The sequence below is a fragment of the Pollicipes pollicipes genome, unplaced genomic scaffold (genome assembly GCF_011947565.3).
Source record: "Pollicipes pollicipes isolate AB1234 unplaced genomic scaffold, Ppol_2.1 Scaffold_5724;HRSCAF=6776_pilon_pilon_pilon, whole genome shotgun sequence".
Lineage (NCBI taxonomy): Eukaryota > Metazoa > Arthropoda > Thecostraca > Pollicipedomorpha > Pollicipedidae > Pollicipes > Pollicipes pollicipes.
In genome coordinates this window covers 49,309,940-49,451,087 of record NW_023596746.1, presented here as the reverse complement: position 1 = coordinate 49,451,087, position 141,148 = coordinate 49,309,940, and the positions used below count along the sequence as shown (strand labels likewise).

The 141,148-nt window shown below is 54.4% G+C and overlaps 8 protein-coding genes across 8 annotated transcripts in view; 5 read left to right on the top strand and 3 right to left on the bottom strand.

Moving 5' to 3' along the window:
- LOC119103455 (uncharacterized) overlaps window positions 1–26,582 on the top strand; it is a 27,735-nt gene extending 1,153 nt beyond the window's left edge. The window contains exons 1-10 of the mRNA XM_037226998.1: window positions 1–679; window positions 1,966–2,159; window positions 9,810–9,965; window positions 11,830–11,946; window positions 12,773–12,885; window positions 13,690–13,845; window positions 15,317–15,505; window positions 25,319–25,505; window positions 25,838–25,973; window positions 26,390–26,582. The exon at window positions 1–679 is cut by the window's left edge and continues 1,153 nt beyond it. Coding sequence (XP_037082893.1) covers window positions 1–679; window positions 1,966–2,159; window positions 9,810–9,965; window positions 11,830–11,946; window positions 12,773–12,885; window positions 13,690–13,845; window positions 15,317–15,505; window positions 25,319–25,505; window positions 25,838–25,973; window positions 26,390–26,444 — 1,982 coding nt within the window. The 3' untranslated portion in view covers window positions 26,445–26,582. The remainder of the gene's footprint in view (window positions 680–1,965; window positions 2,160–9,809; window positions 9,966–11,829; window positions 11,947–12,772; window positions 12,886–13,689; window positions 13,846–15,316; window positions 15,506–25,318; window positions 25,506–25,837; window positions 25,974–26,389) is intronic.
- Window positions 26,583–27,108: 526 nt separating this feature from the next.
- Window positions 27,109–51,258, bottom strand: LOC119103143 (cholinesterase 1). The gene is made up of 13 exons (XM_037226594.1): window positions 51,238–51,258; window positions 45,549–45,607; window positions 44,252–44,351; window positions 43,852–43,944; window positions 43,166–43,306; window positions 36,272–36,419; window positions 35,502–35,887; window positions 34,634–34,799; window positions 33,180–33,373; window positions 32,427–32,562; window positions 29,937–30,075; window positions 28,955–29,154; window positions 27,109–28,497 (listed from the first exon to the last, which is right to left on the bottom strand). The coding sequence occupies exons 1-13, from the start codon at window positions 51,256–51,258 to the stop codon at window positions 28,361–28,363; spliced, it is 1,920 nt and encodes a 639-aa protein (XP_037082489.1). The 3' UTR covers window positions 27,109–28,360.
- A 6,945-nt stretch (window positions 51,259–58,203) lies between these two features.
- On the bottom strand, window positions 58,204–60,639 carry LOC119103142 (phenoloxidase-activating factor 2-like). The gene is made up of 2 exons (XM_037226593.1): window positions 60,604–60,639; window positions 58,204–59,085 (listed from the first exon to the last, which is right to left on the bottom strand). The coding sequence occupies exons 1-2, from the start codon at window positions 60,637–60,639 to the stop codon at window positions 58,204–58,206; spliced, it is 918 nt and encodes a 305-aa protein (XP_037082488.1).
- A 20,355-nt stretch (window positions 60,640–80,994) lies between these two features.
- CaBP1 (Protein disulfide-isomerase A6 homolog CaBP1) lies at window positions 80,995–86,563 on the top strand. The gene is made up of 6 exons (XM_037226996.1): window positions 80,995–81,226; window positions 82,039–82,238; window positions 82,762–82,968; window positions 83,219–83,416; window positions 84,737–84,946; window positions 85,549–86,563. The coding sequence occupies exons 1-6, from the start codon at window positions 81,202–81,204 to the stop codon at window positions 86,032–86,034; spliced, it is 1,326 nt and encodes a 441-aa protein (XP_037082891.1). The 5' UTR covers window positions 80,995–81,201; the 3' UTR covers window positions 86,035–86,563.
- Window positions 86,564–87,391: 828 nt separating this feature from the next.
- Window positions 87,392–92,164, top strand: LOC119103780 (pyroglutamyl-peptidase 1). Its single transcript, XM_037227432.1, has 3 exons — window positions 87,392–87,495; window positions 89,183–89,569; window positions 90,182–92,164. Exons 2-3 carry the CDS (start codon window positions 89,189–89,191, stop codon window positions 90,695–90,697), a joined length of 897 nt encoding a protein of 298 aa, XP_037083327.1. The 5' UTR covers window positions 87,392–87,495; window positions 89,183–89,188; the 3' UTR covers window positions 90,698–92,164.
- A 5,033-nt stretch (window positions 92,165–97,197) lies between these two features.
- Window positions 97,198–100,193, top strand: LOC119102196 (uncharacterized). The gene is made up of 3 exons (XM_037225548.1): window positions 97,198–97,267; window positions 98,296–98,499; window positions 99,700–100,193. Exons 1-3 carry the CDS (start codon window positions 97,250–97,252, stop codon window positions 99,853–99,855), a joined length of 378 nt encoding a protein of 125 aa, XP_037081443.1. The 5' UTR covers window positions 97,198–97,249; the 3' UTR covers window positions 99,856–100,193.
- Window positions 100,194–105,154: 4,961 nt separating this feature from the next.
- Window positions 105,155–130,521, bottom strand: LOC119103384 (zinc finger MYND domain-containing protein 19). Its single transcript, XM_037226904.1, has 5 exons — window positions 130,229–130,521; window positions 114,145–114,311; window positions 111,621–111,843; window positions 108,602–108,748; window positions 105,155–107,703 (listed from the first exon to the last, which is right to left on the bottom strand). The coding sequence occupies exons 1-5, from the start codon at window positions 130,319–130,321 to the stop codon at window positions 107,593–107,595; spliced, it is 741 nt and encodes a 246-aa protein (XP_037082799.1). The 5' UTR covers window positions 130,322–130,521; the 3' UTR covers window positions 105,155–107,592.
- Window positions 130,522–141,142: 10,621 nt separating this feature from the next.
- Window positions 141,143–141,148, top strand: part of LOC119103141 (sulfoquinovosidase) — a 19,024-nt gene continuing 19,018 nt past the window's right edge. Inside the window, exon 1 of the mRNA XM_037226592.1 lies at window positions 141,143–141,148. This exon is cut by the window's right edge and continues 129 nt beyond it. Coding sequence (XP_037082487.1) covers window positions 141,143–141,148 — 6 coding nt within the window.

Below are 141,148 nucleotides of genomic sequence, written 5' to 3'. Positions count from 1 at the left end.
GCGACAACGTGTTCGCGTCGAGTTGGCAGGAGGGCGGCGCGGCGCCGGGTGCGGCCGGGCTGCGCTTGGCGCGGCTGGACGCCCTCTCCTCCGACCCGCCCGACACGGTGCAATGCTCCAGCTGCGGGGAGCGCATGCGCACGCCAGACGCGGCGCGCACGCGCAGCACATCCCGCGAGAGGACGCCGCCGCGAGAGGGCGGCGGGGAGGGCGAGGCCGAGGTCGGCCGGGGGGAGGGGTCACCGGCGGAGGGCAGGCAAAAGGGACCGCGGCCGGGGGAGGTCGACGCGCCGACCTTGTCGGAGCCGGCCAAGAGCGAACGACACAAGAAGAACTTGCCAGAGCAGCCGAGAGACTCAACTGTCGGGCGACCGCAGCCAGACCTGGTGCCGAAGGAGCAGCCGCTGGAGGCGGGGAAGCGGACGAAGCAGCCGCACACGACGGAACATCGGCGGCCGGAGGCGGCAGCGGGCGGCGGGCCGTCGAAAGGGGCGAGAGAGCTGCAGCCGGGGACGGCGGCGAGGGAGAGGCAGACGTCCCGCGGCTCAAGCCGCAGGCGGGGCGCGGACCGCGCCGACCGCGTTATGTCGGAGGAGCGCGTGCTGGATCCGCGCCCAGCCACCCAGGCTCGCGCCAAGTCCGAGGAGCGGTACACCAGGGACCCGCTGCAAACGGTCAGGTAATGGACCGAGCGCTTTGTGCTCGACACGCTACATTTACTACCAACCTCCGCCACTTTAGGGTGATTGCAAGAGCTTTGTTGGGCTGCTAAACATTTGGTAATGCACTTCCGCAATTACAAGGATGTGGTGACGGCGTAGGATCAGCGAAGCATTTTTCACTTGCCAACTACGCTGTGACACGAGGGATCCGACCGTTAATGTATGCATTTAATTATGGTGAATCCAAGGGGCATCGCTGCTTGTCACGCCCTAGCAGCGAAGACAACAACAGGGGCGTCGTTTAAGCAGGTGTCGCGCTCTGAATTGTGGGGATAGGTCTTTCGTTTGTCTATGCTAGCGTCGAGTACTGCGCAATGGAGCGCTTCAGGTGCCTTATACCACACACGGTATCTGAGCGAGTCAGACTGGATGTCAAGGCATATCTTATGCGGATTTGGTCCGCCCTGAACTAGATGGCTGCGCAACAGTTTACCCCTAAACGATGTGGCCTATTTATTGTGCCGTCTCCCGGCTAACTCTCCCTCGCTGCCGTTTACTCGTTTCAACCCCGCCGCGTGGTCAATTCTAAAATTTCACGTACGCGGACATAGTTTTGCAGCGGTACGGCCTTTTAACGTGGCGAGAACTTCAGAAAACTGGCGCTTTGGTGGCCCTAGTACCCGACAGCATCGCAGTAACGGTGATCGTCCGATTCCAGTTAAATGACACGAGAGGGGATCCCATCACGTGAGCGGGAGCGATACCGATCGGGTTCCGTTTATAGCCCAGCCATCCACGGCAAATAGTACTGGCCTGTTCTCCGATCGCCAGCAACTAATGGGTAGACCAAATTCCCACGTATGTGGCCCGGCTCTCGCGTGGGTTTTCATCACTTCCCGGGTATTTTCAGCTAAGCGTTCATTGCTGCTGTCTACGCCATGACGCAGCGGACGCACCGGCTTGGTTAAGAGTAGATCACAGCCGGTCAGCCGCCTTATGTCACGTTTGCTGCTCACGAGCGCTGCCACGTGCTGCCAGGGCCGGGCCACCTCCCATCGATGGTGCTTGGGTGGAGCCGGGCACATTTAGAAAGGCTCGGTCCGTGCTGTTTCTTAATGGTTTCCTGGGTTTGTGAGAATTGTGTGGAAAGTATTCACCGTAGATTCCAGTGTGTTCCGCCCCACTTATTTTCGAAAAGATCCCGCTGTAATAGCGTTCTGGACGCAGCGCTGACCTGACCGGGCCTGATCTGATCTGGCCTGTCCTGACTTGATCGTACCTGACCTGAACTGACCTGCCGCAGTCCACGCACCAGCCAGGACTCGTTGTCTCGACCGACGGACGCCTCGACGCAGAGCACCATCTCGATGCGTGAGCTGCACGAGGACGAGGGCGGCGTGTACGCCGGTCACTTCCCGGCCGCGCGCTGGCTGTACATCGGCGCCGACGAGGAGATGAAGGTGTGGCGCAAGAAGCCCCGATGCGAGTCCCAGCCAGGTGAGCGGCCATCAGGACGCGAGGCAGAGTCCGCAGAGACGGGAGCAGCAGACCAGTCATGGGCGCCATGTGGCCATTGTGGTCGGCGCGCCCTAAAGCCCAAACCATCATCATCAGGAGGCGATTCGGAGTCCGGGAAGCGGGAATCAGGAGGTGGTTTGGGGTCAGGCGAGCAGGAATTGGTCCGCGCTCATGAACTGGGTTTTGCAGCAGGGAGAAATATTTGTATATCTTTGGTAGAGTCATCCATCGTCGAATGGTTCGTACACGCGCAGTCGTGACCTGGTGATTGAGCCCAGAACTTCATCGCCGTCGGAAAACTTTTGCGGGTGGGAATTTACCCCCACAAACATGGACAGACACATGTGGCTACTGAATGGCGTGGTTTGATGTCCCCAAGATATTGATATCTCATGTTCAGATGTAATACAGTACAAACTAATGTTCTACTTTGGAGTGACTTGTCCATGGTCTCATTCCTCGCTCTACTTAGGTGCGGATGCGTCTGAACATTGCGGGAGCATTTGCAGGCATTCCCTATGCCTAGACATGAACGCAAATGCCGGAACGATTTGCTACTAACGCCCAACACGATGGACCACACTGCGCATGCGCCACCCAGAAGGCGACTGACGCGCTGCTCGAGCAGCCGCCGAACCACGTGTGGTACTTGCTCTCCTGGGCAGTTTCGCTCGACTTCTTCAGCAGTCATTCGATGATCCAAAGGTCATGCAACTTCCAAGTGGCCGAAAAGCAATCGGGGTTGGCACGTGGCTAAGTTCGTTTGGGGAGACCGCTGAAGAGCTCCACCGTGGCAAACCAAGGAAGTTTTATACGCTGTCTTATTTCTCCAGGCTCCCACTTCATTATCCATGTTTTGTGAATATATAGTCTTCTTCTAGTCTTCTATGCTACGGAAACCAGTCCATGGCACGTGAATAGGCATCGTGGTCATGGACACTGGCCCATCAGGAGCCGGGGTGTCCACGGTGTTCCCAGACCTCCCCTCCCCTCCCCCCCCCCTCGAAGCATTTGAAGGTGTGCTCACCGACACCTGAAAAACACCCCAGCATATAAAACCGATACCAAAATGTTGGTACCGGTTTTATGGGTTTCTTGTCGTGCGTGTAGAAAAGTAAAAAATGCGGGTGTTTTCCATGCACAACAGTGCCATAGATACCTCAACACTAGGACGGTGATTAACAAAGTGAAGATGTACTTCAGTCGCATATTATAGGGCCGGGATTAACGGGGACCCGAATGCGCTATATGTTGGGCTATTCCTTGCGCACAGTTAAGTCCCCTCGTGGACGAGGCCAAATTTGCCCAAGTCAGCTTCAGTTGCAGGAAAGAGGGCGCTATTTTTCATACGGATCTCTTTTACGCCTGATAATTGTATTGGGATGTCTAAGCAACTCGTTCTGTTACCTACCTTTTGCTTTGGGACAGTAAAGGCGCCCTCAGAGGCTTACCCATAGGAAGTCATTGTGGCCAACGCATCCTGGAGGCTGTGTGACCCCGAATGGTGCAGGCCCCTGCTGTAGGCCGCAGAGCTCCTCGATGGCTGCAGGGTCCCATGAAACAGAAGACCCGTCACCTTTTGGTAGCGCAAGGAGCTCGTCGGGCACCTGAACTCGGCAAAGCAGCTATCTGGGTGCCAAATCTGACCATTCATTTTTCACCATATCTGACTCCTGGGGGAAAGTTTGAAGAACAGCGCAATGCCTTCTCACTGTCCCCCCCCCCCCCCCCTCTCTATAAGATCTTTGCTGCGCCTCTGAAAGGCTTCATCGACGGAAACAACCCGACGACAGTCATGAAGAACAGCGCAATGCATGAGATGGATTCTTTGAGAATCGTAGTGTCCTATTACCTTGCGCAGTGTCAAGGTGTCTCAAATAGTTTGAATTCATTCAAAACGCTGTATGGTTGGCTGGCACTGATCTGATACTCAGTACTCACAGCGCTCCGTTCGCAACGTCACCCATAGCGTATCGTGACGTCATCCGCCAGCAACATGTCAGGATGCCTCCAGACGATCAGGATTGTGATCACAAAAACACCGGCTCAGCGATGACTGTCATAGATTCATCACACCTCCAAAGTATTCAGAGACTTTTATTGGTCCCGAAATGGTCAAGGACTGGAGACGCTACGATGCCCCGAGAAAGTTTGAGATACCAATTACCAAGACACCCAGGTGGCCCAAAATCTTCAGCGAGCTCGGAGAGCGTAATAGGCCGGCGACATGTTCAGATGGTTCTGATTGGAGGGGCTGTAGGCAGCATGACATTTGAGTGCTTTGTCATGGCAAAACTCGGTGAACGGTCAAAGGAAGTCAAGTGACCGCGAATATCACAGCCATGAGACGGCCACTTGCGGCAAGGACGGTCAGGGGCTGGACCTTTTGGTATCTGGGTTCAGGCTTTTAGTAGCTGGGTTCAGGCTTTCGCGGAAAAGGCATGGCGTAGGTTAAGTTTTTATAAACTTTGGAAGCAAATCAGCGGAACATTATTGGGATTACATACACTTAAACCCACCAAAGACCGTTCAAGTCAGAACGACGTGACGAGAGAAGCTGCAAGCGGTAGTTGCTATGGCCAATTTAATCGCCTGAAATTTAAGCCGAATATGATGTTGCGCCTTGCAATATTGTGTAGCCCATCGCTACATTGCAATCGACGTGGAAATGCAAAACTCTTACGCGAGGACTGCTGCAAAGATGGGCGACCAGGACATGAGACAGCCTTCGTACGGGTAGTGATCAAATTGTTGGGGACATGCGCGTATAACCAAGGGGTCCGACGCTTATGATTTGCTGGGGCATGTGATGATGTGCTGATTGCATGTTAACATGCGTAGCAATTAAAATGCAATCCGCGCGAAAAGCGAAAACGTGCACGCGCTGACCGTTGGAAGTGGGATACCTGAACACCGGGCTTCCTTTCTACCTGTAAAGGTAGAGTTAGATGGCGAGCACGAGCATGTGCTTTGCGATCTTATAGTAACACGCGCTCGGGTATGGGTCAAATTGAATCCCCCCCAAGGTTTTTCCGAAATGGTTTCAAAACGAACTGCCCGATTTTGCGCAGCTGTAGATAATTGAATAGCGTATCGTTTGGTATCAGAAATTTATATGTACCCTGTAAGGTCGCTGACCTACGACAGATCAAAGTCAGGCCGTGGATTCTGTGATGTCAGTTTCCAGGAAATAGTTCAATCTGATGCAGCAATGGAGTGTTAGACGAAGCTGTATATCTCTGAGATACTTTCTTAGGTAACATAACAATTGAATGCACAAATTGCGTTGATCTACGGTGAGTTTTGGCGGTCAGACCAAGGTCAAAACCAATCTGCTTTATTACTCTAGGGCTGACTGTATAGGGTAGTCTCTGGTACTCATTTCGAATTTATTAAAAGCAGGAACCGTATTATACATTTTCTATGGGCTTTTTAAATGTCAGAATAAGTCACTGATCTAAAATGACCCAGGTCAACATTTAGTTTTTAAGGACATACTGCCTAGCGTAACCTTTGTCGCTTATTCAAATGCAAGGCTCAAAGCAGTATTGTATTATATCGGTCACTATGACTTTCGAAAGGCCAAACAGGAACAATGACCTGAAATGAACATGTGACGTTTTCCCAACCACAGGTGTCTTGGTTCTGGGGACACTTGGGAGACCAGCGCGGAGATTGACCTTGTTTAACCTTATTTGACCCGAAGGTCATGACCTAAGCATATCAAAATTTTACCTGAGTGAGTTCAGGTACGGGCCAATACACCCTGTGAATTTGGTGTTTCTAGTTTGCTTAGTTCTGGAGATCTCAGGGGGTCAAATTGACCCCCATCCGAGCGAAGGGTATCCAACCCCACCCAGGCGTGTGTTAAGCAGAGCCGCTATAATACGATCGGTATGAGAAAGGAATGCGCCTACGCAGCAGCGCGGATACTAGGGAGGAGGATAAGCCCCGAACTTCCTACAAAATAAAATGAGTTGACCTCAGCAGCGTGGACTGAAAAGCAGTAACCAAAATGGCTATCGTCCCTACCCTTAACTCGAGAGAACTTGGGTTGCCCCTCACCCTGTGCAGGAGCCGACTAGCATCCTACGTTGATCGATGATCTTAATGTTTTGCGAGGTACGTAGCACAGTGTTTCGCTGGAAGCTGTATCAAACAATGGAAGGTCATCTTTCGTTGGAGGCACACATACTGCCACGGAAGACTGAACAAAACCGACCGATGCCAGACACAGACCGACATTAGCCAGGCTCACATAGGCGCACGTGCTGTCCATGAGCCTTTGCACACGTGACAGTCTTGTACACATCATCGTGGCTTTTGAGTGTTAGTGGCCACGTAAACTATGCTCGAGGATGGAACAAATGTAATGATTGAAGCGCATTGGCACTCACGAGTGTCATCGCGCTGCAATGTGTCTTTCATGCGTGTATGAAACGCATAGATGTTCATCATTTGTGCAGTCCACGCAGTTCCGGCCAAAAAGAATGGCATCACATATGCGAATCGTGCTCCACAACCCGGTTTGGTCACACACAGCATTGCCTGCATGCCACTTTGGCGTCAAACGTAACGGCGCACTTAAGCGTCTTAGGGATGCGACACCGTGGCTCGACACTCACTGTGACTATGCAGATGGGCAGAAACGGGGTGCTATCGGGCCCGCGCACAGGTGCGGACCGAGCACGGCCGGCCCCGCAGACAGGTACAAACCGAGCACGTCGGAATGGAGGCAGGTATGGACCGAGCACGGCCATCCTTGTAGACAGGTACAAACCGAGCAGGGTGGAATGTAGATAGGCCCGGACCGAGTACGTGCATCTGGCGCATCAAGCACAGACAAATTAACTGCAGCAGACAACCGACTCGCCGCACTCACCACTCACGCCCGTCACCGGGGTGCAAGGCCGTGTAAGACCGAGGTGCATCGCAATGGCTTGCAGATTGAGGTTTCCATGTAATTCATCATACTCGTCGATGAATTCTGCATGATCGGCCCGCTTGTCATATACAGCTTCCACTAGCAGTTTTTTCGGCAAGGGTACGAAGGCAGCCTGCTGCTCCTGCCTCCTTATGGCGAATAAGTCTCGTGCGTACGTCTTCACTTTTTATGTCGTCGTATTTTGTTTGCCGCGTAGGCTTGCAAAACACATCATTATTTTCGTCATAAATTTATATGTAATGGGTTGGCTGGTCATATGCACCGTCTGTCAACGGCTCTTTCAATATGTGTACAAATATGTTGACGTTTTGGTCGCCCCCGAGTATTACGTCCGCCATCTAGCTGCCCGGCGCGCATTGAAGTTTTTGGCACCAGTGACGTCATGCTAACGTTAAGTAAAGATGAGCTGATATTCACCGGACGGTTTAACTTATCCTATACTTTGGCTAGAGCCTGAATGCGGTGCAAAAAGTTGAGATTTGTTATGGCGCTGGTTGATTTTAAATGCTAAACACTTACACCATATGCAGTTAACTGGCGAGCCTTAATGGTGAGTTTGGCTGCAGTATTATGAAGCCAAGGCCAATTATGAAATGAATTATCTGCCTAGCCGCGTACTCGGTATCCCAGACGTAGGCCTCGCACTTCGCATCGATGCGTGCGGCTCAAATGGTGTACATTTTGAATGCGCCGCATGTTTTCCAGCGTCTGCTATGCCTACGGCTAATAGTAGAACACGAAGGACGCAGTTCGCCAATAATTTTTTTTAAAATCCCGCTGAATGGTCAGGACCTAAACTACGCGCGAAATTTGCAAGTTGCACAGGACTTCAGAATCAAACTGTTAAGCAAAGATGATTGCTTTGAAACGCTCAATACCGACGATAGTTCAAAGCGTGCAAACTACGTTGAAAATGGTATAATATTTCTTTTGAAAAAAGGCATCACCCACCACGCCTCGCCCCCCCCCCCCCTCAACTGCGAGAAGAAAGTTGGCCAAATTCGGTTAAAATGCCGTTTATTGACGTACTTTAGGGTGGGCTGAGTCATTTTTTACCGTGTATCTCACCCCAAATCAGTTTGCAAATTATACAGCTGGTGAAATGCCTGCTCTTGCTTTTAGTTTGCCCATATGGACCCTTGTCAACTCGACCTGGTGTTTTCTCATCCATCTCTTTTCCACAAGCCAGGCACTGAATGAGCAACCTTGAGCCAGTCAGCGAACTGTGACTCCTCTGAGCGAAATGCAATTTGCGCTGTCAGACTCGGAATGCCGAGTTGGGAACCGCGCTCTGTGATCCGAGGCCAGACGGAGAGAGCAAAGGAAGCGGTGCTGTCGCCGTTGGGGGTGCACAGCCACAAGGCTTAAAGATGGTGGGGCACAGGTGTTACGGAGTCAGGGGCTTGATATGACCTTTCCCCCGAGGCAGGGATTTTTGTTTTTTATAGAGGGCTCCCCACAAAAAGTTAAGACTGGAGTGATGCATACTCCCCAGCCTTCGCCCCCCCCCCCCTCCCCCCGCTAAACAAATCCTGGCTTCGCCCGTGGCCTCGGCGGCGCCCAGGACTGCGGTCTGGCCCGACCGTGGTTCATCCGCCCGGGTGAACACTGGGTGTTCGGCTGTGCCGCGGATGTGCAGACTTGTGGGCTCGCATTCCGGAAATGGCATCTGACAAACCAGATATGACAACACGTGACTCATCAAAGATGGCTTACTGACTGACTAAAGGGGTTCGACTGGCACGAGACGGGCTTCTCAAGTTGTTGCGATCGCACGTTGAAAATTGTCAGCACACGCTTTGGCTGGAAGACTGAAGCAAAAACTATCCATTTATATTCAACCCTTCTCCTGCGACATTGGGATGAGGGTGTTCGTGATATCTGGCCAATGGCAGTGATCTCAACCCATCTCACGGAACGCGTGAATGTTTTTTTATGCCGTCATCGCATGAACCCGTTGTGCCCGCGGCGTGGATTTTGCTTGTCGGACTGTCAACTAACTACCAATTCGTTGGACTGGACCGTAGGATCCGTGTCCTACAGTTGGTGCGTTGACATCCGTTGACCAGGTGGAAAGTAAGGATTGTCTGTTCTTTGTCCCGCTATAGGGCAGGTACGTGGCCAACATATTATTTACAGGGTGGGGAATGACAAATTTCCTCCCAAATCCTGCGGATTTTTACCAAACTCCTGCGTAGTCGCCAATTATCTAGCTTAGCACGCTTTGTTCAGAGTGGGGGGGGGGGGGGCGGGGCTGAGATGGCGCGTTTCCGTGGGCCTTACCATGACTTCGTCTCTGAGGAAGTAACGTAGGAGTAGAATTTGCGTGGAGAACATATCAACCGGTATCCCACGGAACACCTTCCTCGCAATTTTCTAAGGCTTTCCGAAACTCATCACGGTTCATCGTTCATCACAGTTTCTCCCCCTCCTACCACGCCGCTAAGGGATGAGGTGGGACACTTACATTCGTCCGTGCTGATGGGGACTCAGAGAGGTTTATATGTACCCCCCCCCCCCCCCCCCCCTTCTACCGTCCCTTCTACCTGTTCACCCTCGACTGTGCCTCAGCCCGTGCCATTGATTCCATCTCGCGGAAACGCCGGATGTGGTGACAAGGACCCCTTTTGGCCAAGCGGCTGGATTTCCCACGTTACTACACCCGTGGCCCCTCTCACCGACAGAGGCGTGCCCGGAGTCGACCTTGAGCCGCTCGCCGTCGGTCGAGTCGACGGAGAGCGAGCGCGAGTTCCGGCGTAGCTACCAGGCCATCTCGCACAGGATGGTGCACCGCAAGGCGTCTGGCCACATGTTCAAGCAAATGGAGGACAAGAGCTTCGGTAGGTTGACTCGGAGGAGCTGTCCCGCCACGAGCGGTGGTAAGCTGGAGCAGCTGTGCGGCGCGTGACCGTGACACGTGCGGGCGTCGGCATGAGCTATTCGTGGCTTCAGTTTGTTCGTTGCGTTTGTTATGACAAGGCACGCCCCATGGCACGCCCCATGCTACAAAGTACTAGCCCGTACGTCCCGTCCTGTCGGCGTCACTGGTGCCTGTGTTCGCACCGGCGCTGCCCTCCTCCCCCGTCCCGCCGGCACCAGTGTCGTGGCGCCTGTGTTTGCACCGGCGCTGCCCTCCTCTCCCGTCCCGCCGGCACCAGTGTCGTGGCGCCTGTGTTCGCACCGGCGCTGCCCTCCTCCCCCGTCCCGCCGGCACCAGCGTCGTGGCGCCTGTGTTTGCACCGGCGCTGCCCTCCTCCCCCGTCCCGCCGGCACCAGCGTCGTGGCGCCTGTGTTCGCACCGGCGCTGCCCTCCTCCCCCGTCCCGCCGGCACCAGTGTCGTGGCGCCTGTGTTTGCACCGGCGCTGCCCTCCTCTTCCGTCCCGCCGGCACCAGCGTCGTGGCGCCTGTGTTCGCACCGGCGCTGCCCTCCTCTTCCGTCCCGCCGGCACCAGTGTTGTGGCGCCTGTGTTCGCACCGGCGCTGCCCTCCTCCTCCGTCCCGCCGGCACCAGTGTCGTGGCGCCTGTGTTCGCACCGGCGCTGCCCTCCTCTCCCGTCCCACCGGCACCAGTGTCGTGGCGCCTGTGTTCGCACCGACGCTGCCCTCCTCTCCCGTCCCACCGGCACCAGTGTTTTGGCGCCGGTGGCGTTCGCACCGGCGCTGCCCTCCTCCCCCGTCCCGCCAGCACCAGTGTGGTGGCGCCTGTGTTCGCACCGGCGCTGCCCTCCTCTCCCGTCCCGCCGGCACCAGTGTCGTGGCGCCGCTGTCCCGCCGAGATGCCGCCGAGGCCGGCGTCCACGCCGTCCTCCCCTTTCCCTCCCGTTTCCCGTTTCCCGTCTCCCGTCTCCTGTCTCCTGTCTCCCGCCTCACTGCCGTCCTCTCCCTCGGCCCGCTCCTGAAGACCGGAGCGTGCAGCCGGCCTCGCTGGAGGGCCGGTTGGCGGCGACGCTGCGCCAGACGACGGTGCTCTGCGCGCGCCTGGACACCTCTCTCCGGACGCTGCTGCGGCCGCTGCGCGCGCTCGGTAACACGGCCCGAGCGCCGGCTCGCTGACGACGCTCTGTTTGCATGCCGAGTGTTCGGGCAGCGGCCGCGAGCTGCCGATAATCGATGATGAGTCCGTGCGCCGAAATCCGGGCCTACGGCTAGCCCCGCCGCGCCTGGTCTCGCCGCCGGCCGGCGCTGCGGCGGGCGCGCGCGGGGTCGTGTGATGGGGGTGCGCAGCGCCGGGAGTCGCCTGTTGGGCCGCCCCCGGGGGCGGCCTGTCGCTGGCCGCCGGAGATAACGGGCCGGTGGCACGGCCGCTGATCGGGTGAGACGGAAAACATTTAAAGGCGTGGCGACGCCCGCCAACGTCATTTCACGCTGAGGAGCACGCGTTTCTGCGGCTCTTGAACGCACACAAACCCCATATGATCTTGAAAGACATGTTCTGTGGCGCTCTGGAAACGGCCGCGTACAGACTGAACCTTGGAAACGCCCAGTGACCCGGAATGGCATTGAAAGCGTGTGCCAACCAAGTTAGTACAACCTTTGGGGTGATTGCTGCCTTTATGTGATCTTGGCGAGACTCCCATGCTGCGACACTTTAGGCTCCCGCCGATCTTATGCAACACGTGCTTGTCTGTGTCACACAGTAGGCGGCTGACCTGTTCGCCTGTTGTGACCTCGTCCCTGCTCTGACCCGGGCGTGTCGTCCGCAGCTGGCGACAAGAGCGTGGTGATGCAGAAATGCAGCGGCGAGTTCGGCTTCCGCATCCACGGCTCGCGGCCGGTGGTGGTGTCGGCCATTGAGCCGGGCACGCCGGCCCGGCTGTCTGGTGAGCTGCCGGCGGTACCGGCCGCCGACCGTGGCCGCGCGCCTCGGGAAACCATGCTCTGTCAGCGACGCTGCGGCGTTCTGATCGGTGGCAGGAGAGCTCATGTGTGCAACTGCATGCCGTTGGCGGGAACCAGTGCGAACTCGAATCGCGTCAGTTTAGTTGCCGTGCGGGGCACGACGGCTAACTAAGGCCGCTGACGCACATGGCCCTGACATGACGCGGTGACCTTTGGCTCGGGGTCGTGGTCGTCCTGCTGATCACAGACCACTTCGACTTCAGCGAATTGGCAGCACGGGCCGTGCGTCACCCCAAGCACCGGCGACGTGCGCTCGTGTCGGGCCTGGTGTGTCGGTCGCGGCCCGCAGTGGCGGTCGCTGCGGCGCGCTGGTGTCGGTCGCGCTGGTGGCGGCCCGCAGTGGCTGTCGCTGCGGCCAGAACGCCGCTTCGCATGGCCGGCGCGGCACCACTCTGATATTGTCTGCGCGTTTGGCCGGATGCAAACCGAGCCGTCGGGCCTGTGCACTTTGAGCGGGGGGGGGGGGGGGGGGGGGGAGGGGACTTCAGCCTCGTCCCCACAGACCTGGCGGTGGCTGGTGTGCGCGCATGGGCTACAGTTTAGGCTCGATTTAACATTAGGCCATTATGTTGTATGATAATGTACGCGAGGCAATACGTTCCCAAACAGCGCACATTCTGGAGGTCGTGCTCGAGGCCTCTCGAGCACACTGAATCTCAGCTGGTCCATGGTACGGCGCCGGGCGTGTTAGAACACGGATGGGCGTGGCGCCTTGGCTTAACCGCGGGGCCCCGGCTTCGTCTGCAGGCCTGGAGGTGGGCGACATCATCATCTCCATCAACGGCAACAGGGTGCTGGAGTCCAGCCACGGCGACGTGGTCAAGATCGCTCACGCTGGCTCGGATCAGCTCAAACTGGAGGTGAGCGAACTGCAGGCGCTGGCAGGGGGTGTGAGGGGGTGGGCGCGGTCGATCTCGCATCTGGGTGGTTGGTTGTGGGATGTTTTTGGCCGAGCAGGATGCTGCCGGTGTGCGCTTGTAAGCAGCCTGATGTTAACGCAGCGAAGGTGTCGGCTCTGCCAAACTGTTTTTAAGCTCGTTACGGCAGTGATCTACCTCGCCGGAAGACGCAGTGATAATGATGCGAGTGCAGTTTTTCGTTTGCGGTTGCTCGTGTTCGTCTCCGATCGTCAGTTTATCCGGCATACGCGGCTGACGCCCGGCGACGTTACAGCAGCGTTGCCTGGCTACGTTAGCCGAGCCGTGATTACCTCAGACCACGACCGCCGGCGCGCCTGGCGGCGCAGCATGCTCAACCTGCGGGCGGCTCTCGACAGCGATGGCCTTGTGCACGTGTTTTTGTGGTCGCTACTGCTGGCTGAAACCTGATTGGCTGCGGCTATGTTACGGGAGCTGTCGTTTTCCGACGGCTGCGCTTCTCGGCTGCAGCCATTAGTGCGGCCTGCACCGCAGCTGGGCGTGAATCCCGTCCAGGCCGGCACAGGGACGGCTCTGTTCAGCCCTGGCTGTTGGGTCTGGCGGACGTCCAACGTCTGTGGCCGCCGCGCTCTGCCACAGCCCCTGTGTAGACTTGGGCTCGTCAGCAGACGGAGCCGAACACGCTGCCGGGGGCTCGGCGCTCTCGCGCGGCCGACGTTCGGCTGCGGGCGGAGGCCCGGCTCACCTGACTGGGCCGCCCTCACCTGCTGTCCGACTCGCCGCCAGGTGGCCAGCACGTCCAGCGTGCTGGCCACGCCGGAGAGCTGGAGCTGTGTGCGCCAGGGTCCGCTGTGGCGGCGCAGCGGCTCAGCCGGCGCCTGGTGCCGGCGCTGGGGCGTGCTCAAGGCGGACGCGTCGCTCTACCTCTTCAAACGGGCCGAGGTGAATGCGCCGGCCTTTCCCAGAGGCGTGACGTCACGCTGACGGACGTCCGGCTGACGTCACGCCGGTGCGGCCCCACGCTCGCAGACCGACTGACCCAGCCATTCTCGAAGAGGCTCGCGTTGCACGCTGCTGCGTTCCCGGCGTCTATTGATAAGGTCACCAGCTCTTGGCGTCTATGAAGTTCGTATATATATATATATATATATATATATATATATATATATATATATATATATACATTACAGCATGTACAGCTCTGTCCAGTCAGTAAAGTACTTTTGAACCTGCATCAGTCAGGACAAGTAGTTATTTTCACTTGCTGTCGTAAATTATGCTAATCGACACATGTACATAAATTGTGGTACAACGTTCCCTAGGTCACTTCTGTTTTCTAGGCGACATTGTGACACATCGTGTGCACTATATTTTGAAGATGTTATGTTCCCAGGCACATCAGTTCACTTTCCCTCTTTGAGCCACTATATAATACACTTACTCCGCACTCTCCAAGCCAACAAATTTAACATCGCTTATCGAGTGGCTCAGCAAGTTAAAGTGTCTGGATCTGGGATAGTCCACCTGTTCTGTTCTGATGGCTGAGGAATGGCATACCAAACGGGTATATAAAGCTCCCTGTCTCCTTGATATGCTCGCATACATTACCATGGATACCACATATCCTTCAGGGCTGCTCCCCTTCCCCCCTCCCCCTCACCCTTTGGTAAAATAGCAGGGGTTGGCTGGTAAGTACTTCCCTGAACTGTTCGGAGTCATCCAAACGTGTTGTTTATTTTTAAGTGTCTATGGTGTGTTGGACAGATGGCTAGGATAGGTTATAACGAATGCGTCTATGGTTAATAATTTGACGCTCTTGCTTCGCGTATTGCTGCCAAAAAGTTCACGCTCAGTTTGGCCACCTTTCTGAAGTTGTCATCATCATTCTGTCAGGATAACCCGTTTTTTAGGCCTACCTTTCAAATCTCATGCCTCATGTAATCATTTTGGTCAGTACATATTCTTTTCAACCGGATAGCTAAACCCTAACCGGCGACATTTTTGGTGTGGTAAGGATGGTCCGATAAAAAAGGGTAGCTGGCTTTTGGTGTCGGATAGTTATACATGATATGATGCTACAGACACCCAGATTACAAAATATGCTGCGACCTTTAGTTTTCGAACCTAACACCGAGGCTTCAGACGAGATTTGAAGGCTCGACCAGACGAGATCGGAAGAAAGCCTTCATAAACGGGGCACTGTGATTAAGTGATCGGCAATAACTTTAGAGGGGTCGACAAAATCGGACAGAAACAACTTGTTGGCAACACAAAATGCATACACTATAATACAAAAAGCAGCTGACCGACAGGCCTTAGTCTTTCGCGTTGGCTTGGCATCCCGTGCCAGTTTCATATTGTTTGTTTTCCTGATGTTTCTCTTGGAGCACTCACCGGGGCACCTTTTCCTCAGGATGTTCATCCGTTGGCCGGACTGAGCCTGACGGACTGCACCTTAAACACTAGTATTGATTGCGACCGGGAGATGGCGTTCATGGTGGAATGCGAGGGAGCCGAGCCGGTCGCTTTGGCTGCAGAGTCAGCAGAAGAATATGAGAACTGGCTGGAGTCGCTGCGGACCGTCATTCAGGAGTCCTCCTCGGTAACACGACTCACTATTCAGAATATTCGCATGTCGCAGACTAAGATGCGGTCCATGTGCTTTTATTTTCAGATTACGTGCCTGAACTTGCTATTAAAAGTGCATGCGATCGTGTCAGACAAGACTCTCATGCACTCGAAATGGTAAATTACATAGCGGAGTGGTGTGTGCGATCCCTCAGCTTGCCGTTCGAGCATTGTCCTTGCACTGGCTTGCATGCACCGTCCGCTGTCGATGCGTGGATGCCGCCCTATGCTGACGGGGGGCTGCTTCGTGCCCGTAGACGGCGTTCCGCGTGGTCGGGACGCCGTGGACGACGGAACGCGGCACGAGCGCCACCGCCCGCCGCCAGGCCATCACGCAGCACTCTGCGACGCAGACGGAACCGCGCGCCTCCCGCCGCGAGCGCGGCACGACCGTCGACGCCGGGTGGCCGTCGCCGCTGCGGGCACCGACCGGAGGCCCGTCCGGGCAGAGCACCGGGCCGGTGGTGAAGGCTGGAGAAGGGGAGGTCCGGGCGTGGCTGAGGGCTGAAGCGGAGATGATGCCTCGCGTAGATGTTCAGCCGAGCGTTGAACCAGTTACAACACTCGAAGAATACCAACCGGACATTCCACAACCAGTCAATAAAGTCAGCCGGAGCCCGCAGCCGGCTGGAAATCCCGGAGCAGCGGACCAGATGACCGTTGACACGGACGGCAGCTTCGTCACGGCCCTGTGCGACCTCTCGGCCGTGGCGGGCGCCGACCTGACCTGCACCAGCTCCCCGAGCGGCGGCGGTGCCGGCGGCGCGCTGCTGACCAGCTCGCCCCTCGTACCGGGCCAGCCGCAGGCTGAACCCTGCCCTTCGGCGGGCGAGCGCGCCGCCGAGCGCGAGCTGGAGGGGACTGCCGGCGATCCGGACCACGGCGAGAGTCTGGCCGAGTCAGACCCGGGCTATCTGGCCGACGAGTCGGCCGTCGGCAGTGAGGGGGTGGAGGACTGCAGCGCGCGGTGCGTGGCATCGCTGGTGGGCGCCGCCCCGCCGCCGGGCGGGTGCCGCGCCGCCAGGGGTGCCGGTGACCCGCGCCGGTCGTCCGCTCGGCCGCCGGAGCCGTCGGGAAGCGAAAACGAGGCCGAGTGCGACTTTGTGCGCGCCATGCTGCCCCCGCAGCTGCTGCGGAAGCGGCGCCGACCGCGGCTGCCGCGGGCCACGGCCAGCCCCGACGCGTCCGACGCTGAGAGGAGCTCGGGGGACGACAGCGCGCTGGCGGGGCAGGCACGGTCGGAAGACGACGCTGGTGGCGTGGTGTCGCGCGCACGCGGCGCCGGCGGCGGCGCAGGCCGCGTGACCGGGGACGCGGCGGCGCCTCCGGACCCCGTCGACTCGCAGGTCGAGCGCCGAGATTGGACGGACATGCTGGACTCGGACGCGCGGCTGGAGGCCGTGGAAATGCTGGAGAAGTCGATCCGGGGTGACCTGGTGAATCGGCCGATTGGCACGGTGATTGGTGGACTGGGCTCGGCTTCGGAAGGTGGCCTGAAAAGAGATGCATGTGCACACGTGCTGTGTGAACCAGACGACGGCACTGAGAGCTTGTGGAAAGGCAGCGAAACGCCTGAAGCTCACATAGAGTGTGAGTCTGCGTTCGATATGTGTGAAAACCAGAGCAGCAGTGGTGTGGGATTTGAAGATCCAGGATATTTGCATGTTAGTGTCACGGATGGGTCGCATGCAGAACGCTCCGGAAGCACCGAATGGTGTTCCTTTGGCGACGGACCGCGTTCAGCCAGCGCCTCCAGCCGAGAGGCGCACGCCGCCGGTGCGCACATGTCGTGTTTGTACATGGACGCGATCGGCTCGGATTGCGAGAGTGACGGACAGTCGGCGGGTGCGGACGCTGAGTCGCCCGGTGTGCCAGCGGTCCTCGGTGTCCACGGGCGCGCGCCGGCGACGGAGGTGCCCCCAGCTCCCGCACTCCCAGAGGCCGGCCGATCTGGCGCGCGCGCAGCCGACTCTGGTGTTTATGGACACGAACACGCTGTCGGAACTGGAGCGGAGACAAAGGAGCGGGTGCTCGATGAGAATTGCGAGGACTGCCAAGATTGGCGCGCTGACGGCGAGGCCAAGCGCACAGGCCGTGATGACTGGTGCTCCGATGTTGGAGGAGAGCACACGGATGTTGGGGCAGAGAATGTCGACGATAATGACAAAAACGCAATAGATCAGGGCAAGCGCACGGATGATGAGAACAGATACACGTATGGTGAAGGTCGCAGTACGAGTGATGGTGACGAAAACAACGATGGGGAAGGCTGTGCCATTGATAGTGGGAGGAGGTACGCAGATGGTGAGGGAAAGGAAATTGGTGATAAGGGCGATGAGGTTGAAGGAGAGGACAGAGAAACTGAGGAGGAAGAGGGTATGGTTCTCGAGGACAAAGTCGTCGATGATGAGCGTAAGTACATCCATAGTATCGATGTGGAGGATAAGGGCACCGCCGGTAGCCACTACAAATCTGGCGGAGAGATATACACAAATAAAAGCGAAAGGGCCGGTGGCGAGGACAAGAACACCGATGCTGACAAGAGTGTCGGTGACGAGGATAGGGACGGTGATGGCGAGGACAAGAACACCGATGCTGACGAGAATGTCGGTGACGAGGACAGAGACGGTGATGGCGGTGCCAAGAACACCGATGCTGACGGGAGGGTCGGTGACGAGGACAGAGAAGGTGATGGCGATGACAAGAACACCGATGCTGACGATAGTTTTGGTGACCAGGACAGAGACGGTGATGGCGGTGACAAGGACACCGATGCTGACGAGAGGGTCTGTGACGAGGGCAGAGACGGTGATGGCGGTGACAAGGACGCCGATGCTGATGAGAGGGTCTGTGACGAGGACGGAAATGGTGATGGCGGTGACAAGGGCACCGATCATGAACAGCACGTCAGTGTTGAGTGTAAGTGCTCATGTGGGGAAAGGAGCCCCTGTAGTGAATGCAACAACACCTATGGTGAGAACGATGAGAGTGGTGGTTATAACCAGATAACCGGAGCTGATGTCGATTTTGTCTACGGTGCCGACAAAAGCACCGAACAGAAAGTGGACCTCTTGAGTGGGGAGCGGTCCGTTGGTGCTGACAACAACACTGGTGATCAGGAAAAGAATACCACTTCCGATGACAATGATATCGGTGGTGAGAACAACGACATCGACGTTGAAGCTGCGTACGCTGGTATTGACAACGAATGCACCTTGGGCGAATGCCATGCCGCTGATGGTGCGGACATTAGCACTGATGCTGAGTATATGTACAGTGAGGGCGGGAGTGGACACAGCCGTGGTGAGGGTGAGTGTGTGGGTGGCGACAGGAACGCCGGTGCTGACCAGACCACGCATGGTGGCGTGTGCACTGATGGCAAGAACGCCTGCTCCGATGGTGACAGTGGTGTGGGTGGCGACAAGAACGCCGGTGCTGACCAGACCACGCATGGTGGTGAGTGCACCGATGGCAAAGACGCCAGCTCCGATGGCGACGGTGTGCATGCTGAAGCTGAGGTTAGCAACATCGCTGATGAGGACAAGAATGCCGATGATGAGGACAAGTGGGTCGATAATGGGGACCAGTGCGTCGATGGTGAGCACAGTAACGCGGACTGGGCTGATATAAGCACAGATGGCGGGGATCGTGACCCCGACGTTGACAATTACGTGAATGACGAAAACAGCAATGCCGATGATAAGGACACGAGGACCGATGCTGGAGACAAACCCACTGGTAGTGGAGGCGAACCCACCGCTGGTGTCAAGAGCGTCGATGCTGAGAACCAGTTCACCGATAGTGAGGAGCGGCATGCGGGTAGAGAGGCTAGCGGCGCCGGTTACGGTAATACCTGCGACTGTGGTGAGGCCAGAAACACAGGCGATGGCGTTAACAACAGTCCCGATGAGGACAGGCACGCTGAGGATAACAAACACGCTCGTGACGAAGACGTTGGCACCGCCGAGGACCAAAACGCGGATAGTGATACCGGGCTCAAGAATAGTGAAGACAATACCGATCGTGATGACGGAACCAACTATGGCGCTGGCAGCTACACTGATTATGAGGACCGAAATGGCGAATGTGAGGACGTCAGCTACGGTAATGGCGAGAATGCTGATGAGGACAAAAGAATCTATGATGAGGAGCAGAACGCAGATCATGGAGACCAGCATACCATTGACGAAGACAAGAAGATTGGTGACAATAGTACGCGTGCAAGGGATGAGACGAGTATTGATGGCGAGAACAAAAATAACGATGAAAAGGACCACGCTCTTAATAAAGACAAATGTATCGATGTTGAGTACGAGAATACCGGCGAAGAAGACACGGATACTGATGTTGAGAACGATAGCCAGGATAATAATACTGATGACGGAGAGAACCAGGATGATGTTGATGATGGGAGCACAGATGGTAATGACAAGGGTACGGATGACGAGAACAGTGACACAGATGCGGCGCGTAAGAACACGGATCGCGATAGCAGATACAAGTATCATGAGGACGCGGACTTACATAAGGATAACCTGCCAGGCAACAGTGAGGACAATTACCCTGGTGATGAGGATGGGAAAACCGGTGGTGACGACAATGACATCGATGTTGTAGCTGGGTACGTCGATGTCCAGCACAAGTACATCAACAGCTCGGCAAAGGATATGAACGATGTGGACATGCGCAACAGTAGTACTGACCACGCAACTTTTACAAGGGAAGAGCGCGATATCGTGCCAAACGCTTCCAGAGCAGTCTTGTTAGAATGCGGTCTAGACGAGGCAATGGCTCGGATGACCGTAGTTGACCCTGACGGTCGGCAGTGGGCCGACGCGGTCGCTTATCCTGGCGCCCAGGGGTCAAGTGAAGCCGGCGAGGTAGGCTTGAGATGTCAGGAGTTAGGAGATGACGGAATAGAATGTGCTCGGATGCCTTTTGCTTCTGATGAAAAATACGACGTAGAACCTAAGGAAGAAATCCGGAAATCGTGTGGTTGTTCTAGAACAGAAGATCCAGAAGGGAAAGATACCGGGATGCCTTTGTCGTCCCTTGATCACTGCCAGTTAAAAAGCGGAGAAGAGGTTCAAATGTCTTCTGGAGGATGCGATGATGATCCTGTTGCGCTGGAGGGTAAAGACAATTCAGATACATCCTCTCCTGGATCTTGGGAGGTAGCAAAACATTGTCCCGATGTCAGCGGCTCCGTATGAGGCGGAGGGTGCGGGGACGTCCGTGCATTCCGATGATCCATGCATGATACAGCTGGCTGAGGAGCGTCACGTCTCTCCTCCCGGACTGGATGACGTCATTGTAACGGAGTATGCCAGTTCGGCACAGCTGGGGCCGTCTCCGGGTCCGTGTGAGCATGCATCTGCATCTAACCCGGCCTCTCCCAGCTCGATATGCCCATCACGCAGTCCAACCGCCACCTCCCTCAGCCCGACCGCCGTTTCCCTCAGCCCGACCGCCGTCTCCCTCAGCCCGACCGCCGTCTCCCTCAGCCCGACCGCCGTCTTCCTCAGCCCGACCGCCCTCTCCCTCAGCCCGACCGCCGTCTCCCTCAGCCCGACCGCCGTCTCCCTCAGCCCGACTGCCGTCTCCCTCAGCCCAGCCGCTGGCTGCGCCGGCGGCGGTGGGGACCGTCGGCCATGCACTCAGGCCGCGCCCCCGCTCGCCGCCGGCGACCGCCTGGGCCTGCAGCCCCAGCCGGACCTGGACGAGGTGGAGCTGGACTTCGGCTCGGACCTGCTGGGGTTTGAGGAGGACGTGCTGTCCTGCGTGGGCCGTCTGTTCACCGAGCTGTTCCCGAGCGCCGCCGGTGGCCTGGACGGCGCCTCGCGCGTCTGGCTGTCGGATGCCAGTGCGTCTGGCCCGCCGCGCGTGGCCGGCGCAAAGGTGGCGGGGGCGGCGGCCGGTGCGCTGTCGGCGGAGGCGGACTCCTCGTCGGAGGAGCTGCTGTCGGCGCGGGGTGGCGCCGGCGGCCGGTCAGAGACGGCGCCAGGCACGCCGCTGAGCTTCGTCACGTGCCGCTCGTCCCAGTCCACCGGCCGTCTGACGGACGAATGGGCGGGCGCCCAGGCTTCTCGCGAGGCTGAAGAGCTGGGCGGCGCGTGGCGGCCGAACGGCTCCTCGGAGGACGAGTTGGCAGGCAGCTGGGACTCGGAGGACTCTGGCAGGGAGGCGCCCCGGCTAGCCAGAGGCCGCGCACGCGGAGGCCGCGCGGCGGACGCAGGCGCCGAGGGCAGTGGCAGCGCTCCGATAGCTTTGATGGGTGTGGCGGAAGGTGTGGAGGCGTGGAATGAGGAGGGCGAGATATCCTCACTGAGTGCCCCTTCTGAGGATGCAGATACAAACTGCAACGGGGCGCTGGACCAGAGCGAGCCACTGCACTGTGAGGTGTTGTATCACGACGAGGCGCTGGACCACGAAGTGCTAGGCCGTGGTGAGACGCTGGATCACGAGGTGCAGGACCACGAAGAAGTGCTGGACCACGAAGAAGTGCCGGATCGTGTTGAGACGCCCGATCAAATCGAGGCGCTGGATCACGAGGTGCGGAATCACGATGAAGTGCTGGACCTCGAAGAAGTGCTGGACCGTGGTGAGACGCTGGATCACGACGAGGTGCAGGACCACGAAGAAGTGCTGGATCACGATGAAGTGCTGGACCACGAAGAAGTGCCGGACCGTGTTGAGACGCCCGATCAAAGCAAGGCGCTGCATCACGACGAGGTGCTGGACCACAAAGAAGTGCTGGACCGTGGTGAGATGCCGGATCACGATGGCGTTTTGGGCTATGTTGAGGCGGATGACCACGAAAAGGCGCTGGGCCGCGGAGGGATGCTGGATTATGCTGAGGCGTTGGATCATGATCTGGCGGTGGACCTAGAGGAAATGCTCATGCTGAGGCGCGCTCTGGGGCACGCAGACGTCCAGGAGGGAGCAGAGTGTTCCACATCGGACAACAGGGCCCAGCTGAAGCCGGATGATCGCTCGGACAAGGTGGTTACCACGGTGTACGCGAGCACTCCTGGTTCTATTTCGCAGAGAAGGAGCCTAGTTAGCGAACTTGAGGCTATGGCCGACGAGTGCGGTGTTTCTGAACAGACGCTGGGGCTGCGGGACCAAGCTCTGGACGATACGTCTGCAGCGGCTCCCGCGGCAGACTGTGAAGGTGAAGAAGCTCAGTTGTGTGAAGAGGTGACGACCGGTGTGAGCACAGTTGACGTGACTGGTGACGGCAGTTTTGAGGAGAAACATTGCCAAGAGGTCTCGGAAAAGATCTGCTGCGAGAAGAGCGGCGATTTCTCTGATACGGAAGCAGACAGCTGCGGTGGTCAGCCCGGCGCAAATACCAACGACAGCGGTCCCAGCGTCGATGACGAGGCAGGCGGCCGACCGGGCCGTGCGGAGAGCCCCAGAGCTGCCGATCTCCGTCAGGAGAACAGCCTCCGCCCGGGCCGTGCGGAGAGCCCCAGTGCTGCCGATCTCAGTCAGGAGAACAGCCTCCGCCCGGGCCGTGCGGAGAGCCCCAGAGCTGCCGATCTCCGTCAGGAGAACAGCCTCCGCCCGGGCCGTGCGGAGAGCCCCAGTGCTGCCGATCTCCGTCAGGAGAGCAGCCGCCGCCCGGGCCGCGCGGAGAGCCCCAGAGGCTGCCGATCTCCGTCAGGAGAGCAGCCGCCGCCCGGGCCGCGCGGAGAGCCCCAGTGCTGCCGATCTCCGTCAGGAGAGCAGCCGCCGCCCGGGCCGCGCGGAGAAGCCCCAGTGCTGCCGATCTCCGTCAGGAGAGCAGCCGCCGCCCGGGCCGCGCGGAGGAGCCCCAGTGCTGCCGATCTCCGTCAGGAGAGCAGCCGCCGCCCGGGCCGCGCGGAGAGCCCCAGTGCTGCCGATCTCCGTCAGGAGAACAGCCTCCGCCCGGGCCGCGCGGAGAGCCCCAGTGCTGCCGATCTCCGTCAGGAGAACAGCCTCCGCCCGGGCCGCGCGGAGAGCCCCAGTGCTGCCGATCTCCGTCAGGAGAGCAGCCGCCGCCTCGGCGCGTGTCAGACCGGCCGAGTGCGTTCGGGCTCAGAGGATGGTGTTGACGCAAACTCAGCGGGAGAGTTTGAAGCAGATGGTTTTAAGACTCCACGAATGGTCACTAGGACTCCGATTGCCAAAGGCAAAAGCAGTGGGACTACTGGCTGTCATCGAATCGTGGGTGCGTCAGCCGCTGGAGGTGCAGAGGATCACTGCACACTTCAGGATACCCCAGAAGCAGATAAGCTGAGTGAGGCCCACAGCGGGGCTGATCACCTGAGCCAGACCTACAGCGGGGCTGACAACCTGAGCCAGGCCCACAGCGGGGCTGATCACCTGAGCCAGGCCTACAGCGGGGCCGACAACCTGAGCCAGGCCCACAGCGGGGCCGACAACCTGAGCCAGGCCCACAGCGGGGCCGACAACCTGAGCCAGGCCCACAGCGGGGCCGACGTTCTGTGCGCGGTGCCCACGGAGCGCACCCTGCCGGACACTCCCCCAGGCGCCGGACCGGGGGAGCGTGACCCCGCCATTGGAGCTGCCGGACCGGGGGAACGTGACCCCGCCACCGGAGCGGCCGGACCGGGGGAGTGTGACCCCGCCACCGGAGCAGCTGGACCGGGGGAGCGTGACCCCGCCACTGGAGCAGCTGGACCGGGGGAGCGTGACCCCGCCACCGGAGCGGCTGGACCGGGGGAGCGTGACCCCGCCACCGGAGCGGCTGGACCGGGGGGGCGTGACCCCGCCACCGGAGCGGCCGGGTCGGGGGAGCGTGACCCCGCCACTGGAGCGGCCGGGTCGGGGGAGCCCTGGAGCTGCTCTGCAGCGGGCGCCGAGCAGGACCCGGGCCGTCCCGGGCCGTCGACGCGGCCTGCAGTCGCCAGGAGCAGGGACCAGCTGCCCGTTCAGTGTGCCCAGTCGTGAGCTGACTCCGCGCTAGCCATCTGGGGACGTCGGCTGTGCTTCGTCTACGCCCAGGCCCACCAGTTTTCGGTGTGGCATCGCGCCCGCCTAGTTACGTTTGCTGTTCTCGGCGCGGTTGGGCCGTTGCCAGATGTGTTCAGTTTTGTTTTCACGTGCACGTGAGTGTCGTCTGTTCGCTGAGAGCGCGCCACGCGAGCGCCGCCGACAGCAGGCGGTCGTTTCGCCGGAGCTGCGCCGCTCGCCGTCCGTTCGAGGAGTTTGCTGTTTGTTGGGCTGCCCGCCAGCCGAGCCACCGGCCGCCGCCCTGTGGTCCCGTTCCGCTTTGTGCCTGCATGCCATTTCAACCGCCGCCCGACTGGTTACAGCAACCGAACAGGCAAGCCGACCCCCTCCCCCCTCGGTCGCCCCAGTTGGAGGTGTCCTCTACTCTGAGTTTCAGCACGGGCGCTAGCCGTGCTCTGTGGCGTTCAAGATTATGAATGTTATAAACCGCAATGCTTTTCCTAGGCAATTAGTGCTCGGAATGACACTTGAGCAAGCGCTTAGTGCGACTAGATACGCAGGATAGAAATCGTATTAATGTCGTTTTCATGAACATGATATAAAGACATAACGGTGTTCTCAAACAGTGGTACTAACAGTATCCCATCAACAGTGGTCTCAATTCGAAAAATTACTAGCTCTTCTGATGGATGCGTTGGGGATTGGCCCCTGACCTTGTGCGAGCTGTAGTAGCAGCATCCCGTGCCGTTTTGCCGGCGGCCTCAGGCGCGCGCCAGCGGGTGGAGTAGCCGACAGCGGGCGTCTGCGCCGCCTGCGGCTGACAGGGGCCGCCTGTCGCCGACAGGAGAGCGCCTGGCAGGCGGCCGTGCGCCTGAACGCGGCCGGGCCGCCCGGCCTCATCCACAATCCGGACTGCGGCGGCTTCCTCAGCAAGCTGGGGCACCGCTGGCGCTGCTGGAAACGACTCTACTGCGTGCTCAAGGATGGGGTCATGTACTTCTACCGCGGCGACAGCGAGCCGGCCGCCTTCGGTGGGTGCTGCTGCCGGCGCCGGTGGCGGGCGCCGGCGGCGCGTGGGCCCTGGCGCGCGCGGATGGCGCGCTGCTGCCTACAGGCTGCCGATCTCATCCGCAACGGGCGTGGGAAACTTGCTGCTCTGCTCGGGCGTGCGATGCGGCTGTGTTAGGTCTACCGGTCAGTTTGTAATGTGTGTTGCCACGTGCCATCATGCCCCGCTAATTCCCGCGTGGCTTTCATTAGTTCAGTCGCAGACGTTGGCCATGCGGTTGCTACGGAGGCAGCTATTAAGCGTTAGGTCATGAGCTGGAGTGGGGCGTCCTGACCGTGGAGTGGCGGTCGGCAGGCGCCGCCTACCTCCATGGCTACCGTGTGCAGAGCAGCGGCGTGGGCGGCCGCCGACCCAGCTTCGAGGTCAGCCCGCCGCAGCCGCGGCTCCGCCACTTCTACTTCATCGCCGACTCCGAGACCGAGCGCAAGCGGTGAGGCCCGCCGGCCGAGCCCGCGCGCCAGACGGCACGCGCTCCCGGCCAACGACCGGTGCAGGGGGGGGGGGGGAGGAGGGGGGCACCGGCTACCTGGCGCGGCTGTCTCGGCGCAGTCTGAAGCGTTGTCGAGCTCCGCTGTGTTTTTAGGCAAGGGCGGTACATTGTGCGGCAGAGCTGACAGTATTTGCCGCGGACGCTGTTTCTTGAGACGTTCGTGCTGCGCAAAGATATGGGGTGGAAGTCTGTCGAAGTTACGTGTCCGCACGTTTGTATGTGTGTACAGCGTGTCCTGGTTTTGTAATTTGCACCAACCTCAGGTGAACCCTGGGGGACTACCGATCTGTCGTAAGTTGTCAGATGTCTCCCTGGCCATGGCCGTGCAGTGAGTCAGTGTGCCGTCTGCCCGGCAGGTGGCTGGCAGCGCTGGAGTACTCGATCGACCGGTGGATTAAGGTGGCCCACTAGAAGCCGGAGTGTCCGGCGCGCTCATCACTGCCGCCCGTCACCACGCGTCCGCTGTGTCCAGTTCAAACGGCCGCCGGGCGCGGCCTCGGCCCGCCGGGAGCTGCCGCCAGTCCCGACCCGTCCTGCCGGTGCGCGGCACCGAGGCGCGGCCAGCCGGCGGCCGGGGCGCGGGCCGAGCGGCCGGCGCGCTCCGGAGCCGGCGACGGCCGCGGGGTCGGCTGGGACGCAGTGCGCCGCCGCCGACGGGGTAGCCGCTCTGGTCCGGGGCGGTCGCTCGGTCATCCGCCGCCGGGTAGAGCTGACGCCGGTCCGTCACCGCCCGGCTGACGGCTCGCGGACGGCCGGTCGGCTGAGCTGCCTAGTTGCTGATTTTGTATCTCAATAAAGTCAGGGGTGACCGCAGTGTGTCTGGTGAGGGGTCCCGGGCTGGTATGGCCTGGGGCGTCGTTGGGTGGTCGGTCGTTGGGACGATCAGCAGCTGACTCTCGGAATGATGCCATTTTTCGGCTGCTTCGCGTGTGTTTTGCAAGGCTGCAGCAGCCCGCGGTGCGCTTCGCAGGACTGTAGAAGACCGCAGTGCGCTTCGCAGGACTGTAGAAGACCGCAGTGCGCTTCGCTGACCTGACTCTGAGCTGCGATTGTCGTTCCTTACACTGCGGGCATGTACTCGCGAGATAGTGATGTATAACCTGAAGTAAGTCACCTAGGAGATAAGTTGCGCACTCCAGGGCCGCATCAGTTCTAAAGTACGTCCCATCTCAGTCTACTCGACACACGGATTTTTGCGAAGGTGCCGAGCGAAACACCGACTCGGCTAAAACCCCTCATGGGATTTTGCCGCCGAAACCAACTATGACTTGCATGACGGCGCTTCGTATGGCATTCCGAAACGCGTTACTGATGGTTCTCCACAAACGCACCTACATGCAGACACCTGGCAACTATTCCTGCTCCTGTTCTCAGCGAATACCACTAAGGAAGAACAATAATGCCCGACAGATGGGAGCGTGAGGAATGGCACGGACCACACGACTACGTTGGCGTACGAGCATGTGCTTCCACTCCGCCGCCCGCAAGGTTGGCGAACTTACGTGCTCCACAATGACTCCGGCTGCCATCTACGCAAGCTCTAGAAGCAGCATCGCTCCCACTCCCGCAGTCAGTCCGGCTGTCATCTACGCAAGCTCTTCAAGCAGCCTCGCTTTCGCTCCCGCAGTCAGTCCGGCTGTCATCTACGCAAGCTCTAGGAGCAGCCTCGCTCTCACTCCCGCAGTCAGTCCGGGTGGGCTCCGTCCGCCGTCGTCGCGGCCTCCCTGTCCGCTCCGGCGGCGGTCGTCGTCCGGTGCGCTCTCCACAAGGCCGCGCGCTATGTACCGTCCATTGTTCATCGTCAGCGTCCCGCCGCTGCCGTGACGTCACAGTTGCCGTTTCGTGACGCTGCCGTCGCCGATCGTGGGGCCGGAGCTATGTAAGCGCACGCGGAGACACTTAAAACAGCGTCTCCATGTCGCGAATGCCACGGCTGGCGGCCGGCCGCGTCGCCGCGTGGTCTACGATCACGCAGTACTCGTGGTCGACGTCGCCCTCGTGGCGCGCCGGCCGGCCGCTGTCGGGCAGGTCGCTCGGCCCCGCCAGGTGGATTGTGCGCGTCACCAGGGTGCGCGCCGGCGTCGGCCGGTCCGCGGACCGCGTGGGGCGCGCGTAGATCGGCATGGGCGACGCCAGCTCACGCGGTGGAGACTCGCCTGCCGACGTGGACGCGATGTTGCGCGGCGTCGCCACCTGGCGGCGCGATGGCAGCGACATCTCACTGGGTGCCGCCAGCGCCGTCTGATGGACGCCACGCGAAGACGTTAACGATGAATCTACTTGAGGGAGGCTTGCCGGTACACAGCGCTCGGTCTTGTGGCGTGTTGCTAGCGAAACGACAGGTCTGAGCGCGAGCGCTTCCATTTTCGGGTGAGGAAGAATGCGACGATCAGACCGATGATGAGGATGAGAATGAGTGCGACCAGCACCCACATGACCACCTGGTAGGGACTTGACTGGTCCACTGAAACAGTGCCGGCCGTGTGTCAGTTAATCACTCCTCTGCCTGCCACCTGGTGAAAAACACACAAATGCTTAACTTGATCGACATTTACCATAAAGTGAATGGCGATCAACTGGTTCGCTGATTCTCAGCGTCTAGCAAACTTAATTTGCCTGCACTTGCGGTGAATATCTAACTCTGGTGGTATTGTGCACAGCGCAAGAGCAATACTGCTGCGGGCTGCTTCTAAGAAGCCACCGGAGGGAACTTAAAGGGAACTTAGTGCTCTCGATGCTGCACGCCCAGCACCCAGTGATATGCCTAAGGGTGCGCGGAGGCCGCCGATTAACGGACCAATGGCAAACAAAGGTTGAAACAACAAACAGACCGCAATTATACCCACCCGCATCCATGCTTAACGTTTCTGGCAGCCAAGACTCGACAGTTTACCAGGGACAGACGGCACGCCGTCACCCACCGAGCGGCTGCGTAGTGGTGGGATCGATGGGGTCAACGGTCGAGCCGCCGCCCTCGATGAACGGCAGGAAGGTGTTCCAGTATCCGGCGTCCTCGCGCCGGTAGCCCACCTCCACCACCGAGCCGGCCAGGTTGTAGAAGCTAGGCTCGTCCAGGCTGAAACGCCGCCAGCGTTCGCCGAAGCTGCCCCGGATCGGGTCTCTGGGGGCGGCAGCCGAGGTCAGCCGAGGTCAGCTGGGGGCAGCAGCCGAGGTCAGCCGGGGATGGCAGCCGAGGTCAGCCGGGAAGGTAGCCGAGGTTAGCTGGCGGCGGTAGCCGAGGTCAACCGAGGTCAGCCGGAGTCAGCCGGGGGCGGCAGCCGAGGTCAGCCGGAGAGGTAGCCGAGGTTAGCTGGCGGCGGTAGCCGAGGTCAGCCGAGGTCAGCCGGGGTCAGCCGGGGGAGCAGCCGAGGTCAGCCGGGGAGGTAGCCGAGGTTAGCTGGCGGCGGTAGCCGAGGTCAGCCGAGGTCAGCCGGGGTCAGCCGGGGCGGTAGCCGAGGTCAGCCGGGGGCGGTAGCCGAGGTTTGCTGGCGGCGGTAGCCGAGGTCAGCCGAGCTCAGCCGGGGTCAGCCGGGGACGGCAGCCGGGGCCATCTGGGGGCGGCAGCCGAGGTGAGCCGAGGACGGCAGCCGAGGTCAACCGCCCCCGTGTCTACTGCTTTGTGTCTGCCGCGTCTGGCGCTCTTTGTGTGCCATGTTTGCCGTTCTGTGTCTGCAGTGTCCGCCGTGTTTGCCGCTCTGTTCCTGCCGTGTCTGCCGCTCTGTGTCTGCCGTTTCTGCTGCTCTGTTTCTGCCGTGTCTGCAGCATGTGTCTGCCGCGTCTGCCGTTCTGTGTCTGCCTCGTCTGCCGTTCTGTGTCTGTCGTGTCTGTTGCTTTGTGTCTGCGGTGTCTGCCGCGCGTGTCTGCCGTGTCTGCCGCTCTGCCGTGTCTGCCGCTCCAACTGACCCGTCCGTGATGAATGCCGTCCAGTAATCCCTCAGTTTGATGCCCAGCCGCTGCTGGGGCCGACCGTAGGCGTTGCCCACCAGAAGACGGAACATGGTCGGTCCGAGCAGATAAAGCAGCTCCGAGCCGTGTCCCGCGCCTGGTGGCAGGAGCACGGCGCCAGGGCGTTAGCGTCAGCCGCGGGCCAGGGCCTGGACACGCGCCTGGTGGTAGGAGCACGGCGCCAGGGCGTTAGCGTCAGCCGCGGGCCAGGGCCTGGACACGCGCCTGGTGGTAGGAGCACGGCGCCAGGGCGTTAGCGTCAGCCGCGGGCCAGGGCCTGGACAATCACCCGCATTAGGAGCACAGCAGCCGCGGCGGACCAAGGCCCGGACAATCCCCCGCATCAGGATATCAGCAACGGCGGCGGACCGAGACCCAGACAATCCCCCACCCCCATCAGGAGCACAGCAACGGCGGCGGACCAAGGCCCGGACGATCCCCCGCATCAGGAGCACAGCAGCGGCGGCGGGCCAGGGTCCGGACAATCCCCCGCATCAGGAGCACAGCAACGGCGGCGGACCAGGGCCCGGACAGTCCCCCGCATCAGGAGCACAGCAGCGGCGGTGAACCGGGGCCCGGACGACCTCCTGCACACCAGTGCGGCCTCTACTCGGCTTTGACGAGCGCTGCCTCAGATAAACAGAGGAGTTTGGATCATTTCACGGCTAAGGGAAAGCACGAAATAAGGTTGTTTGGGAAACTCCTCTGCCTCCTGGTCGCTGATCGTAATTACGGAAACCGCTTTCTGCACGCAAGGCGCCGAATGTACGGCTTCCTTGAGCAGCGCCAACATTTCAGAACGGCGAAGTTGGAGGTGCTTTCCATCAAATCATTGATATAGCCGATTGAAATTATTTCTCAAAGAAAGCTCTTCCTCACGGAATGCAATGTTGCAGTATCATCTGGTGACCAATTATATTGATGAACACATAACACGCTTTCTGCGGTCATCGGAACCAGAACCTGACCATGATGCAGCCTTCGTGGTCTCCGAGGTATGTGGTACCGCCGTCAGTACGTTACTTGTTTGCCAGTCATTCGCGCACTCCTGTCCTTATCACGTATAAACGTGACTCCGAGTGAGGCCGCAGGTCAGCATGCCTCAACATCAGCTAACCGAAAGTGTTACCGTTTTAGCTGGCTAGCACGGCCCAGCCAGTCGCGCTTTTGACTCAACCATCTATTTTCAACCATGTATCGCACCACCATGCAGTTTTTTGAACAGGTGCTACAATCTATATGCGTCGTATTGTGATGTTTCAAGGGCATCTGCATGCAAACTGTTTGATTATTTGGATAATTCCTGATTAATGCACCGCCGGAATGTCACTTTCCCTTTCGATCACCGACGGAAATACACACTTAGAAAATTACGAAAATCTGAGAAAACGGGTCAAGAGCAGGTACTGATCATAGAAATTTACAAAGATGACCCTCAACATGAAACTAGGCGGAGAAAGCAACGAAAATTATATCGATAACTCACATCGATATCGTATAGTTAATGTGTGAAGTCGATCATGTGTATTCGACCGCCATCCAAAAACCCATCGGTAAAAAAGGAAGATAAAAGTGTTGTTTATGTGTGAAGTCGATAACGTGCACTCGACTACCAACCATGGATCCGTCGATTTTGAGGCATTTTTTAAAGAAAAGATGGCAGGTCTTTGAACCTGAGCACACAGGTGTGAAATGAACTAAACGATATGGATGAGTCGACCGTCACAGGACCCCACGTCCCCGCGTCGACCGTCACAGGAGCCCACGTCCCCGCGTCGACCGTCACAGGACCCCACGTCCCCGCGGGCTCATCACTGCCACCACATAGCAATGGCAGTAATCAACCAAACAGCGAGTTTTTTAGATCCGGTGTCAACTACCACATGCTAGGGCTTGCACCGGGGGATTTGGTTATGAGAACTACGCATGTGTCCAGTCCAGTTCACTGCGATCAAGATCCGCCCAAAACAATCATTTTTGGCAACACATTGTTCCCAATAAAATGTTTGCTTTGCATGCTAGTTGAAATGATACAAGTGGTACTAACTACAACCTGCTTTGACCTACGATATAGCTTTCAGGCACTCTGTGTTTAGCCTTGTCACTCTTTGACACACTGATAGTGAACGCAGTGAACACAAGAACGCAAAATAGGTTTGCGGTTGGCACAGCTGCCGGAACATACCCACTTCTATAGCGGCATGTGAAAAGTTCACCACATCCAATGAAAGTTGGTGGGGGGCAGCTGCCCCTCTGGCCACACTGCGGTTCGCACCCCTGTCTGTAACGTCCCTGATACCGCTCGTCATCTGAAGTGAGCCGCACGCCGTCTGGTATACTGCCCTCAAAATCAGCGCGCTAACGATCAGTGGCTGCGAAAGGGCAGTTTGGTGCTCACGTCATGGATACTGCGGGCGTATATTTGCGAACATTCATGATGAGGCCTACCTTGAAAGGTGACGACGTTGCCGAAGATGTCGGGTCCTCGCTCGGTGAAGCCGTAGCCGTAAATGACGGCGCCTGCTCGAGCGTACATCTCCATGAACTGGTACATCGGCGCGGCAAAGTATGCGTCTCCAAATATCTGCAAAGAGGAGCGGGCAGGTGTGGACAAGTACGATGTGGCTGGCCGAAGCGGACTTGGCTGCTAAACAAAAACTGGCAGTATGCTGCATGGGTGCTGGATGTCCGAGTTCAAATTTTAGCACCATGTTATCTCACCCGTAATCGGTTTCCTCTCAATCAACGCCTGAGGAAGGCACGCCAGGCGTCATGACAAGCTCGCTTGCGGGCGGGCTCACCTTGGCAAAGGGGGCCTATATGAGCTAACCTTAATATCTGTACATTGATTGTCAACACGAGCTCAACAGCAAACCTTAACAACGTTCTTTCTGGAATGAGCGCACCTAGACGGAGCTGACGAATAGGAGTTCATTTCCACAGAACCTGGCGCTGTAAGCTCATCCGGACGATGCGTTCCAACATCAGCTTACCTGGACAAGACTACCCGGCATCAGCCCATCTTGACGAATCAGCTGGTTAGGATGAGGTTAGCTTGACGACGCTGGTCAGCATCAGCTCACCTTGACGAAACAGCTCGTCAAGATGAGGTTAGCTTGACAACGCTGGTCAGCATCGGCTCACCTAGACAAGACTTCCAGGTATGTGTTAACTTGACGAGGCTGGTCAGGATGAGGTTACCTTGACGAAGCTGGCCAGCATGAGCTCCTGGCTGCCGGGCGGCACCGAGTCGATGTAGCGGTAGGACAGCACCCGCTCCAGCAGCTGGCGCTGCTGTGTCAGCCGGTACTGGTCCAGCAGGCGCGGGATGACCACGCGGCGCATGATCAGTGTCAGGTTGGAGAAGGTCAGGCGGTCTGTGCCCGGGTACTGGTCTGCCGAACGCGCAGGTCAGGTCAGTGTAAGCCAGCTCCCCGGCCAGCCCAGCTCGACACTGCGGCGGCGGCGAGCGCGCTGGTGCGAGAGCCAGACCAGCTTTGGGAGGCAGGCAGTTTGCGCATGCTCTTAAATTATTTGTTTCCCTCCGCATCTCGTCGTGGTCCTAATGTTAAGGTTTTGAGTCATTTTGACTTAGCACGCACCCGAATGGCCGGTTGAATACTCTTCACTCTGATCGGGGGTCAATACCCCCCCCTCCGAAATTTCAAAAACTGAAAGAGCTACAGGCACTAAATTCACAGGATGTGTCGGCCTGTGTATGAACTCGCTTTTGTCAAAATTTGAGATTTCCAGGTCATAACCTTCCGGCCAAATAATGTCAAACAAGGTCAAACACCAGATCGGTGTGCAGTGACCAAACCTTCTCATACAGCAGCCGCAAACCCAGAACCCTGTTCTAAGCAAAAACTAACTGGTACTCGCTGAAGGTAAGGTCATGATGACCAAAATCATACAAGATTGCGTTGATTTATTCATTCGCATAACGGGAAAAGGTTACATAATGCGATCGGAGCGTGACAACAAAATGTTGACATGGGTCATTTGAGGCCAGTGACCATTTTGACCTTGAGGAAGTCAGTGAAAGATTCTGACGCGGTCCCTGTTATCAATAAATTGAAAAGGACCACTAGAAATTACCCCAAACAGCTTTCAAGCAGCTCTCAAGCTCTCAAGTAAGAGGGGTTTGGTTTTACCTTGCCCTTCATACCTAACCCTAGGTTAAAAAGGTTTGTTAATTCGATTGTTGTGTTGCCTAAGAAACTATGTTAGAGGTGTACGGCCTCATCTAACACTCCGTTGTTGCATCAAATTGAACGGTTCCCTAAAAAAAATGTCTTCACTAAATCCATGGCCTGATTTGGACTTATCATTGGTCACTGATTTTGCAAAGGAAATCTAATTTTTTACACCAAAAGATCAAGCTTTCGGGAATGGAGCAGATTGCCCCCCCCCCTCCCCCCAAATCCGAGCTAGCGTTAATGAAACAGTCACTTCCCAAGCCTTGTGATCGTAAATACTTTAAACACGGGTCTCGCCGCCAAACCCATGTTTGCACGACCAAACAACCGGTCTATGTATGAGGCGCCCGCCGCTGTACAGCTCTCGTATAGGAGGTCCAACATCACCCACGCGGTTCTGGTGGGTGGCCGTGCCGACTCACAGAGCATGACGAGTGGGTGGCCGTGCCGACTCACAGAGCATGACGATGCCGTCGTCGTGGTCCATCCCGGCCATGAGCGGCACCTTGGCGTAGTTTCCGAAGCGGAGCAGCCGGACCGGATCATCCGGGATGACCCGGTCGCCCGAGGGCAGAAACGAGTCGGTGACCGGCGCGAACACCGGGAAAAACCGACTTCGAGACTGAGGGCAGGGACGAGGCGAGTCATGTCGTCGGCCTAGATACAACGGACAAGCGGCTCCCACACCCTGGGACGGAGATGGTAACTTCAAGTGGTCGTATGGCGCTGTGCATGCGCATGAACCACCTCCAAATGCGTGAAAACTACAGTGGAAATTATGGTTTAAGTAGATAAGAAAAACCGGGCTCGGGCAGAGACTGGGAACAGAACAGGAGGCTGGTTGCGAGGTCGAATGAGATTTACGGCGAAACCTGACTGCGCGACAGGAATAGCGACTGGTTCTTCTGCCGACCAACCCAATCAAAAAATGATGGAAAGACATATCTGAGACTGTTGGTCATGGCAGCGGATGGGTAAGGGGCTTTCAGCGATACACTGAGAGAAAAGGCTTAGAGGCTGCGTGACATCAGGCAGTCTCTCAGTCATGAGACATACGATAAATGCACACAAATGCGAGCAAACAAATCAGCAGCAACTAATGAACTACCTTAAAAGCAAGACCTCCCAGATCAGAAGGACGATGCTCAAGCCGTCACCCGGTCATTGTATCGTCGAGTCTTATTCGCACCGCATGAGGTGGTACTTCTTCACTTTGGCCATGATCTCCTCCACCCACTGATAACGAGTTCGTCCGGCTGAGGATCGAGGACCAGCCACCATCAACTTCTGGCGGGGCGCCATTTTACATGGGCGCGGCAATCACCTCCAGTATGCGTTGGGTGGCGGTCAGCAGCCGCAGAAAGTCGTGTCTCTGCAGACAGCGCAGCGACGCCACGTCACTGATGTCCCGGCAGCCCATGATGGCGGCCAGCTCCTCTCCCACGCGGCGAGCCTCCACGCTGCTCATGTGCGCCCAGGACGCCAGCGGCGACCCTGACATCATGACCGCCCGCTGAAACAAGCCCTGCGACCGCGGCGACACCATGTGGAGACCGACGGAAGCTGCGCCTGCCGAGAAGCCCAGCAGGGTGACCCGGCGCGAGTCGCCGCCGAACGCGCCGATGTTGTCGCGCACCCAGCGCAGCGCCAGGTGCTGGTCACGCAGCCCCAGATTACCCGGCGCGCTGCGTGAGCGCAGCGTCAGGAACCCTGCCGGCCAGCGAGCGGGCGCAGGTCACGACAGCGGCCGTACGGACCCGCGTTAATCGCTGGAGTTCTTGGCCACCCTGCGAAACCGTTCTGTGCTTGATGGCATAGACTTGAGATGGGTTTCGCTCAGCCACCATCGAAAAATGGCAAACTTTTACGTTCATTCTAAAATATGTCGGCGCGTCACCATGCACTCCATTTACATCTGTTTCTGTGAACACGGAGAAAATAAGAACGTTAACTAGCCCACTACGCATTGCACTACCATAGGCACCCATTCGTTATTTGCCACGTTTAACATGACCACACTTATTATTACACCTTCTCACGTACACATGCTGGTGAACTCCAGAGCGGAAATAAGCAACGCTTCAAAATATTTACCAAATATGTTGGTGCGATAGCTGACAGAGACTATGACCAGCTCCTCAGCTGCCAGGTCCTTCATCGGGAACTTGGATGAGCGTTGTCTCCAGAACAGCTCACCGTCAAGGAAGACGACCACAGGAAATCGCCGGAAGCCGACAGGGGCCTGCCAAGGACGACACTCCGTTTTACGGCTTGCATGCGACCCGAACGTTTGTTGAATGCTCTAATTGACTATTAAGTAATTGTGGGATGAGCTTGTGACGCTACAAGCGTTTAAGGCATTGTGTGTTTTGTGCGGTCGAATGCAGTCGAAGGTCGAATGCCGCAAGACATAGCTGTTGTTATGAACAGAGCTATCAGGGTCAACATGAAGAAAAATATAAATCTCAATGTGAAGAAAATGTCTCGCAAATCTGAGTCTTCCCGAAACGCTGGATTCCGTGAAGCCAAACAATGAATTTTATAGCAGCCATTCCGTTGTTCTGAAAGCAGGGAAGAAATAATTTCCTCTACCATGGCACTACCTGTGTGTCAAAAGCACTCCATGTGATGCATTATGCACTGTGAATGACAGGCATCCATCAGGGTTCATGGTATCTCGCTCAAAAATACCGCATGTGATGTATTATGTGTCATGAATGACAGATATCCATCAGAGTTGATATCTCGCTCCATCAATCCATCATCGGGCACATGGCGGCTTTTTTCGCTGTCGGCAGCACTTTCACCTCGCACGCGCGCCGCTGTACGCCGGCCGGCGGCGGCCAGGTCTATTCAGAGCGTGAGGGGCGTCCGCGCGCCGCTGCGCTCAGCCGCCGACAGGGAGTGGCTCGGCGGTCCCCGCCACTCCATACACGGCACAGTGAGCGGGGAGGGGGGGGGGGGGGGGGGGGGGAGGCGCGGCCTGCTGTCGGAGGACGGCCCGGTCACAGCGACTCATGCAAAATTATCCGCACACGCATTACTTACATCAGCAGAATATTTTCACGAAGTTAACGCACCATGCAAATGTGTATGCTTAAGTGAGAGCTGTATTGTGGCTCACTTGTTTTTTATCACTGCCTTTTGGCTCGCGGATTTGTACAATAGCTTTCAAGCCACCGGTAGTGACCCATATTTGGCTGGGTTGGATTCTCTAGTTGAGTCATGAGACGGGCTGAATCAATAATTGTCTATATTGATAAGGCAGAAAGAAATGTAATGATTCGCATGCTTATAATGCGTCGCAAGTCGATTCCGACAGCAAATGTCCATATGGTGTAATGTCAATGGCCGGTAGCTTCAATGTCTTAAGCAGCTCAAATACTTTTCACACAGGTGCCGCAGGGTCGTTTCGTACGAATAATTAAGCATGCATCGAGGTGTGTCTGTATACAGATCATACACGTTTCCCCAGTTAGATGACGGCCACCCCTGTACACGCATGTAGAGAATGAAGGAGAATTTCTGACGTACGCTCTCACATATCATGTTTACGGGAGGCGTCGACGGCACTAGGCCCAACTATAGGAAGTCCAAAGATAGGTCCAGCGATGGGTAGACGAGACCCCCAGGCGGAAGCAGAACCGTGCATCCATGTCTAAGAGGATACATGCCAACAAACATAGGTGGAAAGATACCCCTGACCCATGCAGAGCTCCGCCCGAAGGCCACGTTGAAGGGCGCCCAAAGACCAAGTAGACGGGCGCACCGAGTCGGGCTAGTCCACCTGGTCCCTAATTGATGGGAACACCAAGACCAAGTACGTAGCCTCACCAAATCCGAATGCAGAGACCCTTCGAAAAGAGAGGTGAGGTCGTGTTCAAGGTCACGTACGCCCCACACAAACAACTACAGAAAAGCACCCAAAGCTAAGTCAGAAGCGCATCCCAAGCTCAGGCGGGCCGCAATGCCGTTGAAGTAACTCAAATATCAGATAATTTGCCGATATTTATGGACAAGTTTCTGAGCTTATCGCAGCGAATGTATCGCTATTTCCCCTGATAACTTAACACCGGGAGGGTGATGTTAGCACGGGACTGAGAAGGGGCGTATCGAATCAGAAGAAAGTACAAACGGAGAAAGTGGAACAGATGCAGAGGTGAGGAGAGGAGTAGTACAGCGGTTGGCAAGTGAGGTGTAAATACTCGTCGAATGTGGAGGAGACTTCCGACTCTTAGTAGACGGGGATCTCAGGCGCAGGCGGAGGGCGCCTTTACGCCTTCGAGCTATGTAATCTATGGGAATTAAATGCTGCAAACATCTGTGCGGAGGCTGTCAAACAAAGGGGGATAGAGTCTCGAAATAAGAAGTTGAGCAGCTGAGGTGAAGGATGTAAGTAGCTAAATTAAGAGCGTCGACCTCTCCATCTGTGGCAATACGGTATGTCTGTCTACGTCAGGAGGGGTGAAAAAGCTGCTGGTGTACCGGATACGATCGGTGACAAAAACTGACACTTTTGTAAGCCAATTGGTGAAAGCATTGCAAAAATGCGAACATATTTCAACACACCAAACCGTTTGCAACAGACCATCCCAGCTAGACGAAACTCAAAGCTCAGTATTGTTCTGTACTCGCTAACTCTTACAGCGTGAGCATGTGCTGAGCACATGTCGAAACGTTGATGTTTCGCTGTATGGGCCAGCTAAGCCATAAGATACTGCCAAACATAGTGGATTTAATCAGGATAGTTTTTAGCAGGTGACCGAAACATACTGCAAACTATACTATATCAGTACTGAGGTCACAGATCGGCGGTGACACGGCGCTTTTCCAATGTCCCTCAGATCAATGCCTTCCACAGATTTTTCAGCCAAGATTCACTTCACATACTATACAGTGTAGAATACTGAATATTTAGGCTCATTACTAGTCGTAAGAATCGTTGCTGGCCACATCATCTTGCGGCCAACATGCTCAGTTTGCTACGCAGCGTCTTAAAGCGTCATGCCGTTTCAGACCGATGACCTCAAATGCCCGTCGCGCGGTGATGCGTTGGGTTAAGTGCGAAGCTGTGGACTGTTGATGGTTGTGTTCATGTCGTGAAAAGATGACTGGTTAGAAGAACGTGCCTAATAGCCAATTAATGCGATACTTTAAAAAGCTCTGCCGATCTAGGAGGATCATTGTTTACGCATACCGGAGCTATAGCTTCAGAGGCCAACGGAGGACTTTGAAGCGACACATGTCAACGATTCATCCAGCGCTTCCCGCTGTTGTGAGGAACGGTGGCTTGGAGGTAAGAGGCCGAGCACCTCTGGTGTAGGGCTCCCGCATTGCCCGTGGCACCACAGACTTGGCGTACTGATCGGTGGACAGGCGCCAGACAAAACGCTTTTATTGTCATCATATTGCGTATAAAGTCAAATGAAGGTGCTGGAGGTGTTCAAAAATGTCGTTGACGTCTGTTGATAACGATATTGCATGGGTTTTGCTCTACATAATTCAGATGATGTTAGAAATTGCGAGTTCTGCACCGGTAACAGTTTGCGAAGATAGTAAAGGTCGTCAACGCTTCCAGCTGATTGTATGCTAACGCCACAAACCCTAAAATGATATTGTCATATGGTTGTAGAACTATGCTATCGGTAAATGTAGGGCTTCAGGGATGCAGTTTTGAAAAATACGTAGAGATGAAGAATGAAGATTTGGGCGGGGTGAGCGGAAAGCAAATATAGCTGAGCCTGTCCCCGAAATGCACTTTAAACAGTTTCGTCTCCAAATTTGACGCAATTTTCTTTTCATGGTTCGGAGGAAGAGTGCAGTTTCTCAAAATTAGTTTCGGAGGGCTGAACTCTAAAAGTCATGATTAGTCGAAGATAATGGTTAAAAGGGATTTCTAACAAAAGAAAACTACATACCTGGTTATGAGACACAATGCCCCCCCCCCCCCCCCCCTCCTAACTGAATAGGAAACGACGCGCCTGTAGGCTGGTTATGTTAAGCATACCTTCATCTGATAATTTAGTCTCAACCATCATTCGTGTTTGATGGCAAGCAACTGAGTCCCCGAAACGAAATTGCTTGATGGCTATGCCGCTTTGCATTAACTTTAGGTGTGTCTTGTGGTTCATCGCATGCATAATTTTATTCCAACGGCTTCTGAAAGATTTGGCTCCAGGTAACAATTTCGACGGTTCCAGCTTTCGTCGGTGACAGACAAGACACTTTTTCACCTCGGTATGTAAGCACACTTTTTATCTGGACGCACTACGCAGACCAGCGACACGGATTTCGGCGAAGATTGCACATGCGACGAGTTCAGCCTACGTGACAATCAATGACACGACACCCTCAGCTCAATAACAGCGCCGGTCACAGCGTGTGCGAGAGGCTGCATGGTTTGACATTTAGCAGGCAGACGCTTTCGTATGTGCGGCAGACACAAGTTGTGCAGAGACCAAGCCGTCGCTGACCCGCCGCAAAGCTAAAACAGCGACGAGTATAGGGCCCCTAAAACCCAGGGACTGTCATTTAACGCCCGCACTGACAACTTCGCAGAACCAATCAAGACACGCTGTGCATCACTGAGATCCTGATCAGTTATGCGTCTATACCAGCGCCAGTGGCGTCGCAGCCTTGCGCAGCGAAGCGGCCGGGGGCCACAGCCACAATATATTGAGTCGATGTCATGAGTGCGTACAGCTAAGTTGCCCGAGCAATGTGTCCGAGTAGCCCACGACTGTTAAGCAGGGTAGAAATATTACCTGACGTACACATCACGTTGCTCATGCAGAAATCAACGTTACGTCGCTGGATGCGGCGGTACAGGCGCCAACGTCGTCACCTCTTGGCGCAGCGCGGCAAGCGGGGACCGTTTGTAAGATATCTAAGGCAGAGAACTGAGCTTCTTGATGTTTAGGTGTAGATGCTGTGAACTGCCCTGGGCCAGCGACCATACGTGTCGTCAAATCTAAGCTCGTCGATAATCAGACCATGATTGATTCGAATGATGCAGTATAGCGGCGCATGGCACTGTCGCTATCATTCTAAACGTTAAAGCTTTAAAGCAGCGCATGCGCAATGGCTATGAACTTCAGACCCACGTGCAGGTGAACCGATGCATTATCAAGAACCCCGCAGTTGACATATCAGGGCTCCAGAATATGAAGCATTAAGAAGCTAGTCATCCCAAAAGGTTTAAGACGAGCTTAAAGCGAACTAAGAATATGAAGTAAGAACGCATAATGCTCGGCCACATATAAATATCCACACAGTCGCACAAATAATCCACATAAGAAATAGGGACGGACAAAGCTTACTGCCCTATTGTCTCACAACGCCCCTCCCCCAGGTTAACCTCTGGCTAAGGAAAAGATCTCAGGCCGTTAAACTGACCCCCATCCCATCTCCCACCCCCACCTACAACCGCCAGCGCGTCGCGTTCAACCGACCGCCCGGGCCTGTGTTAAACCTAAGACAGCCCAGAGATCAGCTCAACAGTCCACCGTCTCGGAGCGGTAGGTTGGAGAGAGGGTCGACGGGCATCGCGCCGGAGGACAGCTTGTCACGAGCGAGGCCGCTGGCCCAGCGAGCCTTGGCTGAGCTAGGGGACTGCCAACCTGAGCAGCCCAGCGAGCCTTGGATGAGCTAGAGAACTGCCAACCTGATGAGTGACGGAGCCCGGCCTCCATGCCCTCTGGGGGTCAACATCTTTGCAACCTCTGGTCGCAGGTCTACACACGTCTGAGCAACAAGAAGCGTAACTCTTTCGACGGTATGGTTTATCGACTGTCAGGTGCTGGTATACAACCTGCTTGATCAGACGTTTTTTTCTGCAACATCGCAATGCCACCACTTTTTCAACCCCTCCCCCTTTGGATTAACAGTGAAGAAATAACATTTTAAAATTGCCAAGAAAACAGTGATGAACACGGGTTGAAACCTGGTCCAGATGTCGATGAGCCAGCACCACAGCTTCTCGGCACTGCCTAACACTGCCGGGAGGGGGGGGAAGGGGGGGGGGCAGCCGCACAGCCGCGCCGGCCAACGCCGGGCGATCTGTGCAGGCCAGCACACGCTGGCGTGCGCAAACCAGGGTCCGCTCGTTTTGAGTCGTGAATGATTTATGTCATTCATTCTGTCAGAGCAGAAAAAGCTTGAAGTGAACTGGGTGATGTAAGCGAATGCACCAGCTCCACGTCACTTCTTATCTCCATACCGCCCCTAAAGTTTTGCTGCGACTTGCTGAACGAATATCCAGAACACTGGCAAAGTGCGTTACATATTAATTTGGGGCATGCAACTAGCTTGTGAATGGAAATGGTTGAAGACACGGATCGATAGAATGCGTAGAACTGAGACATCAGTATCAGCCAGCATTCAATGAACGGCAGCTCATTCGAACCATTCCGTTGTAAGCTGATTGCTTTTAGTTCTTTTTGGAGGGGGGGGGGGGCATTTTATGCACTTGAGAAGAAATGAATGCGTCACTGCACTTGAACCAAAACGAATTGCTTCCATGCATAGTTCTGGCGCAACTGTGACATGAAAAGGTCGTTGAAGGCCCATAGTCATTATTCCACATAATCTGGGCGTGTCAGACACGAACTAATCCACCAAAAGTCGCCACGTGCGCACACGCTCCGCTGTTTGCATGAGAGGAACGGACGCCGTAAACGTTCGGAGGCCATCTGGCTGTCTGTCATGATGTTTGCAAACAGCCGCGACCGCCAATCTGCCAACATGAGCAAGCTAGTTCCCGGGTACGAACAACCTTGGCCTACCGCCAGCAGAATCTACAAATGACCTTGACCCACTGCGCCAGCTTTAATTGCAACGAGAGGTTGTCAGCTGTCATCATCTACCAAAAGTGACCGCCTACCCCAGTATCCTGATGTGACCGCCTCACCTCCGGTATCCAGGCGTAACCGCCTCACCCAGTATCCTGATATAACCTCCTCCCCCTCGTTCCTGATGTGACCGCCTCACCTCCGGTATCCAGATGTTGAGCGTCAGGCAGTCCTCGGAGACGCCCGTCTCTGGCACGCCCTGCGTGTCCAGCTGCGGGCAGGCCGGGCCATACCGGTCGAACAGCTGGGTGCGGTTCCAGCCGGTGTGCCGCTCAGGAGCCTGCCGCAGGAGCCGGGACGCGCCCTCAGGCGTGGCGCACGCTCTGGCCACCGTTCGCCACGCCGGGGTCAGACATCGCAGCTTTGTCAGCGGTCATGTCCACATGGCATACATCGTCATGTGGTGAGCATTCAAACTAATTATCTTTGAGGTGTGCTACTTGTGTGTTTGGTGATTGTCTTCGCTGTGTACGCACTAAGTGGTTCTTGCTTATGGCAGCACTATCACATTGCTTGTGCTCTTTCAACGCGAATAACGCGCGTAAGTCTCCTGACGCGGCTGCTCACGTTACACCTTAGCTGTGCCATCCGCTAACGGCCGGAGCAGGTGACGTAAGTCTCCTGACGCGGCTGCTCACGTTACACCTTAGCTGTGGCATCCGCTAACGGCCGGAGCAGGTGACGTAAGTCTCCTGACGCGGCTGCTCACGTTACACCTTAGCTGTGCCATCCGCTAACGGCCGGAGCAGGTGACGCCTTTTGGCAGCACCTGCCGGGACCACCTGTCGGGACCACCCGTCGGGACCAGCTGCCCAGTGTACTCACCTGGAAGCGGAGCCGGCCGATCGGCGGCGCTGCGTACGGCACGCCCCGGTACGCGTACACGGACCTTTGCGTCGACTCGACGTATTCCCGTACCTGGTCAACAGACGCGGCGTCAGTGGTGCGCCACGCAGCACATCGCCGCAGTCGCAGCGCTGGACGCAGATGGGTGCTTTGAAATCATGGCGGGCAACGAATAAAAGCGCAAGGAAAGGATGGAATAAAATATGACATATTTCACGGAGCACTGAACTAGCCGCGCGGGACTTCGATTGCAAACGGCCACCCAGATGGTGAAAAGCGCCACGCAACTAGAATTAGCAAAAATCATCACGCGAGTGCAAGTGACGCATCACTTGTGCTGTCTACTGCGCGTCACGGCGCCGCCCATGCTGCAGCTTACCCCGCGCAGTGAGCCCTGGCCGATGGTGATGACGGGTGTATCGAAGCCCTGGCCGGCGGCGAGCGTGGCGGCCAGCGTCAGCAGGCAGGCCTGCAGGGCGCGGGCGGCCGGCCAGCGACGCCGGCGCCGCCCGCTGCCGCTCATGGTCGGCTGGAGGCGGTCCGGCCGGCCGAGGCCCGCCCGCTCCCCATGCGTCGCCGGCACACCCGCGCCGTCACCAGCCGTCGCGTCGCTCTCGCCGCGCCGATCACCTGCCAGCCTCGTGGCCGGTCGCGTCCGCCCGACAGCGCAACACCAGCGGCAGCACTGCGCCCGCGCCGCCCGCCGCCCGCATCCCCCACCCGGCCACCGGGCAATCGGTAAATGTGTCAGCGCCGGGCCCGACCCGGCCGGAAGTGTGGGGCGGGGCGCACCGCCAAACGGCCCGTCCAAAGGCCGCAGCCTCCCGGCCGGTGCCCTGTCCGGCCGGGGCCCGCGCCACGCCGCTGAATGGCCCCCGCCCCGGCACGCCGGCGCCGCGCCACGCACGCCCCGTGTCCGGCACGTGTGCACGTGCTGCCGGCCTTGGCTGGGCTCACGTGCTGGCGCTGGTCGTGCCCGGGTCGCCCGTGGAGCTTGGAGGGCCTCGCGTGTCACTCAGCTATGGCGGACGGTCGCGACCCAGACAGCTGCCTTTTCTGCCGCCCTGCAAACAGGCAATCATCGCAGGGGTAAAAATGCCAGCGGGCAAACACGGGTCGGCCAGCACTGGCTGGCTTTGTTCCGTGGCGGACGAATGAATGCACGCTGCAGTGAAAAGGGGACACGCGCCGAACAGCACGGCGGACTGTATATGCATGCGTGCAGCATAAAAGTGCTGGCGGGCTGAGCGGCTTGCAAGCGAATCACCGCTCTCTTTTTTTAATTTTGAATGCGTAGTGAATGCTTTATGCGCCATACATGCCATGCACGTACAGCGTTTTGACGTCGATGCGGTGAAAGCCGATCACGTGGGGTAATCGCAATGCAAGCAAAAGTGTCTCCCCCGATCGGGACGGTAGTCGAAATGACGTGGTGTGTGCACCTGGGAAAAATCGCACTATCGTAGTCTCAGCACAGGCTGCTTTCGGCGACCACACGTGATGACGCATGAACTGCTATGTCTGTGTGTATGTCTGTGTGCCCTCTCTTTTCAAGCAGATATGTAGCACAGACGGCTGCGTGGATTGCGGCGAAGTTTGCACATGCAACGGGTCAAAATTTTAGACTGCCCACGGCATAACTTCACTCCTTTCCGATCACGGCTGCGACCACATACCGGAGCCGAATCGGGTTGCCCCCAGATACAGCGAACACATGCAGCAGCTGATCCGGAACCTGCGTGGATTCACACGCGAGCGCATCGAGGCGGCAGAGGCCCGTCCAGGTGTCGCACACCCGCGACCTTAGCGATTTGTTCAGGTATTGATTTAACGACGAGGTCTGATTTCGTTGATAACGCGTCGGATGCCTATGCGTGGCATGAAAACACTAGCTGTGACGTCTGTTTTTCAATGTCGCGAAACCTTTGAGGTCAAGTTCAAGGGCGAATGACGGGAGACTCTATAAGACCCAAAAGTTACCCACCGATTAAGGATTTTAAGCGTAAGAATATTCAACAGCGCATGAGCTAGCATCCGCCAAAAAGTTCAACCTTCAATGCCACTCTTCAAGGTCAAGCTCATTCTCAACTGACAGGAATTCAGCATCAACCATGTGAACATTATAGCGCTTAAAAGTCCGAAATCAACGGCTAACCTTTGGATGATATGAATTTCCCTGTCATTTGAGCCTGAATTTGACTTTCAAAAATATCCTTGAGATGTCAGGGCTCTGAAACTACTCTATTTTATGCGCTGGCGAACAAACTGATGCTTACAAATCTGAAATCGGCCGGTGAATTGTTGGTGATATGAAACACCCGTTATATGGACTTTTATTTCACCTTAAAGGTTACATAATATTGAAAAGAATGCGTCAGAATCGGTGGTCTAATGCCATAACTGACTATCTGACGCATTTTTATCAAAATCGGAACTCGTCGCTAAATGCCGTCACAGTGAGATCGGTGAAAAACGGCTGATAGCGCGGCAGGCAAGCATTCAGTCGTTTAGGCCCATGCTGCCCAATATCCACCGCGGCAAATCTCAAGTGCATGGGTTTGACATGTTGGCTCTGCGAGAGCTGGTTCACGCCCAGTGTGCCGGACAGGTTGCAGGCCGTCCGCGGCTGTAAACTGTTCCAGCGCTACCGTCCGGCCGATTTGGAACTACCCGGAGGCAGAGGTGGTGAGGCGGTGTTAGTTCGCGGGCACCTGTATTGCGAGTTGCTGCCAACGCCAACTATCGGCATCGCCAGCTCACACTTGGAGAATGTTTGAATGTAAGTACGTGTCAGCAAGCATCAGTCAGTAATTGTGGCGAGTACGTATCGTGTGCTTAACAACGCCGTCCGCCAGTTGACTGCTGACTTTGACGATCAGAATGCCAGTTGCTATTCATGCTGTTCAGTTATCCACGCCCTGCTCTGGTGGTTACTGGGGATCTCAATAACTGTTGAAATCTCGACAAACGTTAAGGATAAGCAAAGCTTCTGGAGTAAAAGGCTAAGCAGACATGACGTCACCACTAGAGTAAAATTAAGTAGCCCATAGTATGGTTTTTAATTGATACTACGGAAAGGTTGGTAAACACTAGTAACATGATTAAAACCGAGCTTTCGTCAATGAACTGACTGGATGACAATCCTGCTATATATCTTCATATAACTGGTATCTACATAGATACTGTACATTTTGGATTTCAAATAGTCTTAAGACAAATCAATACTAGTGCATGCTTCCAAAAATAAATCCTATAAACCACGTTTTTGACCTCCAGCACCCCCACCGTAGTTATTGTATTCAATGCGACTGGATAAATAGACATTACAGGTAACGCTAGCATTACATATAAAAATGGGTAATGATTGTTCATTTACACCTTCGTACTGCAGACCCCTAAGGAGTGAAATGTAAAGATTAGGTAAGGTGAGGAGGGCAGGTGCCAAGACTTTCGCTTTTGCTGTGCTATGAGGCATTGGCTAATTGCAGATCTATAATGCCGGATAGGTCAGGTGAAAAAGAGTGCGCAGGGAATGTACGCGCACTGCCTTACTATATTGCTAAGACTATTTTCCGAGCTGAGATATTGGCTACGACTCTTTGATTGACAGAAATTGCAAAACTTGCCAGAAATCGTCCGATTTTACAGGAAAATATGCTATCTTTAATTCAAATGGCGCGCGTTGCATTTACGCCTAGCGGGGTTCACCACTAACTACCTCCATTATGGCATGCCAACCCTGCATCCATCCTAGCAGCGCCCTTCCTAAGGCTACATGATGTCTATTCCAACTTCCCAATGCAAATCCCAGGGTGCTGCGAGCCCGTCTGGCCCACTGTTTCCCATCCCACCTTATGTTATTGTTGCTGTATGTTGTACTCTTTTACACAGGCTGTTTCTAAGCGCTCCGGCTAGAGCTCTTCGGAATAAATCACTGGCGAGTGGGTTACCCCATCTCTGTCGGCGGCAGGTTGGAAGCGCGTTTCAGCACTATTTTTGTCGGTCTGGTGCAAACCAATACCATCTCCCAGCTGAAAGTGTTTCATGGGATGTGCTTGGTCGAAAAAGTCCGGTTCCTAGTCCGGAGGTATTTGTGTATAAACCGGTCCGCAAAGAGCAGCGCTGGTACCACACGATTTCGTCTCGTGATGACGTCACATCGCCTTCCCAGAATGCAGTAGTGTGGGAGCTTTGGGATAATATGCTGCTCCGACTATTCGTCATGTGCGATATGCATGCGATTAACAACGTTCATTCCACCTTTCACCCAACGAAGTCTGCTCTGTGTAATCCTTACAAACCGTCCCGCTCTGGTGCGCAGGGTCGGAGTGACGAGGTGTCCTTACGGCGACCCGCACGATCTCACGCGCGTCACTATGCACCTCGGTGGGCACGGAGCATCCGCATGTTCTCATACCCTGCGTCGCTACAGTGACAATTTTGGGGCTGATGCGTTTAACCGCCAACTGTTCCAGACTGGGCGCCGGTCTTAAAGGTTCATCCTTCTGACATGAAGTGGCGCACATTCCAGTGAATGCTCCTGCAACAGTAAGAAATAGTAGCCCCGGCACACGCACGTGACCCGGCTGTGTCGCGCCGCCGTCCGCAACGGCTGGCGGGCGCTCCACAAGCGGGAGATAGCCCCAGGCGACCGCAGCAGCTTGTGGCGAGTGCTCCAGCCCGCGGCAGGCCATAAACAGCGGCGGTGTGAAGCGCCCACCATCATGCCAAATGCCCCATTATGTCGCAATAAGCCCTACTGCAGCTGGCTGCGTGCCGGCTGCGGCAGCGTGAGCGCCGACGCGCCTGCCCCGTGCAACGTCAAGCTCCTGTAAAGAGGGCATACCACATCTGCTGGGGTTTTGAACTGCAATGGCCATCTTGAAGATCATTCGGCGCAGTTCAAGGGCAATCGCAATCACTCAGGGTCCGTGACGCCATAATAACGTCACACAAATTCTGTCATTCAATAAGCCATCTGGCGATCAAAGCCAATAGAAATATATTTGATGAGTCGTCCACATCTGGCGTTCGTGAACACGATTTCCAGACAAAGCGGTCGTCAGTTGGCTTTCAATCGATGTTGTGCAAGGTGCGATAGTGTATCAAACAATGGCATGCTGAGGAGCACATTTACTAAACAGACAAACTTATTGTATAGAGCAGTCGCTTTCGCTCAAAAGCATATCAGCTGTTATAAGCCAGCTTATGCCATCAGATCTGATGCTTCCTTCAATATCTTCAAATGTGGAACATCCTCCTTAAGGTGCAACCGATTGATATGGTCAAGTTGCGTGCAATCCTTCCATCAAGTGAACGACCACCTTTACTAGCTTCGAGGGCAGACACACAGTCAGAGCCTTGGCGAGGGGAGGGGGGCGCAGGTTTGAGAACGGCCCCCCGGTAGTGAAATGGCTCCAAAAAGATCGCCGTGTATGGCCCATTTGTTAACAAGGGCACGTTTTTCCTTGACATTTTTTTTTTCGTTTTTTATTGGAACAGAAGGCAGAAGATACCGCTAGACGAACTCTGCCTGAATTTTGTAGTCAGTTAACCCAAGAAAGCATGCGTTAAAATATCTTTGAAATCAATCACCGGTGCCCTCCATTTTGAAATAGTCTAGTGGACTTTTTCTAAACCGAAATAACTCAGAACCTTCGTCAGCATTTTTAAAATGGGTCTGCAGAGATATTAGGGAACCCCGCGGATGTAGATTATAAATCAAAATGCGTCAGCAGTTTGCATTAACGTAACCAGGCCATGTTTGTCTGGAAATGTTCAATCTTTAGTCAAGATCAGCTGGTGATGCAAACCATGTAATGCTGCTTTCAACATGCGCGCTAACAAATCCAACCAACAAAAACCTCGACACCAGGCGTTGCAGTCTCCGTGGGCCGCACGGCGTCGGTCCTGTGGTCTAGTCGTGGTCAACAGAAGAGTGGAAATGATAACGTATCTAAACCAAATATCTCGGAACCTTTGAGGACACCAAATCGAGCAATTAAAAAGCAGTCCTGGGATATGTTTCACTGGTGTCATTTTAGATTGATGATGAAAATATTTGGTTCTACAGCACAGCGAAGCTGTGCTGGAACCTATTGGGGGAGCTCGAGGAGTAATGGTCGAATCTTTATTTTTCGTGTTGCTATAGTTGTTCATAGGTTCAGAGGACAACCTCAAAGTTGTAAAAGACACGTCAAGGCTAATCTTTGAACGGTATTATTAATTTTGAAAGACATTCAAAACTATTATTTCACGGCGGTCGTGCTCACGTACACAGCGCCCACCGCCTGGTGTTACTTGCAGCCGCCAACACCGCTCGGTTCTACGGACACTTAACACCACACCATCGCTGTCCTTGCTCCCAATCTTTCGGGCTCAAACCTTTTGATGTAATTTGTTTTACTGAGCGATTTTGCAAAAGAATGAACGTTCTCAGGCCAACATGGCATGGTCTTGTTCGTTTTCGAGGTCATTTCGATCCTCTCCTATCTACACCAATGGGGCTCTTGTTTCCGGCAAAGGCCCCTTGAGAAGAGCACTAGACCCTGTCAGGCACTGCGGCTCCCGACCGACGCAGGAGCCCCTCATTGCGTCAGGAACCAAGAACATTGCAAATCGCGGGCCCTGGCCTCGTTTCTGCTTGGGGAATGGGTCGCAGGGGCTCGGACGGACATGGAGCCGACTGTCTGACCCTGTGTAGAGGCCCTTTATAGTACAGATAGAGAATCTTAATAAGAGGGTCATTATAGCAGCCCTCTGGCTGACATTTCAGGTCACAGCATTACTAATGAAAACCGGGCCACGAGTCCAATAGGGTCCTTGATCTTTGGCCTAATGATCCCTTTGGACCCTTCTTCGGGCCGCCGCAAATACGGCTTGTGGCAGCTCGGGCCAATTGCCGACGCAGGATCCCCTGTGAGGCACTGTGGGCCCCTGGCCGACACCCTCATGGTTTCAGCGACCCTGACTCGTGTAAATCGCGTGCTCGGCCTTGTTCGTGTTTGGGAAATGGGCCACCAGGGCTCAGACCGACACGTAGCCGACTTTTCGGTGTTGGTGGCATCCCACCGAAATAGAAGCCCGCAGTATCCCAGAGGTTCTCAATCGATGCAGGAGGCCCTCTGACCGATATTTGAGGTCACGGCCTTGCGGGCGGGAGGGTATCCTCAATATGACCTACGGCCAGTATTTCGGGTCATTGACCCCCAATCAAAAGGACAATGATACTTTCCATCGACCCCTTGTTTTTTTTGTTTCTAGGGCCATTCGGCCCCTCTTCGAACCTCCTCAAACAAAGCCTGTGACTGACTCGGGGCCACTAGCCGACACCTGATCCCCTGCTATGCACTGTCGGCCCCTGACCGGCACAGTGGCCTCAACCATTGTTTCAGGAATCCAAACCAATTCAAATCGCGGTCCACGGCCTTGTTCCTACCCAGGAAATGAGCCCCAGTGCTCAAACTGACAGCGAGCCGACTTTTCGGTGTTCGTGGTCTCTGACCGACTGAGACACTCGCATGGTCTCAGATGGTCCTCAAACGGTACAAAGGGACCTCTGACGGATATTTAAGGCCAAAAACACACGGGATGCGATTCTGTACGTGACCTACAGCCGATCCCCCGGGCCCTTATGTCCTTTAACAGAACCATTGATCGTCGCTTTCGGATGGCCGCCCAGGCGCCTCCTCGGGTCACATTGAACACTGCCATTGGTCTGACCGAGAGGCCTTGAGAACACAGAGCCCTCTGTCAGGCACTTTGGGTCCCTGACAGACACGCCCCGACCAGTGTAAATCGCCTGTATTTGTAGCTGATTGGGAGGTGGGCCCTTAGACCCAAGGCCTATGCTGACACGGAGCGGACTGTGCGATACTGTTGATGCCTGACCGACACATAGGCCCATATCGATACAGGGGATCCCCGATCGGTTTCGTTCTGACTGTCATTTGAGTATCCGTCCCCACAGGCCGGATAAGACTCCGATCAGCCCTTCGTTCCCCTAAGTCCTCCAATCGGGCCCTTGATTGTCGGTCTCGGTGGGGTTCCAGGCTCTTCGGGCCTCCTCGAACACTGTCTTCGACGGGCTCGGGGCCCTTGCAAACCAACACAGGGCCTCCTGTGATTTGCTGTGTGGCTCTTACAGACGATGGGGCCCCCGACCAATGTAAATCACTGGCTCCTGCTTTGCCTCTGCTTGGGGAATGGACCCTCAGGTCCATGCCGCCACGGAGGCGACTGTGCTTTTTTAGTGGTGTCTACCGACATATGGGCCTTTATCGACTCAGGGGCCCTGATCAGTGCCTAGGGCCCTATAACTGGCATTGGAGTGCCTGGCCTTGCTGGCCAGGCACCTGAATACGACCTCTGGCCGGCCAGACCGGGCCTTTATCGACTCAGGGGCCCTGATCAGTGCGTAGGGCCCTCTAACTGGCATTGGAGTGCCTGGCCTTGCTGGCCAGGCACCTGAATACGACCTCTGGCCGGGCCTGTTCGGGACCCTAAATTCGGCTCTAAATCGAAAACTACAAAATTGTTTGGTACTGAGCACGGATAACTTAAACGTCTTCCACGGAATCAGAGCTTCACACCATCATAGTCAAAGCACTACTAGCTAAAGAAAGCAATCTGCCTCTTCTTGTCTTGTTAGACCTATGAAATGGTTCGATGTATTTCATCATGACAAACTATTTGAAAATCGGTTCGTGCAATATTGATGAGATTTGGTTCATTTGGCATCCGCAGCAGGTTCAAGTGCGTGGAGCTAATGACTCACCCCTTTTGTTCAGACCGACAAACAACCAAATGAAGCTTTTCAGGGTCGCGCCCTGAGCAGCACCTGACTCATGCTGTTCGCCTACAATTTGAGCTTTTACGTCTCTGATGACGTCACTGTCATCCAAATCACGTACAAAAGGCGGATTCTCGTCAGGGGAATGAATGACCCTTGAAGCAGCTCATCGCCGGGATGGAGCGAGCGCTTAGCCTACCACCCACCAATCGTCTTGCCGCAACGGCGTGAAACGTAACAGACTTAAGACCCAGATGTTAGCGATCAGCGTTCGAATGGCGCCGTGGAAACTTGCCGCCAGTCACCCTGGTCTTCTGTGGTGCCGAAGTCCCCAGCTCCAGATCAGTCAGAAATGTCGTAGTCACCACTAACCGTCACCTCAGCTTCCAAGCCTATGTCGACACAATGACTTACAAATGCACTGGAATACTGAAAGCGTTGCCTCATGTGTGACACGTGATCCCAAACACGACTCTAAAAAACATTGTGAAAGCGTTGGTGCTGTCATGTCTGCACACGGCTTCTGAAGCGATACTTAAGTGCATCGCGCGCAGAAGCCCGTAACTTTCTGTGCGCGGGTAGTGACAGGCAGGAGACGAAGCAACCACGCAACTGATCTCGTGGAAAGCTCGGAGGGCTGGCTGCCGAACAGCTAACGGATTGTGAAACTGAAGCGTCGTTAAAAGATTTGCTAAGACAGGGTTGTATTGTATTGCGTTGTTGCTTTCACAGGGCTGTACTCAAAGGAGTTGGTTATTGCAGCCCGCGGAGAGGTACAGGAGATAAGAACATGCAGGTAAAAAGCAAAATATGTACCACACAGACACCCATTCACCGGCTACCAATATCATTAGCACTCAAAAAGGAGTGCTCTCGCCGTGTCTACGAAGCGCTTCTGTATTAGTTGCACGGCGTCCGCTGGTTGTGCATTTTACAATGCTGGCGTGTGGTACCCAAAACGTCTCCTACCGGCCTTGGCTCTCAGCCTAGGAAGGTGCAGGAGTCTGTCCTGCGGAGTGGTCGGGCACGTGTGTCGCGGTTTAACACAAACATGGCCCTCAGCATATCAGGCTCGCCGTACAGCATTACTTTATCAGCCAGGGTGACCATTTGAAACTCTGCCATGCGTCAAGATGACGCCCATCGAAGTGTCTCATGCAGGTCAGACACATGGTCAAATCTACGCTAGCCAAAATTCCTCTGGTGGCAAAGTTTAGGGACTTTTGGACTCTACTGATTTTTGGTGCCCTTAACCCGCGAGATGGCATGTGATCTACTTGAGCACCAGCGCTGCCACTAGAGTTATGATGACGCTATCCGGAAGCCAGTGCAGCGCGCGGGACAGGCCTGTCAGCACGCCCATAAACCGGCGACTGAGCTCGGACGTGTGTGAATCCCGGGACAGGGCGCCGTAAAGACGACGACCGAGTTCTTCACCTCCGCACACGGTCGCGGTGCAGCGTCAACAAAAGTTCCGGTTAAGTCCGGAAGAGCACGTAAAGTTTGCCGGTTGCCGAAAGTGATGAGTTGCGTTTTGCAACCTATCATTTTTGTGATTGGTTTGGTTTGGTTGGTTGGATTTGGTTGGGGGTTTTTCTTGCGTTCACCTAAAGGGCATGCCCACGGAACCAGCAGCTCAGCGCGTAAGCGGTGCCTCCATGCGGCATATGAGTCTCCTAAGGTCGTCCCTCAGACCGCTCACCAAAACCTGGCTGTCATCTTCATATTGAAAACACGTGTCTCTTTTGCATACAAAGACAGATCATTCCAAAGACTGTGAGTAGAAGTGGGCCTTATATTGATCCTTGGAAGACACCCATATTGTTGGCAAGCGACTGTGACAGCACCCTGCCTCCAGACCCATCATTCAGACACACTCTCTGGGAGTGCCCCTAAATATAGATGCCGGACCAGGAAATCCCAATGCTGTGCATACACTTTCTGAATCAAGACCTGGTGATCAATGACGTCGAAACATTTACTTGAGCAAACAATGTACCGCAGCGTGATCTCCCCAACCGGTGACGCCAAGAATGTGGTCGGAGACCGACACTAGCGCGGTTTCCGTCGAGAGACGAGGACGGAGACCATGCTGGAAGTATGCAGGGAGATGGTTGTAGATGGGAAGTAGTAAAGCTGCCGTTGGACGACTCGCTCGCCCACTTTGGTGATGACGGGAAAGAGGAATGGAGGACAGAAATTGGATGGGTCAGATGGGTTACCGACGTTGAAAATGGAATGGGCCAGGAAACGTTTCCAAGAGCCGGGGATATCTGAATGGGTAAGGCAGGAGTTGACAACGTCAAGGATGACGTCATCGATAGCTAAAAAGAAAACAGCCTTCAGCATGCGGGCACACATGCGGTCTGAACCACCGGTCGCCGAGCTCCACGTGCCGAAGACCGTGCGTCCGAAAATCCCCCGAGCAACAAGCGAAACCCCGCGCGGGCAAGCCCCGACTTGAGGGAGACGTGCCGCTTAATCCAAGGACTGCGCCTCCCGCCTCTACTTCGGCGGCCACATGAGAGCCAACTGACGCAAAAAAAACACCCATTCAGCTGATCAGCTGTCGCGCCTAGTCGGATAAACTGCCCGTTGCTCTTTCCAGCTCATGCGCGCCACGCTTTACCCGGTTCCTGCTCGTTGCTCCTGCTCCGGCCCGGTTCCCGCCCTCCGGATCTCCCAATGCCGATCGCTGCCGAGGGGATCGGACGGCACGGCTCGGCTCACGCTACTCGCACGAGTGTCTCCCTGAGCGTGCCAAAGCGGCCAGGGGCGGGCCATGGGACCACGTGGGGCGGTGCAAGTGGGAGGGGCAGTGCGGTTGCGAGAAGTTGGTTTCTTGAGCGGGGCATGAGCGTTAACAGTAGGTAAAAACGTGCAAAAATGCGGTCCACTGGCCATATCGAGGAAGAGAATCTCCCCACCCCACCCCACCCCCATCACTAAACGAAGGTTGTGGTTTGAAGAAGCGATGACAATGTGTTTCAGGCAGCGGCACTGAACAACAGGAGGCGTAAATCGAGGTTTCAGAACATTCGCTTGACTTCATGCGATCTAGAATGACGAGTTTGCACTGCATCTGCGCAAGACGTCACGGTCGCGGTTCTGAACGATACACATATCTCAGAGAACCAGTGAGCAGAGTCGGTGCGGTCAGAAGCTGGTCAAGAGAGTGGTCTCTCAAAAATTCGAAAACCACTGGACCACTGCGCGGTGTAGCTGCGCGCAGTGGTCCTCGGCTGACAAAAAAAAAATCACCAACCGCGCTGGATCACTGTGGCCCTTAAGCAAGCCACAGTTCATCTCACCACAGATAAGAGCGGGACTCCCGGGTGGTCAATCAGTACGCCCCGCAGCTGGGTCTCGAGGTCCGTGAAGTCGTCTTGTCGGGCAGCTACTGTGTGCCGGGGTGGACGGTACCAAGCCAAGCTGTCACATCCGGCAAGAACCAAGGCCTGTCCTGAAGTGTGCAAACGAGCCCAACAAGAGCCAAGCCTCAGTTTAGAATCATGCAGATAGACCCGGCAAGAGCAAATATTTAGCCAAGAATGCGGGCAGAGATCCCACCAGAACCCAGAGCCAGCCTAGAAATAGCGGAGATCTAGCAAGAACCAGGACGCGGCGAAAAGTCGAAGGCACCAACGAGAGCCAGGTTCTTTCCTGGAATTGATGCTAGAAACCAATGCGTATTAACTTGATGAGCATGCGTTATGCACAACAGAAGGCGGGATCAAACATTTTGTGAGTGAATTAATGAAAGCAAGAAAAGAGGGTCAGGTGTTTGTGAAGACGAACTAATTAGAAGCAAGAGCACTCACGTTTAAATTTAAAAAGTGAAAACCGGGAGCCCAGGCCAGGTGTTTGCAAAATAACCAATGGGCTTCAGAAACCACGGGGTAGTAACTAAGAAAGAGCCAGTCAAACCAGATATCTAGGGCCTCGTTTTCATGAGGAGAAGTGGGAGCCAGAAACCAACATTGACAGCTAGGCACATTTTCCCTAGTAACGTATCAGTGACGACAGCTCCAATAAAACGTAATGGCAACGTAAAACCCGATATTTCATGTTCCAAGCGAGCGAAATAAGGCAATGATTAAGCTAAAATGTTTGTCAGAGTGTTAAGCAGGTTTATTATTGGTTGAAAGTGTCTATCAGATTGTAGATTCCCTGCTTGCGGGTGCTGATTTAAAGGAATAACATCTCAGTACTAACGAATCCCTGGTATTCAAAATATTACAACATTTACTATTTGCCCTCCACTGCAATACCATAGAAACATGTTAATGGTGGTGCAGCATTTTGGCATAAACCAAAAGTTTTCAGGGGTTGGACAACAAAACTGGTATACCCCTGGCAGATAGGCAAGCGCAAGGTAAGGTGGAAGAAAACCAGGTGTCATTAAATTTTCAGAGAGACTGCGCATGGCAAATGCAGCAATTGGAAGTTCTTGGAGTCTGCACGCGCCAACAACTTTATGAACATAAAAGTTTTTACTGTTCGACATAATTGCATGCTGTGCAATTAGACATACTTAAGCACTAGATACGCACACATGGCGTCAACATGGTCTTTTAGTTTGAATCAATGCTTATAACAACAAATGCCAGTATAAGTTGACTGACCATGTAATTTTGGATTTACAGGTGTGACATTTACTTAACGCACCTGTTCCTTCCTGCATCCCTGTTTCCTGAACATTCTTTATACCATGCTCCTTGCAGAATTATTTGCAGATGAATCAATCTTTGTGCTCATGTGAAGATCCTTTCTTGGCAGGCTCTTTGCCTCGTCGCTTAAGACCGACCGTCAAAAAAACAAAAAAAAAATTATCAGCCCATCACATGAAAACCATTCGTTCCGAACAACGGCATTTATGCGCAAATGGTACTTGCCAATATGACACCACACAATATGAGGTTATGTGTCTATATACTTGAAAATTGTATCGTTTCCACTTCAGGATTCTTTAATATGACGCAATACCAGCCGCGCAATGAAAAGTCTCCATGACAAATTATCACATTACAGTGCATATGGCTTACATCAAGCATCACCAATTGTACATTCAGCATTGTAGCGAGTGACAATTTCCCTTTTGATTAACTGCGCATGTTGCAATGAGGATGCATGCATTCTGCATGTTGCAATGAACTTGGATCAAAGAAAATGTTTGTAAAGAAATGGTATGTAAGATGAAGGCATGGAAAAACGATTATGTTTGTATGGTATTCACTTATCTAGTTGCCAATGCGTTAAATCTTTAGCTGTATAATAAAAGACGTTGTGTGGAAGCTTAGAAAATATTTAGCCTTGAAAACCTCCGCAACAGCGAGCACCACAGAGAACCAGTGCGTGTTGTCCTGTTATGTGAGAGTGAGAGAGAGAAAGAGAGAGCGAGAGAGAGAGAGAGAGAGAGAGGGAGAGCAAACCGGTGCTGACGAACTGAGCCGCCATAGGTCGTCGGGGCGAGGCAACCGTCAGGACACGGTCCGACGACTTCCACATCTCGAACAGAGCCTTCCGACTTCAGCGGGCCGTCAGGTCTGCGCGCTGAGGTGTGCAGCTATGGTGTCCTTGATCCAGCCGGAGTACCTGCCGATGTTGGTGTAGCGGGAGACCTGTCCACACGGGCTGTGCTGGTGAGACCACGGCACCATGCCGGCCAGAGCCCAGCGGGACCTGTCGCGCGGATCGCGACACGCCATCACAGAGCCGACGTCCGCCCAGCACTCTGCGGCCACGCTTTGGCCGCACGCGAAGCTGGGGTGTAGCGACCGCGTCCGACGCAGAGCGGCCTGGCACGTCGAAGTGGACAGGAAGTGGACGGGCTCGTGCAGCACGGCGTCCAGTGCGTCCTTGCGCGGGTTGGACCAGCCGTGCAGCACGCAGTCGCCGCGCTTCCAGCTGGCCGCCTCCTGGTCAGCCGACAGCGAGCCGTCCGGCAGGCAGATCAGCCCCACGGCGCCGTCCAGCGCCGCCGGCCGCTCCAGCAGCAACAGAACCACGTCGTTCACGACCTCGTTCCCGCCAGTGAGCTGAAAGTCTGGGTGGTAGACGGCGCGAGCAATCCGGTGCTCGGACGCCGGCCGTCCGAAGTCCACGTCCGTGGTGACGCGAAACTCCGCCAGTCGCACTGTCACCCTGTAGCTGCGCTGCGCCGCCAGCTGGTAGCAGGCGGCCGAGGTGAGCACAGCGATCGGGTGCACGAGTGCACCGCCGCAGAGGGGCAGCGGCGAGTCGGTGCGCGTCGCCGGCGTGCCGCGCACCGACGCCAGCCACGGGAACTCGCCGAACCAACCCACCGTCGTTTGGTTCAAGAAAGTCTCCCGCAGCTGTCCGTCGGTCGGGTCGCAGATGCCGGACAGGCCGCGCTCGTGCCGCACCCCGCAGCTGAGTTGGCCGGGCGGCAACACCGCTGTCTGCAGCAGCTGGGCCAGCGTCACCAGCACCTGCACCTCGGTCGGGCCCAGCGCCATGGCGGCCGCTGTCCTGCAGGGAACCAGTGGTGGTGTCAGGAGAAAAGCCAGCTTTCCCGTAGTCGACTGATCAGTGTTACATCATGCGTCCAATACTGTGATCTATGGATGGGTCAAGAAGCATCCGGTCAAAATCAGTAGGGATTGAGATAGTCGTAAGTAGTGCTTGAAAATGTTGCGTACCCACGACAATAGACCCGCTGAGATGAAACAGTGGTCGATCCTCCCTGACATGATGGGCCGTCCATAGCCTACGTCATGAAGTATGAAAAGTATGTAAGTATGAAAGTATGAAGTATATGAAAGTATAAGCAAATGAAAATATATGTATATTAAGTATAAGTATAAAGTATATATGAAAACAACAGCAGAAGACGATACTTCTGCTATTGTTTTCATAAAGGCATCTTGCCGAAATATCAACCCAACTATATTTCCATTTTCCTGGTTTTTCTCCGAGGAATAAAACTAATGCTACTGCCTATCCAAGTTCTTGTTAAAGTTGTTCGACATCCGTTCCTAGAGGCAAGGTCGTTTCGTCATGCATATTGACCGCATGTTGACTGATTTTATCCGTTTTTGCGAATCATGTAGTGACTCGCTTATAATATATGAATGTCATAGGTTACGAGCTGACATCGTTGTTGTAAACTTAGCCGTTGGACAAGACAAAACACGGCTTAATACAAATCGAATTTTTCTGGCATGTCTTGGCTCATCTCTTTCGCAACCACAAGATGAGTTATCCATGTATGTCTCTAATCGTCGGAGTGTTCCACATCTTGTAAACTGGTCCAGACAGACGCTATGGAAAATGGCCGTGATGACGACCTGGACCTTCTTGTAACATTTAGGACGCATAGAATGTACATAAAACCAAGTTTTAAAAACGAAATCAAGAAGCATTTATACCAGCGATGGACCTGGACTTGCTTTCCAGTCTAGCAAGGCTAACAAAAAAATCATTTATCACTAAGCCATCATTGATTTTGTATTCGATTGAGTCTTAGTTCTGGAGTGCAGTAGGTATTTTGTGAGGCACAGTCCACATCCAATAATCTCAGATCCGTTCTATGATTTGTCCAGACCCCGTCTGACCCGGTTCGAATAGGCACATGAAGGCGGGCAGCGGGCACACACGATCGCTCACCCGACCGCGGGAGAGCGTCTTACATCCTTTCCCTCGGCCTGGACTTCTACAAAAAGGTAAATGACATCCGCTTCACGGTCCAACTCACCACGCAACACCAGAACGACGATTCCTGTCCTTCGCTGTTCAGCAGAAGACTACACTCTGACTCGTGCCCGCACTCTGACCCTGATGGGGCATGTAGCATGGGGCCCGGTTCAGGGTCCTGAGCCCGCGCGCTCACGACCGTTCGGGTCAAGGTCACACACCAGACTACGTGCGAGCCTGCTGCTCCCGCTGCATTACACATCTGGACCCAGCTCCTTACTGACTTGTAGCCCGAGTTCCACCAACTCAGTTGGTGCCATAGATACACGCCAGTGGGGAATGCCTTTAATTCCGAATATGGGCACAATTATGATCAGCTGATCCGACTCATGGATGCATAAAGCGCACAGGAATGGCACCCTTAAATCTTATTCGAATAACAGTAATTGGTAAGCGGTCTGTAGCTAAATACATCATTATCGATTGCACTTTCAACACGACATTAAGAGCTGCCTGTTTGTCGGACTTAACAGACCGTCAACAACGCATCGACTGTTGTTGTGCGTCGCTATGTCAGCACCCACAATCTACTAGCAAACAAACACACTTACTCCGCCGCTCGGTCGAGAAAGGAATAAACTTGGGTCGTGACGTCATAGGTAACAAAGGAAGGGGCTTCCAAGAAGTAAGGATTGCGCTTCAACTGACTTATGAAGAATGGGGTTCAGATCTCCGTTCAATGAGTATTCGGGGGAGGGACATTCTGCCCCAGCAGTTTGGAACGTCCTTTCAGTTTTCATGCAGTCTCAGACTTCGCCATAAATTCACAGCCCACATGCACCTTTGCAGTTGTTGAGGGAACCTCCTCCCCTCCCGCCACGGTGTGGACACCCTTGGGTCTTGTCGGCCACTAAACATCCCGCCTCGTTCCGCCCCGTGCCGAGCGCACCTTTGAGAAGCGCCGCCACCAGGGGTGATGACGCCGTGGGGACATGCGAGATGTGTGGCCCACAATTTTCAGTACGAGGGGTTCGTCTCCTGCTGCTTCAAAGAGACCCAGAATGAGAAATGAAAACTAAGCGATTCAAAGCGCAAGTCCACGTAACGGTTAACGTATTTGACACACTTATTACAACGGGATATAAAAAGCGAAGCGACCACACTACGCGTACATCCGCTCGATAGGAAGCTTTTTGCACTGTGCACGCCAGAGCCAGCCCTGGTCACTTCGGCAGCTCAGTGCCATTGCCACACTTCTCGCAGCGCGAGGTGAAACATTGTGCGTCTGCTCGGGGCCACGGCAACCCAATGTCGAGGTGCTCTCCGTTTAATGTTCAGTTGGCCCGCCAGGTGAAATTTGGCCAAAATGAGATACCTGTTCTTTGAAATGATACGGAAGTGTAATTTTGCAAAAAAAAATCGCAGTTAGTTTCTTTTCGCATTTCTAAAATAAAAAAATACATGTTTACTGCATTTGCTTCTGAAAGTTCCCCGCGCCCCTACGTTAAAATGACGGAGAAACATCCCATTGCGAATATATATGAATCTAGCAGCGTCGCTGTCCTTCCTGAGTATTTTGATTGCTGTAGCTTTCAAACGACCTCGTTTGTATGTACCGTCTCGGACTGCGTATATCACTGCCCAGGACTATGTAGGCCTACATGGCAACGCCAACAAACATGCGTAAGAGCTGTTTCAGGCGCAAGACTGACAGGCCAGTTGAATATTTGTTTAATCTGTTAAAAGAAGTACATTGAAAAGCTCTTATTGAACAAATTTGAGTGTGTATCACATTACTGGGCCTGCAAAGCTGGATCTGGACCGCTAACACTTGACAGCACGAAAACGCCAATCTAACTCGAAGCTCAGACCATTTCAGTACTGTGGCTCAATTTTGTAATTCGCGTCCTCCATTTGACTCCACCACCACTTGACGTCCGGTGAGAAATTCTACAACTTCGATGTTGCCTTCTGGACAGGTCAGTTACAGCGCGCGACAATCAGTTCCGGCACGCGAAAAATAGAGATGCTATCTTAATTGTTCCAGTTTGACCACCTGGTTCCAGCACTACTTAGCGGTGCTGTGAAGACCAATCCGATATTATCATCAATCCAAGAATCGGACAGGTGAAATATACGCCCGGAAGATCTCTAAATGGACGATTTCATGGCCTAAAGCGTTCAAAGGTACTTCTTTCTAAAAGGTCATCATTTTCGTCTGCCTGTTGGCCACGGCCTGGTGTTAGCCGCGGGGCCGACGCTGCGCGGTTAGCAATAGGCCTGCTGCGGAGGTTGCAACGTCTGGCGTCAAGGTTTTTGTTGCTAATATATGCGGACGTGCATGCTCAAAACTATATAGCTATATGTATATAGTTTGTATGCTCATACTATATAGTTTGTATGTTCATACTATATAGTTTGTATGCTCATCGATTTTGACTGAATGTTGAACAATTTCAGACAAACATGGCTTGGCTATGTCGGTATAGATTGTTGACCCATTTTGATGTTCAATGAATATTCGCGAGCCATTAATATTTCTGAATAACCGGTATAACAATTCTGACAAGGTTTTCGGGTTCTGTTGGTTTAAGAGGAGTCCAATGGGCCATTGTAAAATGAAGAGTGCCAGCGATTGATTTCATGCGTTCGCTTCACGTATGACCTTTTCACTTTATTGATTAAAAACGTTGTGCCGAATTTATCTCACTGTTAGCGTCTGGCGTCTTTTCCATAGAAAAAACAGGTAGAGAAAGAGAGAGAGAGAGAGAGAGAGAGAGAGAGAGAGAGAGAGAGAGAGAGAGAGAGAGAGAGAGAGAGAGAGAGAGAGAGAGAGAGAGAGAGAGAGAAAGAAAGAAAGAAAGAAAGAAAGAAAGAAAGAAAGAAAGAGAGAGAGGGAGAGAGAGGCATATATATGTGTATATATATATATATATATATATATATGTATACTAATTATGAATTTATGTACATAAATGCCTATTATCAACGACAAACATGCCGTCAGGAACAAATGGGCTATACCCGGCGATTTTGGGAAGCCCTTTACTGTCAGGGGCCTTTTGTTAACCTTGTGCCCCCTCGCCAAGGCTCTGTCTGCACGCCTGCTCAGCAGTCAGCAGATGAGGACATAGCGATGGTCAGGGGCAAGCGGTGACAACTCGCCGCGGCACGATAAGGAACGGCTCACTTGGTGGCTTTCAGTCGGCATCTGAGCGGGGAGAGCGGCATTGCCATGGAGGAGCGCGTCTCCGTTAGTGAAACAGGGAAACTGCTCTAAAGTTTAAGACATTGGACAGCCGGGGCGATTCCCTGCATCTTACGAGTCTGAATAATTGCATTACGTCCCTCTCGTTCTTTCACCAATTTATCACTCCGGAACCAGCCTAGATATTCCGGAGTCGGTTTTATATGCTAGCTGCGTTTCATGCCCAACCCTGGCATCAACACGGGTTCGAATTGTATTCTTTTGTGAGGGCACTGCCCCCCCCCCCTCCAAATGAGTTGCCCCCCCCCCCAATGTTGGCTTGCCCCCTACAATGTTTTTGGCCGGAATATTACAAAAATGCGGGTAAATGATGATCATAATACAAAGACTATTTTCTTCGACCTTTTCTGTTTCGCTGGATAACGATGTAGGCAAGTGCACATACCTAGCGCCATAAGATGCGCAATGGCTTGTGAGGTTAAAGTGAAAAGCTCTGGAATATGGGGATGATCCAAGTCATTCATGGCTAACCCCGTCCCCGTACCCCACAACCAAGATGCGTGCCGCCTCTCATGACCGTCGTAGAAGAGCGCCATCGGCGCCCTAAGGTGGCCTCTAAAGAGGCGCCTCCACGTGCCGATCAGAAGCGACGCGTGCGTTCATTGCCTGCTGCCTGCATCCCACCCTGAATGACCTCCATGCTGCTGAAATCAAATACTTGTAAATCATACAAAGATTACAAACACATGTTGCTTTAATCAAAGTAAAGGGAGCTAAACCCGGTCAGAAAAGATGGGTAGGGAGGGGGGTAGGTTGTCGGGCCTGCGGTTCGGCCCCCCAATAATTCACAAAGATTGACACCCCTGGGCGTCAAACTTATGTCATGCTAAAAGAGCATGGATTTGGGGGAGTCATGCCAAGCCCACGCCCTGGCGTCAAACTTGTAACTGAATCCTATGCACCTGGCACTCGATTGTGCAACAGTCATGACAGGTAAAACAGTGCACGACAGCATTGTCGGTTCACTCACGGCAATGACTATGGACGTGCGTTGTGCGGTGCTCAGCGGCAGCTCTATCGTCTTTCTCCAGGGTGAAGACGCCAGAGCAACAGGCAGTCCTGCTCAGTGTTCGGTGACCGGATTCTTAAGACGCGACAGGAATTCATCAGCCAACTCGTGCCGGTGTGGTGGGAAGACCGGTTATAGCGTCAGCGGAAAACCGGCTAGGATAATCCGATGCCAAGGCAGCGGAATCGGCCGGGGCACTGCCCTGACATGGCTATGGGCGTAGGACCGTATACGTCCTCAACATGCTGCTCCCCCCCCCCCCCCTCCTTCCCCCCAAACGCACACCTTGCCAGCCAGCCCCCAACAAGTAATACTACAGTAATTTAAATTACAGCAGCATTGACTGGAACTCATTCGTTTGTTTAGTGTGAAATATGGAAGCAGTGTGGGTACTATTAACGTTACACCAGCCCGGATGGATAGATTCAGACATGTGTCAATCTTGTTTCACTCGGCTTGTATGTGTTACTTGTAAGCTAGCGCACCTCGTGGCGATTACGTTTAGCCGAGGAGGCGATTAGGTCATGGTACTTAGAATCAGCCACAGTATTCACCAATTCATGTTAGGATTTCGTCTGGTGATTCAGCCTGACTCGGAGTCACTGGAAGCGGTGAATATTTTTTGACCTGTTCCAATCACGCGGTTTGTATTTCTCTATCACTCGTCGTTCTGAACCGCTTCACCACCATCCGACTACCGATTTCTTGGGCTCGTAGTAACTGCTGCGGACCATCGACCTTTTATTGCGCGTAACAAGTGTCACGGGTTGCCCTTGCACCATTTGACTGCATTGCTATCAATAAATTGTGTGCTGATGACACCTTTCGTTCACGCGCGAATCCGTCTAGTGACTGATTCTGAAACTGAGCGGTCAATTACCCTGACGAACGTGCCCCTGGCAGCGTTATCCTGGCAAATGCTGCAATACAACGTCGCACAAAATTCCTCACGCATGTGTGGATGGGGCCGAGTGACGCGCGCTGTGCTTCACAGGATCTCGTATGGCGACCGCCTGACACCAGGGCTGGGTCTAGGCTCTCCCTCCCTCGCAGCTTAGGGCTAAAGCTAAACACAAAGATAAAACTGAGGCAAAAAGTAAATTGATAAACAATAACAGCGATGGCAGGAATTCGTGTTCCAACACTCATTACCTATAGTAACCTAACTGACTGCATTCCAAGACTTTTATAATAAGGAAAAGTTTATGTTCAAAATTAACTGTAATGGCGGCAGACCAGCACAAGTATTACGCAAAAATATACCTGCAACGAAATGACTCCGAGGGAATCAGACGACAACGACTTTCATGAAAGTAAAATAAAAGAAACACAACTGTGTTTCACATATATACGAGTTTGGCATTCGAAAAATCTTCTCTCAGAAGTTACCAGCTTCTTGCTATTCGTTTGCGTTAGCTCTACTTTTGCTGTCCTTTTTTAAGCAAGACAAATGAGTGACCGGGAGGCCCGATTGTCGGTCGATGCGCATGACCGGGAGACCCGACTGTCGGCAGATGCGCATGACCGTAAACTTATGGCAGACTTCTTCCTGTACCACTGATGGATAGAGCACACTAGTGTCAGGCGGGGCTTACATTTTGACTATTATCGCGTAGGTGAATATACTTTCATTAGTATCCACGGGTGGTGATTTGCCAATATTTTGGACTGGGCTTCTGCCCCCACCCCCCCCCCCCCCCCCACCCCCTTAATGCCTACTTCGTCCCCCCGCGGTGAATTTTCACCCCAACATTATGGCGCCAGAACACAAGCAGGGCGTTAGAAATGGAAGAGTAACACAAGTAATTGTAACGAAAGTTTTTATTTGTTTACAGGTAGACGAGCAAGATGCAAATTTCGATGTCATGTGTGATCATCGGTGTGAATTTTTCTGAGTGGTTGCGGGGCCAGAGTCGTGGACGTCACCAAAAACGGCAGGTACCAAATATTTCGCGGACTTCGGCTTTTTATTTTCAGCCTATCTTCAACCACCAAAAACATCTAACTTATGGCACATATGCTGGTGTTCATCACCGCACGCCCATCTCATGCTCTCTGTCACAAGAGGCGACAGAGCCGGCGGCCGTGAACGGCCGCGGGCGAACGCTCGGTCAGCTGCGTTCGACCAACTGTTGCTTGCACAAAGCGGCAAGGGCAGCGTGTGTGACCTTTCTGGTCACAAATGCTGTTTGTTTGAGGCTTCGTATGGTGCGATGGTGCGTTTGTCATTTTCAGGGTGTCGATTCGGAGTATTGCCGAGTTTACCGCTTTCCGATGTTTCAATCAGTTAAACGCAAAGTAGCTGCATCAAAAAGTTCGCTTTCTTTGGTTTCCTACAGACCACACATTTGAGGTGATTTAAAAAGAATAACATCTGCATGCTGCAAGATCTAATTAATTACATCATTCAGTATGATGAAAGTGCACTCATTTTCGTCATATCAATTTAAAAGGTAGCCATATCAAGTGTAGCGGGTCGGTGGGGATGAGGGTGGGGATGGGGTGCTGGACTGGTGCCAGTGGATAGGGTCTTTCATATTAGTCGCATGTCGCACAGTGGCAGCTGCGGAGCAAGCTGTGTTTTACGTTTATGATGGGTGTCATGTCTCCGATGTACATTGTTTCAAGTGTGGTGAGGATTTCACGATCTGAGGTATGCGTTATCATGTTCGTGTGCATGACTGACGCGTTTCTGGTGAGTGTGTTGGTGTAGTGTGTACGCGCATGTGTTCTCCGTCCTCCTTCTCGTAAGTGCATAATTTAAGGCCAGGTGGGACTTCAAGTCAGGTCAGTTTAGTTTACTGTGCGGTTTTAACGGGCCCCGACAGTACATTCGAAAAGGTAAACTACTCTGGTCATTTCAACTTATATTTGGCTTGGTTTAGGCTATTTAGGAGAGCTACTTGCAAGAAAGCAGGAAAAAATTCCTGTGATAGCAGGAAAGACGTTTTTTGGATTCGCAGCATGTTACAACTCTTAGTTTGCAACTCATCTGTTACAACTCAACTCATGTTACAGCTTGGCTCTTCAGTTGACATGTATATATATATATATATATATATATATATATATATATATATATATGCTTATGTGCGCCCAGTCCGTGCTCAGCGGGCACACCCATGTTCAGCTGTTCAGCTTGCCCAACTAACTCTTGGCATCGCGGACAATGATGATACGTTTGGAAGGTTCGCTATCAGTGTGCAAAAAGCAGCAGCATATATGCAGCGTCTGTGGCGCCTACAGCAGCGATGCAGTAGAACACATTCGGCAGCAGTAGCGATTGCAATGTTTGGTACGTGATCTCCGGTAGCGTCAGATGGTGATTATTTAATGGCGCAACTTGAATCCCGGGGTATTTCTACACAACCGTATGACAGTGTGGTGTTCAAAACAGGGTTTCATGAAAATAACACTCAGGTTTTTGCACCTCACTCACTGCGGTGATGAGTCGATCAAAGTGGATCTGCGCGGGAGAAGGCTTCTGGTGCGCTGATCTGCTCCAAATAAAAAGCTATTACCTGCGTCTTTGATAGATCCCCATTCATCCCTTTGGTGCCGGCCAGTTGCGCAGTAATTCGAGTGCTTTCCCATGGCTCTCCAAGTTCGTTCAGGTTTCGAGGGTCTCCTCTGGCATATACCTAGCAGTTACACGCGTACCATACAAGCTGTGCTGCACCATAATGACGATTACGCTCGTTTTTTAAGGCCCTAGAAATGGGATCCATGGACAAAAGTGTGATGCTCGCAGAAGGTATTAGGACGAGGGCCACTAACCGATGTTGAGCATTTTACTGGCTGGAATGCCGCTAAGAGTAATCGTTTATTCACGGGTGTAACGCACCATGAAATCTCAGCTTTTCAAATCTCAGCAAGTAGTGACGACCTTAGATATCAGGGCATGCGATGTAAAACGGGCCATAAGCTGCCCACACAGCAGCTTCTCTTCTAGCTTAGACACTACGGGAATGGGTGAGTTGGTTCGAAGTTTCGTAATGTGTCCATATTACGTTAATTCTGCCCCACAAGTGATATATCCCACCTTCATGGCAGCATTCCAGAGGCAAAACTGCAGTTGATAATGTGCAGTTACGCTGCTACTAGATGTGGTAAGCAGACCTCAGCGTCATGACATCGCGAGCACAAGGGCCTGCGGGTGCTCATCGACACCGTAGCGGATTTTAATTCACGTTCTGCGCAGGTCGCTGGCAAAGCAGCTCACGCACACTCGTGTAACAGCAGTCTTGCGTACGCAACGAATTCGCTGCTAGTATATTGCAGCGGTCTTGCTTTCGATGTCAATGAAAATATCGTTGGCCTGGCCTACCAGCCCTGATGTTGGATCTGGTTCGGAGAGTTAGTATTAACCATGCCCATGAGTATGCGTCCATGTCCACGATAGCGCGATAACTCATATACGCTGAGTGTATGAGTTATCGCGATATGCTAGTGCTCACCTAAACGTGGGTGTGGACACGGTTTAGGTGAGCAAAACTTGGCTTAACACCTGACGAAGTCGGCGCATATCGTACCTGGTATGTCCTCGGGCAGCAATTTACAGCAGGGAGCTAGAACCGCTTTTGAACTAGGGTGGGAGAGAACAATTCCGTCGCAAAAAGACCGTGCGGGAGCGAAAAAAAATCCATTCACAAAAGAGGGAACTTATGAGCTCGCGACTGATGCTTCAGCAAGCAAAGACATCTATTTGAAGTTGGCATAGACGTGATACCAGAAACCTGACAAAACCGTTTTGTTTTTTAACAGGCTATTGCAGTGAAACAGAATACATTAAAGCATAGTGATCTCATGACAATGTAATGAACATGAAAAAATCATTAACATCAATAATTTGATGCTGCACTTTTCACTTCCCTTCCACAGCACTTTTCACACAAAACGAAGCAAAGGAATTCAATAACAAAATAACAACATAAAATTCAACAAACATGAAGCACTCAAACAAAAACAAAACCTTGGATTCCTACACATCAGCCCATCACCAAGTCATACACAATAGACATACCTCTGGCTTCTGTTAAGATGAGTTCAGGGAAAAACTAACATTTTGTCACCTTTCTTACAAAACACCAACGCTTATTTCCATGAAAGTAGCCTAACTATGCCTAACCTAAAGAGGCCTTATTTCATGTCATCCTGCCTAACCTGTTTGTATCACAGTAGCAGTTGTGAGTTACTGATTCTTGCACAATTCCCTTTGCCACTTGCCATGCACTTAACCAACTTAACCTAACTTAGAGTAGCCCATATGTTGAACATCATCTTAACTCACCTATCTGTTGACAGCAGCACTTGTAATGAAAACATGATAAAGCTGATTTTTTGGCTGGTTTCAACTTACATTTTTATTCAGCTCATTTGTGTATGCTTGTTGACATCAGACAAAGTTGGCAGCACACAAAACAAAACACTTGAAATTACTTTGAACAACTTATTTTGATGGCCATGGTTAACCTATGTCAAGGGCAATAATGAGTATGCTCAACAAAACAATCTCTTTTCTCCAAAAGTAACATAACTTTTAGATGACCATGCCAGTATTGCTGCTTGCCTTTTCAGCTGCAGCAAAGGCACCTGTTTAGGCTTGTTTATTGATATTTAATGATAAAGTTTGAGATGTTGGCTTGACATTTTAAATGGGATGGTATGACTATTTGTTACATACTAATATCCAACTCATATTATAATTGCTATGCAGCTTAGAGTAGCCCTGTGTTAATAATATAGTGCATGTATACAGTACAGTTATTTGCCAGTCAGCAAACCATGACAACTATAGAAAACATCTGGTTAAAGCAGCCATGAGGGACCACTTCAAGAAATTTGGGGCAAATAATCAGGAATATGGAACAAGGTAAGCCCGTTGCATGCCTTGTGGCATCATATTTTGCCTTATGACAAAACTCGATTGATTAAAATAGAAAACGGCTAATTTTGGTTACCAATCGTGTGTTGAAAGCAAGTAAGGTAAGCAATTACTTGGTCCACAGGGGACTTACTGGCTTCTTCCTGCTCCCCCACAACAAAAAGTCAGTACTTTTTGCGTGGTCTGCTGGCAGACAGAGTCATCCCACTCACCCCCCAAATATAAATATCAATCATGCCCATCAACCTACGAGATTAAAATGCGAAACAAGTAAGAGGTGTCCATGACAAGTATCTCCAGAGGACAGAATTTCGCCATCAAACACTTCTGTATTAGCTGCGTCAGGTCTGTCCCAAAGCTCTGTATAACAGAATTTGGATAGCCTTGTCAGGTAGCCTGGTGAGTTAGACACTCGAAAGTCTTAGATTATTGAGCACCGCCATGAACCTAGAAAACAGTTAACCGAGGGTTTAATAGGGCAAAAATGGCGGTAAAAATAAGTTCCCTGCTTGAAATTGTCTCCTTCATTCCCCGCGAATTGTTCACTCTTGGGTGCATATCAAACATGTTTGGGCGGCTGGCGAATTAATCCAATTTATATATGAAATACGCACAAGTTTATAGTTGGAGAATCTTGCAGAAAAGCAAAAGTATCTAAATAAATATAAAGACTGATACTTTTGTGGCAAAATTTTGTAATCAGCTGATTTAACTCAAAATCTGTTGAAATAAGTGTTTAAATGGTGATATTCATCTTGTAAATTTGATTTAGAAGACATTTCTTGAATTTTCTGCTCCTGCATTCCGGGAGTGATGCAACTTAGTGGTCAAATGTCCTCGTGAAAAAAGAAATGCGTGGAGTAAAATTCTCTACCAGGTCTTGCTGGTGTTTGCTCCAGGCTCTGCCTTCGTGGTGTGGTGGTGAGACCAAAAATACATAGGGGATGCGTGAAAACCTGGCACTTGGTACATAGTTGCCGATTGTGATGCATTTTGTAAACAAATCAAACTCAATGCGCGCAAGCGGCTGGAGTCTCTGGGGTTCTTGGGCTTGGAGGTACCTGACGTCCTTGCTCTGTGCATACATAGACATGATTCAGATGTAGGTGAGGCAGGCCATACACCTATGGCACATAGGTGTATGGTGTATTCAGATGTAGGTGAGGCTGGACACCTATGGCACATAGCCATAGGTGTCCAGGTTCTGTGGAACCCCGTTTATGCTCGATGGTTTCAAGTGAGCTCGGCTTTGGATGACATCTGAAAACCTCAGGAAGGGAAATGGGGGTTTAGCATGTGCGATTAGACAATGTCAGGTAGGAGTGAAAAATTCACATAAAATATGGGGAAAAGGAGTGAAAAATTCCTCCTCATGTGGTGTTGCTTTACACCTAAAGTCGGCAATTCTAGGACACTGATTTACGGGTGAAGTCAACCATGATCAGCGCCGACTGCATGCACTGTACACGATACATGGCGGAGGCTCAATTTACGGCACCCTTGCGGAACAGTCTTGTCCAACGCTTGCGGACGGGATGCCCGCAGTACCACGCAGGTATACCGAGGCCTGTGCCGATTTCTCCGGCCTATAGATCATACAACTGCCCCGACGCCTCAGAACGAGACCGTGTGTCCCCGGTATGGGCAAATAGACCGTAGGATCTATTTAAAAGAAGCCCACGCCCGCTTCTCCAGCGCTGCGGGCGCCAGCCGGCCAGCGTCACTGCGGCAACAGATACAGCTTCACCCCCGAGACAGAGCGAATGCTCCTAACTTGCTGCTATCGCCTGCCAGGGAGCAAGTCAAAGAAAGGCCTGTCGTTGTTAGGCTTCAACCAAGGATCTCTCACCAAGATTGTAAACGTTGGTCAGGGGTTGGATCAAATGAAGATACCCACTTCAACCTCACGGTTGCTTGGCGTGGCTTTTGTCGCTATGATATTTGTTCTGGTTGTTCTTAATTTTGATCGTGGTATGTGTATGTATGCTATGGAGTTGTGTTGCCAAAAATTAAGTTTTCTCATATCTGCGCTAAAAACAAAACAAAGTTTTAATCCAGCGGTGCGGTTCTGTAGATTCCAGTGTCTTTCATTGGAAATCTTATTTGTGTGCAATGGACACCAATTTTAGTCACAGTAAGTAAGTAGGAGAGTTTTAGTAGGTTATTTCAGCAACAGCTTTGCAGCAATTTTGATCCAGCGGTATCGTGATCCAAAGGTTTTCCGCTTTGGAGCTTTGTTGCGGGCTGCATGCTGGGGTATGCAACGGTGAATCCGCTGCGTGTCGCGATCATTAAGTGTCTACCACAGGGTCCTAGTCTTGCAAAATGGGTCTGGGCGATGAGCTGGGAAAACCGGCTAAGCTTTTACTAGAAATTTCACTAAAAACGAGCTTCTCCCTGGAGTTGCCTTACTCCCCTCTCAAAGCTGGCGAAGGGGAAGGGGGCCCGACCTGAATACGAAGCAAGTGAGTAGGAAACCACTGAGTAGGAGACAACTGAAAACGAAGCAACTGTATAGGCGACTGCATACCTGCTTCGCCTCGTTTTAACGCTCAGACTCAGAGGAAGATGATGTCGTTGAGCAGCATGACGACTTTATTTGGCGATGACGGTCAGCCAGCCTTCAGTTATCGACATGGGGCCGATGTAGCAGATGAGGTCGTTGCCATGTGACTTTAGATGTTGTTTCACGTGCACAGCTTCGAGATACAGGACTAGCCGATGTACACCACTGTTCGAGGCTGTCGCTGAAACACCACGACCGCGGGGCGGACCACAGACTGGAAAGTAGCACTTGAGACAAGTATGTAAGAAACGGCCTGTGTTTCTATGGTGGTCATAGTCAGACCACTGCCGCTATCGGTTTGGTCCGTGAGTGTCGATTGTCAGGTTTCTGAAATTGTTTCATTGAAAATTTACGTCCTAGGCCCTGTGCCTATACCAGACCAAGAAATAGTGCGTGGAAGACGGAACTGAAAGTGATCAAGAATGGGATCGAAAGAAGCCCATGGACGGAACTTGTGAGGAGGGGCTTGTGGAACAAAACCCAACGGAATGTCGCATTCAGGAAGAGGTGACTCCTTCTCGAGGGAAAGGGGAAGAGCCCTCAAAAGACAACTCCGACAAATGACAGAGTTTGAGGTTAGAAATAAACACACTTGGCATGAGCCAAGTGCAGAATATAACACTTGTACGTGCTGCAGTGCGTTGCACGCAGCAGTGCGCCTGCCTGGCTATGTGCCTGTGTATCAAATAAGTGCAATGCCGGATTAGAATGTCCTGGTTTTCGGCGATGGGACCCTTTGTTAGGCTTAGAGGCCTCTTTTCTAATTGAAAACACTCCCCTCTGGATCAGGAGCCACCCTTTGCACCAGGAAGCCCTTTTCTAGCGCAGGCAGCCCTGTTTTCGGACATCAAGTTAAAGCAGTTTGTTTTTAACACGCGACCGGATGGCCGGCTGGATACCCTGTGCTCGGATGGGGGTCAATTTGACCCTCCTGAGATCTCAAGAACTAAGAGAGCTAGACAGCCGAATTTACAGAGTGAATTGGCATGTACGTAAATTTACTTAGGCCAAAGTTTGGAGTTCCTAGGTAATGATCCTCGGGTTAAATCAATTAAAAAAACGGCAAAGCTGAGATTGGTCTCCAAAGGGTCCTTACAACCTAGATAACTGTCCTAAGCAAAAAGTCACATATTCATTTGAAATCAGTGATCTTCTTTGACCTTTTGAAGGTCATGGTGACCAAAATCATACACCACTGCAATGAGTTTTGCATTTGAACAAGCGGCTAAGATTACGCTAGGCGGTATGTTCGTAAAAACAAAATGTTGCCCTGGGTCATTTTAGGTTAGTGACCTATTCGGACCTTTAAAAAGTCTATGGAAGGCGTGTTCATACGGTTCCTGCTATCAGTAAATTCGAAATGGACGTCAAAAATACCCCAAATACCAAGTCCTAGAGTAAAAGAGCAGGTTGGTTTTGACTTTGGTCTGACCTTCATACTGGTCCCTAGCTTAATGTGCTTTGCTCATTCAATTGTTATGTTGCCTACGAAAGTATTTCACAGACGTATGGTTTCGTTTAACACTCCGTTGTTTGATCAGATTAAAGGATTCCCTAGAAATTACCTTCGCCGAAATCATGGCCTGACTTTGACCTGCCATAGATCAGTGACCTTACAAGGTACATCAATATCTTTAATGTCAGGCAATTTGCTATTCAATTTTCTACAGCTATGCAAAATTTGGTGTGGCTTTGCTACGCTGTTTGGAAATAATTCCGGAAAAACCTTCGGGGAGTCAATTTGACCCCTACCCGAGCGGGTGTTAAAAAAGTAGTGATAGCCTTATCCCCGGAAAAAAACAGGGGAATGGAGATATATACCCGGTTTACATGGGCAGCCGAGGATAATTCGAATTAAGATCGGAACGGATCATGCGACGTTAACCCTCTCGGCGAGGGGCGTTTACATGGGCGAAACCGGCTTTACGTCGGATTAACGGTCGATAGTTCGATCCCGCTTAGTTCGAATCAAGGAACGGATTATGGGCGAAAACTGCGCTTTTGAGGCGAACTGAACAAAACAAGAAGAAAAGAGCCGGTACTCTGCGTATGGATGGCGAATGTCACGGGCCATGGTGGGCGCGAGACAGCTTTGAGGGCGAGGAGGAAGATGGACTCCGTTGGAAAAATGATCTGTGCGGGACTCATAGGCTTTATAGCTACAGCACAAGCCATAGCACTTGAAACACAAGAGTTGCGCAGTCAGCACTGCCAAATCTGTCACATAAACAGTGTTATATGCAAATTTTTACTAGCGGGAAACTTTGGCTAGCAGGAAATCAGTATTTTCTTGTATTGGCCAACGACACTCACAAACTTACCACACTCATATCAGTATGCCACCCAGCATCATGTCATCTACTTTGCGCAGCCCAAGAAACACATTACCTACTCCCACACTAATGCATTTATGAGCAGCCTGCAACAGTGAGCTAAGCTACAGAAATGACTCATGAATGCTACATAGTTAGTGGCAAAAATTGTGTAACTATGTTGTCTTTCCCCATCCAATGCATCATCTGAGGGCAGCATTGCCATTTAGACTTGGCATGGACTGGCAAGTCAGAATGCAGCTATTTGCTTTCTTGACATACTAGGGTTGAAACACTGCTTTGATATCCTTGCAGTCAACAGCATTGGCTGATATGGACTGATGGCTAGGTGGCACAAACAGCTGTGTTCGCACAGTCCAAAGATCATAACATGTGAACCAGCCCCAGAGCTGACATGACAAATGCAATCTGGGCTCAAAATTCATAACAAATGATTAATTATAACAACAGCTCAATTATCCACCTCATGGTTTGCAAAGATACATGTCACAAAAAAGCACCAGGGTAACATATTTACTCACCAGTACAAAAACAGGTAATGATGTGCACCACAGATGTTCTCTGCACCTCATGTGGCATTATGCTAGGTTTACTTAGTTTATGCACTGTTTTCTTCCACGTGAAATGCACAAACCTGGATTTGACAGAGTACTGATGACAGCTATTTTCATCCAGTGCTCACATTTGCTTTCTTGACATTTTGGAACCAGCACTGGGCAATTTTGGCCCCATCATTAAAAATAGTTCACATCCTGCACTGACTGCAATGATCTATTGCCTATATTTGTTGATCCTTTGCATCATGCAGGAATTATTGAGTTACCTATCACACACACTAAACCAACAAGCAACAAACAGCCTAATCACATCAAAAACAAATATTCCAGCCCCCGCTTCCTTGCCATTTGGTCTACCAGTGTGATGTAGCTTCATATTTCCTTGACGAGCCAGTCACCAATATCCAGCACATCCCTCCTGCCAATAGGTGGTCAACCAAATGTTCAAGTCACAGGAGGAATGTCTGCAAAATCAATCCTGGGGCATTTATGTATTCACTTAATGCAAGAAACTATTGGTACTCCCTGCAAGAATTGTTGAACAGTTCAAGTACCTACCTCATGGCCTGCAGACACCCATCACAAAAAAGCACCAAGGTGACATATTTAATCATCAGTACAAAAACAGGTGATGATATGCAACACAGACATGTTCTCCATGCAGCATGTGCCATCACGTTAGGTGTTAGTTTATGCACTGTTTTCCTGCACATGGAACACACAAACTTGGATTTAGCAGAGTAATGATGACAACTATTTTCATCCAGTGTTCACATTTGCTTTCTTGCTGTTCTGACCCTGTCATTGGGCAATTTCGGTCCTACCGTTAAAAAAATTCACATTCCGAGCTGACTGCAATGATCTATATTTGTTCATCCGTCATATCACGCAGCAATTTTTAAGCTACCTTTCTCACACAAATTTAACTGACAAGCAACCAGCATCCTAATTTAAGGAACATCTGCAAAAACACTCCTGGGGCCTTTAGGTATTAACTTAATGAAAGAAACTTGGAGGCATTCTCTGCAAGAATTTTGAGCAATCCAAAAATTAAAGTGAGAACAAGTCAAAGCTATATAAAATGACCACATTACCTCCATCTGGCTTTTGGAAGCATGGAGCCTGCCCCAGATGTAAATTAATCTAACCTTTAGGCGGAAAGATAACACCAAACACCGCCGACGCCTGCTGTCTGCATAGATCACGCGCCTAGCAAGGCTAAATTACGTGAGGATTTCTGTGCTGCCAGCCACTCAAGGCCCTCAATATTAAGGGTAGTTTTAGCAGCATGGTGTCAACTTCACCTTCTTTCTCTTTTCCTTTACCATCTTGGACTTGGACCGTCTCGAGCAATAGCTAAAAACCCGTGGAAAAGCGGCAACACCAAACGAAGCTGAAATGGCCATGAACAGAACTGCGTGCGCCAGGCATTTTTCTTTTTTTTTGTTTAGACAGCTGACGGCCGATAATTCGGACGAAATCCCTTCCTGAACGGATGATCCTCTCACGGGAAGGGATTTCCTTCGGCGCACGATTCGAATCAGCGGAACGGCGCGTGAGTGTATACATGGGCCGGATAGTTCGGATCGAGGACGGGTCCCGGCTCAATTCGAATCACAGCTGCCCATGTAAACAGGGTAATAGATGCGTTCATATTTCGACAACATGCCTTCAGTGAAACGAATTTGCAAATGCACATAACAACTTGCGTGATTTTGAGCCGAACAGTTTGCTATTAGTCTCAATTCAATACAAATATCATCCAAGTAAATTGTTCATTATGAGCTATTGAATATACTTGAGTGTTGTCTGGCATTATTGATTATGATGACGTTGTTGACTACAATTGTTGATGCCATGACATCGTTGAATTGAAGAAAAAAATTGTGGTACCATGCCAAATTCAGCCCAAAATTTGTGCACGCTACTCGTGAGGCACCCAAAAATCATAACTTTAATGAAGCGCCACTGTTTTACGAGGGATGTTATAGCTTATGTCCAAGGACCAAAAGAAAACTGAAGAATGGAGATATAGATGCGTTATGTAAGTTACGTAATGAAAACTTACATAACGCATAATAAGTTATGTGATTTGGCCGAATGGCTAGGCACTCAAACTTCGTACCTGGATCCGGTAATTTAGGCGAATGTTTACTGCACCCATGGAGAGAAAACTTTCATGTTTGTGGTATAGAGTAGTGCCTCAACCAACACAAGAATGTCATTCCCCTCGTGATAAAAAGTCATGTTTGCTTTCACCGTCAGATGAAATTCGTAACTGCTATGCGGATAGATGATGCAATAAACTTTACACACAATGGGCCATAGGACGGGCAAAGGTTTATGAGGTTAATCTGGAAGGTTCTGGCGCCCGGGAATGACCCAGGTCATTCATAGCTATCCCAGTCTTCGTCTTACACAAGCAAAAATACGTGTCCCCGCCCATGGCCGCCATAGGTGTCTTCGGTACCCTAAGACGGCCTCTAGAGGGGCACCCTTGTTTTCCGATCAGAAGGGGCACCTGCTTTCAGTGCCCCCCCCCCCCTCCCCCTAAATTCACTCCCGCATGACTATTGCGGTGCATAAATCAAATAGCATTTGTAATGATATGAAATTTAAAGTACGTACGACTTACCTTTCGTTAACATAAGATGGGCCAAATCCGATGAGAAAAAGGCGGGCAAATAATGGTCGGGCCCTTCGCCCGCCTCCACCCCAACCATTTACAAAAACTGACACTCCGAGCAGGAGGCCCATGTGAGGGGTCTCATTTTCTCCCGGAGGCCCTGGGAAATCCTGCCCTCCCCCTCCCCCCCCCAATTTGAAATTCGTGGCACTGCCCCTCACAACCAGGGGCGGATCCAGCATTTCGTCAAGGAGGCGGGCACGCAACACTGCGGGCCCCTAGAGTCTAGGGTTGACTCCGAAAACAAAATCCAAAATCAGTATCTGCCTTTGCAATCCTAGCGAGGCCCATGAGCCCCTCCCTACCAGAGGACTATCTATTGGCTATGTTCGAAAACCCCCTGTGGCGACGCATAGTGCGGCGTAGTGCATTATGTTTTAAGCACGCTTGATCAGGTTTGATGTGCCATCATAGATAAAACATCTGTAGTCCAGTTTTGAACGAATGGGCGAACGGCACAAAAGTAAGAGCGTCCTCCTATCAGCACCGTGTGATGTACGTCCAACTTCAAATGTGAAGGGATTTTGTATATTTGTCGCGGAGGTTCTTATGTGCTTTCGGTATGTAAGATGTTGGTCAGATCGTATACCCAGAAATTTCACGGCATTCTCAGTAGCGACGCGCTGCCCATGTAGTCTTATTGCCATCTCAGGACAATAATGGGGACGGCGGCAGACAAAAACTGCGCTTGTCACGGCGCTTGTAAACAGACATAAACTGAGTTTCGGAAGACAGAAACTCGTTGAGCACGCTCCATTGTCCCAGTCATGTGATAGCTGCAGCTGGCGCTCCCTCGCGCGACTGGTCGACCAACTGCACCAAATAATGAAGTCGTCTACGAACAGAGAACGGCTGATCCCACGTGGAAGTGTGTGCAGTATATCAGTTATCATCGCGGCGAAAAGAAAGACACTGTATAGGCTGTCCCGAGGCACACCATTTTCTTGCGAATACCTGTCGGATGATAAGAACCAATATGAACTCGAAATTTCATTCAGTCAAAAAGTTTTGTAAAAACCCTTCCATGTGACCGCGGATGCCAAAATTTAATAACTAAGCCACAAATAGGAAATACCCACAACACAATGTGGAGGCCCCTGAAGGATCAAGTACACCCGAGCAGATAAAGAGATAAGGCCCGCGATAAGCACGTAGGGCACTCAATTCAAATAGGAAAAATCCGAGACCCAAAGTAGAGGGCTCCAAACGATTGAGTGTGTAAAGCAGGTTATCAGATAGGCCCCCGACAACAACGTAGAGCCCTCCATTCAAATAAGAAGCACCCAAGACCTAGTGTGGAGAGCCCCCGACAGATCGAGTGTTCCTGAACAGGTTATCAGGTGGGCCCCCGACAGAAACGTATAGCGTCCTACATTCATATGTTAAAACCCAATGTGCAGGACCCCCGAGCAGCCTAGTGTGCCCGAGCAGGTGAACTGGTGGGGGCCACGACAAGTGTATATGGTCCTCAATTCAAATAGGAAGTACCTGAAATCCAAAGGACCGAATGTGTCCAAGCAGGTTAACAGAAGGGCCTCCGACATGGGCGTAGGGCCCTAAGCAAGTGACAGAGAATTGGAAGGGCCCTATACTAGTGGAGTGGGCCCATAAGCAAATCGCAAGTGTGCCGGTACGTAAACCGAGGCCAACGTGAAGGGCCCCCGAGCAGCCCCGGCCGGCTAACACATGGGGCTCCGGCTATAGCGTGAGGATCCCTTCGAGCGATTGGAAAGAATCTGAGGAAGGCCCCTGATTGACAAGATTGTCCCAACATGCCAGCAGGAAGGGCCCACCAACAGCGCAAGTCCCTTGCTGCAAATGCAAAAAGAAAATATGGACAGCGTGAAACGCTCCTTAACGATCGCATCGAGCATGCAAGCGAATATTGAGGGCCCCCGGGAACAGCGTATGGCCTCTGAACACCGTAATGAACATTAAAATCTCCCAATCCCCACCATGCCAATCAGCGAAGAATTATTTCCACCTTTTCGTAGGCGCATTTCCGCTTGCGACTGTCCTCGGTCACCTGGAAATCCGAAGACGTCCAATTTTGTATGGCATTTGTAGCGTAAAGAAGACTGCGTCTGTTTAGCCGGCTATGTCCATGGCATCGTGCCTCCGTGCTCCCCTCCCCTGTTCCGCCCGCACCTGACATCCGCCCCCGTTCACGCCTGACACGTTAGGATCCGGTAACTGTGGCACGGCGCCGTTCGCGTGGCTGCTGGGCCACGGGCTCGCAACTTCTTGTATGACGTCATTATCGACCAATCACATGTTGCCAAGTTTGTGAACCACTCGTGGAGCAGTTGGACGCGTCTGACTGGCGACACGTACGCTTATGACGTCATCCAGAGCCGGCTCGGGCAGATTCGCTGTGACTGCGAGGACGATACATACTCGGCGCAAATTTCCTCCGATGAGTTTCGAAGCCGGAGAGGGCCCGGGAGCGTTGCAAGTTTTCTGATTAAATTCAACTTCTCAAGAGTACTTGATTTATCGTCATTACAGGGGTTTTTGTGTGACCTCAAGAAGCAGGATCAAATCGTGACATATCGCTGTGATATTGTAGTTAAGCAGTAATGTCACGTATACATACCTGGTTCGGTAAGTCTATGTTTTTGCAGTTTTTCAGGTAATTATACCCAACTATGCGGCGTAAGGTGGACAAACGTTGCACATTTTTGAAGTGCCACGTTTGAAGTGCCACATTTGGAGTGCCACGTTTGAAGTGCTGTTGCTGCCCCAATGGTCAAATAGGACATGCATGATGTTAAGATTTCTGTAACCTGCGAAGTATCAGACTGCAACAAAATGCACATTATGCCTTTGTCACAGCAACATCACAAAAAACTGCAAGGTTGTGCATTTACTTTGTGAACCTGGGCTTTCAGAGTTCTGCCTTATAAGAGCCAATGTTTCAAAGAATGATGTCTGGTGTTTTCAGACAGAAATACCCTAAGGATATTTTTGCAGTTCAAAAATTTTGCACGTATGACTTGGGTTGAGCTGAGGCTGCACCAGAACGGTCTTGCCTGACATGTCATGCTGATGCTGTGTAGGCATCCCTTACTGAGCAAAAGTTGTTTGCTGATGGGGATAAATAAGATTGGTTAGGTGCATTCAAAACTGAATGATGTCACTGTTCAGCATTTGTATCAAGTTTCATATATACATTAAAAGTGATGAAATTTGACCATTTTGTGATCAAATCAGCACATGTTCTATTGTTATGTTTCCACATTGTAACACATTTCTAAGCATTGGTGGTTCTGAAACACCATGCATTTACTAGGTGGGTTTTGTTGGTGGCTAACTGCATGCTTGTGATGCTTGTTCCCACATATCTATGTATTTAACCACATATCTATGTATTATTGATTTAACTGCATATTACTGATGTATTTTCTCCATTTCAGCCCTGCTGCTGTTTGGGCTGATTGCTGCCAGTGACGGTCTGTACTCAGCAAGGGATGATGTCATCGAACTGACACCTAGCAACTTCAACAGAGAAGTGATAGATAGTGATAGTGTCTGGATTGTGGAGTTCTATGCTCCATGGTGTGGTCACTGTAAGAATTTGGTTCCAGAGTACAAAAAGGCAGCAACAGCATTAAAGGTATGCAAAATATTGATGTGCTCTTTCATGTTCAATACTTTTGTTTTTTGCAACCTTGGTCATAATTATTTTTGAATAGTTATCAGAGCTTAAAGAAATGTGCATAGGAGTGGTATTTGCAACTAGTGTGATTGATAAGCCAGCACTTTTGTTATTGGGCAACAGTTTTGCATTCTTATGCTCATGCTACATGCATGTCCCCATTCATTTATAATGCATTCACATTTTGTTCCTTTTTATTCTTATTTTAGTCTATTGCTTTCCATCTTTATCATTATTGACATATCATTATTTATTGTTACATTTAACTTATGGCATGTGTTTTTAAAAGCCATGTTGACAACTGGTAATGCAAAGGCCCTCACACCCAACTGACCATGGGAAATGACAGTGAGTTGAAGCATCCTAGTGGAGATTTTTTCTTTTGTGGCCAGTGTGGTGACCCCAGCCCTTTGGTGTGCAGTGTTGCCAGTCAGTGCGCGCTGATGACCTGTGCTGACCGCGGACCACCGTGCCTTGTCAGGGTGTAGTGAAGATGGGCGCTGTGGACGCTGACCAGCACCAGTCGCTGGGCGGTCAGTACGGCGTGCGCGGCTTCCCCACCATCAAGGTGTTTGGCCTCAACAAGAAGAAGCCTGAGGACTACCAGGGGGCCCGCTCGTCCCAGGGTCTGGTGGATGGCGGCCTCAAGGCGGTCCGCGACATGGTCAACGCCCGCAGCGGCGGCAAAGTAAGGACCGCGGCGTGCTGGCATGTGTGGTGTGGTGAGGTACGGGAGCGAGGAACGCCCGTCGCTGCTTGTTGTCTGGAGACGAGGAAGCAGCGTCTTAAGTCACCGGAGATTTGCTGGCCTCGTATTCACCGCTCGTTGCGGGCGGGTAGCGCGGCTCGGTGTTGGTCCCCCTGCCTGCCTCCTGAGCCTGGCATCCTCTGAGTCGGGGGCGCTCGCGCGCTGACGCCGTCGTCTGCGTATCCCCCAGTCGGGCGGCGGCGGCGGCGGTAGCGGCGGCGGCGGCGGGGACGCCAAAGACGTGATCGAGCTGACCGACAGCAACTTTGACAAGATGGTGATCGAGTCAGATGACATCTGGCTGGTGGAGTTCTTCGCCCCCTGGTGTGGCCACTGCAAGAACCTGGCACCCCACTGGGCTGAGGCCGCTAGCAGGCTCAAGGGCAAGGTGCGTGACTCACTAAATGATGAGTGTTGTCCATTGGCCATCCATTTTGATTTTAACTGACGGGATGTTTGTAAGACAGTACTGAAAGCCTTATTCCCCAGAGGAAAAAAAACAGGAGAATGGAGATATAAATCCTGGAGAAGAGAAATAGATCTCCTCTTTATGTAAAAAATAATGCTGTTACTACTGTGTTGTCTATCTGCATAACTTTTCTTGCAAATGTACTTGACAACTTGCTAATTTTAGACTTGACATTTGGTGGGAGGAACAATGAGTTTTTTGGTGCAGTGGCAGTAACAAGATATTGGTGCTGAAACCTTTGCTGAAATACTCAATTAACTGCTAGTATGTGGGTCTTATATTGGTCATGGACCTGTGCTCTCAAACAAAATACTTTCTGATTGGCAATGGGGTGATGTTACCAGGTAATGCCACAAACCTGACATTATTATTACTAACTGTTAGCCCTTTTGGTAAATTCGTTCCATCAGGTGGTTCTAGTGCTGCATCATTATGTACATGTGATACTGCCTTGTGCTTATGGTGTTCAACATTGTCCCAGAAGGCGATTGTCATGTAAGGTGGTTGGTACATGGTAATAATGCAGGCACATTGATCACTCCCATCTTGTGTCGGCGGGATTTTGGTGTCTCGCTGTAAACGGCGTTCCTCTCCCTTCTGTTGTGCCTTCATGCAATGTCGGCCATGCACAGCCAACTCTATCCTCCGCCTCACCCGGCATTGGTGTCCCCAGGCTTGTTCTCTATCCTCATCACACCTTCTGGCCACCACTCTGTCATACTTCAGTACCCTGTCTGGCCCTGTGGCCATTCCATGGCCACCACGTTTTCTGATCCGGTCCCGGTTACCGCACCCCGTTTTCTTCTCCTGTCTTCATACTACCCCCGCCGTTCCGGTCTGATCCTGGGGCTGCATAACCCCCGTCTCGGTCTTACGGCCCAGCCTGACCTCGTCTGATCCCGGGAGCCGCATAACCCACGTCTCGGTCGCATGACCCCGCGTGAGCCCGTGTGACCCGTCTGACCCCGTCCCGGACCGCGTTGTTCTGTCTGACCCGTCTGAACCCAGCTGACCATGATTGAACCTGGCTGACCATGTTTAAACCCAGCTGACCATATCTAAACCCAGCTGACTGTGTCTGAACCAAGCTGACCCTGTCTGAACCCAGCTGACCCCAGCTGACCAGTCTGACCCTGCGTGACCCTGTGTGACTCTGTGTGACCTGTCTGACCCTGTCTGACCCCATGTGACTCTGTATGATCCGTCTGACCCCGCCTACCCGGTCCCGGCCGCCGGCAGGTAAAGCTGGGCGCGCTGGACGCCACGGCGCACAGTGGTAAGGCGAGTGAGTATGGCGTCAAGGGCTACCCCACCATCAAGTTCTTCGGTGGCGGCTCCAAGAGCCGCGGCAGCGCCGAGGAATACGACGGCGGCCGCACGGCTGACGACATCGTGCGCTGGGCCGAGGAGAAGGCCGTGGCCCTGCTGCCGGCGCCCGAGATCAAACAGGTGTGGAGCAGCACCCCGAGGGCCGGGGACGGCCGCCACGGCTGGCGGCGCTCGGCTGCCGGGATGCTGCTGCTGCTGCTGATGCTGCTGCTGGGGATGCTGGCAAATGGAGACGTGTTGTGGTCTATCCTGGCCATGCTGCGGCTATCTCAGCGTGTTGCGTAGGAGTGTATTGTGTTGCAAAATCGATGCTATCTACGGATTATGGTGCCAACCTGGTTTGCCTTGACCCAGTTTGGTTGTCGACTCTGATGAGTTAAGGTGGAAAAGGTGCATTGTTTGATGATGGATAAGCATAAGTCAACAATTTTCATGTATGTACGGTTGTGCCAGTCTGTTGCGGTGTAAGAATTAACGTGCATTTGTATTTGGGCTAGGCCGTTCTGCAGTCACCCGGCCCGTTCTTGACTCGGCTCACTCGCAGCGGGTCACGGCGTCCGTCAGTCTAGATCGGCCTCGGGTCCCGCGCTGCTGCGGCGGGCCTTTCGGGGTGCACTGGTGCCGCCTCTGTGCCGTGGGCGGGCGGACCGTGCCCGCGTCTCCGTGCCCGGGGGTGTGCGTCTGACCGGGGTGTGCGTCTGACCCGGACCGCCGCGCCGCAGGTGACGTCGAACGCCGTGCTGAAGGAGGCGTGTGAAGACCATGGCCTGTGCGTGATCGCCTTCCTGCCGCACATCCTCGACTGCCAGTCAGCGTGCCGTGATGCGCACCTGGCCGACCTGGCACGCCTCGGCGAGCGCTTCAAGCAGAAGCAGTGGGGCTGGCTGTGGTCGGAGGCGGCCGCCCAGTCGGCGCTTGAGACCTCCGTCGACATCGGCGGCTTCGGATACCCGGCCATGGTGGTGGTCAACAAGAAGAAGGGCTCGTTCGCCACGCTGCGCGGCCCGTTCACCTTCGATGGCATCAACGACTTCCTGCGGGACCTGTCGTACGGGCGTGGCTCGACCAGCACCATCCGCGGCGCCAGCCTGCCGACCGCCGACGAGGTACCCGCCTGGGACGGCAAGGACGGCGAGCTGCCCGAGGAGGAGGACATCGACCTCAGCGACGTCGAACTCGACGAACTGCCGCCCAAGACGGAGCTGTAGCCGCTGCCGTCGGGGCGCAGCGGAGGACAGACTTAACGGGACTGGGAGTGAACGGTGCTGTGCATTTTGAGCCCGCCGCCGGGCTCGCTGGCTGTCGGTAATCTCAGCCTCGGCGCGACATTTTGAGAGGCGCCGCCACGACGCAGCGAGAGTCGTCCCGTGACACTATGAGCGCTTCCTCCAACCGACCGGAGGCCCGCGGCGGCCTTGCAATGCTCAAATGTTGTCGCTGGTCTTTGGCACAGGGTTGTCGCCGTCTGAGGGTGCCCGGCGTTTCGCTTTGCCCTTTATTTCTGTCTAGAAATTTCGTGTATGGTTACGTGGGAAACGGAAGTTGCATGATTTCTGGTTCGTTGCATTTTGTTTTGTTTCGCTGTCACAAGCGCGTGCTCCGCTAAACCATTGTCGTTACTGGCAATGTGGTAACTCGGCATTTGTGTAGACGTGATATTGCATTCCACTGTGTCCGCTTTATTTACCCAAAAGCAGTCAGGGTCGTGCGTTTTGAAATACACAAACCACAAGAGAAGTGCTACTTGTGATGTAAACTATATTACATTTTTAAAGCAATGTAGTGGCATCATCGTGGTGCATTGGTACCTAGCCTGTTAGTTCCGCAGCCTTGTGCTCCCGTAGTAGAGCTTGCTGCTATGGGGTAGCTAACGTCCACCAATAACGATGGACGCGTCCAGGTCGCGGCATTAATGTGCGGCTTGTTTGAACGCTTGTTAGTGGCACCGTCTGTATCAGCACGGCAGGAACAAAGACAAAATATTAAAAACCAAAGGGTGCACAGTCAGGAGGCATAAACAATGAGAGCACAGTGAGTGAACGGGTGAACGGTGCCCCTGAGATGTTCAGAAGGCTCAGCTTATATGCATCTGTCTCCCCCTACGCAACTGTTGGTTCCAGCTGCCGTGCCAGAAACTTGACAATATTCATAGCCACTGCCTTAGCAATGATATTTGTTTGCGGTGATGTCTGGCTCGCTAAATCAACTGTATTTTGATCAACTGTTGGCATGTAATAATTTCAGCGAGAGGAGTGCTGCGTGTTGAGGTATCTCCATGAACTTGAGAAAAAAATGAATGAAATCCGGAGAATATGACGCTTTTTGCCTTTTTCGAAGGTGAGTACAGCTATTTTCCCTGATCAGCATCCCCTCTCCCACCAAACTTCAACCGTGCTTCTGTGTTGAAATGTTCAGCACAACCAGACTGACACAAGCATCAGGCGCCGTATCGTCGTTGGCAGTGCTCTAGTGCAAGTCAAATGTATGCTGTGCATTTCCCAGAACCTTGGCTTCGTGCTTGCGCCGAATTCGTCGCGTGTCCCTGATAAACCTTGCCAGCTTGTCTGGCGGTCTGGGATTTGTTACCTGTGTTGAGCTGAGGACGTTGCTTGGATAGGGTGATCGGGGAAGGCTCGCGGGGCGGGGTGCTTGAATCGATACAGATAGATGTAGGTATCCAGGGATGTGGTTATCCATTCAGTTGGGGCTTCAGCGGACAATCTTAAAAAGGACGTGGGTACTAGGAACGAATCTGTTTCTCCCCCAGCTACTTCCACCTTATTTTGTGAAATTTCTGTCCTGCAGGTGTCTGTGCCGCTAGAATACTGGCTTAAACAATGCCGCTATAACATTCAGTCATCATTTGTCTCAGCATTCATGTTACTCAGTCATTAAGACTCACTAAATGCCTGACAGAAAGCAAATTGATGCACGGTAGTGGCATGTCAGTCTGCCAAAAAAAAAACCCTTCCACTGCACTGGAGTGGAAATCGACCACTGCACCAATGTCAAATCTACATGACATTGGTGTGTGGAGCATCATACTTGCATGTTCTTAATTAGGCCTAATGACATAAGATTTCAAAACTATCAGTGTTCAAGAGTTATTTTTGAAGTACATTTGCTAGAAGCTACCTTTGCAACATAGCTTCTTAAAATATCGGCTTTCTATGCACTGGAGTTATGACAACTATGCAGAAAACTTGAGTGTTTCTATTAACAGCATATGTGTGCTGGAACTCTGCTGTGGTGCTGCTGCTGCTACATGGTGCATGATTGACATAATTATATTTTTGCAGTCAGGAAGCATGTCCCATGATATTGCACTATATAGATTTTGTGGCAATAGGACCAGTCAAAATAGTTTGCATTATTCTTATAGTGGCCTGGAAGTTTTTACAAAGCAAGTTATCAATTCTAAACACCAAGGCTCCTGTTTTTAAGTTACAAATTTTAACTTAAACTAAGCTTGAGGGAGGGTCCAGGTAAAGTTTGAGTCAACCATGGAAGCTACCCAATTTGCATGGATCTAATTTTGAACTTAGTTCTGATCAGTTGAGAGCTTTTATACCACCCAAATAAACAATATATTTATATTTATATATTTATATTTACAAGTCATTGCCTTGTATAAGCTTTTATATAACCAACCCTTACAGCAGTGTCACAAATATGGCTACTGTAATACACACCATTGTAATTGGTTCTGAGGATAGTCAGTAGAGTTAATGCTCCACTGCATTGCTTTGAGTCATTCTAAGGATCAAACCCATGTGACTTGGGTCTGGGCTGGGATTCATCCTGCTGAAATCAAAACAGATGCAGAGCTGCTTGTGAGCTGTGTTCAGCCTGTGTGGCATGGACAAGATTGACACCATAATGGAAATACCACAAGGTCATACTCATTGGGCCATCACCCAAAAGGCCATGTCACAGCCATTTCAATCACCATCACAAGCATTTTGGGGCAGGTTCAATATCTGGGATCCCTGCAATAGGATCTCCCTGTAGTGCATTTCTAATTTTTGCAAAGGTTTGTGCCCCCAAAATGTTTAACCAAAAAAGGGAAACAAAAAGATAGCATCTTGTGGTTTTCATGCTCACATCCTTTGCATGCCATATTGTACCATCACTGGGTGGAGATATTGCCCTATTGAGAGCATGAATGGCCAGACTCAGCTCTTGAACACAGAGTTTTGGATTCACCAATGTTTGTTTGCCATGCCCCCATAGTTTTCATTTGTCAGGAGTTTGAAGTGTCCAAATTTTGCATGATGTAGCTGTCATGGAAATGTTGCACACATTCCTGTCATGATGACACCAAATCTTACACACACACAAACATTTATGTTTCAGCCTGTGATGGACCTGTCTACTGGGCCCCGAGTGACGCCGGAGCCGGCGAGAAGCGAGGACAGCTCCCCGCCGCCGGCGAACGGCTCGTCGCCGACGGCCGGCGAGACGACGCCGCCGGCTGACGCCTCGCCCCCGGCCCCGAAGCAGTCGCCCAGCTCGCCGTCGGCCCAGCCGGCGGCGCTGCCCCCTAAGGCGGCCGCCACCGGCGCCATCCCGCGCGAGCTGCACCTGCTGATGCAGCCCGACGACGGCCCCAACGACGTCATCTTTGTCACCGGGTTCGGCCCATTCGGCACGCACGTGGTCAATGCCAGCTGGGAGGCGGTCTGCCGACTGCACGAGGTGGGCGTGGCCGAGGAGCTCGGCGTCCAGCTCGTCATCGAGGAGGTACGTGCCGTCTGCGGAGGCGCCGCCGCACTTGGCAACGGAAACGCTGTCTGTTCGGGTTTGCGTGTGGCTTGGGATGTGTAAGTGGCTGTGTCTAGCGTGGAATAGTCTGTCGCACGATGGAGGCTGCGGGTCAGCGGTGTGAAGGGGACTCGGTTGTGGTGGCTAGCAGGTTGGCCACTGTTGTGATTGTGGCCAAGACTTTGATTCGTGACTTTTCAGTCCTTGCCGCGGGATAACTTTGCCGAAGGAAGCGCGTGTGCTGCGCATGTGAAACTCGTGTGCTGCGCGATCACGGGAACGTCCACTGGGTTTATTAATATCAAACAAGTGTATAATTTCAATGCTGCGCACGTTGATTTCTGTCTCTGAGAGAAAACGATCGAGTTCGGCACCTCGGTGTAGGAGAAACTGTAATTCAGGGCTCCAAGTTCAGTTTGCAAACATGATACTTGGTTTGGATGTTCTATTGGTTTGTCCATAATGTCCTACGTTCATTGTCAAGTGTGCGCTGGATGCTGTAGATATAATTGTTGTTCTATCACCCCTGGCCTCCCCAGCGGTGCTGGTCAGCATCTGGTAATAACTGCGCGCGCCGTCCGCCGCCGCCAGGTGCCCGTCACCTACGAGTACGTGATGCGTGAGATCCCGAAGCGGTGGCGCGAGCTGCGGCCGCGCCTGGTGGTGCACGTGGGCGTGTCGGCGCATACGATGACGCTCCAGCTGGAGCGCGTGTCGCACAACGGGCCGTACCAGCGCGACGACGTGCACCAGAGGACGCCGCCGGAGCACTGCTGCGTGCCCGGCCGGCCGTCGACGCTCTGCACGCGGCTCGATCTGGCGCGCACCTGCAAAGCCATCGGCAACAGCCGCTCCGCCATCGACGCCAGCGTCTCCGACGACGCCGGCCACTACCTGTGCGACTTCATCTACTTCACGTCGCTGAGCCAGGACCCGGGCCGCGCCGTGTTCGTGCACGTGCCGCCGCTGGGCATGCCGTACACGGCCAACCAGATGGCCGACGGCCTGGCCGAGGCCATCCGCGACCTGTACGGCCAGGTGCTAGAGATGGACCGGCCGGCCGTGCGCGCGCTCGACCTCAGCTGCCCGGGCCAGCGGCGCGTGTGAGCGGCGCCGCCGCCGCGCCCGGGCCGGCGCGAGGCGCCAGGGGCGCGGGGCAGTGTCGGGCTCGTCAGCGGGCGCAGCCAGCGGGGGACTGGCGCCGGTGGTGAGGGCGCTCGCACCGGCTGATCGCCCCGGGGGGCTGACACGCTGGGAGGCGCCGGACAGTGACCGGGTCTCGTTCCAGCGGGCACGCAGACGTATCTGTGAACGCAGGGGCGGACGGGCGGAAAATGCCGGCCGTGCTGCCAGCTTCCAGTAATAGGTTTTTCATCAGATAAGTTTGAATTGTAACGGAGTTCTTCCTGGCGTGCCTAGAGCTGTCGGAAAGGTAGGGTGGCTTCAGTTGTACCGGTGTACAAATGTTAAGACTGAGCCGGTCGATGGCGTGGCTGCATATTTTAGGCTGTATTGTTGCCTCGTAAGTTCCATTGATGCGGTTAAGTGAAGATAATTTTTCTCTTGTGCAATATTGGGATCTTCTGTCTTGTGCAGCTGTTTGTGAAATGTGCCGGGCGATGCCCCTGCATTTCGCGACCTTGTTGCCCCTACACGTTAACATGCATTCTTCATCGTGACTCAAAATGATCGGAGGGTGTTTTTTTTTCCATTTCCTCTTGGGGAGGGGATGAGGAGGAGATGACGCCACATTTCCAGCCAGGTCGCCTGTCGTGACGCTACACATATCGACGTACTTGTATTGACCCGAACCCCCCTTTAAAGGACCAAAACCCCTTAAAAAGGACTGAAACCCCGATGAAATGTCATTGACCCCGAGGGAGCCTCATGACAATGCCAGCGCCAGGTGGTGGGTGCTGTGCTGAATGAGAGCGGGCGGGTGACATTCAGTCAGCCGCCCAGCCATGCCAGCGCCAGGTGGTGGGTGCTGTGCTGAATGAGATCGGGCGGGTGACATTCAGTCAGCCGCCCAGCCATGCCAGCGCCAGGTGGTGGGTGCTGTGCTGAATGAGATCGGGCGGGTGGCATTCAGTCAGCCGCCCAGCCATGCTTGTAAGTACAGCAGGGTCTGGAGGTATGCTTCTGTACTTGGTGGCGTGTCAGAGTTGGCGATGCGTCTGCGGCTGCGTCTGCGACAGCGTCTGTAACGGTACGTCTGCGACGGCGCCCGCTGTGACTTCCTGTCCACGTGTTGCGCGGGGTGCACAGCCATGTTTGTCACCCGTTTAGGTGAGCATGGAGGGAACCCGTGTTGTCCGTGATGCCTTTTCATTCCACATGTGACCCTTTTTAAGTGGGTTCAGTATGTGACGTGTGGTCGCGGTGAGAGGTGGAACGGGGGCCTGATCGTTGTGCTTCGGGAACACCATATCGCCTGGCTCACTAGACGGTGTATGCGCCACGCGCCTGGTCTGCCGAGTTTTAACCGCGTATGTGTTGCCTACGACTTGCCGGCGGAAGCTGTCGATGGCATTTGTGATACGTGACTTGGATAATAAACGGATATGTGTTGCGTTCGCGCGTTTGACACTGCCAACCATGTACAAGGCCCGCACATTGTTGGGGACAGACATTGATAAGATCAATGTTCATGCATGCACTGCTACGAATTCAACGCTCAACTTATATGGTATAAATGTGATAAGGTGTTCTGTTGTCTTGCGAATAAGACGTAGGCAGCAATGTGATGAAGCACGCGGCTCGATGGGCCTCTTCTGACGTATTTAGACGGCTCTGATTTCCAGACTATGATATTAAATACAAATGTTTGCTGCACCTATCCGCGCAACGGCTGGTGGTCGTTGGCACATGAGCGATGTTAGCAATGTGAATCGCGAGTTAGCGTGATCGGCATCGTTACTGACTTCCGAGCGTCCCGACGTGTTCGTGACCTGCGCCAGGCCGTGCCGACCTGTCAGCGGTACGGCTCGCCCCGGCTCGGACGCTGCCATCTGACCACCCAGCGCGCGCGAGGCGGCTGTGTCCCAGCCCCGAATCCAGGCCACCGGGCCGGCCGGTCGTCGGGGCCCGCTCCCGCCCCGGCGCCAGCCACCAGCTCGGCGAAAGCGCACGCGTCCGGCCGGAACGGCGGCCGATCCAGCCGGCGCGCGCCTCTCGCGTCGGAGCGCGCGCTGGAGCGGCGCAGGAGTCAGCCAAACGGCCGGGAAACGCCCGCCTGATGGATAGTCGCGAGGAAAACGCGGCGTGCGACTGCCACCGCGTGAATCGTGACCGAAATGGCTTTCAGGGTGTAATCAGGGTCGGGTTATCATTCCGGATATAATGATATGTGAGAACCTCCATGTCCACACCTACTTTTGAGTGGCGATAGATGGACATATAACGTTAGTTAGCTTCTCCACTGACTGTCGGTAATCACATACAGCATATCGCGTAATAAGCATACCTGAAGACTCCCCTAGCTGTAGCTCACAATTACAAATGCCACCTCAAGTACCAAACGACCAGCAGCGTCGCGAGAGCCATGAACGTGGACAGCCGAGTACTGTCAGGTCTCGAGACGCTGCTTCGCAGGCAGCACCAGCAGGCGGCGTGTGCAGGGCTTCTCCAGCTGGTGTTCGCCGTCCCGGCCTCCTCAGCGCCGGAGGGGTGGCTGTGACCTATCGCGACGCGCTGGAGCGATTTCACTTTAGAAAGGGTCGGCTGGTGGAGCGGTGCGCCACTCTGGCCGCCCTCCCCGCGTCAGTCGTCACGGATGATCGGCCGGGCGGCGACGGACGCCGGCGCGGCAGCGTCCCAGCCGCTGTACCGTCCGGCTGACCGGAAGCTGACGCTGACGTCGGCTACCGACACCGGCTGCTGATGCCGGGGCTCCGACTGACGCCGGCTACTGGCTCCGGCTATTGATGCCGGGGCTACAACTGATACCGGGTACTGACACTGTGCTCAGACTGATGCCGGGTACTGACACTGTGCTCAGACTGATGCCGGTTACTGAAACTGTGCTCTGACTGATGCCAGGTACTGACACTGGGCTCGGACTGATACCGGGTGCTGAAACTGTACTCTGACTGGTGCCGCGTACTGACACTGGGCTCAGACTGATGCGTATAACTGACATGTGTTCAGCTGATAACGAACACGTTTTTGACACCTGATATCGACTGATCTCGAATACGAACATTAAGTATGAACTAATACCGTTTCTGAAGCTAGATGCCGGCTGATGCCGCTCACTGACGCCGGGATCCGACTGGTATCGGGTACCGACTCCACTGAAAGATTGCACGGACACCAAGCGCGGACTACGACTGAGACCCAACGAGCACCGGCCAACACAATGTCGGAGCTCGGTGTCGGCTCGGGCACGGTCACATCCCCCTCCGAGGTGCAGGCATGGAGACTGATGTTGATGCCGATATGACAAGCAGGGTGACGGATGAGACTTTGTCCCGGCGCGTTTAGCATGCTTCGCGCCACCCAACGCGCGCCAGCGAAGGTCAGATAGGCCTACCAAATGACAACAAATGGTTTGGTACCTAACGGGATTATAGCGATTGGTGTAGTAATTACAATTTGCAGCATTACCATTGGTGCTCATCAGGCAAGGGAATCCCCGACTTTTTTGTAGTAGCAAAGCCGAGGCGACGGAGCACGTGTGCGCTGCTGCCACACAATGCGACCTAATGGAGCATCGCCGACGACTTCTCCGGGCGCGGCTCAGGTGATTTCCAATAGCCGCGGGCGACGAGCTTCTAATCCAGCGTGCTGCAATAACAGGGTGAAAGTCCGGGGATCGCACCCAATCAACAGTGAAAACACCCCCAGTGGAGGTGGCGGCGCAGCTGGGCCGACCTGCTCAGCCGGGTAAAAAGAGAAATAGGAGAGCACAGTGGAAGCCGAGTCGTGCACCGTTCAGCTTTACCTCACAATAGCAGAATGGATGGGAGGGAAGTTAGAGAAGCTAGAGAGAGAGGGAGAGAGTGGTTAGGGCAACGGAAGAGAGATACGGCGTTGCTAAGAGCTGCGATCAGTGGCTTGGCCTGTCCTCCCAACTAAAGGGTGAGAACCACGACAATCGGAAGGCGTTCGCGGCGAGCACAACTGTCCGTCTGAAGTGACGAGCAGCAGTGAAAAACGCGAGGCATGAGGCCACTGTAGCATGCCCCCTTTTACTTCCCAAAAATGAAGCAGCCTGCTACACGGCACCTGCACCGAGCGGTTTCGGTCGTTCACCCTGACATACTCGCTGCCAACTACGGTGTTAAACTTGGGTCGGTATTCCCTCATTTAAGTTTGGTACTGCCAGCTTCTATCAGAAACCAAATGTATTTTCTGACAAGTCCGGAGATAACCCATGCACAGCGTCTGTAACAAAACCGGAGGAAGTTTCATTAAACTGGTGGTGAAAACTGTCATGCATCGAGCAATAATGGGCGGGGTCGCGTCATCTCAACTATGAAGTGCCTGAACGCTAGTGGGATGGATATGATTCCGGTGTTGCCCAAACCAGTGGGTAGTGCATTGGGCAGGTAAATCATGCATTGCTTGTATTCGTGTTCAAACGCGAGAGAAGAGACCGAAGCAAATTGTCGTGCCATTACGAGGTGTCAGGGAAGTAATGGTACAAAGTGGCTGTTGTTTTCTAAATGTTACATGTGCATGAGCAAATAACAAGAAACCCGCTCTTAGCACTAGTAAAAGAGCATCATTTAAACTGTGTGAAAAAACGCATTGCTGAAACACAACTATGTGCAAAATTTCTGAGCTTTGCTTTTTTGCTCTCGGTCAACACGACCAACTTTGGACATAGAAATGGCGCGACACAGCCAAAATGACACTGTGCTTACTGTTACCGAATGTCAACTTATATCATAAAGATCATTTGCGAACAAAAACCTACGGCGCGCTAAGTGCCAAGGCACAAATTGGACAACTCCATTTTCGCGATGATGATACACAGTCTTCCTTAATTTTAAGCATGCCATTTCTTGGTGGAAACGCACAACGGACGCGAGTCATTGGCAGGCTTGTGTATCTGCTGAAATGTATGCTGAGTTTGACCGTCATTATTAAATCAACCAAGAGTGAAGGCTTTCGGAGACTGTCTGAGACCTGGGTGTCAGGTTGACACGGGTTTTTGTCAACGAGCATTAACATAGATGGGGCATACCTTGAAAGGATGAGGTGATCGCTAGACTCCCATAAACCTGAAGGAGATGTACTGAAGGGTCACATGAACGACTGTCCCAATATCGAGAGGGTGCGTTTCGTGGTGATAGAAGCATCTGCGTTAACCACGGTGCGTCTGCAAAGTCAGAGGTACGGGGCTCGATTCCACGCGGTGCCCGCCGTTCTCGTCAGGATGAGAAGCAGGTGTCGCCATAGTCTCAACAGCTGAGTGCGTCGTAAAGCTCCAATGACACACGTCTCAGTGTGGGTCACGGTAGCCCGCACAGGACCAGAAAAAGGACAAGCACAGAAACATGGAACAATAAGGACAGGCGTGGTAACAGTGACATATCACCCAGCACCAGACGTGGACCTCGGTCCGACTAGACTTAGACTCGGACATAGGCACGTGACCTTTTGGGGCTCAGACTGTTGTGGTTTATTCATGTTACGAATGATTCGGAAACGGCCTGACCGATCTGAGACAGCTGTGAAAGAGACTAGAACTCAGTATCGAGGTATCATGGAATTGAACTCTTGGATTATATATTCTTATAACACTACTTTTGGATTATGTATTCTATAACACTTCCAATGCACTACCCACTGGTATAAAAGATTCTTAAAACTGGAAACACGACAAAGCCTTGGTGATTCATGCAGGTTTCGTGAATCACCCCAAAGCTTTGTCGTGTCGTAGCATTTGCATGGCTACGGAATCACCAGATTCGGAAGCCATGCAAATGACCTCGGACCTCGGGCCTGGACTCGGGTCACGTGGCGAGGGTAGACACGGGACTAGGCCTCACCTCTGGGCACAAGGAGTCGTCTCACTCGAGCGCTTGGAATCAGACACCTACCTGCTCGGCATGCGGTGCTGGTGGTGTACATAGCGAGGGTTGACACGGGACTAGGCCTCACCTCTAGACACAAGGAGTCGTCTCACTCAAGCGCTTGGAATCAGACACCTACCTGCTCGGCAAGACGGTGTTGGTGCTGTACATAGGTAAATGCTAGAATCTCGTCGCAACACACATATGGCACAGCATATCACGTTAAGAAAACCCGCTCTTATTTCACAACACCGCGTGTCTGACTCCGGTGCGCAGCGCCCCAAGAGAAGTCGGGAGTTTCATTGAATTCAGTCTGCCCGGTTCAACGAGCATGACTGCCAACGCATTTCGACGCCACCGGCTCGCCTGAGCCCCACGCCTTGCGTTCAATGTTACCGACTGCGCGCGGTCTATCCCGGGAGAAACTCCCATCAGGGGCACTCAGGGCACGACCCGTGACACGAGCGCCATTCGACGTTGTTTTCGTCGGCTGCGAGCGCGGCCCTTGACTCGGGCGGTGCTCGGCCGGCGCCGGCCGCAGCCCCGCCCACCGGGACAGCGCGCCGGAGAAAACGGCTCGAGAAGCGGCTCGTATAAAGCGGCCCCGGGCCGCGGCGGCAGCACACTCGACGCGATGGTCCACTACAGCAGTGTAAGTGCGGCTCGGCCGGCCTCCGACGCCGAGGCGCGTGCTTGTGAGACGTAGGTGGTGGCCGAGTGGCGACTGTGGTGTCATCTGGTCCGGTGAGATAGCTCACTATCGCTCACCATGGCGCATAGCCGGACCGCCTGGAGGTGGTATATCGGCAGCGAAAGTGTTCAATCAGGCAGCTTCGCATGTATTTTCTAGCTCTGACATTGCAAACGTTAACTATTCAGAGCCGGAAATGAAGCGATGTGGTTTGTGAGCTGAAATGAATAATGTGCGGACTCGGCTGATTTTATGTTTGGAACATTACATGCAAGTTTGTCACATACTACTGCGATGACAATCTCAGCAGAGTGGAAACGGTGTGACAATGTCCGCCCCGAGGAGTATGCCCTTAAGCTTTTCTTATGCTATCACTGGTATGCATTGATATTCTACGAAACTTTTCGAGAGTCGAAATAATATGAATAGCTGGCAATACCCATACCCTTTATTAAGAGTGGTGCATGATGTCGCGTACAAATCTATCCCGACCATCGCCCGTAATTCCACATTGAAACAGTTCTGACAGTTCCCATCTCGGCCAGCCGCCTCCCGAGCACCTGTCCACCATTCCGACGGTAGCAGACGGCAGCGTTCTCGTGTCGTCCCGCAGCCAGGCCGTGTCGTGCCCGCCGCTGACCGGTCCCGTCGGCAGCAGACGGCAGCGTTCCCGTGTCGTCCCGCAGCCAGGCTGTGTCGTGCCCGCCGCTGACCGGTCCCGTCGGCAGCGTTCCCGTGTCGTCCCGCAGCCAGGCCGTGTCGTGCCCGCCGCTGACCGGTCCCGTCGGCAGCGTTCCCGTGTCGTCCCGCAGCCAGGCTGTGTCGTGCCCGCCGCTGACCGGTCCCGTCGGCAGCAGACGGCAGCGTTCCCGTGTCGTCCCGCAGCCAGGCTGTGTCGTGCCCGCCGCTGACCGGTCCCGTCGGCAGCAGACGGCAGCGTTCCCGTGTCGTGCCCGCCGCTGACCGGTCCCGTCTGACCCTGTCCCCAGCTGGTGGCCTTGTGCCTTCTGGCCCTGGTGGCCGCGGCGGCAGCGCAGGGCGGCAGCGGAGGCTACGACAAACAGCCGGACGGCTACTTCCAGTACGTCAACGTGCCCGGTCACAAGGAGTACGAGTTCGGCTGGAATCGTGGCAACCCGCACCACTACATCAGCCGCTACGAGCAGGCCAAGGACCACCGCTTCCGTACCCGGGTACGTGCTGGGCAGCTCGGCGGACGGCCGACTGTACGTGCCGGGGGGAGCTCGGCTGACGGCCGACTGTACGTGCTGGGGGGAGCTCGGCGGACGGCCGACTGTACGTGCCAGGGGGAGCTCGGCTGACGGCCGACTGTACGTGCTGGAGGGAGCTCGGCGGACGGCCGACTGTACGTGCTGGGGGGGGGGGGGGGGGGAGCTCGGCTGACGGCCGACTGTACGTGCTGGGGGGAGCTCGGCGGACGGCCGACTGTACGTGCTGGGGGGAGCTCGGCGGACGGCCGACTGTACGCGCTGTGGAAACCCGACTGGACCAGCCACCCTCCACAGTCAGGCATTGAAACAGTACTACATAAACGCACGCTCTCAGAAAAAAAGTGTTTACTTGCTCAATTTTGTATTTGGCATGCAGCCAGAAAAGCGCTCTATACTGAATTGCATGTTTTTATCAGAGCTGCTGAAAATGGTATTAACTCTATACGTTTCTTCTGACTCCTGCCCAGCTTTGACCCGCGTCTCATTCGGTGCGCTGCTACATTCCATAGGTATTGGCGTAGTGCAGTTGGTGGCATTTGGTAGCTTTAAGTAGTCCTCAAAATGTGAATGTTTTACTCTGCTGCCAACGACTCTCCAACGCAGTGCATTCCACTTACAGACTCGATCCAACGAGTCCATCAACGGGTTCAAGTACAACGCAGGATCCAACGCTTCTGACACTGGCATTCATTCATAACAGGCTTTCGCCCCAAACTAAGCACCTGAATGCGTTAGTGTATGGATATGTCGCAGAGTTTCACGTGGTGATGCCTGTCTGCGTGTCCCATGGCTTGACCATTGAAATATCCAAGCCTTTTAGGTGCGTACTGAGCAAGTATTTGACGTTGGGTATTGGAGAGGCTAGCAAGGCGCTTGGCGTTCGGATGAGTTTGGCTTGGTGACGGGCAGATAAGCACCAGGTGGTGAGCCGTTACTGCGCCAGTCGTTGCCAGCACTATTGCAGTTTTCCTCCCCAGCTGTAATGACACTAAACTTACGGCAATAGATATATGGATATTGATGAACATGGCAGGTGTGCTACATGAGCAGGTACGGTACTGACCAAACATGCTAGGCGTGACGCGCGCTACCGCGTGAACCGACTAGATTGCAGACTGCTTATTGTGGATTGCAGTAATTCACCTAGCGATCCGTCCGCAGGTTAAGTGGGGTGACCAGAAGGGAGGCTACGGCGAACACTACTACGAGTACAACCACGGACCGAAGGGCTACGGCAAGGAGGAGAAGGGCTACAAGGCGCCGCAGCCCGCCTACTCGCCGCCGTCTTACCAGCCTCCGGCACCAAGCTATTCGTGAACGCGATGACCTTTTCAACCACTTCGGCCGACTGCAATATAGATGGCGCTGCCGATACCCGACGCCTCCCAACGCTCCATGGGCTGCACGTTGCGTGTGCGAGCCAGTCGGTCGACGCTCCTAGCGGACGACTTTTCACGGCGTCGTTTGCATGGAGCCCTCAGCTATTTCACGCTTCACTCCATTAATGTGAAAGAAACCAACGAAAGAGAGCCTCTAGTCGTTCCTTGAGTGGTCCGTTTCGATGCAGATCTATTAACGTGCGCATCTCAGAGCAGCTTGTTATTTGTTTATGCTGTATATATGGGCTTGTGAAAATATAAATCAGTGTCTCAAAACTCCTTTCCACTTAAACCAATCTCATGACCGTCTTGAATGACTATAGGAAACTATTTCAGTCAGAACAAATGGACACAAAAGCCACTGGCGAAGGGAGGGTACTTAAATGGACACAGAGAGCCAAGTGGAAATAGGAAAGCTGGGTTGTCACTATTTTAGGTAGCCCATATTCAGATGATGTCAAATCAAACTTAGGTTTTGTCACAGGACTAGGAAATCAGCCTAAGAGGCAGTTGGTTGCCCGAAGGAAATGTTTTCGCAGGGGGGATGCGAGGGGGGAGGCGGAACCCGTCCCTACCCACCGGCTGGTAACTGAAGAGAAGCACGTTAAGCTGGAGGAAATACAAGTTTGAGATCGTAGGTGTGCTCACTCAGCGTTGTTTGATGGCCAGCTGCCTTGCCTGAGGCCACCCCGCGAGGCTCATAAAGGCTACGGCAACAGAGGCGGAGCCCTGTCCTCCTCAGCACAGCTGATCCCCTTTGCCGAACACCACCGGACGACGTTGAACGGCTGCGTCATAACAGCGCCATGCCGTCCCCGCCGCTGGCCCAGGGCGGAGCCTCGTCCCTGCCGCCGGCCCAGGGTGGAGCCTCGTCCTCGCCGCTGGCCCAGGGTGGAGCCTTGCCCCCGCCGCCGGCCCAGGGTGGAGCTTCGTCCCCGCCGCTGGCCCAGGGTGGAGCTTCGTCCCCGCCGCCGGCCCGCTGGTCGCGCCTCGTCCCCGCCGCCGGCCCGCTGGTCGCGCCTCGTTCCCGCCGCCGGCCCGCCGGTCGAGTCACGACTGGCCGCCTCGCCATCCTGCCGACAGCGACCGGTGGTTATACCCGGAACTGCACCGATTGATCACGTGACGCTACATGGCGGCTTCGGGAACTCAGGCCCGAGGGCTGCGGCCACTCAGCTTAGGCAGATCTCCCAAGCGGCGTTGGCCCACGTTTTCGTTCAGGTTTTGAGGAGAGGGGCATATTTGTCAAACACGTGCGTCGATGGGAAAAGGCTTCGATTTTGTTGGTTCCAATTTGGCCAGAGTGCTGGGTTATTTAAGGCCATGCCCATGTGGCGATCACGCCAACGTGGTCCGTTCCGCGGAGGCGGCCGGCGGCATGACGGCGACGAAAGCGGCGGCCGGCGCTTCAAAGCATTTAGTGGGCGTGTCCCGGACCGGACCGGCCGTTGGCCCGCTCCGCCAACAGACGAGGATTGTGACACACAGCGCCGCGGCGACAGTGCAGGTCAGGCGAGGGAGCCGGTGACGGGCGGGCGGGCGCTGCCGCCGGGCCGGGGCGGGCGCCGCCGCCGCCGGACCGGGGCGGGCGCCGCCGCCGGGCCGGGGCGGGCGCCGCTGCCGGGCCGGGGCGGGCGCCGCTGCCGGGCCGGGGCGGGCGGACGCCGCCGGGCCGGGGCGGGAGCCGCCGCTGCCGGGCCGGGCGGGCGCCGCCGCCGGGGCCGGAGCGGGCGGACGCCGCTGTTGGGCCGGGGCGGCCGGGCGCGGCCTCTCGTCCGGAGGCGCACACGGCGTCACCTGTGGAAAGAGCGCCGTTCGGTGATGGTTTAGTGGACACGACATCAGCCGGCTCCGGAAGTGGTCTGTCATTCGTGGTTACCTCGCCCACCGGTGCAGCGCGCCGGAGGAAGTGGACCAAGGAGCGGCCTGCATAAAGCGACCCCGGGCCGCGGCGGCAGCACCCTCGACACCAATGTTCCTTTTCCTAGAATGCTTCACGGTAGTTGCAAGCACCATACAAAGGATGCTTTTAACTTTGCAACTTCACTTTTTTTCAACCAACAGCAACAGCTTCACGGCAGTGGTCTGCGCTTGATTTGAAGTGCTACTATATTTCATAGCTTTTGTAGGTAGATGGCTTTCACCAGGCCAGGAGATCGAAAAGCAGAGAGATAGAGAAGCGAGAGAGACGAGAGAGCTCACAGAGATCGCGAGCGCGCTTAGCAGAAAAAAGAAGAGGACGATACGAATGGCGGAAGAGAAATAGTAGAGAGCCGCGATAGAGCTAGCTAGTATCTCTCTCTATCTCTTACTCGCTCTTGACATTAGCTATCGTCTCCCTCTCATCTATTATATTCTCGTATCCTCTCTCTCTCTCGCTATCTCTCTTCTCTCGCTTCTCTCTCGCTCTCTCTCTCTCTCTCTCTCTCTCTCTCTCTCTCTCTCTCTCTCTCTTTCTCTTTCTCTCTGTTGTTTTGCCCTCCGAATCTTCCAAACTGCTATACTGGACTCCAGAACTCAAAACAGAACATTCAACGCCATCGGCATATGGCACGGACGTTCCCTCGGAGCAGCGTGTATGAAGGTGTCAGTGTATGGATGTGTTGTGGAGATCAATGAGCACACCGCCAGATTCTGGCGGTGTGCAGCGACGACACAGCACGACATGGGTGAGTGGGTGAGGAGGAGGGTCGAGGGTCAGTTGGACAGAAATGACAGCTGCCCCTCCTGCGTGCCGGCAGAGAGCAAGACTATGTTTTTGGCCTCCCCTCAAAAAATGGGGGAGCCCCGTTCTTCCCTCACGATAGTCAATGTAGCTCCACGAAAAGTACTCCAGTTCAGATCGAGGAGGCCCTCATGACTGAGCTAGAGAGTAATAAATAGAGCTCATAGGGCACTTTGCTACCTCAAGGAGACCTGTTTTTGTGTCCTTAGAATAAGGTAGCTAATGTTCAACATCAGGAGTCCCAATGCTGTATTCAGGAGGCCCAATTTCGCGTCCAGAAGGCTCTTTGCTGACCCGGGAGGCCTGTTCATAGCATCATGTCTGGCCGACAAGTGTTGAACGGTGCACAGTGCCGGCCCTATGCTTTACCTTCAGTGCCCTTCCAAGTTGCTTTTCCAGGCTCCTGACAATAGCTGCATTAATGTGGATGGATATCGGTGGTGCGCTACGCCAGTGGGTACAGAACTGGTCACACATATCGGGCGTGACACGCACTGCCGCGTCAACAGATGGGTACAGAACTGGTCACACATATCAGACGTGACACGCACTGCCGCGTGAGCAGATGGGTACAGAACTGGTCACACATATCGGGCGTGACACGCACTGCCGCGTGAGCAGATGGGTACAGAACTGGTCACACATATCGGGCGTGACACGCACTGCCGCGTGAGCAGATGGGTACAGAAGTGGTCACACATATCAGGCGTGACACGCACTGCCGCGTCAACAGATGAGCACAGAACTGGCCACACATATCAGGCATGACACGCACTGCCGCGTGAGCAGATGGGTACAGAGCTGGTCACACGTCAGGCATGACACGCACTGCCGCGTGAGCAGATGGGTACAGAAGTGGTCACACATGTCAGGCGCGACACGCACTGCCGCGTGAACAGGTTACAATATAGGCTGCTTGTTTTGGTCGCAGAAATTTACCTACCTTCCCCTTCACAGGCGACCTCGGATGACCAGAAGAGAGGGTATGGCGGGCACTTCGCCGAGCTTCTACCACGGACCGAGGGGCTGCCGCGAGAAGAAGCGCTAAAAGACACAGTAGACCCGCGAGGGGAAGCGTTACGAGATACCGCGGACCAGCGAGGGCAAGCTCTGCAAGGCACCGCAGACCCGCGAGGGGAAGCACTACAAGACACCGCGGACCAGCGAGGGGAAGCGTTACGAGATACCGCGGACCCGCGAGGGGAAGCTCTGCAAGGCACCGCAGACCCGCGAGGAGAAGCACTACAAGACACCGCGGACCAGCGAGGGGGAGCGCTACAAGACACCGCAGACCCGCGAGGGGAAGCGCTCCAATACACCACGGACGCCGCCGGGCTGCTCGCCAGCGGCTCGCTCCTTCCAGCCGCGTCGGGCTGCTCGTTAACGCGATGGCAGCGCAGCCTTTTCCCACACGAGTATAGAGGGCGCTGCTGGTACGCGAGAGCATGCAAAACTGTTTGCTTCCTTACGTTTCACTCCATTAGTGTAAGAGCACGAGCCAAGGCTTGCGTACCAGCAAAAGAAAGCTTCTATTCGCAGCCTGAATTTCCTGACTACATGCAGATCGATCAACACGCACGTATCAACGCAGCTTGTTATTGTTTGTTTGCGCTGTAGGTGAAACCTGACGAAAAATATGAGCAACTCCGCAGAATTTGCATTTTCTTATTTTCGTCATTCCTGCCCCGCTCTTTTGACTGCAGAAAACCATTGCAGTAAAATAGAACGGGTATGAGAACAGCCACGGAGGGCACCAACTGGATGCTGGGAGATAAACTGATGTAAGAAAGTTAGGTTACGCCTGTCCAAATTAACCCATCTTCATGTCATTTAAAAACGGGCAAGACATATCCATGCATATGTTTACATGTATATATATATATATATATATATATATATATATATATATATATATATATATTCACGAGGGCCTCATTTTTTTATTTCGCTATGGCGGCTAAGGGAAAGCCCGCGTCTGCATCCAAGCTGACACCTAAAGAGTACAGCGTGCTGGAAATACAATTTCGAGGTGGAAAATGTACTCGTGTCGTTTGAAAATGTCTCGTGTCGTTTGATGGCCGGCTGGAGTATCTCAGGCCGCCCCCGCGAGGCTCACAGGGGCACGGTATAGGCGGCGGAGTCCTCAGCACAGCTGTTCCCTGCGCAGGACACCTCCCAGAGGCGGTGAGCAGCTAGGTCATGACATCCGGCGAGCTCTGCATGCGACTGGGGCCACACACCCAGCGCTGATTGGTCACACGCCCTGCGCTGACTGGTCACACGCCCGGCGCCGATTGGCCACACGCCCGGTGCTGATTGGTCACACGCCCAGCGCTGATTGGTCACACGCCCGGCGCTGATCCCGACACACGGAGACCTTCACTGCCGGCCTGCGTTGCCCAGGCAGTCGTCGGGCTCCTGCGTGCCGTCGCCACACGGACTCACTCGTAAGCGACCTGAACATTCTCCTCCCCCCTCCGTAAGCAGGAGTGACCAGCGCCAAAACACACGCGATCTGATATAAATATATTGTAGATTCATGTACAATGTTAGTAAAAACTGGAATCCTTGGTTAGTCGACTAGATAACGTACCACCCTCGTGAATCAGTGCGTACGCAGACACTCACGCATACAAACAAAAGAAAGCGCAACGGTAGAAAGGAAACACGCAAGCGACCGAATATTCCAGTTCTGTCCATGTACATCACTCCCCACACGAGAACCACCACACAATGCCCACCACGAGATACCTGGCGCCATCTGGTGGCACGAGCGCAGGCGCTCGCCCACAGCGAAGGGCCACGAGCGCACGCGCTGTATCCCACCCCCCACACGGGACTAGTGAAAATGAGTACACCATTTGTACACAGGCTGGTTTGTCTTGCTGTTTCATGCCGGTGGTCTGCCTCCAAAGTTATTTGAAATAATGTATATCATCGGACTTGTGCTTGATTCAATTTTATATGAATCGAATCCTTTCCGACTTAAAATACTTGACAGCCGAATCAGGATTGGAATCAAACTGACATTTTACTAGATATTCGAACCACTGGATTTGAGTAAACTGGCATGACAAGCTGACTCCGATTATGAACCAGGGAAAACGGGGTATGAATCACGATTATACTGAATGTGACTGGAATCAGAAGACGTCAATGCAAGAAAATAGAACACCGGCGTCAAAATATCAAACACTGGTGATTCAATGGTTAAGTCTTTAAAAGTTGTGCAATGCCCATGAAACATCTGCACCGTCAGCGCATTAAGCAAAACGTTCTGAACCTCTGTTCATCCGTGTGAATACAAAATTCCAATCCTTTGAGACAGCACGTGCTCCTCCATGAATTGTTGACTAATGGGAAGAACCATTTCCAGCGCCACACAAATTTATCTAACATCTTTGACTACTTCCTTGACTCAATGACCCGTGCACCCCTCATAATTCCATCTTTATGAAAATTGTGTTCATACTTTGGATTGTATGGCGTCTTGGGATTGGATCCAGCAAAATTGCCACTAATTCCAAGAAATGTGGACATTTACGCGTTCACCGATTCAAAAACCGCCGTTCCTTGAATATTCGACGTCATTTTTGACACATTACGGGTTTAAGTTGGTTCATTCTCGCGTCAGCTGGTTCAAGCCAAAAAAGGAAATAAACTTATTCCTCATTTCGAACCCACTTATTATTTATGAGCGTTATAATCCCAACCAAACTTGCTTCACGGAAAATTTGTCATTGTTCTTTGATTCTGGGCCTAAATCGAATCAAGCACAAGTCTGGTATTACTGCTGTAAGCCTCGTCCCAGTGAGCCCCAACTATCGCATGGAATGAGGAGGTCGGCGACGCAGCGCAGGTCAATGCCGCCATCCTGGACGTCATGTTCACTAAGAACGCGGCCGCAAGCGTCGTGTCTCGCGGTGAGAACACTGCAGGCAAAACCGACCGCCGGTCTTTTGGTCCCCCGGTTGGTGGGGTTCTGCAGTGGACGATTCACGAGGAAACAATTGATCTATAGTTTGGTGCACCACGTGGAGCTGTGTCAGAGCCTACCCCGGCTGGTAGCGGCGGGCGTGGCAAGAGCGGCCGCGCACCCCGGTCGGCGGTGACCACTGGAATGTCATGGTTCCCTCTCGCACCCGTGAGCGACCTATTCATATAATGCACGCGCACATACGCACACACAAGCCGCACACATGCACCCAGCCCGTGCGTACGCCCGCGGGCCACGCACACCTGGTTTGGTGCGGACCGCTCACGAATATCTGCCGGCATCACAGGCACGCGATGAGTAACAAGCCGTGGACGCGGGCACGCCAGCATGGGCACTGCTGTGGTCCGAACCCGGCCACAGATGTGGGCGGCGCGCGCCCAGCACCACTCAAAGCAAGTGGAATGCTCGAGGTCGGAGAGGACGCCAGGAATGGGGGCGCTTCGCGTCGCCCCTTCGCGGAATGCCGCCTGCGGGAGCAACGCGACCTCGCTACCTGCCGCGCTGCAGAGCCAGACAGTGGTGAAGATCACTTCAGCTGGGACGGGCGCGCTGTCTTCAGGACGCGCCACCGAGTTATTACCACATACGGACGGGACATGACGTCACGCCTCACACCTGACCACCAGTCTTTGGGCTTCTGCGGTGACCGTGCAGCCGCCTCCCAACCCTGCCGGGGAGCCCCGGACGCCCAACCGTATCAGCTCGGCGCAGCCCGAGGCGCCCGCCCCGGGCACGGCGCGAGCTGCGCTAACACGACACCATTGAGCACTAACGTCTTTTTCGGGCGGCCGGCCTGCCGACAGCGAGGCGCTGGTCGCGCCACCTATAGCGCTAGTTCGGCGTCAGTCCGCTAGATGGCGGTGAGATCTGAGGTTGCGGCAGGCCGCGCGTCGGTCGCACGGCGAGCGGACAAACGGTGATATGTAGTGGCGGACGGCGTAGGTTGGCCAGGCCTAGCGCTCCGGGGGTCGCTCGCCCAGCACGTAGCGCTTGCGTTCGCGACAGAACTTTTTATGGGCCGGCCAGTCGCGCTGCTGGCAGATGGTGCCGCAGTAGCGCGCCGTCTGAGGAGCGGTCACGGCCGGTCAGACACCCAAACGCGGACTAAGGTCACGGCCATTCAGGCACCCAGACACGAATTGGGGTCACGGCTGGTCAGACACCAGACAAGGACTGAGGTCACGGCCACTCAGACACCAGACAAGGATTGAGGTCACGGCTGGTCAGACAGCAGATCAGACACGGACTGAAGTCACGGCTGGTCAGACACCAGACACGGATTAAGGTCACGGCTGGTCAGACAGCAGACCAGACATGGACTGAGGTCACGGCCGGTCAGACACCCAGACACGGACCGAGGCCACGGCTGGTCAGACAATAGATCAGCACGGACTGAAGTCATGACCGGTCACGGCCGGTCAGACACCAGACACGGGTTAAGGTCACGGCTGGTCAGACAGCGGACCAGAAACGGACTGAAGCCACGGCTGGTTCAAACACCAGACACGGACTCAGCATACAACTGGTTAAGACACCCAGACTGAGGGTGGGATGGCGGCCCGGCCCACCGTCCACACCTGTGGCAGGAGCTACGGACCAAGACGCGTCACACGGGCAAGACAAAGACAGCTGTAGGGTTACGAAGGACCAAGTCCAATAGGAAACCAAGAAAAAACAGACAAACAGGGCTGCACTGACACAAACACGGGTTACACGAGGACAGGTGTGGCCTGACACCGCTCGGTCACCATCAGCCGTCACAAACGCTTACCGATTTGGACATGCTACTGAACAGGTCTGAAGCTCCGCGCAAATGGACGAGCAATCTGCAACACTGCAATAACCAGGCAACAAATGAGCATGAACGCATGCACTGCATCGCGGCCAGCGGTCGCCACGGATCAACACTGGCACCCGCGTCCGGCCGCGGGCCGGCTGCCGCCGCGAGGAGCGCCCACTCACCTGACAGCGGCCGCAGATGCTGAACTCGCGCACCTCCCGCTCGATGCGCGTGCACGGCGGGTTCTTGCACTCGTAGTAGATGCACTCCTCCTCGGCCGAGTCGCCATTGCCGTCGAGCGTGGCCACCAGAGGGCAGGAGGGCGGGTGCTGAGGGAGGCGCAGGAGCGGGCGCTGTCAGTCAGCCAGCCCTCGTCCCACAGGGCGCGGTGCCCCCAGACATGGCGACGCTCAGAACACAGCGGTCGCCGGCACAGATACGCAGCCGCCGGTCGGCGCAGCACTCCTGCTCAGCAACGCACACCGTCCCGCCACAACGTGCGCCACCAGCCCGCGGACAGTCTAGCAGCAACGGCCCACCTCGGCGCCGGTGCCGTCTCGTGGTCCGCATGTCAGCTGTTGACGCCGTTTTAGGACGCACTTCATATTGAAGTCAAGGCCCCGGTGAGTACCGGCACCATAAGAACCTGGCGTAGAATACCCCGCTGATGATACGCCTCGTGTCGCACGGGGGAACGCGACCGATGTCAACTGCTTCGAGCGTTATTGGACCAAAACGGATGAAGATTGCTCCATCAAACTCCGAGAGGCCACTTCCCGGCTCACGGAAGACCCTGCTACACATCACATTATCAATGACAGCTTCCAGAAGCGTGCCGACAGCGTGAATGAAGTCGTCCCGGCGTCTTCATGCGCATCCACCAGGGCGTGCGTTTCTCAGAGCAACCCGGCCATCTGTTTTCGGCATGTGGACGCCACGACTTCAGACAACACGAAAAAACGCCTTTCATTGCCCGTACCGAACCAAGCTGGGGTTGCCATCACATAAATTACGTTCATATGGCAAGCCGCGTCACCAATAAGGCTAACGGCCTTTTAAGCCCTTCAGCGTCGGCAAATGTGGCGCGCCAGCGGTCCCCCGATCGGACACATCAAAGCCAGCCCGCTTAAACTTGGCCCATGACAGCTGGCGTGTTTGAGCCTGACCCATCACGGTGGCCCCAGCCCGCCAATCTTTCTATTTACAGACGTGCACGAGGCTGATTGCGCTGGCCCGTGGACGCGTGCTGCCGCCTGGTGCACCAAACGCCATCCAGGCCCACCAAGACCTCAGCGCTGGTACCAGCACCAGCACGTGCAGCACTGGTCGGCGCAGACGCTGCCGGTCGTATCAGCTGTTCTCGACGGGGAGCGTGCGATCTGGTGACAGCAGCCATCACTGGCCGCAGCCGTCGGTATCCCACCACAGCCCTGCCCGGCCGGGAGCGCCGACAGGCAAGGCCGCGACGGGCGTCCGACACCGGCACCGCTGCCCCTCCATTGACACATGGTACCCCGCGTGAAGCTACCACAAATGCCCTTGACGAGGTTTCTTTAAGGAAAAACCATGGACATGGAGGTACCGCATCCTCCTGCGGCCCCGCATGTTAATCCGTCATTAAGAACAGTAGGAACGAAATGGCGACCACCTGGAAGCAAATTAATTGCTCGTACTTGTTCAGCAGGGATGCGGAATGCTTTCATCTGCAAGTTCAGCGCTGTGATGTCGCGCGAAGTTTTGCCGTTCCGTTCGCTCTGCGTGACATGATGTTATTGAGACATGACTGCATCAAAACGGCCCAGCCATCAATTACAACACATAAAACCCGTCCAGCCCCGTGCATGGCGCAAACTCGGAGCGGAGTCTCGTCCCCGTCCCCGCCCCGTCCCCGTCCCCGTCCCCGTCCCCGTCCCCGCCCCCGTCCCCGTCCCCGTCCCCGTCCCCGTCCCCGTCCCCGTCCCCGTCCCCGTCCCCGTCCCCGTCCCCGTCCCCGCCCCGTCCCCGTCCTCGTCGACGTCGCCGTCTCCGTCTCCGTCTCCGTCTCCGTCTCCGTTTCCGTCCCCGCCCCCGTCCCCGTCCCCGTCTCCGTCTCCGTCTCCGTCTCCGTCTCCGTCTCCGTCTCCGTCTCCGTCTCCGTCGCCGTCGCCGTCGCCGTCGCCGTCGCCGTTTCCGTCCCCGTCCCCGTCCCCGTCCCCGTCCCCGTCCCCGTCCCCGTCCCCGTCCCCGCCGCACCGGTCAATCCGAACGGAGCCCACGCCGCGCCGCGCCGTCCCTACCGCCGACGCGGCACGCGAGTCCCGTCCGTCCGCCGCCAGCCGCGGCGCGCGCCTCGCCTCCCCTCGGCTGCTGCCGCGCCGCCGACACAAACAGAGGGTTCGCCCGGTGCCGTGCCGGGCCGGGCCGGGCCGGGGGACGGCGCCGCGCCGCCGTGACGGGGTGAAGGCTCGCTGCCGGGTTCAGGCGCCGCCAGCCGCCGGCCGTGACGGCCAAGTCACGGCTGCCTGCCCGGCGGCCCGCCGGCACGGCCGCAGGGCAGCGCGGCGCGCAGCACCGGCAGGTACCGCCGCCCGCGGCGCTGGTCGGCACCGGCCGGTCATGTGACGTTACATGGCGGTTCGGGGGCTTTAGGCTCGGCAACTGCGGCCGCTTGGGTTCGACAGATCTCCCGAGCGGTGCGGATTGGCATGTTAGCCACGTTTTCTTTCAGGGTTGGAAGAAAGGGATACATTTGCGAAATAGGTGCGTCCATGAGAGAAGGTTTCTTTTTTTGTTCGGTGCAGTCTGATCAGAATTCCGGGCCCATATATCACGACGGTGGGTGATTACAGCGGTGTCTGGCCAGGCCCGGGTCCGGGCCAGCTCGGACCGCGACCGGGAATGGCTCGGGCGCGGCATCGAGTTCCGCGAGTCCAAGCGGCGATCACGCTAACATCCGTCACCGCCAACGTCGCCAGCCGCGTCAGTTTACAACTGGGTGTTCCGCAGGCTCCATCCACCGCAGCCAGGATCAGATACGCCAGAGCATGAGCCGACGTGGGCACGCTTCACATCGGCATAGGGTGCTGCGCCTCACTACTCCAAAACCGGCGGGTGCCGCGGCCGCCTACCAAACAAATGGCAACATCAACCGCCTATCGATGGGTCCACCGTCTGTCGGCACACAGCAGTACACTGTGGCCGCCGTAGCAGGTGTCGCCTCACCTCGGTGACGTCGGCAGGCAGTTGTTGCATGGCGCGCCAGTAGATGGTGTTGTCAAGCGGTGGTCGTGCCAAGGTTGACTTGCCGGCCGGCTGCTGGGCTCGGCCGGCCGGCAGCCGCGCCTGGTCGCGCACCAGCTGCAGGTTCTCCAGCCGGTTATCGACCGTGATGCCGTTGTGGTGCGCCACCCTCCAGCCGGGTGCCACGCCGCCGCAGTAGCGCTCCCTGGCGGGCGTCATCCGAGCGTCAGCCAGTCCCGCGGCCACGGCGCGGCGCACTGAGCAGAGTCGCAGCGCCAGCGGCGCCGCTCGACGCAAGGCACCGCGCAGCGGCGGAGCCATCGCACATGGGCCCGGCGCAGCGCTCAGCGGCGCACAGCGGCACTTAGGGGAACAGTGCAGCACTCGGGCGGCACTCAGGGGAACAGTGCAGCACTCGGGCGTTACTCAGGGAAACAGTGCAGCACTCGGGCGGCACTCAGGGGAACAGTGCAGCACTCGGGCGGCACTCAGGGGAACAGTGCAGCACTCGGGCGTTACTCAGGGGAACAGCGCAGCACACAGTAGCATGCAGGAGCATCTCGGGGCACGGAGCGGCAGCACCCCGGGACACATGGCAACGCACGGCGGCACGAAGCAACACTAACGGAGCACACATCCAAAACAGACCAACACAACACGGCGACACACAGCAGGACTCGGGACACGCATTCAAAACAGACCAGAGCAACACAGCAGCACACAGCAGGACTCGGGACACACATCCAAAACAGACCAGAGCAACACAGCAGCACACAGCAGGACTCGGGACACACATCCAAAACAGACCAACACAACACGGCGACACACAGCAGGACTCGGGACACACATCCAAAACAGACCAGAGCAACGCAGCGGCACACAGCAGGACTCGGGACACACATCCAAAACAGACCAGAGCAAAGCAGCGGCACACAGCAGGACTCGGGACACACATCCAAAACAGACCAGAGCAACGCAGCGGCACACAGCGGGACTCGGGACACACATCCAAAGCAAAACTCAGGGAGCGCAAGGCGGGACACATGTCAGAGCACAGCAGGCCACTCGCAGAGCACCGACACAGCAGATGAACACAATGCAGCACCTGTCTATTCCGCCACGATAACAGCAAACCGTACACGGGACAGCTTAGTTTCCAGAGCAGGAACTAGACAAGCAAACGTGCATGTCATGTTGCAAGATTGCTAACACGCTGTGCGCTGACACAAGCCAGACTGCATTGCCAATGAGGGGGGGGGGGGGGCACGTCTTTGTCTTAAAATACGTTGCCATTTCTGCTGCTAGCATCGGCATCTAAGCGGGTCTACAATCCCGACTTCGAACAAGTCTTTGTCAGACTGGTTACAAAGACCTGCTGCGCACGTGATCATCAAGATCAAGAATTATCATCAAGATCGATGTTTAAGATGCTTGCGGTGAAATGACTCATTCTTAACAGACTTCTTACAATTGCAGATACTGCGATAAAATTCCCCACAAAAAAACAGAGCTTCGATTGAAACATCGACCTTTAGACTTGATTTCGCAGCGAAGTGGACCCACCGCGTTCGGTCAACGGCCCAGCCCACGCCTGTCAGCGTGTTCAGTCCCACACCACCCCGAGTGTGGCCTCAGTCCGGCCATGTGTGTGATCCCACTCTCGGCCCTGGTTTGGCGCCAGCGTGGTCAGAGCGCCACCACAGGCCTAGCCCCAGTTCTGGCCGGCACCAGGCCGGCGGGTGCGCCCGGCCAGCTCGCCAGTAGCCGGCCAGGCGGCCATTACCGGCATCCGGGCCGGCAATTAGACCGCGGCGGCGCGTACACAGCGGCCGGAGCGGCCGGCGGCGCCGCCGGAACAGCGGCCTTCCGGGCGGCGGCGCCGCCGTGTGATACTCCGGACTGAGGTAACGCGCGCACTCCCTTTCCTGTTATGCGCGCTCGGATGGATTTGATTGGTATGTGGTTGTCTAACCCGGGCGTACATACGGAGGTGCGGGGCGCTGCTCCGGTCTGTGCCTCGCTGCGGGACCGGGACTGCGGTGTTCCGATCAATGGTGGCACGGTTTTCACCGAGTTATTCTCTCTGTCCGTAGCCATGCCATTACCGTCTATGGACGAAGCTTCACGCCCAGCTCAGCTTCGCGCGACCCACACCAACCCGGAGGCCCACTCAGCCTCCGGGCCCGCTCCGCGCACGGGCGCCACGCAGAGCCAGACTGCCGCGGCGAGCGATGGGACCGGCGGCCACCGCGTCCGCCGCCCCGGCCGTGCGCGCGGACCGGCGCGGCTGGCCGGACTCCCGGGAGCGTCGGCCCCAGGAGCAGGCCGGCGCCGACCCCAGTCCGGCCTCTCCCAGCGCCAGCTGACAGGACGCAAGCCGGCCGCCGCCTGCTAACGAGCACCGCACTGCGGACAAATCGCTCGGCGCCCGACTGGCTAGCGGACGCGGACGCCGCTGGTGGCGCCGCTGGTGACGCCGCCTCGCCGGGCGGAGCGGCGGCCTCACCAGAGCATGGCGTGGACGTACTGGCCGGAGCTCCGGCCCCGGCTGATGTCGTAGCACCAGGCGAAGATGCTGGCGCCGTTGCCGTTGCGGTCGATCTCCAGGCGCGCCTCGAACACGTACTGCTGCACCAGGCTGATGTCGCGCTCGTCCAGCAGCGCGTACTTGATCTGGAACAGCGTGCGGACTAGGTTAGCACGGGGCGCCGTACACATGAGACGGGTCTGCGGCGCTGGCTCGGGCGCGAGGCAGCACCACAACAGCGGGTCACCGACACGTGACGGGGGCACGGCGGCCACTACGAATCCGTGACGGAAGCACATCAGTATATCACAAACATCCAATAGCGCGGGCGCTGTCATTAGATGTTTAGTAGCGCGAATCCCGGCAATGTTGAAAAACGTCAATAAAATGGCGCACAGCGGAGCAAACATGGCCGTCATTCCAGAACACTTTTCACATTTACGAAATCCCCTGTTGACCAAACAGATAGTCAAAGAGATCTCCACTGGGTGGTTGCCAAGCGCCCAACGCGCCACTGACCGCGGCGCCGGTACGTAAGCTGAAAGGCAACAAGTGGATGGGCGCTGTGCAGACGCGTCATGTTCCACAAGCGGCGAATACATATGTACAACGCGTCTGGTCTGCTACCAATGACTGCTCGGCACCATCTGAGGTGCCATCTGACGCGGCCGCTCGCGCACGAGGAAAAAGACATTACCAGCCGGTCCAGAGGAGCTCCGTCCCCCTACAGACCCCTTCCGCCCGCGTCCACCCGTCACTGCCCGCGCGGAAAGGGTAGCAGGCGCCTCCAGCGAGCAGACGCCAACCGCCTGGCCCCGTGGCGCGCCGGGTGTGATTGCGACCAGCGACGTCCCGGCACTGGCCGCCGCTCACCGCCGTCCGCTCTCGAACACACGGCTAATGGGCCAGCGGGCTCGGTCATGCAGATTAATGTCAGAGCTTTGAGCCTGTCTTCCCTCCTGTGCTCCTTTCGATGATGCTGCTGATCAGGGCTTTCGGGCGCGCCGACTGCTTGATCCTCTGCCGCCCAATGTTCCTTAAGGCTTATAAGTGACTTTAACCTTCATTTATTGCTCGTGTTGTGTCCTCCCTCGCAAGTGTTCAGGTATCTTTTGGTGTCTTGTACCACGTGGTACCACCTTGGCACCATGTGCGCCGCATCGGACCGGATACTAACTCACGTGCTGCAAAGGTTCCTAGATACGCTGAACAGAACTGGCCTGGTCTGTTTTCCCGGCAGTGGTCACCGCACCAGAGCCTGACTCAGGCCGTCTCACCGCCCGCCGGGTCAGCCGGCGCCGGCCAAGCGCGGGGTGCCGGCCGTCACGTCCCCTGGACCGGTCCGGGATGAACCGACGTCGGCCGCGCCCCTGCCGGGTCAGCTGCGGTCCGCCGCGCCCCTTCCCGGTCAGCTGCCGTCCACCGCGCCACTTTCACGCAGCGGTTCGCGCCGGCCCCGGCCGGGGAGGGGAGGGGGGGAGGGGGCGTGAGAACCTCGCGAGTCTGACCGGTCCGCGGAGCACGAGCCGTCCGGCCCGCGCCGCCGCTGCGCCGGCCCTGCGCCGCGCTGCGCCGCCCGCTGCAGCAGGTGAAGCCAGCTACGGTCGTGAGCGTCTGTCCGCTCCCACGTCTGTGTACACGGGCGACAGATGGATGCCGCCGCGTCGTTCCCAGGTCGGCCACGGCGTCCACCAGAGCCGCCCGGCCGAGTCGCAGCGGCCGCGGACTGGGCCGCACCCCGCCGCGCCGCAGCTGGCGCCGGCGGACGGCCGACGGTCGAGTGTGGCGCTGCGTCGCCGCCGCCCTAGCCGACACGCGTCCGCCCGTCCCCCCGCCGGCAGCCTGCACGGTGTGCCGTGCGACCCGCCGCCGCCGCCGCCGGCCCGACCACCCACCAGCGCGGCACACAAAGCCGGACGGCTCGCCCGCGGCGGTGGCGCTGGCCGTGCGGGCTGCGCCTTTGTGCCAGCGCCGGCGGGCGGCGCATTGTACGCGCTCGGCCGGGGAGCAGCCCCCTCCGCCGCCCGCGCGCCGCCCGCCCAAAAAACTGGGCCGTACGGTGGCGCTCCGCTTTGTGCACGCGCTCGGTGGGAGTCAGCGCGCGCGGCACCCGGCGGCGGACGGTGCACTCGCCTCCCCGCTCCCCGCGTCGTTCCGGGCGGCGGGCGGCGGGCGGCGGGCGGCGGGCGACGGTAGGACGCCGGCCGCCAGCCGGCACGACCCAACGGCGCAGGCTCACGGGCGGGTGAATGATGCGAGCTTCGGTGGCGTTTCGCAGAGCAGGCGCTTGGTGGTCCGACTGCGACATAGCGCGATCGACCCTACACCGCGTCCGTCCGCGGCCGGGCCCTCCTGCGCTAGTGGTCCAACTGCGACACAGCGCCAGCGAGCCGACACCGCGTCCGTCCGCGGCCAGGCCCTCCTGCGCTAGTGGTCCGACCGCGACACAGCGCCAGCGAGCCGACACCGCGTCCGTCCGCGGCCGGGACCTCCTGCGCTAGTGGTCCGACTGCGACACTGCGCGATCGAGCCGACACCGCGTCCGTCCACGGCCAGGCCCTCCAGCGCTCAAGTACTGACGTGGACGAGAAAGTAGCCTTCAATACGGCAGCTGACAGGTCAGTTTTGCTCGACGTGACCAGAACCAGTTCACCAGTTAAGCCGTCGAAACGGCGTGCAGAACAGCACAGGTCGGGGAACGACCCGAATCCGCCGGGTCATCATTCTGGATCACATGTTACGACCTCACGCCCCGTAAGTACGACCGGCATCATCGGCGTCGTGTTTGTCGCGTGCTAGCGGCCGATTATCGCTTACTTCCCGCCGGACATGCCCGACTGGAAAGCCATTTCGGTCCGCTGGCTATCGGCCCAGCCGGCGACACGAGGCCGGAGCCGAGCTGGCTAGCCGGGCGGACGTCCGTCGTCGCAGAACAGGCACCGCCGCCGGCGCAGCCTGCCGTCAGCTGGTGGCGGCGGTCCCCTGGCGTCGCCTCCGAGACCTGTCGGGACCGCAGCCACACGCTCGCGCCGAGCGGGGATCCCCTGAGGGGTGTCGCCCGCTTCCGCCGCCGCTGCCGTGTCGGGGGCGGTGGCCGCGGAGCGGAGGCAGCACGGCCGGTCGATACCGATCCGATGGCCGCCGAGGCCAGCGTGGGTCCCACGGGTCACCGGGAACACGCCAGCCGCCGCCACGAAGGCGACGGGGGGGGGGGGGAGGGGACAGCTAAGGGCTGCTCCCGTCGGCCGCGGCTGCCGACGGCCCGGGCCGAGAACGGTGGGAGCACTCCCGCTCACAGAGACCACCGCCCGCACCCGAAGTGCGCTCGAACACGACGAACGAGCCTCAGAAACAGGGCAACAGATAAGCACCCCATTACTGCCGCGGAGCCGGTCGGCGACGCGGCGGCAACAAAAGCGGCGGCCGGCACTTCAAAGCATTCCGTGAGCGCGAGCGTGGCCGCGACGCCGCCCGGCTCGGGACCGGCCGGACCGGCGCGGTCCGGGTCGGCCCGGCCGCCGCCCCCGCTCCCGCCAACAAACGAGGAATGTGGCGTACAGCGCCGCAGCGACAGTGCCGGTGATGGATCCGGCGACGACCGGGGCTGGCGGCAGCGACCGCCAGCACGGGCGCCGGAGGCCGGCGGCCGCACGGGAGCCGCCGAGAACAGGTGGCGATCGAGCCGCAGCCATCTGCCGTCCCAGATAACGGACCGACGGCGCCGCTGTCCAGCGCCGCGCCACGTGATACGCTATCGGCCGGTGGCGTGACCCGACCAGATAGCGTCCTCCGGCCGGCCGGCCAGCGGCGGAAGGACCGAGTTGCGCCACACCGGACCCGGCACGGCGGTACGGCGCGAGTGCGCCCCCGCCTACGACCTAGTTACCGGGAACCAGGCCGCCGACGCGCACCAGCGTGAGCGCTGTACGCCCGGCCGGCCAGCAGGACCTGAGCTGGCGGCGCCGGCTGGAGACCCGAGAGCGGAGCCACGCCAAGGGCGATAAGGACTGTCACTAGTCCGCAGCAGCCGTGTGGGCGTCAGCTCACGTGGCCGCCATTGTCTGCACCGGTCCGCCGGCATACCGGCCCGGCCAAAAGGGTTCAACACTCCGGAGCGACCGGAACGGCGCCGTGCCGGCCGGGCTGGCCGGAGCCAATCGGCCGGCGGCGTCACCACGCCCGACTACACCGGGGCTCGAACGCGACAAGCGCCGCGTCATCGCGCGGCCGCGCGCGCGTCCCGTCCAGCCAAGGACAGCGGCGCGGCCCAACGCTCGGCGACAATGCGCGGCGCGCGGGCCATCCGCCCGGCCGTAAAACGGCGCGGCCGGCGCTCGACAATCGCCGACCAGCCTGGGAACCGGCGCCGGCCGAGGACGGTGCGGCGCCCGCCCGCCGGCCGGTCCGAGCCCGGGTCCGGGCTCGGGCCCGCCGGTCGGCTCGGTCGGTCGTTATCTCTGGCCGCGGCCGAGCGGCGGTCTCCTGCGGTCCCACAGTCTCCGGTGCCGTGACGGACCGCGATGTGGCGGCCGACCGCTGCCCGCACGGCAGCTGGCTGTGGGAGGGGCCGGTCGCGGAAGCCGGTCGGATGGTCGATGCCCCAGCCGCCAGTCAGCTGGTCGGAACGACCGCGGGCACCAGGTGGTGCTGCCCCCTCCCCCCCCCCCCGCCGCTCCCACCTGTCCGCCCCGAGGCACGGCTGCCGGCGGGCGCCACCTGGCTGTCCCGGCGGCGCGCGCGGCGGCGGCCGGCCCGCGCCCAGCCGGCCCGCCCCTGCAGCCTCCCCAGCAGTGCGGCGTAAAGCATCCGCTCTCGCGCCGCAGCTCCGTTCAAAGGCGCGGAGTCCGTTCGGCGCGGCTTAACTTTAATCCAGCCGGTGCAGCCGACGGCCAAACAGCTCGGCCAACGCCGGCCGCGGCGACAGGCAGCCGGGGGGGGGGGGGGGGGGGGGGGAGGGCGAGGGTTAAAGTTCAAGAGCACAGAGACGGTGGTCGAGAATAACGCCATCCACCCTTCCCGGTTCTGCCGATCCACGTCCACGTTCGCGACAAGACGGCCACAACAGCTGATCTGGCCGATGAGCTCACTGGGACAGGGAGATAAGACCCGGCCGCCAGACTGGACGGCCCACTGCCACAGCCCCGCAGGCAGGGATGACGGGCCGAGGGCAGATCTGCAGACCCCGGCGGCCAGCCCGGCTACACGCGGCCCGGTCCAGTGGCGGACGCCTGGCCGACTTGACAGACCCAGCCAGCCCTGGAGGCATGAGCAATCAACTGCCGGTTAGGGGCAAAACTACCAAGCCACTGTTAACGGACTGTAGCATGACGCAGGCAGCGAGGATGGCCAAGCCTCCGCCCCCGGGCAGTAGACGGAGGCTGCTCCCGGACCCGGCTAATGCGGCCCTCACGTCCGTGACGTCACCAGCATCTTACAAACGGTGACGTCAGATATCGGGACTTAAATCGGGGCCGAAAGCAGCGCCAGGGCCGAGAGCGGCGGCCAGCGGGGCCACTCCGGCACGAGAGTTGTGGTCCGACACGGCACCGAAGGCCGCCGACTGCCACCAACACTCCCTGATGAGCTCACTGCTCTCCACAGCAAAACTCCGAACTCGTGAGCCAGTCCACTACAAAAGAATGTTCAGCAGGCGCTCGTACCCGGCTGAGACAGGCAGCGGAGGCGTCCCGCGGCGGTCCGCGTGAGCGAGCTCGAGGCCCCAGCCCGGACGGCATCTCGGGAGGGTCGAGCCGAGCGCGGGCCGGCCGCCGTCTCGATCGCTCCCGCCGCCAGCTGCTCTCGCGGCCGTCCAGATTGTGCCCGCACGCCGGGCGCCGACAGCGATCCGCCATCCTGTCACGCGCCGCTATCTGCGGGAAGGAAGTGGCGCTGGCAGCCGGCGGCCGGCCAGACGGCCGCCATCGCGGGGGAGCGGCTGGGACGGCCCAGCCAGCCAGCGGGGGTCGGAGGGGCAGGCCGGCCGGACGGCAGGGGACGGCGGGAGAGGGGGGGGGGGGGTATTGATCAGCTGCCGCCCGGCCCGGCCGAGGGGAGAGCAGCTGACGCCGCCGGTTCGGGGGTCGGGCCGGGCAGGGCCGGGCTGGGACAGGACGGGATGGAACGGGGCGGTTGGCCTGGCGGCCGTCGCCACCCACTGTGGGTCGGCCAGGAGAGGCGGAGCGAACGCGAGCCGTCGCCGCCGCCGCCGCTCAGCCTACCTCACAACCGGCCTGGCTAAACCGGCTGCCGGCCGGCGCGGCACGCAGCATTCCCACACGGGCTCGCCCGACTGGCCGACCGGGCCGCCGCCGCGCGAACACGCCGCCGGCCGTCACGTCCCGGTAATCACGCCCTTTTGGGCGACGAGGTTTACTGGCGCACCAGCACTCCGCCTGGAAAAACCTACTCAAACCCAAGGACGCATAATCCCGCAGATATTCCGCAGACCCGCGTGAGGCGCCAACACAGAGTGCCGACCCCGTCGCCTGTTCCCGAGCGTGTTCTCAGCACACCGGCGGCCGGCGGCGAGCCGGCTGGCCGGCGGGCCGGCGGACGGGCGGGCGGCGCGCGCCGGCCAGCCGGGTGTGGGGCGGGAGGCGGCCGGCCGGGGAGCCGGGCCGCGGGCTGCGGCCGGCAGCGGCAGCGGAGCGGCGCGCGGCCGCCTGCCGACCGGCCCCAATTACAGCGTGTGTGTGCAGCGGCGCGCCGTGTGACGACGCCGTAATGAGCGGCCGCTCCTAAACAGGACAGCAGGGCAGATGGCCGGCCGCCGGCCCGGCCTGCCAGATGGGAGCCGGCACACGGGCCCGGCCCGCGCCACCGGGACACAGGTCCGGCCCTCGGCCGCGGCCGGACACAGCCCGGGGCCGCGGCAGAACACAGGCTCGGGACAGCAGAGCACCAACACGCGGGTCCGGCAGCGGGACAGGACACCGGCAGACACTGCTCCGTTACACAGAGCCGATGCCGTCGAGGACCCGATTGACGCCGGCACACGGCGTTGGTGGTGCATCCAACAGCGTCGCCGGCTGACCTGGCTACTCTGAGACTACGGATACACAGCCGTGACGGACACGGGCCTCCGAGGAGCGCGAGCGGCCCCGCCCGCGCCGGTCGCGGCACCGCCGCCCGGCGACCGGCCCCGGCCTGTCTGCCGGAGCGGCGGCCGAGCCGGCGCGCCGCCATCGACTCGCCCCGCCGGCCGGCCGGCGCGGCTCTCACGGGCCGGTCGGCCACCGCCCGGCGGCCGACGCCCGGGCCGCCGCAGCCCAATTCGCGGTTCGGATCCGACTGCAGCCGCCGCGGCTGGCAGCGGATTGAATAGCGCGATAAAAACTGGCGCGGCTGCCACAAACAAAGCCGGACGGCGGCGGCCGGCGCGGCCGGCTCGGGCCGCGACCGGCCTCGCCACAAAGGCGGCGGCGGGCGGCGGGCGGCGCCGGCCCGGCCGCCGCTTAATCGATAGGTGGACGGCGCCGGCAACCAGCGACAGCTGGAGCGGCCGGCTGCCGTGCTGACGGGCGCCGCGGGGCTGCGGTCCGAGCTGGCGCGGTCGGCCGCGCCCGAGTCTCCGTCCGGGAGCCAGGCCGACACCCGACAGCGTCCAGAGCTGGCGCCGAGCAGGTGCCGCCTGAGGTGACCCAGCGGCTGGAGTGTCCAGCGACAAGTCAAGCGCTCGGCGCTTGGAACGTCCAACGACGAGTCAAGCCCAAGTCCAAGGTGCCAAGGCTCCGAGGTGGTTCAGTCTCGGGCGGCAAAGGACATGGGACCAGATCAGAAACGTAAGGCAGCGAGCCTTCAATCCGACCTGTTCTAATCACAGCTCCCTTAGAGGCCTGCGACCGTCCAGAGTATGATCACCATCCTCGCACCCCCAGATGGTCCCTCTGAACCGAACACATGGCGCGGGCGATGACGGGGAGGCGGGCTGCTACTCGCCACCCTGCCGATCGCCGGGTCAGTCCGCCAGTCACCACTACGCCGGCCGAAAAGCGGAGAGTCGACGCCGATAACGGAGCGGAGTTCGGCCGCGTTGGCCGGCACCCGCTCCCCAGTCGGCAGTGTACCCTCGCAGGGTCGCTGGCCCGTGGTCCGGGGCGGCCATAGGGCGTGCGGGGCGTGACTCAGCGCCGAACAGGTTGGGCGCAGCGGCGGTCGAGCGCCGGATGAGTCAGTCGCGGTCGCCCAACTCACCGGGCCATTGTGACACAGAGCATCACCGCAGCCTGGCCCCGCACCGAGTACCCCGCAAGTAACGGCGTCTACCACGCGACACGTCAACCGACCACCACACACCACCAATCGAACAGAAAATATTCAGCGCTTTTCGCCGACGGCAGTGAAATAGATGTCTAAACAACGTTACGAGCTTAAAGAATAGGCTGCGAGCTGGATCTGGCGTGCAAGTATGGCATAATGTGCTGGGAGGCCGTGTTTAGTCCCGGTCAGAACTCGCGTACGATTACAGGCGCAACGACACACCGGCGGGCAGCTCGGTGGGTTTCCAGGAGAGATACAATTACATCAGGTTCCTGCAGCTGCTGGCGCACGCGACCGTGGGTGCCCTCAGCTGGCGCGGACACGCACACAGATCGACTGGTTTGGCCTTGCCTTGGGACACGAGCGTCCGCCTGTTTGTTCCATCCACTGTGTCTTAATCGGCCTGTAACAACTAGGAGCGACGCCGAGTCCAGCCGTCTTCGGGAGTCTGGACTGGCCACCGAGCCCAGCCGTCTCCGGGAGTCTGGGCTGGCTGCCGAGTCCAGCCGTCTCCGGGAGTCTGGACTGGCTGCCGAGTCCAGCCGTCTCCGGGAGTCTGGACTGGCTGCCGAGTCCAGCCGTCTCCGGGAGTCTGGACTGGCTGCCGAGTCCAGCCGTCTCCGAGAGTCTGGACTGGCTGCCGAGTCCAGCCGTCTCCGGGAATCTGGACTGGCTGCCGAGGCCAGCCGTCTCCGGGAGTCTGGACTGGCTGCCGAGGCCAGCCGTCTCCGAGAGTCCGGCGCCCGCAGCTCAGACTGCCGAGCCGCGCCATTACCGCCGCCGCCATCGCCGCTGCCCCGCCCTGGACAGGCGTCGCGGTGCGGCCGGCGCCTGCACGTGCGACCGGACCGGCCCGGCGGCAGCAGCAGCAGCAGCAGCGGCCGCGGCGGACGGTCCAGCCCGGGCCGCGGTAACCGGCTCGACACGCGGCGGCGGCGGCCGGCTGGCCGACAGGAAGCGACGTCCACTCACCCCGGGTGCGCCCGGCCGCGCCTGGGAGCCGCCGCCGGGCCGCCGCGCCGGCGCCCGAGCGTGCACCAGAGCGCGCGCCGACCGCACGCACGCGCTCCGGCTGCGGCCGGCTGCGGTCGGCTGGAGAAGGCGCCCGCCAGCCACCCGCCGCGGCGGCGCTGGCCCGCCCGGATCAGCTCCAACCGCCTGGCATTTCCCTTCGCGATGCTGGCCGTGGTGAAAAAAGATCCTCCATGAAGGCCGTGGGTCTCGCGCGAAGCTAAATGGTAGCAGGCGTGGGTCAGAGCACACAATATATGGGCCCCGGTCCGAATCCCGGTGACGTAAGTGAGCTCCAACCCCGAGTCGAGCCTGGCGCATTACATGAGGTGGAGAGCCCAGTCGTTTTCACAAATCGAGAACAAGTCCGAATCTGAGGCCCTGGAGAACGAGCCTCGACCCGATTCTGTGTTCGAGGCCGAAGACCAAATCGTTATGACTTTTAATGTTGTCTTCGGGGCTTCACGACGCACCCAGCTGCTGAGATTACACGGCGTTGCCTGAATCTCACCCTGGCAGGCAAGCCGGCCACCCACGGGATTCGTACTCCATATCCCTGGTTTCCCAGACGCACAGCATAACCAGAGCACTTTCGGTACCTCGACGCCAGTTAGTGAGTAACAAAAATTGAAGCATGTAAACAGACACACAGCCCATACCTGAGCCAACCTTGACGTAGCTTGGTTTGACCTGACGTCTCACCGAGTCAGCATTAAGACACATAATATGTTGAAACCTTCAACGAAGTTCAACGACCGGTGTTAAAATATTACGCACACTAGTCTACACTAATCAACCATATTCAGTCCAACCGAACACAACCAGAACCGGAAAAAAATGAACCTTCCCCAATGACCCATCGATTAAATTCAACCCTAAGCGTACGGCAATAACCATGCATATTATGTATGCTACGCTATCATTTTCATAACATGTGTTTTGTTAACTTTTGGAAGAATCCGGCCAACAAATGTGTTAATTTTATTTTTCTACATCCAGCAGAAAACCTGCATACCAACAGCCTTTCAACGACAAAAATATCAATTTTTCACCGTAATACTGTGAGGTAAAAACTATAGCCGCCGAAGTACCACTTCCGCGTGCTCGGCTTCTTCTAGGCCAACGTGTGTACCAAAACGTCGCATAATTATTGCAAAGTAAATATGAACAATTTAGGAGAAATCGCATAACTCAAGGAGACATACTGCCACATCTGGATTTCGGTAACCCCGATCCAGTTAAACAGTGTCTGAAACGTAAGTGCGGATCAGTTTTGGTCCGGCGCCATGGTTTCCCGAATCCAACTCCGATCAACTCCGGTTAACCCCGATTCCGATTCCCATTCACCCCGTCTTGGGAATGACTTGAGTCCACAAAATTGTTTCTGGATTCCTGAATAACTAGTTATATCCCAGGACCTCGAATATGGCGGCACTTAAAACGCCATCAGACCCGAAAAAAGGCTACGCTTTCTACCGACAATAATGGGTTTTCATGGGACGTTGGCTCGCATGCACTGATTTCCCGTGGTACAGTATCTGCAGCACGTGTGCCCAGAGTACCAGAAAAACGCATGCATTCGGCGTGTATAATGCGCGGAGCACTGTCACAGGGTGCATGCTGAAATTCTTTCTTTTGACCGCCACGTCCCGCCTCGCCCGTAAGTCCATCCCTTTTGGCGTTGATGGCCAAAACAGGTGCAAACAAGCACCTATATGGCGAACTGATGGCGAGCAATGGTTTACACTATATCCATGATCGCGCTTGTTGGCAACGCTTGGTCATCCCGAACCATACCCATAGCCAGAAGGGTTTTTTTGCGTGCCAGGGTAACATGAGTGCTGGGGAAGGAAGGACGCAGGGAGGGAGAAAATTTGACCCACCCTAATTTTTCTTCAGTGGCATCAAAGCTAAACATTGACAACAAACGGGCTTTCATAAATCTGCTGACCAGGAAGTGAGCCATCGATAAGACTAAAATCAAGCAAATCGACAAGCAATGGTTTGGTTACAGTCTGGCGAGTCAGGAAACGCGTACGGCGCAATCGTTGGCCGGCCGTACCGACATACGAGCGCCCGTGGCGCCACACACCTGCCGTCCCACGCAGGTACGCCGAAGAGTACCGCCCAATGCAGGTACGCCGAATGGCACCGTCCAATGCAGGTACGCCAAATGATACCGTCTAATGCAGGTACGCCGAATGGTAACGTCCAATGCAGGTACGCCGAATGACACCGTCTAATGCCGGTACGCCGAATGGTAACGTCCAATGCAGGTACGCCGAAAGGCACCGTCCAATAGAAGTGCGCGTTCGTACAGCAACGGTCTATTTCTGATGCAATTCTTGGCAAATGGCTTCTAAATAAGCGACCCCTCGCTCAGCCCGACCTTGAAGACCACCACAACATGTAATTACCCATCCGTCAGAAGCTGGCGCCGCCGTTCGCGGAAGGACGCCGAGGATGAGAAACGGAGCCGAGACCGGGAGCATTCCACACGTCTGTGACGTCAGACGTGTGACTGGACATCTGGCAAACTTCAGGTTCATCAGAATGAACTGTGTTGGAAGTCGGCATTAGCCATCTTCCCACGCTGCTTCGTATTTGGTCTGTCATTGACCGGGGTTTAAAATTACCTGGGTTGACACCGACGGCGTGCAATTAACCAGCGCGTCTACATGACTACGCAGCACTGCTCACGCTTCATGCCACGCTCTCAGAATCATGATCGCTAGCCTGCGCAAAAGTGCTAACGTCTTCGACATTGACCATTATCGTTCGTGACGGCTGGCCCAGACGGCTTTTCGATCGCTGACCTGGTCCAATCCCATCTACCAAGCCTGTGGCCACCACGATCCAGCAATCCCAGAGGTTATCAACCACGCATAATTCTCTGGAAAGGCGACTGCCTCCAGCCTTCCCACAAGCAATGATAGCAGGTAGAGGGCACCCTTTGTCCATCTCTAAATCGCACCCTTCTGACAGGCCTTCCAAAGCGCGCCTTCGACCCCACCACAATGGTGCACATTGCACCGTGTAATGTTTCACCATTGCTGATCACGATAGGCTTACGATCCCATGGGTTATGGCATGACCATTCACATAAATATTCGCGAAAACATTTCACTGTCAACAAAAGGTACAAGCCTGTTCAGCCTGTAACCTGAACGAGAAAAAAGACTCCATCCTGCGTCATGCGGAAATACAAGTGTGCAGTGGCTTAATATTTAAAGGAAGCAGTGGCGTGGTATTTTCGGAATAATCCAGGTCGATCATGCCACAGGGAAAGAACGTTATGGTAGTTAGTTGCTGTTAATTGCAATCGTGGCTGACCCGTTGTTGATAGGCGTTTCGCAGCACGCCCACGGCATAAGTAATGCTGCGCTAAAATATTCAGCGATCATGGGGCTGAATGGGAGCACAAGTGTTCACGCCGTGATCGGCATGTTCTGAGTGATGCTCCTACCAGCCAGCTCATTCTGTGTGCTCGGGCCTGGTGCCGGGGCAGCGTCGGCTGCACGCTGCCAACAATTTTGAGCATTTTATTGAAAATTCGCAATTTTTACGAGCGTGCGTCTTTTTTCATTTTATATGAACTAGTCCTTGCCGCAAGTTTAGGTTCAGATTTCATGTGACTTCGAGCACGTGGACTGACAGTGCGTCTGCCGCTGAATTAGGGGAGGGAGGGGGGGGGGGGGGGGTACCTCACGCGCTTTAGTGGAAGTGGGCATGGCACAACTTATAGCTATGTTTTACCGCGCAACGTCAAGGAAGTGATGTTAACCCTTCATACGGAGTTGAAGGAGAAAATACTAAATTTTACCCAAGATGGAGGCGCCGCATCCTGACCCTCCCCCTCTCCCCGGAGAATTTCCGCGCCCTTGCACTTCCTCTCTCCTGCAAACCGTCCAGTGCATCGCCCGACGCCGGGTCGTCTCTCTTAATGGATTATCCACAACACAATTAATTGTTGTCTCGATGTCCAGGGAAAACCAGCTCTAAGTAAGCAGCCTTGGCAGTTGAACTAGCCAGTTCTAATCGCGCCCCCGGAAGCGCATTTTTCCATCTTCGCAGGGCAAGACGATCCCACTGGGTCCCAAGCTATCTCCAAGATTGAATATGCTAAGGCCAAATAGAAGGCGACATCGGAGAGCTCGCTAAGCAGCAAAACATGTAATGCCATTGAACATTGGGGGAAGTGATCCACGAGAGCTCAAGCCGTGTCATCTGATCGACATTACATGCTGTTGGCCCTTATGCCATGCTCAGAAATACGCACGTGCGTCGCAACGGTGGGGTTGTCGTATTCTGTAGCCTTTAGCATAGTAAATAATACGCTGGTGGTAGTGTTACCAGCCAAACCAAGCCTTGTGTACATCCGCAGCACCCCACTTTTTTAAATCAAGCAGGATACAACGACAACGCAAACGACGAAAGCCAATCCCTGCCGACTAGCGTCAAATATCGAGCAAGTTGGCATAAAAGCGTTTCACATCTGTTATCTCAGCATCATGAAACATCATAATATACAACAAATCGATGCAGGGAAGCTATTCCAAACGCAAATTCTACGACTTCCGAAAGCTGCCTAGCGTGCGTGCGCAAAATACGTTCATGGTCCCGACAAAGGGGATGTCACTATTGATCTGTGGAAGGCAGGGCCTTCACAGTTTAGGTTGGTATAAAATCGTTAAAAACTGAGCAACTGAAACGCGGCATCACTAATCACTTCAACGTCAGTTCGTGAAAGCCGAGGTTCAAGTAACGAAACCTGTACCACTCAATTCTGAACTACTTAAAAAACTATGCTTAAAAGCAACCAAATCTGTTGAGGATGTGTTCCTCACTCCTTTCCAGGCTTCGGCCCTGGACTCTCTTGACAGCAGTCTATTACCTTGCCTTCTTCACTATGCCAGACCAGCCAGCGTACCCTCACCTCCCCCAACATTTCATTTTCAATGGTCTGAGTCTACTGAAAGCCTCTCAATGTAGCGTTTCCCAAGTCAAGACGCGTCACGGCGCGCATTCTGATTTGAATGGGCATCTATGGAGATTAAGTATCTAGGGGATATCAGATGTCAGCCCTAACCAACGAAATATTGCCATTTTTGCAGCACTTTGTTCTTTTGACTGCCACACAATCATGGCTGAAGTGCTGCCATATTTGAGCATGCACAATGAATGAATGAATGAGCATATTCCCATGAATAAGCAGCCAAATGGGCCAGCAGAATACTGCCACCTTCAAAAGTACCACTATCAACCTTAAGGGACTTATAGGAAGAGCAAAGCAAAGGTGACAGCCCTGACCCCCACCATCCCAGTAGGATAAACCCAGTGTAGCACACAATTTTCACTGATTTTCAAGAGCCATTCATTGAAATCAGGACATTAGCCCTCAGTCTGTGACTCTGATAACATCCCCAGTGTTTTACCAATGATGCATCTATAGCATATCATTTTCTATTGTTCTTTCAGGGTAGGAATTGTTTCAGTGGAGTGTAAAGTAAAAACTCCATCTTCAAGAATAGGACCAAAGTTATTTTATTCCTCCACCTGCATATTCATCAGCTTTGTAACACTCATCAGTGAGCCATCAGCTGTGTGTTGTGACTTGCAAGCCATCAGAACCCCTCAGCATGCAACATTCTGGTGTGCTCTCAGGGACCAATTCATCAATAAATTCAATGTGCTCTCGCTTTAGGTCAAGCAGTTTAATACCTTGTCTATTGTTAGGACACTTACTACACTGATGCATTTGATAATGAAGCACCAGTGTTTTGCACTTGCTTGCCTTAGTGCCCTCACTGGGAGCCAAATGACCACTGCAGTCGGCGTGCCCGAAAAAAAATAAACAAGACCAAACTAGTATCCACACCAAGTTCAAAACTTTGCTGCAGTATTTTTGCAGCATAAACAAAAGCTTCAAAATAAAAAGATAGTGAGATAATAAAGATAAAAACAAGACAGTAAGACTCATAAAGACAAGACAGTGTAAACTGCCACATTTCTTATAGAATAACCATCAGAATGGAGCACACTCCTTTTATCATGAACATTTTGGCATCCATTCAAGCATCCCAGCATAAGGAGTTGTCTAAATATGTGATTCTTCAAAGTAAGAAATCTCAATTACACAACTGCAGAGCACCACATCAAGCATCACGGTGGAGAAATAAGCAATGAGTCAGTGCAAAGAGAGCTTCTGTCATAAAATGCCAGAGATGGATACTTTTAGCAGGTACCATGTGAGATGCAGTAGTAGCATGACAGGGTTCAAACAAGACTTCATTGATAAAGTGTATTGTATTCCTACCTACTCACAGCTAATGCCATACTTGAACTACAGGATTTGTAATGCAATCATGAAAGATATTCCCCATCTTTCCATGAACAATGGCCAATGGGACATCACTTATTAGTTCCAATCCTACATATTTATATGCTCCCAGGGTCAAAGTCCTCATATATATAACACATATCTCTCTCTGTCAGACATATTGCTATATATGATAAATCCCCATATCTTACAAACCAATACAATAATTTCTATGATCCTAACTGAAAAAAATTATGCTGAGTGTCTGGCACAGCAAGCTGTCCACCAGCAGCCTAGCTACAAAAATTTCAGCTCATGCATACTATAAATCTGGGCACTCAGAGCTCTCCACATAGTCACTAACAATACATTACCACATGGAAAATCAATGTTTCAGGATTTTAAAACACAATTGTTGGCTAGTTACTGTGGGCTTAATGAAGCGGGTTGACATGAAAAAGCCCAGTTACATACCTTTCCCGCGGCTCTGCCAAGTCGGACGATCCCTAGTTTCAGCCCATAGCCCGAAGATTCAGCGCGCTCCGGAGTGCTGGGAACGTACTTCATTTTTCTAAATAACCTATTCTCCACACCAGCGCGAAGACTTCAGGCGTGCAAATTTGACCAGAAACAGTTCCAAGAATGTACTTTGCACGACACCATGCATAAATAAACCTCTCGATGAGGTAGGCGCCCGACACAACCAGCCAGCACGGGACCAGGGCACCGGCTCCGCCCCCGGCACGCAGCCAACCACACGCAGTGTCGGCTCGGAGGCAGCGAATGTCGCGTCCGCAAGCACAAACTGTGTGCTGGCATTGCCAGTCCTAAAGCGCAACAAACTGTTGGAAAACTCAAGCATAGGAGCGTCATAGCCATTTTCTAGTAGTCTGAACTACAACTTTGATTTTTATACAATGCAAAACTTTATACTAGGCGTTTCTTTGTTCTAAATTACTTCAAAAATGGCTAAAATAACAACTAAATAGTACTTAAAATAATTTGACGTCATATATAGGGAAAAACTGATTATTCTAACAAACTGATGGCTTGCTTTGTTTCACATTCCTTTTTACTAAAATACAGCCATTTTGAGGTGAGGTTAAAAGGCTGACGTATCTAGCAGACATGCTCATTCTTGAAAAGCATTGCTTAATTGCGTCGGAAATTTACATCGATCAGTTATAAAAGGCATGGTTTGTGTGGGAGCTGGTAGGAAGTGGCAATCTTAATAACGGTTAAAACCCCAGAACCCAGGAAAGAAATTCAGGTGCAAAAGCAGACAACTATGCTCTCAAAACGCACCGCCTCGATCAGCGCGAAAACTTCGCTTTTCGATTCGTCATGCCTGATTCTCAGATTAGATTTGAAAATCGTGATTTTATGGCAGATGCATAGTCGTCACTTTTGTAGATATTTAAACTGTTACACACGGACGACAACAACTTATCCGAAATCAGAATCTATGCAGGTGATCGTCGCGAAATCTTCAGTGGTAGCTGCAGCACGTAGGCATACCTTTGGCGACAATTCCTTACCATGATCAACATGTTAGTGATCAGTGATCATTGCTGTGAGATCAAAATGCCAATATAACAGCCAAAACCTAACTTAACTTTTCTTAACTCAGTACCGTCTTCGTTTCCCGCACCAATGGTCTTTTTTATGGTAGACAAATAGCAAACACGTGTGACAGTTTGCATTAATTACTCAGTTCCCAGGGCCAGGCCAATCAATCTCGATATCACGATCCCGTGCGACTGGATGTGATCTTCATTGACAGTGCCTTTTGGCTTCCTGATGGGTTCTACAGCCATGAATAAATCATATAAACACCTGGTCAAATCACACACTTGGGCTCGGCTCTTATCATCATTTTCCATCGCGGCAATACATACCGTCTCCATTTAAGCCTGATGATGTTTTTGCGACGCAACAGTGACCAATGATATCTTATCATATCTGACATTTGGTTCGTGTAATTTTCGAGTCTATCGGTTTATTCGTATGTCGTCATATAGAACTCTGCATATCTGCAGATTTCTAACAAATGTGAGTGCTTCTGGCCTAAGCAGGTTACAATGATGCTCAAAAGTGACTATTTCGAGACGATTTTATGCATAGGGTCAGAGACTTGAGTTGCCTGCAAAAATATCGATGTTGACAAAATTAATTGCTTCTGATCTAATTTAGGGTCACTGTTATCCGAACTGAGAGAGGCAATCAGCTGTGGCACAGCGAATGGTGAAGGCTCCGCGGCCCCTAGAATGGCAGATTCTTAGAGCTGACTTGCCCGCCCTTGCACATGGAATTCTCCTATTGCGTTTTTAATGCGTTTTTGCCCAGTTTTTGCCACTCCGGTCAGCCAAATCATGCTGAATCTGTTGTAAATTTTGGGGCGGTCGGAATGGGTAGTTTCTGAGGACGAGCACGTCTCAGGTATGTCGGTTTTTTAGTCGTACCCGTTTTTCAGGTATCGAGAACGGAATGCACTTAAGTGATTTTCCTACCATGCCTGATGCAAACGTAGATAAGAACTTGCCTTTTTAAATATAGCGAACAAGCATGCACCATTTGTGATAAGCCACATCTGGTCTGTTGCATCTATGTGCGGTCGGATGTCGATCCATTCTAATGACTCCCATTCGGGATGTCCAGCATGCACCGCTCAATCGTGATATGCACCTCCAATGCCATAAGCCTGCTGCGTGTTTGCACATTGCCAAATGTAATTCAGCTTCATGTATTACCTTCGGTGAGTTCTGCCCGCTCTTTGTATGTTTCCGACCGATAAGAAATCACGTTCCGGTGGATGGAACAGGCTCAAGGCAAGGCAACAAGGCAAGGCATTACACACACTCTATTTGTAGGGATTTACACCCTAACGTATTGGTTAATCCAGGGACAGCGGTGAAAATGCAATATGCCAGATATTGCAGCGATCGCACCACCTGTCGTTTAAAGTTATCCACTCTCGACACTTCGCCGATTCAGGGCGCTCATGCCATCGCCTTTGCCACAGTCGCTTTTGTCAGCGTCCAGCCAGCCGTGTTCAGGGGTCGTCCTAATCGTGTCAGGCTATCTCGATCGTGCTGAACCGCAAAGACTTCCAGTGGCCATCTCATTCATGGCTTCTGAGCCCTCTTGAGCACTGCATCCAAGGAATTCTACCTGTCCCAAGGTCACATTTTCAGCTTGCCTCGATTTTCTCACGGGAATCTTCCGCAGCGTTTTGTCTGCCTTTTGTCTGAAAGCTTTCACTTTTAGTTACGACGTAGCTGTGCCGTCCCATGCCTTGAATGTCACTGGGATGCATTCTTGTTTCACCGCCATTTGACGTAGTCAGAACACAAAAGGCCTAATCTGCCGGAAAGCTTCTGGGGCCCGGACTCCAGCAGCCGCAGCACTGGCTACGGCCATGCTACAGATGCGTGTATAGACATATCTATTTCTGCAGTCCCCAAGGTTTCTTGCGGCTGAAGTTTCTATAAATGCAGCTTACAGATTCTGTAGATCTCTTGCATTTTCGAACTTACGGTACCAGATAACCTAAAAGCAAAGGCCCTCCAATGGCCCCAGCACCTACACCAGGGCCATCTATCCGACTGATGGGATATCAAAGATGTGAAATCTACATATCACTGTGACAGGTGGCGCTGATTTGCAAACTGTCTCCACGACTCAACAGCGGTGGCAGCGATTTCAGATCAAACATTCGTATGGAAAATACAAATGCATAATACTTGTACGCAACTATTCATTGCAAACGTAAGTCCAACACGAAGTTCGTCACTTAAAATTACGTATGTAACAGTTTGTGTTGCAAAAGTTTGCAGGTGTTCGTGTGGCATGTATTGTGTCGTGTGGTGTGGTAAGGGATTAAAAAGTATTTGCATTGACAAAAGTTTGTCACGCCAAAAGGTGGCAATCAAAAAAGCGTACGCCGACGGTGTGTACGCAGCTGTTTGGAACCAGCTGCAGTTGTGAAAATTTTCGTAACGGATACAATTGTTCGACAAACTATGTGCACAAGAAGAAATCATTGAACGCACAATAACAATTTTGCACAAAGCCATTCCCGTGAGGAAGCATTCCAGGACACATGGACCACTCGAGCACCCAATGACACACCATCGTCAGCTCTCAGTTAGTTGAAATGTTGGCTCTGCGCGGAATTTAGCTGCATCGACCGTGCAAACGGAGAACCGTCATATTCAAGTCGACCGTGCAAATCATGGCCCCATCCTGCGTACAGTTTTTAAGCTATAACCTTGGACAATGTTGAGTCGGGCACAGGCTAGGTACGAATCAGGGATAGAGGCATTGCCAGTATGGGGCATGAAGTGGGGAGTACATGGAACAGCCGCTGATATTCGGGACGTCCTTTTTTACCCAACGGTCCTGCCATTCCAGCGCTACTGTGCACCTTTTCCATTGATTCGGGTCCAGCTGTTGGCTGCTTGCGATGTTTGATTTAATGTTATGGAGAGCTGGACTAGTCCTAATATTTTATATGACTTGTTCAATTGCTACCGTCCACCGCCATCCCTTAGCCCCTCCTGCACCGAAGCCCGCTAGGTCGCCGGGAAATGATGACTCCCGCAGTGACAATTCATGCGAGCCCCGGCAACACAGATGGGAACCTGCACTTAAAGCTACATTAAACATCTGCATGGGAAGTCTTTCGTACATACTTTTGCTAAGCAAACATTAATTTCAACACTCCTTTTCCTGCGAATTTTGTGTATTTCTGTTAACACTCGCCCGGGTAACCTGGTGAATACCCTTCGCTACGGTGGGGGTCAACTTGACCCCCTGAGATCTCAGAAACTAAGAAAGCTAGAAACAATAAATTCTTAGAGGGTCTTTACCTGTACATGAACTCGTTTGTGTCAAAATTTGAAATTCCTAGGCCTTGACCTTTGGGTCAAATAAGGTCAACAATGTCAAACTCCAGATCGGTGTCTAAAGTGCCCCCAGACCTTCTCATGCGACCAACGTGAACCTTGGTACCAGTTCTAAGCAAAAGTTCACTGGTTTGTATTTAAATTCAGTAACTTTGTGTGACCTTTCGAAGGTCATGGCGACCATAACTGTACGCGACTGCTTTGATTTTCGCATTTGAGTAAAAGTCAAGGATAACGCTAAGTGGTATATTCCTGAAAATTAAATGTACACCAGGGGCATTTTAGGTCAGTTATCTATTCTGACGTTAAAAAAGTTCATGGAAGATGTGAAATGCATTCCCTGTTATCCACAAATTCAAAATTAGCACCCGAGCCACCCGTATAGCAAGTTCTAAAGTAATAAAACAGGTTAGTTTTGACCTTGGTATCACCGTCTTACCTGATTCTTGGTCAATGGACCTAGTAAATTTGATTGTTGTGTTGTCTAGGAAACTTTCGCAATGATATATGGTCTGGTCTAACACTCCATTGTTGTATCAGAGTGAACAATTCCGTAGAAATTGCCTTCGCTGAGTCCGTGGCCTGACTTTGACCTGCAGTAGGTCAGTGACTTTACAAGGTGCATCTAACTTTTTATTCCAAGCGATCCGCTGTGCAAATGTCTGCAACCAGACAAAATTTGACACGGCTACACCCCGCCGTTTGGAAATCATTTCGAAAAAACCTTCGGTGGGGTCAAATTGACCCGCACCTAGGCGCTGTTAAATATTCGCATGTCAACTTTTGCGCACGTACTTTTGTCGGCGGGATTTTACCTCCGAAAACATCTGTGTACAAACAACTGCGTGCGACCATTTTCAATGCAAACTTTGATGCGTACAGTCCTTTTCGTTTAAACATTTTCCCCGAAGAACGTTTTGCCGTACGAACTTTGTATTAGACAAGCTTTAACGTCATAAAATTTCACTGTTGTAAACTTTTTATCACGCGTTCTTTATCATGACCAGCTTAAAGGGAATGTCCATCCTTTGGGGCATATGTCTAAAATATACGCTAGTGAAACCTGAAGACCAGTCACGTCTAATAATAGCACTGGATAGTGCCAGTGCAGCACCGTCAAGACGTAATGAGGATATCAATTTCAATTATTCTCGGGTCCGAATGACGCTGTCACCGCTTCGTAACAGCGCTGCACTTCTTCCCTGCAGTCGCAATAGCCGTTTCCATGACAGGATCTGCTGGGGGGAGGGGGGGGGGGGCGTTGTCAACCGTTACTGAATGACATGAACACAAGGAAACGTTTGTGAGTGGCACAGCGGGTGGCAAGAGCCACCAATCGAAAACCCCATTGGTTGAAGTTTTTAAATCAGTACGTCACTATAGACCCTGTGATACGCCGTGTTCTCAAGCCAGTGTGCTCCGAAAAAAGCTATTGTAGTGAACGCCATGAGGTGAAATCAAAGCCATAGTATTGCGCTTCGTCGAATTCGCGAGATAAAAGCTTCATGTTCGCATATCTTTTTATCTAAACAGTGTTTAAAGCTTTCATAGTATTTCTTACAGAAACATTTTGACCGACTAGTGTGATGCAAACATTACAAAACACACTCCTTGGGGAAATAAGACAAATAGAATGTATTACTTGTATAATGGCGGGCGAGGAGTCCGGTGAGATTTCTATCACGGCGACGTGTACTTCAAACCGAAAGTCTGAGCTATTCAGAAACATTTCGAGAAAACGTCTCAATGATAAAATTGCATGCGTCTGATCTAACAAGTGAAAACGAAAAGAGGCGGTATATTCCCTTTAAGACACACCAATTTTATCCCACAAATACCGACTGTGCCAACTTTTCTATAAGTACTTTTGTAGACAGCCCTAGCGCCACCTCATAACAATGGGAGCAGCACAGGTACACGGCAGTCGAGGTAAAACACGGACTTACCACTTCAGCTCACGGGTAAAGATTTGCAGAGAGTGAGGGCATGATAGTCTGCAGTTTACACTTGTCTACAGACGAAGATGAGCCATGGGCTCGTAAAAGGTGTTGAAAGAAACAAAGCATGTCACAGCGACGCGTTATTACGTACCTCACTGGACATACTTGCTTTGTTTAACGTACGTTGTGTGCATGCATACCAAAAGTGAGGAAGTGCGTGAAGTGGCCGCTGTACTCGGAAAATTTCTGTCTCGGAAGTATGTGGACGGAAAACGGATGGCCCACAGGCATCAAGCAAAAGTTCACCTCTTGGCTCGGCAAGACCGGCATAAACTGATGTCATAAGTTCCTTTTGATAGAGTCCGCCTGTAATTCCGATGCACATGTTTCTGGCATGCTGCCAATTATCCTCGAGATGCAAACAAACACACCATGAGGGAGTAAGTTAGAAACAAATGGAGGTGGGCCCATTTCAGTGCCCGGCGTGTTGGCACAAGCGGCATGCTACTGACCCTGTTCGGGGCCAGCTCGTGCGCATGCCGAGGTCGCCCTGTTGGTCGGGCGCCGGGCCAAGCGGCCGCAGTTCCCTGCCGAGGCCACCTGAATGCGCCACACCACTGTTCATAACCCCCGTCAGCGAGCTCCTGCGGGGCTAGGACGTCGCTGACATCAGCATCACCATCAACTTCCCAAGAACGGGAGCACGTTCTGACGAATGCTACATGAGTCGACATGTCGTTGAGGCGGGAGTGGTTGCTCTACCTGTATCGCGGCGTGCGGTCGTCGCTGCCCCAGTGAACAGTCTCTGTCTCATGTTTCGGATGTCCATGCAGCACGGATCACGGCGGCAGTGCCGGCTGTCGCGGGACATTGGGCACCAGACGGAGCCACGCGCCCGGAGCCTAAGCCGCTGCGCCGCCGCACCAGTGGCGTGCTCTTCGTCGGGATGTGAGCAGCTGAAGGTGGTGGCCGCTCCTCCGCTCCTCGCCTGGGAGCTCATGTGCAGTGTGCTGACGGGGCGCCTCCGTATCGACCATGACGTCTCCGCTGATCGCGATCAAACTGCACACCCATAGCGGCGCGGGGAGGAGACGCACGGGAGCCTCGCCCGGGCGCTCGGTCAGGGGAGGAGACGTACCGGAGCCTCGCCCGGGCGCTCGGTCAGGCGATGGGACGCACCGGAGCCTCGCCCGGGCGCTCGGTCAGGCGAGGGGACGCACCGGAGCCTCGCCCGGGCGCTCGGTCAGGTGAGGGGACGCACCGGAGCCTCGTCCCGGCGCTCGGTCAGGCGAGGGGACGCACCGGAGCCTCGCCCGGGCGCTCGGTCAGGTGAGGGGACGCACCGGAGCCTCGCCCGGGCGCTCGGTCAGGTGAGGGGACGCACCGGAGCCTCGTCCCGGCGCTCGGTCAGGTGAGGGGACGCACCGGAGCCTCGCCCGGGCGCTCGGTCAGGTGAGGGGACGCACGGGAGCCTCGTCCCGGCGCTCGGTCAGGTGAGGGGACTCACCGGAGCCTCGCCCGGGCGCTCGGTCAGGCGAGGGGACGCACCGGAGCCTCGCCCGGGCGCTCGGTCAGGCGAGGAGACGCACCGGAGCCTCGTCCCGGCGCTCGGTCAGGTGAGGGGACGCACCGGAGCCTCGTTCCGTCGCTCGGTCAGGTGAGGGGACGCACGGGAGCCTCGTCCCGACGCTCGGTCAGATGAGGGGACGCACCGGAGCCTCGTTCCGTCGCTCGGTCAGGTGAGGGGACGCACCGGAGCCTCGTTCCGGCGCTCGGTCAGGTGAAGTACTAAGTACTTCATCGCTCGCGCTGACAGGCTCGATATGCATTTTATGGCATGTGCATTGAGAGTGGTTTTGCCGCAGATGTGATTCGAACACTTGATGAAAATTATTTGTCCGTCAATAATTAATTATTGTTTTTATGCACTTTTCTGCGTCATGGGTACGTTATAAGCATTAAGTGTGGTTATATATATATAATATATATATATATATATATATATATATATATATATAGATCTATCTATCTATCTATCTATCTATATATATATATAATATATATTATATATATATATATATAGTATATATTATTATATATCTCTATATCTATCTATCTATCTATCTATCTATCTATCTATCACTATCTATCTATCTATCTATCTATCTACTATCTATCTATATATATATATATATATATATATATATATATATATATATATATATATATAATTGACTAGCCGCAACCATCTCCGCTCACCAATGATACCCATGGTTTTTAAATCATTCAGAAGGGTCCTTAGATAAGGCTAGTTTCAGATTTGAGGTGCGAGGAGGGGGACAAAGTGCGCCGCTGCCCGCTTCCCCACCTCCCCGTTCTGTGGCGACACCGATGTTTACTTATTGGTGTCAAGAGCTGCCTTGTAATTAAAATATTCGGTCATTATATATATATATATATATATATATATATATATATATATAGTTTATAGGTACATATAAACACACACACACACATATATATATATATATATATATATATATATATATATATATATATAATGACCGAATATTTTAATTACAAGGCAGCTCTTGACACCAATAACTAAACATAGGTGTCGCCACAGGACGGGGAGGTGGGGAAGCGGGCAGTGGCGTAGTTTGTCCCCCTCCTCGCACCTCAAATCTGAAACCAGCCTTATCTAAGGACCCTTCTGAATGATTTAAAAACCATGGGTATCATTGGTGAGCGGAGATGGTTGCGGCTCAGGAAGCCTTTAAGCCCCCTCCCACTCCCATCCTACGCTTTTGCCTCCCAGCCCGAAATCCTTGCAACACCATTGCCAATAAATCCCAAGCAAAGGAAATGCCCAACACTATTAATCTTGCATTTGGTCTTGTTGCTTTTGACCGGAGCACTGTCAAATGAAAATGTAGGGGTGATTTCCACGAGCCGCCTTTAGCGGAGTCCGTGCAGAGGTTAAAAGTTTACAGAACTATTGTAGCGTAGAGAGAACAGTTCTGGTAAATAAAAACCTCAACTGCGTTAGGAGAGCATGCATAAACTTCCGAGTGCTGAGCTCAAAACTGGGTTCAACGGCGGCCCCAATCCCTGTGAGGGTCGTGTCCAGGCGAGACGAATAACAGCTGTACGTCAGGCTACAATGCCAGACAAATCGGCGACACTGGCATTTACTGATAACCGACCGTATTGCTCCAGGTTTTATCAATACTGCATTGGCATGGCTGGGTTTGATGGGAGCTCCGCCAGTTAACATGCTTTCGAGCTCGGGTGGCTCATTTTCAAAGACCAATGTTATGTCGTGCGGCCTTGTACGAGATGCTACCCAAAATTTCCAGTTATTTGAACACTGCAGGAAAATAACTGACCCTAGCTGCTAGTCGCCATCGTTGCCCCTGAACTTGTCCCTCTAGGCATGTGCATTGGGGTCTAACGTTTTTTCCGCAATTTCATGCATTCCTGGGAGTCTTGAAGTGTAACTGTATTGAGCACCTACCACTCTTTCTCTTTCAGGGCACCTTCAGTCATGTTAAAAGGCGTCCATTCATTTGAAATTTAATCTTAAGGAACAAGAAAAAGACTCAAAGGTCATGGTGAGACGCATGGAATGGCTGAAGAATCTCGCTTTTGGAAGTCGGGAACCGTCCAACAACAAATGATATAAGAGCGTGTGAGTTGGCAACGAGAGATCTCTCATTGTTCTTCACCTTCCCGGACGTTTTTGGTGGATATCCTCCTCCAGCCGCTTCAGAACTTTATATCAAAGCCGTCGAAAGATAGAGGAAAGAGGAACTTACCAGGGGAAGCTTTACCAGGGGAAAGCTTTCCCAGGGGAGGTGATTATTGGCGGACAAAGTCTTGGTGTCGAAGAAACGATGAACTTGAACTGGACATTGGTCTTGACACGACTCTTCTGGTCTCGGTGAATTGAGACATGTTCACTGCGACCTCCAAGGTTTTGGCTCAGGGTTATAACAAAACGGCAATGTTTAATCCCTGATTATGACCTTGGTGATGACGTTGGGGTTATTCCAGGTTCAGTCTTGAACTTCACGACGTGACCCAAACGCACAGTAACGGCCGGGAGAACAGACCATTGTATTGACAAATGCGTGGGTCGACGTGCACAACCAGGCATGTGTGCTCGAGCGCAAGCCATGGATCCACCTGTTTGGAAAAGTTTTTGAGGACTGGTGTCAGACCTCGACTACCAGAGCAACGACCAGACCCCCTCCTCTGCCTCCCGAGTGGAGCAATGTCCTCTCCACTTCGTGTGAGTAGAGCCACTGTAGGTAAAATGGCTGATAGTGTTATCATAGAGCGTCAGAGAGCTTACGAACTCATGTCACATGACGCTATCATTGTGAAGCCCCAACAGAGGGACAGAGCGCTCGGGCGACGGTACTTCTGTAGCCAGTTGGGCACACACCTGCCCAGGTCGCGCCCGCGCGCATCCAGACAGGTGTGCGCCTGGTGCGTGCTCCTACCAACAGTTGCCCGGCCACACACGTCGGGTGAAGATGGGA

Bases quoted from the DNA above. Each gene is read 5' to 3' on its own strand.
- LOC119103143 (XM_037226594.1), bottom strand. From the start codon at position 51,258: ATGGTTGAGGCCACTGTGCCG. The intron at 34,800-35,501 runs GTGATTGCCGCG...CCCTGCCCTCAG, and splicing joins CCACCCAACGCATACTGGAG to TCTCGAAGTCGGTTTTTCCC. The intron at 30,076-32,426 runs GTAGGCCTCATC...TCCTGCCACCAG, and splicing joins CAACGTCGTCACCTTTCAAG to GCGCGGGACACGGCTCGGAG.
- LOC119103142 (XM_037226593.1), bottom strand. From the start codon at position 60,639: ATGGCACCAACTGAGTTGGTGGAACTCGGGCTACAA. The intron at 59,086-60,603 runs GTCAGTAAGGAG...CAGCTGCTGCAG, and splicing joins TGGTGGAACTCGGGCTACAA to ACAGCGGTGTTGCCGCCCGG.
- CaBP1 (XM_037226996.1), top strand. From the start codon at position 81,202: ATGTCACGTATACATACCTGGTTCG. The intron at 82,239-82,761 runs GTATGCAAAATA...GTGCCTTGTCAG, and splicing joins AGGCAGCAACAGCATTAAAG to GGTGTAGTGAAGATGGGCGC. The intron at 84,947-85,548 runs GTGTGGAGCAGC...GCCGCGCCGCAG, and splicing joins CGGCGCCCGAGATCAAACAG to GTGACGTCGAACGCCGTGCT.
- LOC119103780 (XM_037227432.1), top strand. From the start codon at position 89,189: ATGGACCTGTCTACTGGGCCCCGAGTGACGCCGGAGCCGGCGAGAAGC. The intron at 89,570-90,181 runs GTACGTGCCGTC...CGCCGCCGCCAG, and splicing joins TCCAGCTCGTCATCGAGGAG to GTGCCCGTCACCTACGAGTA.
- LOC119102196 (XM_037225548.1), top strand. The intron at 98,500-99,699 runs GTACGTGCTGGG...ATCCGTCCGCAG, and splicing joins ACCACCGCTTCCGTACCCGG to GTTAAGTGGGGTGACCAGAA.
- LOC119103384 (XM_037226904.1), bottom strand. From the start codon at position 130,321: ATGAAGTACGTTCCCAGCACTCCGGAGCGCGCTGAATCTTCGGGCTAT. The intron at 114,312-130,228 runs GTATGTAACTGG...ACGCTGTTCCAG, and splicing joins TTGGCAGAGCCGCGGGAAAG to ATCAAGTACGCGCTGCTGGA. The intron at 108,749-111,620 runs GTGAGGCGACAC...CGCCTCCCTCAG, and splicing joins TGCCTGCCGACGTCACCGAG to CACCCGCCCTCCTGCCCTCT.